Raw genomic sequence first — 144,179 nt, forward strand, 5'->3', positions numbered from 1 at the left:
TAAGGGGGACCTTGTCCCCCTTGGCAGCGCTGATGAGGGGTAAAAATATCCCTCTGTGCAGCCACCGGTGGTCTTCTTGTGCAGCCATCAGCATCCCCTGTATGGCCGTTTTTGAGGGGGCGTGGCCATACCCTGCATGCTCAATAGCGGCCACTGTTTTCTGTTTTGTACCACTGTTTTTGGCATAGCATTACCTTATCTATACAGATTGAATCACTGGCGTAACTACCGTAGGTGCGGCTGCTATGGGGCCCGGGCCTCCTACGAAGTTCGTCCCTCCCCCTGCACCTACGCTGCCAGGCAAGCCATGGTCGCATCCTCCTTCAGCAGTGTGCTGCGCAGGGCAGGCACATCTGCCCTCACGGTTGGCTCCGTCTCTCCTCTCTGACTGATACTGGGAGGATTCATGACCGTAATCCTGGAATGTCCCAGGAGGCTCAGCACGGCCACTCCTCCTCCCAGCACCAGTCAGTGAGGAGAGACAGAGCCAAACACTAGTGGAGATGTGCCTGCCCTGCGCAACACACGCTGAAGGATGACAACCACGGAGTAGCGGTAAGTCGCGGAGGGGGGTGGCGAGGGACTTAGGGGGACCCGTGAAAATTACCTCAAAGGCAATGCTATTAAAAAATTGCTGTTATCATTGCAACTGAGCTGGCCCATCCACTACACAGTCTAGACTTCCGCATAGGGTCCAGTGGGGCATTTAGGGTGGATTACTTTAACCGATTGTTATGTTTTCCTTAATATGGCTCTTATATATTGGGTGCAAAGTTTGCCTGCTAGTGGGAGATTCCGTTCCAAACGATGTGCGCGTAGTGCTGCCAGAATTTTTGTGCTCAGAACATCACTGAAGCTCTGTTACTGTAATAGATAAGTTATATACACAACTGAACACTGCAGTGATGTTCGGCAGCACATTGCCACAAATTGAATCAGTCACTAAGATTGTCATCCTGAGAAAGAGTGATAGCAGCAACACTATCTCTCCTCTATTTTGATCAAAATAATAAACTAGATAAACTAATCTTAATAGTACTTAATACTAATAAACATGTATGTAAAAGGTACCAGGACATGACAAAACTTCCTATATTTAACAAAGATTTACATTGTGATTATCTACCATTGACCTGTGGTGTGATAACCTGTGCTGTATTCTGTGTACAGTTAGAACAGGCTTAAAAATAGTGATGAATAGAGAAGACCTGCCCCTTTCACTAGATCATGTCCCCAAACTTTATATTCTGAGAGGATGTCACATATAAATAACAGGAAGGATTTTGAGGCAAATTAAAGGAAATTAAGGAAATAAAAAAGAAATAAAAAATTCCTAGACACACTAATTTACGTAAGGTAAATTATTGCTACAGTACTTGGACAATACTACTACATTATTCTGTTAATATTTACATTAGACAAATACACACTGAAAATATAATTAATAAGGTTAGTATGTATTCTTCATGGTGCCTCCCAAAATAGTGCCATAGCAGTGGCGCACCTGGAGGGATTCCTGGAATCCAGAAACATCTCTCAGCTCCTTTTGTTTCGTGTTGCAATTTGCATTGAATTGTTGCTTTTTATAACAGGGAGTGGTGCCATGATGATCCGATCTCAGCATCATGCAGCAACTCCCAACAGGTTGGGGTATTACAGAAGGGTATGGTTCAATGGGTCTACAATTTCTAGATAGACAGTGATTAGGTAGACAAGGGAGGGAAGATAGACAGGCAATAGATAGACAGGGACTGAAGGTCGACAGGGTCTGAAGGTCGACACACTAAAGGTCGACTCGTAACAAGGCCGACAGGGACAGAAGGTCGACAGGCAAGGTCGACAGGTACAGAAGGTTGATAAGCAATAGGTCGACAGGTACTAAAGGTCGACAGGCAATATGTCGACAGGGTCAGAATGTTGACACACTAAAGGTCGACTGTAACAAGGTCAACATGTATGAAGGTCGACAGACAGAAGGTCGACACACTAAATGTCGACTGGCAACAATGTCGACTGGTATGAAGATCGACAGGCAGTAGATCGACACTCATATAGTCAAATGGTCGACATTTTTTTTTTTAGGGTTAGTGTCAGGGTTAGACACTTACTCCGACAGGTCGACTAGTAACAAGGTCGACAGGTATGAAGGTCGACAGGCAGTAGGTCGACACTTATATAGTCAAATGGTCAACACTTTTTTTTTTTTTAAGATCAGGGTTAGGCACTTATCCCGACGGTTAGGGTTAGGCACTTACCCCGAAGGTTAGGGTTAGGCACTTACCTCGACGGTTAGGGTTAGGCACTTTGGGTTAGGCACCAAGAGGAGGGTTAGGAATAAAGATTAGGGCAAAAAAACAAACAAAAACATGTCGACCATTTTTATGTCGACTATATGAATGTCGACATGTGTCGGACATTTGCACGTCGACTATATGAGCGTCGGCCTGTGTCGGACATTTGCATGTCAACTAAATGAGTGTTGGCAGGTGTCGACCATTCGCACGTCGACTATATGGATGTCGTCATTTGTATGTCGACTATGTGTTGACATGTGTTAACCATTCGCATGGCGACTATATAAGTGTCGACCATTTACATGTCAACTATGTGTGTCAACCTAATGACCATGTTGACCTCGTTACCAGTTGGCCTTTAGTGTGTCGACCTTCTGACCCTGTCGACCCATTGCATCTCGACCTATTGTCTGTCGACCTTCAGTCCCTGTCGACCTATTGCCTGTCGACCTTCTGTACCTGTCGACCTTCAGTCCATGTCGACCTATTGCCTGTTGACCTTCAGTCCCTGTTACCAGTCGACCTTTAGTGTGTCGACCTTCAGTCCCTGTCCACCTATTGCCTGTCTATCTTCCATTGTCTATCTAAACACTGTCTATCTAGACACTGTAGACCTAAAGACCGGATACCATTATGGAATGTCAGGAAGTATTATTCTGTTCTTATGATAAATTCTGCAACAGAAAGTACTAATACCTCAGAACCCTAAGCATTGACTTTACGGGCAGGTTGTATTCACCTAGTGATAATGGAGCCATATAATTAGCAGTCGTTGCTTGTTTTGAAACTAAGGGGCTGATTCAGGTTGGATCGGAATTGCAGGTTGCGTTGCTGAATCAGCCCCAAGTATTTAAGAAAAGCTACATGTAATGCTATCTCCTTTAGTTGCTCAATGTTGCCATTTAAACTTCATTAATCTCAACCACAGAGACTGATGGTAAAGGAAATGAACTGTTGATCACAAAATATTGTCAACAATTCTTTGGGCATTTCATTTGATGTGCTTAATCATCTAAAATCACATCTAGTAGTCACACTGTATATGCATTCCATTTGATTTAGAATGGCACATGTAGCCCTAGCTATAGGGTATATCTGTCTGTTAAAAACAATTGGATATACTATAGCTGCCCTCCCTTTTTGGTTTGGAAAGTGGAATTATGCACACAGATATACTGCGCATAAGGGTACTGTCATCTTTTGACCATAGAAAGAGTAAAACCAGAGACATTTTGTGTGACTCATATTCCATAAGAATGAGAGTCAGTTACAGTATATTGTAAAAGTCTATATATTGAAAAGTCTATGGCCCTCATTCAGAGCCGTACGCTCTGAGCAGAGCGCACGCTCTGCATGAGGGCCGGGCTCCTTTTTCATGGAGCGTCCTCCTGGACGCTCGTATAGCTGTGGGTCACCACCCACAGGCTATACGAGCGTGCATTTTGATGGCCGCGATGGTCGTGACCATCGCGACCATCGAAATTGCGAGCCGGAGCCTGCGGTTGAGGTTTTCAACCGCAAGCTCCGGAGTGATTTTGGCTCTATCAGAGCCAAAATCACTCCCACTGACATCACTAGTGATGTCAGTGGGCCGGCTTCTGACGGGAGGCGTTCCCGTGGGAACGCCCCCGTCAGGGAGGCACGCCCCCGGCACGCCCACCAAAGGGGGCGTGCTGTCAATCAACATTGACAGCACGCCCCCTTTGATCGGACACAACGAGCGAAGGAAAGTCCTTCGCTCGGCGTGTCTGGCGCATGCGCACGACGGAGCTCCCTCCGTCGTGCGCATGCTCAGTGCAGACCATCGACCCACTTGCGAGCGTACAGCCGCTCGCGAGTGGGTCTGAATCAGGCCCTATATCTTTACAACTGCCTTGCAGTTCTCGGATGGGTAATGTTACACAATATTCCTTTCTTTTTATAATAAATCTACTTGTCTTTAAATATATGCAAAAATATATAGAAATGCATTGTGTCAATTTTGTGGTGGCAACTCAGTCACCTGTGTACACAGGTCTTAATGAATGGTTACAACTTGTTTGCTTGGCTATTTCACTTCAGTAATTCAGAAGGTCATTTGGAAAGTTTGGTTATCACTCTAATCAAAGCTCCATTTTCATCCTTCAGACGCTGGTTGTCAGACTTCAAGTCCGAGAGGACCTAAAAGAGAAGTGTAAGAATCAATTAGGCATGCCTTTGTAATAGATAATGATGTAGCAAAGATGTAGATAATGAAGCCTTTATATTTTGTTGTATTTTCTATGTAAATGCTAAGTAACCTAGGGGGCCACATTTATCAACGAGTTTTATCACTTACAACTAGAGATGTGCGCCGACCCTCGTGTTTTGGTTTTGGATCTGGATCTCCCCTGGTTTTGGATCTGAATCTGGTTTTAGATTTTTTTTCCTTGGTGTTTTGTTTATCGGTTTTGGTTTTGGATCTGGATTTTTTTCTTAAAATATCATAAAAACAGCTAAACTCACATCAAATGGGCCTGTTTTTGTTCCTACAGTATTTATTAACCTCAATAACATTTATTTCCAGTAATTTCCAATCAATTTTGACCACCTCACAATATAATTTTTTTCATCTAGTTAAGGCCAAAAAGGTTGCATCCAGCTAGCTGGCTGACTAAGCTAAGTGACACAGTGGGCGGCACTAACATGTGGAAGTTCAGCTTCCACTTTCCAACACGGATACAGTGTGTTATACAGTGTGGGTTGGATACACCAATAGTGCACTTACTGTGACAGCAGTGTCGGCAGTGCGGGGTGCTGGCGGTGTCCTCAATGCGGAAGTGCCGTCAGTGTTGGCAGTGTCGTGGTCTTGGCAGAATGGGGGTCCTGGCAGTGTCCCGAGTGTATAGTGCCAGCATTGTTGGCAGAGCGGGGGTTCCAGGGGTGTCCTCAGTGCAGGAGTGCTGACAGTGTCGGCTGTGCAGGGATGCCCTCGGTGTGGGAGTAGCGGCAGTGCAGGGTCACTGGTGGAGTCCTCAAAACATGGGGCAGTAGTGTGGGGGTACTGGCAGTGTCCTTAGTGCAGGGTGCCGGTGGTGCAGCAAAGCAGGGGTACCAGCGATGTCCTCAGTGCTTGTGTGCTGACAGTGTCAGTAGTGCAGGGGTGCCGGTGGTGTCCTCAGTGTGGGAGTGCCGGCAGTGTCAGCCCTGCGGGGGTTGCTGACGATGCCCTTAGTACATGGGATGGCAGTGCTGCGGTGCTGGCAGTGTCCTTAGTAAAGGGTACCGGCGATGTCGGCAGTGCGGGGGTGCCAGCGGTGTCTTTAGTGCAAGTTTGCTGGCTGTGTCAGCAGTGCAGGGGTTGCTGATGGTGTCCTCAGTACGTGGAATGGCAGTGCTGCGGTGCTGACAGTGTCCTCAGTGAATGGTTCTGGTGATGTCGGCAGTGCGGGGGTGCCAGCGGTGTCCTCAGTGCAGGTTTGCGGACTGTGTCGGCAGTGCACGGGTGTTCTCAATGCAAGGTGCCGGTGATGTTGGCAGAGCAGGGGTGCCAGCGGTGTCCTCAGTGCAGATTTGCTGACTGTGTCGGCAGGGGTGTTCTCAATGCAGGGTGTCGGCAGAGTGGGGGTGCCAGTGGTGTCCTCAGTGCATGTGTGCTGACAGTGTCAGCAGTGCAGGGGTGCCAGTGGTGTCCTCGTGTGGGAGTGCCGGCAGTGTCAGAGGTGCGGGGGTTGCTGACTGTGTCCGTAGTACATGGGATGGCAGTGCTGCGGTGCTGGCAGTGTCCTCAGTAAAGGGTACCGGCAATATCAGCAGTGTGGGGGTGCCAGTGGTGTCTTTAGTGCAGGTTTGCTGGCTGTGTCGGCAGTGCATGGGTTGCTGATGGTGTCCTCAGTACGTGGAATGGCAGTGCTGCGGTGCTGGCAGTGTCCTCAGTGAAGGGTAGTGGCGATGTCGGCAGTGCGGCGGTGCAAGCGGTGTCCTCAGTGCAGGTTTGCTGACTGTGTCAGCAGTGGAAGGGTGTTCTCAATGCAGGGTGCCGGCAATGTCGGCAGAGCGGGGATGCCAGCGCTGTCAGATTTGCAGACTGTGTTGGCAGGGGTGTTCTCAATGCGGGGTGACGGCAAAGCAGGGGTGCCAGCAGTGTCCTCAGTGCATGTGTTCTGACAGTGTCGGCTGTGCAGGGGTGCTGGTGGTGTCCTCAGTGTGGGAGTGCCGGCAGTGTGGGGGTCGCTGACGGTGTCCTCAGTACATGAGGCAGCAGTGCAGGGGTGCCGGCAGTGTCGGCAATGGTGGTGTCGGCAGAGGGGGATGCTGCCAGTGGGGGTGCCGGCGGTGTAGGCAGCAGGGTGTGCCGGCGGTGTCAGGCAGTGGAGGATGGTGGGTGCCATCTTCTTTTGCTTCCTGTGTGCATATTAAATGGGCTTAATGCTGATTGGCTGAGAGCCGCTCAATACAAAACCTCGCGACCCGACAGCGGGATCGCAAGGTTTTGCCTAGGGTGAGCGATCTGGGGAAGGCAGGGAGATCCGAGCTTGGCTCAAATTGCCCCGGATCCCTGAAATTCGGGAGGGGTCGGTTTTCTGAGAACCAAACCCGCTCATCCCTACTCACATCATTCATTTATCAACGAGATTTATCACTCACAATGGGTGATAAAACTTGTTACGTATAATAATGGTGCCACAGCCAATCAGCTCCCAGCTGTCAACTGTTTGAAAAATAACAGTTGGGAGCTGATTGGCTGGAGCACCATTTATCATACGCAGCAAGTTTTATCACCCATTGTGAGTGATAAATGTCGTTGATAAATGAGGCCCCTAGGGACTTGCATATCTCAGATGGGAAGTAGTTATGCTGGGTACACACTGGCAGATATATTGGCTGATCAATTGATCGGCCAATATATCGTGTGCTTGCTGGCCAAACAAACTAGAAAGCTTGGGATTGGATTCTATGAATGTTGAATGGATAAGATCAAGGTTGCAGGATATGTAGTAACAGAGAGTTGTAGTAAATGGAGTGTATTTACAGGAGGGAAAGGTTACCAGTGGAGTACCCCAGGAATCTGTACTTGGGTCTGTGCTTTTTAATATCTATGTTGGTGATATTGCAAATGGTATTGAAGGGAAGGTATGCCTTTTTGCAGATGACACAAAAGTATGCAACAGGGTAGACACACCAGGAGGGGTAAAACAAATGACTAAGGATCTGGGTAGACTAGAGTAATGGGCAAGAACATGGCAACTACAGTTTAATAGTTTAATGTAAAAAAAAATGCAAAATCATGGACACTATAATGGAAAATATAGAGGAGGAAAGAGATTTAGGAGTCACAGTTCAGATGACTTGAAGGCAGGCAAGCAATGCACCAAAGCAATGAGGAAGGCAAGTCAGATGCTTGGTTGCATAGGGAGAGGAATCAGTAGCAGGCAAAAATAAGTGATAATGCCACTGTATAGGTCCTTGGTACGGCCTCATCTAGAATACTGTGTTCAGTTCTGGAGGTCATATCTCCAGAAGGATATAGACACATTAGAGACGGTACAAAGAAGGGCAACTAAAATGGTGCATGACCTACAGCACAGAACTAACCTAGAAAGACTAAAAGATCATAATATGTATAGTTTGGAACAGAGAAGGGAAAAGGGGGACATGATAGAAACTTTCAAATACATGAAGAGTTTTAACAAGGTACAGGAGGGAAGCATTCTTCAAAGGAAGAGATGTACAAGAACATGAGGACATGCACCGAAACTGGATGGAGGTAGGCTCAGAGGAAATTTGAGGAAAAAAGATAAGTAGAATAGCCTCCCATCAGATGTGGTTGAAGCTAAGACGGTGGAACAATTTAAACAAGCTTGGGATAGGCATAATAATATCCTTAAGAGACACGTAAGGTGCAAATAGGGTTAAAGTTGCCAAAAGGATAGATGAAAAGGGGCAGACCAGATGGGGTGAGTGGTTCTTATCCGCCACCAAATTCTATGTTTCTATGTTTCTATATATAAATTGAAGCAAATTATTTTCAGTAGGCCAGCCTAAATTCCAATGCTGAAATACACCAGCATTACACTGCAAACAATAGGGCTCATGCAAGTTGGACGTATGATGGAGAAAAAGTGGCAAAATGCATCTTTTCACACTGCACATTTGTACCAAATCATAGGCATTCTGATTGAGTGGTATTTAGCGTATACAAATCATTGCCTGAATGGGGCAGAAATTCTTGATATGTTTGTACAATTTTGTGGTATACACAGTTAGTAAACAGTAGATGACAGCGGAAAGCATTGTTGTAGACACACCAGCCAGATAGACTTAACCAGGAAAATGGGTTTATTGCAGTGAAACAGTTTTGTACAGCCGTAATGACAGTTACATACACAATCAGCAAACAGCAGACTGTCCAGTCATGTAGGTATTGCGAGATATAGCAGGTCCCCCTCGGAGCCAAGGACTACACATCTGTGTAGTGCTTTGGTGCTCAAACACAGTGACCCAAGATGGAGTCGCACATGCGCAGACTATCTTTTGGCATCCTCTTGGTAAAGGATAAATGTTTCAGATACAGAGCATCATTGAGGAATCACAGTAGCACACTCCAAATACAAACACCCCACCACCGTGCAAGCTCTCTGTTACATAAACATATATATGGCTTCCTTTGCAGCAATCTAAAATGTAAACATGTAATACCATACCAACATGTTCAAGTATATTCTAGTCTACATTTCTGTAGAAAGAAGACTAACAACTTTGATGTAATCCCTTTAGTGAGCATATCAGCAGGAGTCTTGTCACTTGCTATATGGACCACAGCAAAAGATCCATTCTCCACAAGCTCATTGGCTTACTATACTATACTTTGCAGTTATATTTTCAATGTAGGTTTCCTGATCTATATATGATTCCTTTCTCTAAATCTCTGTAATTCTCAGGCCTAGCAAGTGGTCTGCAGTACCTAAATACTTCATGTTGAACTTTTCTCCTAACAGCTGCTTAACATTTGTGATGTGCCGTTCTTGGCCTGCTAGTCACAAATCATAAGAATACACAACAATAACAAAGAGTTTCTATGTATTTGTGGTAGAGACAATAATCAGTATTTGGACACACAAAGTCCATTATTTGCAGTACAGCATCTAGCTTGAGGTACCAACAATGACCACTCTGTTGTAGACCATACAAAGCTTTCTTTAAGAGACAGACTTTCCCTCTTGATGTACATCACTTCTGTTACGCTGAGTCAAAGTCTAATTGGTGTTACAGCATATTGAACAAGGTAGATATAGTAATGGCAAACGTAGTATACTGTACCTTGCTACAGGAGAGTAAGTTTCACTGTAGTCAACTCCAGATATCTGCATATAACCCTTTGTGACAAAGCAAGCTTTGTAATCGGCAATACTGTAGTTCCATCTGCTTTCATCTTTTTGCAGAAAATCCACTTGATCTTTACTGTTTTGCGGTGGCCTCTCAACTACAGTTCATGTGATATTGTCATTGGGTGATGTCATCTCCTTATTTATTGCTGATTTCCACTCATACCAGATGTTACTTGACTTTGCCTCTTGGATATATTGAAGTGAACAGAATGCGATATTTGCAAACTCATCATAATATCTTTTAGGTGGTTTTCCACTATTTGGCCTTGCAGAAGTTCTTTTCTGCGGTTGGGTGTCCATGCTGCTTTGTTTTAAGTGGTGCCTTTTCTTGGAATATAATATCTCTTGGTTTTATAAGATTTCTCTTTTTAGGATTCATTTACTCTCTTGACAATATCCAAGCATGATACACTTCACAGATTTGGGATCAAGCTTATGTAATTTCTTCTTGGGATTTGTCAATAAGCAATGCACCAAAATACTCTGATTGATACTTGGCTTTCCTCCAAGTGTCTTCTATAACAACTGTGGGAGAACAGTTCTTTTTTTAGATACACTGCTGTAGATACTGTTTCTTCCCAAAAATTCTTGTTCAGGCCAGCATCCTTTAGTATAGATCAAGCAACATAGCATTTGATGGCAGATAAGAACTAATCTGCACTTTAGGGTTAGGGTATTAGGGTTAGTTTAGGGGTTTGGTTTAGGAGTTTGGGTACTACGGATAAGGGATAAGGTATTAGGGTTGGTTTAGTGGTTTGGGTTAGGGTATTAGGGTTAGTTTAGGGGTTAGGGTATAGGGGATAGGGTATTAGTGTTGGTTATGTGGTTTGTGTTAGGGGTTAGTTTAGGGGATTGGGTAAGGGGATTAGGGATATGGTTCTAGGGTTGATATAGTAGTAGGGGTAAGAGTATTAGGGTTAGTTTTGGAGTTTGGGTAAGGGTATTAGGGTTGGTTTAGTGGTTTGGGTTAGGGTTCTCCATTCTAGTGCCGTTTGCACACTCAATTACAACATTCTGCTCTGGCGTATATGCAATGGACAGTTTATGATCAATACCATGCTTCTTTAGAAAGGTTTTAACATCTATGTTTAAATATTCTCCATTGTAAGACCTCAAGACTTTCAATTTGTAACCAGTTTGAGTTTCTACTGATTTCTTGTAGTCAGCAATTTTGTTCATCACTTCATTATTTTCTTTGATGAAATAAATGTGTATCATTCTAGTGAAGTCATCGATGAATGTTATGAAGTGTCTGTAACAACTTATATAATTTTCACCTCCATTGGACCACACACATCTGTATGCACCAATTCCAAGGGTGCCTCAGCTATGCTTGCTGATTTTGGGAAGGGTCAATGGCTTTGCTTGCCTATTATACAGCATTCACACACTTGCCTTCCAGGTTTGCTCACCTTTATCACTGCAACCATCCCGTCAAGAAGTTTAGGGATGCTGTCATATCCAAGGTAACATAACCTACTGTACCAGAGTTCCATAGACTATGAGTCAAAAGTCATCATTGCATAGCACTCATCTACGGTATGTCAAGGACATATAGTTTTCGGCTCCGGGTACCTGTTGCTATTGCGGTCCCCCTTTTGTTTCGCACAACACACTTTCCTTATGCAAACTAGACTATTATATCCTTTCTGGTTTAGGACACTTATGGCTATGAGGTTTATTCCCATATCTGGTACATATAACATATCTTAAATTTCTGTGATTCTGCACAGGTGGGTTGTAACTGTCCCAACTTTTGTAGCTGTAAGTACTTTATCTCCTATTCCTCTGACTTTTATAGGACCACACGTGCTGGCACGGTATTTTGTAGATCCGGCTCGGGACCCTTAGATCTGACTGATATGCATAGGAAATGAAGTGGCTTGATGATACTTTGGCTCATGGGTATGAACAGGTACTTAGGTACACTAGTGACAGTGTAGGAACCAGAGACTTGTGATATGCAAGGATACTGGACTGGAACCGGAGTGAACAGACCAGATCCACTGGGCAACCCCTCATCTAGTCGTGAAGGCCAGCAAGACCAGGGATATACTCCAGCAACAAGCGTGAAATCCAGGACTCAGAACAGTATAATACTGATAGATAGGAACTCAGAACTCAAGCCAGGAATCAGAGTATTATGTAGTCAGAGTACAACTTGCGGAATCTGTAACTCTTGTACAGCTCTGAAGCAAGACCTGGAACTGGAACCGATGAGCAACTCAAAAACTGAGAGTCAGGATAGGTAATACAGCTTACTGGAAACCTTAGTGTACAGACCGTATTCTGCACATGGAACTCTAGCCCTGGAACTAGCAACTTTTTCTCAAGACAATAGCACACTGTGCAGGGAATCCAATGCAAGCTCAGCACAATAGTATAACCTGATAACCTGGACAACCACTGAGGATAGAGTACAACAGCATAAGTAACTTGCATGCACTGTCCCAGCGGTATGATGGAATGAAGACCGTGGCTGAACTCGCCGGCTCTGCACTGAGGAATAACAAGTCGGTATGCAGTGTGGAAGCTGTCATGCTGATAGGTGATGGTACACAGCGGCAGATAGAAAAGTGGTATACTTGCTAGCAGAGACGAAGTGGTTGGAGAAGGTCTGTATGCAGCATGGAAGCTGTGGTGCTGACAGGTAAAGGAACACAACGGCAGATGGAAAGCAGTATACTTGCTGGTTGAAACTAAGTGGTTGGAGCAGATCTGGAGCACAGTGGCAGATAGAAGACAGGTCTGTATGCAGCGTGGAAACTGCAGCGCTGACAGGTGACACTACACAGCAGCAGGTGGAAGGCTGGTAATAGTAAACTCACTGGCTGACCGGAGTGGAAGAAGCAGGTCTGTATACAGTATAGAGGCTGCGGTGCCGGCAGGGGAAGATGGTAAATAGTGAGAATCCACAAAGTAGCAGATAGTCACAGAGGACACGATCACAGGATACAGGAGTAAGCCTGTAGCCTAGATCTATCCTGGGTAGGAACATGTTCAGGCAATGTGTTGCTCACAGGAAGTGGTTTAAATAGGAGGTGGTCAATAGCCATTGGTCTAAATGATCAGGTGAGCACACAGGTGCATTAGTTAATCCCAGGGAAGCATCCCTGGGATGTTTTGGAAACTAAAATAAACAAATGTCTGAGTCTATAAGGAATGCTAAGACATGCTAAATGTAGTGAACTACTCTTGCAACTGGCCCAATATGATTACACTTATCACTCCAGCAAGTCCCTGCACACACCTGCACCGCATTACCTTTCAAACACACCATTGGCCTAATCTGATCACACTTATCACTCCAGCTAGTTCCTGCACACACCTGCACCGCATCATCATTCAGCAAGTCCCTGCACACACCTGCACCGCATTACCTATCAAACACACCATTGGCCTAATATGATTACACTTCTCACTCCAGCTAGTCCCTGCACCGCATCACCAATCAGCAAGTCCCTGCACACACCTGCAATGGATTACCTTTCAAACACACCATTGGCCTAATATGATTACACTTACCACTCCAGCTAGTCCTTGCACACACCTGCACCGCATCACCAATCAGCAAGTCCCTGCACACACCTGCACCATATTACCTTTCAAACACACCATTGGCCCCATGAGTCACCTGACCACACCCCCACCCCGGAAGTGCTCTACATAAGAACCTCAGAAGCATTGATCCTCTCACACCTCCTTGAAGAAGGCATCTGTGCCGAAACACACGCTGCAACCCAGCCTCCCAGCGGCTCACCCATCCACACCTATGGCTCCGCACCACCAGCAGCATGACCAAGAGCCAACCTCAGCTGCACACTCCGGTCGCTGACCTCCGCAGACCAATCAGAACAGCCGTGCACCTGCAGCACACCAGCAACACGCTGATCCAGCTCACCAACAAACCTGCAGCTTCCAACCTATCTGCAACGGCCGCAACGTCGACCTACATCACCATAACAAAAAACCTAACGGTAGGTAAGTACTGCCAAGTCGCACACCAACATGCGGGACACCGCACAGGTGTTCCAACCCACTTTGCAAATACCCCCACCCCCCGAGACTTCCTAGACTGTCAACCATAGGTCCAGCAGGGGTGACGTGCAAGGTCACTGAACCGCACAGGAAGGAGCCCCCTTAAAGGGTCCACCTACCTCCCCAGTCTCATCACCACTCATCACTGAACCCCACCCACCTGCCCGGGATCTCAACAGAGCAGCATTGTGACTACTCAATAAAAGATTTTGCCCCAAATTACTGTGTCTCGCTGGCCTCATTTTGATCCTATTTTATTCCCCTTTTCACATTACTCCATACCCAATCACACCCTCCTTCTCACTCCCAAAACACCACCACCACCAGAAGAAACATTCCAATTAACACCACTCACAAACACACACAAGTCATCACCATCACCACTACTAGCAGAGCGCACCTTACCCCCCCTACCCCCATACGTATTCAGTGCGGGAAAGGTACTCCCACACAAAGGTGCAGCACCCTGAAACCACAACACCCCACCCCTTGGTCAATGAGAGTGCAGTTCTACCGCCCATCTTCATACTCTTGCAACTAAACTGTCTTGTGGCACCTGTGTCAATATACCAACAATCTCTTTTTACTAATTTTTACTCATTTTTGCTATTACACTTCTTTTTCTATGTAGCATTTACATTTTCAGTCTGCTGTTAGATGCTTTGTGTCCTGTCTTATGACATACATAGCACTTGTACTTGAATTTTCTGGGCTTTCCATCTTTAGTGTGTACTGCAGTATTCTCAATATTTAATTCAACTGGTACACATTCTTGGAACTGCAGAAGTTTTGTCCTAACGATCTCTGTTCATAGCTTGGGTTTATTCGCTTCTAGAGATACCACTAAGAAATCAAATCCATATGTTATGTTCTATAGCATCGAAAGCGATCCCCTTGTCATCAGCTTGGACTCCTATAGACATTAATTGCTGAGATATGGACATCATCTTATCAATTTATCACTGAATTTAGTATTATACAGTATGCACCTCAGATTAATTCTTCACATGATACCCTTATTCTCATATGTGGCCTGCTGGGCTTTCCACATGTCATGTGCTGACACTTTTCCATGTATGATAGAATAAACATGTTGTTCAACACTTAAGCCTATGGTTTTCATGGCTTTATCTATATCATATGGGTTTGGATTGTCACCTGGGTTAATATTCCATAGCTTCTCACGCTTAAGTTGCATTTCCATTGTGAACTTCCATGTGGCATAGTTCTCTGAGCATCTAAGCCTTATGAAACTCATCATGGAAGCAGCTACTGTATGCGTGTTATGCACTGAGATATTATGCAGCTTCACTGTTTAACTTTTCTGACCTGCAGTGTTCTGTGACATCTGGGGTGCCTGGGACCATAACCTGTTGATATGTGTGTATATACAGTTAGTAAATAGTAGACATCAGAGGAAAGTATTGTTTTAGTCCCACTATCCAGATAGACTGTACCACGGTCTTGAGATTATTGCAGTAAGAAGTTTTGTGTGACCGTACTTACAGTTATATACACAAGCAGCGGAGATGGAGCAGAGCATACAGCAGACTCTCCGGTCATGTATGTAGGCGGTATTGCGGGATATAGCAGGCCCCCCCCTGAGCTAAGTACAGGGGATTGGCGTCGGATCTGCTGTGGAATAAGGGGTTGACATCCGACAGGTATCAACGGTGGATGAAAAATGACAGTCAAAACCAATGCATAGAAAATACTTTTTTTTTAGATTGCGAACTGCCATTGATGCCTGACGGTTTCAATTCGACAGCAAATCTGACCCTTAGTAAATGTATTTGAGTCCCTGCCAGTGGTGCATTTAAATAGTCTTTATATGTGCAGGATGTTACCTTGAGGTCATCCTCCATTTCAGACATTCTGCGCTCCAAAACTCTTTTCTCCTGCAATAGGATATGGGGATGGGATAGATGTATAAATGGTTTGTTTTCAACCCACTACTAATATACTGCAACAAAACAATTGATACTTACTCTCTTTTCAGCCTCCAGCAGCCCAGCCTGACTTGATGACTGGTCCTGTTTCTGAAAAAGTAAAATAGTTTACACAATAAATCCCAACCATGTCTGTGTTTGAAAAATGACAGTTAGGAGCTGATTGGTTAGGACTTTATCTCCATTCACTTTAAGATGTAGTAAATACACCCTAAAGTTAATATGGCAGCTCACATTGCATTATGACATTTTTTCAACATGCCAGATGATAAATCTGAGCAATTCAGTCAGAATATGACCACTAACCGGCCACATAACCTTCTGCACTAACAGGCCCTAGTGAAGCAATTGTAGATCCAACCAATTTGCCTGTAAATTAAGTATATGTAATTCAGTATGACTACCCAAAACTTCAGCATATGTTTATTATTGGTACATACAGCATATAAAATTATTATATATGTTAATACTTTTTTTAAAACAATAGCAGGCTCATAAACTTCAAGGACGCAATCTTAGAAAAAAGATACTAAATGTAATTAAAACTTAATTTTCCTCAACAAGTCTGAAAAATACCATTTAGTTTATGAATGCTGAACAGAAAAAATGTAGTAAAATAATAATAAATGAGTAAAATAGCTAATCAGAATGCAAGGGATTCAAAACTTAGATCAGATTTCATTAACTCTTATTCCCCGTAGACACCATTTTCTGTATATTATATAGACAGGAATACACTATGCTGTCTTTGCTCTAAAAAGTTAATACAACAAAAATTTGACCCACAGGCATTTTACCATGGGTGCAGAATGTACAGTCCACATGGGACCATGAGTGGCATCTACTTGACATGAAGGTGCTCTATGAAACCTCCTGCAAAGATAATGAAACAACCATGCAGGCTGGCATAATATATACTTCCAACCATTCCAATTTAAATGGAACAGTGCCTATTTGAGGGTTCTGTCCCGATGTCACTATCGAAATTGCATTGAGTTGGGAGGAATAACTTATTCACACTGCTTTGCATAGTAGAGTAGTGATGAATGGGTACCGGCCGCACATATCACTGGTGCATGCGGCATAAAAGAGGTGATAGAGAGGGTAGCGGCAGTCCAGCGCTAGGCTAGTAATTTACGCGGCCATGCCCTCTGTCCTGATCTGCACACGTCCAATGCTGGAAAGTATGCTTTAGCTGCCTCTGCACACATCTGTTCAACTTGGCCCTTGCCCCCAAAAATACCCTTGACTTGACCATATAAAATTTAGAATAATAAAATAGGGGTATGTAAGTTCTGTCTTTATTTTGATGTGTTGCTGACGATGAACATTCTTAAATTGCTGTACACAAAAGATCCTTATGCTTTCTATTGTAGAACAAAATGTATGGGTGTGGTATGACATGTCGACATTCATAATATCAACATTCCTTATGTTGGCACCATAATGTCAACATCTGACATGTTAAATAAATAAATAAATAAATAAATGTTGCCTACTACAATTGTTTTTCAGGTCAGTGTGATTTAGTTGTCCCCAGTTTTAGATTACAAATTCTCAGATCCATGAATTCTTCACACTGTGAAAAGGATCCCATTCCAGGAGTGCTGCTGAACACTACCTCCCAACTATGAAACCAGGACCATGAGTATGAGCAGCCACCAAGCAGTGGCTCCAGCATTGGAAGTGGATGTACAGTAGTTGCAGTACATGGGCCGCGGTTACGTCATGTTGCGGTTATAATACTAAAGGAGCTGGTGACCGATACACTTGATAACTCTCCTTACGGTTACTTGCGGTAAATTCTTCCTTCATAGAAGTACTCCTTGAAATAATTTTTGTATTTTTAGTTTATGCTAAATGGAATAAATTATGATTTGATCATCTAAATTGTGTTTTCTTTACCTTCACAACTCTTTCCAGCTTGGATTTAATATTAGCAAGCTCCAATTGGGCCTCCCGAAGGTTGCTTTTGAGCTTCTCATTTTCATTAAAAGCACTCTCATACAGCTGATAAGGAAGCAGAATAAACAAATGAAGCACATAGTGAAAAAAGTTGTACATTAAGTAACAAATTAACATTAAGCAACACAACTAAATTTCCAAGCTCATAAACAGCATTTTTTCCTATGTAATGTTTTGCTAACTATTATTTTATACACGATAAATACATAGATAGATAGATAGATAGATAGATAGATAGATAGATAGATCGATATAGATTTATTAATATTTATATATACAGGTTGAGTCTCCCATATCCAAATATTCCGAAATACGGAATATTCCGAAATACGGAATAATTTTGGCATGACTGAGATAATAAAGCCTTTGATTTTTGATGGTTCAATGTACACAAACTTTGTCTAAGGCACAAATTATTACAAAATATGGTATAAAAATACCTTCAGGCTGTGTGTATAGGGTGTAAATGAAACATAAATTATTTAAGTTTGTACACAAACTTTGCTTGAGCCACAAAAGTATTGAAAATATTGTATAAAATGAGCTGCAGGCTGTGTGTATAAGCTGTATATAACACATAAATGTATTCTGTGTGTATATTGGGGTCCCATTCCCAAGATATTTCATTATGATATGCAATTATTCCAAAATACGGAATATTCCGGTATCCAAAATACCTCTGGTCCCAAGCATTTTGGATATGGGAGACTCAACCTGTGTATATATATATATATATATATATATATATATATATATATATATATAAACAGTGATAGCAGTGGTGCTTAAAAGAAAGTCCAGATAACCTTACATGGACGAAACGGGTTGAGACATCTCTCCTGATTTTCCATCTAATTTGGCTGTTTCCTGCAACTGTTGTTAGTTGGTGTAATAAATATGTTTTAAACGTATTACGTCACTTTTTCTTTATATATGGATTGGAGCTCCTAAGAAGGTTCTGGAGCCGGGATTCTTCATAGATGTTATATATCTCAAGTGAAAATTACCCAAATGAGGGCAAGATGTACTAAAGGGATAAATGTGGTGAAACCCCTGAAAATTAAGTTTTTTGGGGTTTTACCACATACCCCATATGTACTTCGTCATGGTGGGTAACGCCACCTTCAGAGATTAACTTCAAAGTGGACACTAATACCCCTATCACACTGCCAGCAATAACTCAGGTTATTTTGCGTGAACGCTCAGTAACCTGGGTTATTGTGCAGTGTGAAAGGGCCAGGTTAAAATAACCCGGGTCGAGCAACCCGGGATCTCAACCCAGGTAACAAGCAGGGTTGAACTCGGGTTCAACCCGGTTCTCGGTGCAGTGTGAATGAGTAACCCGGGTTGATGCAACCCAGGTCCCGTTCACAGCCTAGGAGGAGCCAACGCTTGAGATGATCTCATCTCCAAACACCGGCTCGTCACGTAATGGCGGTGATGTAATTGACATGGCAATAAGCCAGGTCGGGCCGCCAGTCTGAAAGGGTTCGCACCCAGGATGGAACCGTGTAAAAAGTCCCGGGCTAGCGGTGTGAAAGTAACTTAACAGTATAACAGAAACCAGCTAGCGCCAGCTGCGTCCAGTTCCCAGTGTACAGTGCCCAGTGGCCATGCACATTAACTGTGGCCATGCCCATTGTATATTTTTTTTTACCCTGAAATGTTGGATGGTATGTGACATTTTTACTCGCCCTCTAAGCTGGTGAGCAGAAATCGCAGAAAAATTACCAGTTTCATCACTCAAATGGGACATTTTGCGAATGGGACAATGTTCCGTAATTTTTATGGGCTGCTTAGTATTATGTATATACAGTATGAGCAGGGGCGTTTTAAGACGTTTGGGCCCCCTCCTCTCCATCAGTGGCTCGGTGCGGAACTGAGCGCTGTAGATTCTGGCTTCATGCCAGAATCTACAGCACATGCGTGAGTCTCCGGGAAAATGGCGCCCACGCCTACTTTCCCGGGGACATCTTTTCTGCGCATGGGCAGAACACTGGGAAAATTGCCGCAGCCATTTTCCCAGTGTGTGTTTGCTGCTCTGCGCTGCGGAGCAACACTTCGGGAATCGGTGGAGGGGTAAGTATGATTACCTATGGGTGCAGGGTGTGCGGTGTGGGCCCTCCTGGAGCCAGGGGCCCGTGTGCACCGCACACCTTGCACCCATTATAAAGACGCCTATGAGTATGAGAGTATTACCCAGCAGCAGTGAGCAGGGTGACTGTAACAGGTGGGTCCATGATACAATGTATCATCTTTGCTGTACGTGTACAGTGTATCTATGTATGTATATGTCTGTGATACGTCCTCACCCGCACTGCACATTGGGCCATGGTGTATGATATTATATTCTATTGCATTGTATTATGTTATGTGGCCTCTCTGTGTATCGGGCAGAGACCAATAGTGTGTGTAAGGCTTTATATAGAGATATATGTTTATATGTATATCTATGTATGTAAAAGACTAACGCTGCTCCTCACCTCTATGGGGGGGAATTCAAGTATTTTGTGCCCCGGCGACCACTAGATGGCGCTCAATGGAGGAATTCAATTGTTGCTCCATTAGCGTGCGCAGAACAGCCTCCACTGACATTTCTGATGGCATCCCCCTGAGCTGCCGAGCAGAAATGACCGAAAAGGGACCTGTTTAAGCGCTCAACTTGACTTTCGCAAGTGTGACAATTTTGACAGGTTACTAACTAGTTAATATATAATAGGCTTGGATATAAGTAATATCAATAATCTATGTTCTTGCATATTAAAACAGTCTATCATGTTAGAGGCAGTGTAAAAGAGATGCTTTTGTTTTAGAAGACCGCAGATAATCGAGTTTTGCGTGCAAAGAAAATATGCGTACAATTGCCAGCAACCAGTATATACTTGATGAAAATAGGAGTATTTATGCATCTGGACAACACTGCATAACCCGCAATTCCGTGGACACGCCCTCTCAGAAGTTTGCTTGCATGAGAACGCCCAGTTGCAGGCCAGTTCCGCCCTTTCAGTTGAGATACAACTGAATGCATACAACTCAGCATTGTCCATATTTGCGTAGATCAGTTCCAGAGCTTGTACAATGTGAAGACATGCAAGATATGTTTTTCAAATGGGCACACTTTCAACTATGTATTGGCCCCTTTTCCTCTAGCAGGGAAGCATCTGTGTGGGAAGACCAATCTTAGGGGTTACTCTGTCTTTGGGCTCAGGAAGTGATCAAGCATGGATAACCAATCACTTTCTTGTCTCACTAATCTCCTACTTTTAGTCAGATATGTACATTGTATACCTGTGATGTCGTTTAAGATGAAGACCACGTACAGACTACTATGGTACCACTTTGATGGATAGAACAGTTTACTCATGTATCCTGATCTTTCCAGCATGGTCATGGTTTACTCCAATTGCTTTATTCAAGAATCCAGGCTCCTGTGCTGTGATCCACTTTAGAAGTTGTTGTTGAGCAATCCCAGTGCTTTACACCAATTAAGAGGTAGAAGGGAATCCAGTTGCCCCTTCAAGCAAAGTGGTAGAGAGAAGGTTTCTTATGGGCAGGTGTACAGAGAATGACAAAAAATATTGTGTACACTCTACCTATATGATAAAACGTTCTTAGTTCTGAACGTATGAAACTCACCAATATACAGTATATGAGAAGGTTGAATTTTTTTGTTGTTGGTAATATTGCTTCCTCACATGCATAACACTTTCTGTTTCTTTGTCAGGAGCTTTTCAGCATCAGAGAATTTGAACAACTGGTTCTTTCTTTCTTATTACAACTTTGATAAAGCTGGCAGAACGCCTATGAATCATGTGTCAAGCCATGTCCAAACCAGAAAGATTTGCTAATTATTTAGTATCTGTGCGGATTCTCTTCATATTGGACATTAAGGACCTGATTCAGAAGTGCACATAATGCTGATGTTTGCGCAGCTGAGCGATTATTTGCTACTGCGCATGCACGATATGTTCTGAAAACCCATACAGCAGATGCGTTCCCCTAAGTGTACGCATAGTCTACTGTTGCATACAGAGGCACTGACATTAGTACCAGTGAGGCAAACACGTGGGTGTTTCTGGGAGGTGGCTAAAGTGTGCGCAAATAAAGGCTATCACATGGGCATATTATGGGAGTGTCATGGGCGTTATCAGACACAGAGTCGCAGCCACAGAGGCCTTGTGCAAGTGCCGATGGTAAACGCAATGGTGCACCGATGGTTCAGTGTTTGGATTTGCACTGTTCACGGGCATTTAAAGTGGACGACTTACTGCTTGAACTTCTAGCACACACTAGTACACAAGTGGAAGGCTGAAACTAGCATTTGCATATTACCACCGCTGCAACTCCGCAAAGATTCGCAACCACGCATGCATTAGCGTGCACCTCTGAATTAGATCCTGAGTGAACTAGTGCTTTATAACTATTATTGCCAAACTGTTGATTGATATTTACAGGAAGAGGTATTAGCAATAAAACAAATGATACCTTCTTACCTACAGTATGTGAATTTTATACATTCAGAACTAAGAGCAGTTTATTATAATCAGAGTACACTATTTTTTTTTATCATTCTCAGTACACCTGCACCAAAAAGCCGTTGGGCCAAATAGTAGTAGTTATGGAAGCAGAAACTGTATGCAACTTGAATGTCCCAATAGGTTTATGTTTCAAAAGGATGAGAGCCCTATTTTAAAGGTTCTCTAAAGGGATTATCCACCTTTGGGCTCCTCTCCTGACACTTTGGGACCAATTCAGAATTGCACGCAAGACTACCTAATTGTACTCACACTTAGCGCACCAAACTAAAAGTGGATAATCCAGTTTATGGAGAATTGCATGCATCCATGCGGCTGCACCGCGAACACAGAAAACAAATATTTTTTTTCAGTCTTATTTTATTTTAGATGGCTATTAAACAATAAGTCAAGACAATGGTTTAACATATGTGTAATTTTTTTCTTCTTTCAAGGGGAGGATTAATTTCAACGTGATGTTCAGATGCGTGTATTACGGCTTAATATAGTCAAACATCGCTAATCTTCCCATGCACCTTTATGGGGAAAATTAGAGATGGTACTGGTCACAATACATTACAAATGTAGATGTAAAGTGAACATACTTTACAAGTAGCAAGCAATCTCATAATCAAAAATATATAAATTGTACAAATTTTATGGAGATAAAAATATAATCACATCATAAATTATAATTCTAGTGTTTAATTGATAAAAACACGTGAAATTTAATTGAGGTTCTGTATTATTCTTGTTCGATATTTTAATGCACTTTTCATTATATATATATATATATATATATAGTGTGTGTATATATATATATATATATATATATATATATATTACAGTCGATGTGCATTATTTATAAGTCATGTAAATTCACTCTATTGCTCACTAGGATGCTCAATGTTTTATATGACAGTCACTGGGATTCTCAATGAACTGTATGGCTGTCAATGGGATGGTCACTGTACTGTATGGCAGTCATTGGGATGTTCTCTGTAGTGTATGGTGGTTACAGTGATGTTCTCTGTATTGTATATTCTTAACGCATATTCCTTTTGTATTATATTGTGGCTGGGGCTAGCAGTTTGCTGACCCCACATAAGAATTTTTTTCATCGGTCACTTTAAGTTTACAATCCACCCCTGAATGTGTTTATTCATGTTGAGATTATGCTCATGAAAATATATGTCTATGTATTGTAAAGCATTGTATTATTGTTAAATGTTACAATGTTGGGTTGCTCACAATGCTTTTGCAATCTTCCTTTGCTCTGTAGGAGATGCATCCATCATCCTACTGGTTTGCATCTTATTTGAACAGACATGCTGGAGCCAAGTTGCATCTATTGACCACAATCAGGAAACGTTTGGGGAAAGTCCCAAGGACAGGTATGTCGAGGCAAGTCATCTTAAGACCAAGAGGGTTTCAAAAGTCACAGTTATTGTTGCTGGTTGTAACCTAATTATTGCCGGTGCATTCTAATTAGAGATGAGCGGGTCTGGTTCTCCAAGAACCGGACCCACCCGAACATAGGGGATCCGAGTAGGATCCGAGTACGGCTCAGGTTTCCCCGCCTAAGGCCCGTATTCAATTTGAGGTGAAAAGCCTGAATCCGCGGAAAAGTTTCGCCGATGACGTCATTTCGCCAGGCGGAAAAGTATCGCCGTATTCAATTTGAAAGACTTTCCACCTAGGCGGAAAGTAAATGCAATGTAATAGAATTAAAAGTTTCGCCTATGAATAGCAGGCGGAAAAAAGTGCAGAATTGGGGTTTTGGGGTGCAAAGTTGCGGGAACCCCCGAGCAGCCTTCAGACAGTCCCCCAAAGGTAAACTGCATCAAAAAATAAAAAAAAACACTTAAGAACACCCCAAAAAAATCAATGTTGGGGGACAGTTAAAAACTATCGAACTACACTCTGGGGGGTCCCCAAGTATGCCCTATGTGTTTTTTACATTGCAGGGGCTTGCGGTAAGTGGATTTGATCACGATTTTTTAAACTTAAGTTTAGCAACTTTAAAATATGCTGGCCCCCATTTTCAAGTACCCCAAATTTGCTGGGATAAGTTATTTTCTGCAAATAAAACTCCTGAATACTATTCTGCACCACTTATACAAAAATGCTATTTAGCAGCTATTGAGCCCGTTTAAAAACACCAAATACCTTCAGCAAGCCAAATCGAGGGTAATCATAGCTAACCCCCATGTCAGAGCATCTTTTGGGGGGTGTCAGGCTGATTTCCCCAAATCTGACAGTACTTTGCGCTTGTTTAAGTTTCTCTGGGTCCCGTTTTCGCGTACTTTCAAATTGAATATGGGGATACGCGGGCACGCGCGTGATACTTTTCCACCTGCAAAACACGCGATGTAGGCAAAATGTCCGGGAGGCGGAAAAGTATCGCGGGTCCGCTCAAATTGAATACGGCTCTAGCTCGGAATACATGACAAGTACAAACGTCATTATCCTGCTGTCGGATTCTCGTGGGTTTTGGGTTCTATAAAGGTCCCGGTGATCGGCGCCATTTTCACTCGGCTGTGGAGAGTGTACAGAACAGATGTGCTCTGTTCTTCTCTGTTGTTCAAGGGTGCAGTGTTGTCAGGCTGGGGCTGCAGTACATAAAGTAGGGGGTGCTGCTGTGTCACTATTGTCCTGTCAATCTAGGGGCTCTATTCTTCTCTGTTGTTCAAAGGTGCAGTGTTGTAGTTGTTCAAGGATGCAGTGTTGTCGGGCTGGGGCTGCAATACATAAAGTGGGGGGTGCTGCTGTGTCACTGTGGTCCTGTCAATCAAAGGGCTATGGCTGCAGTTCATAAAGGGGTGCTGTGTCATCCTGGGGTGCTTTGTCAATCTAGGGGTGCTCTTCCCCAGTGTAAAAAAATAAAAGTTAAAATTAATAATTATCATTCCACAAAAAAAAAAAGATCTTTTTTTTGTGTGCTAGCTACGCTACTATTGTTTGGTGACACTTTCGGTAAGACCGCAGTTTATCATCCATGTATTTGTGACTCTGCAGGTGGTCTGTCCGCACTCCGCAGGGGTGATTTGTTGTTGATAAAGGGGTGCTGTGTTGTTCATCAAGGGGCTGCTGCCTCATCCAGGGTTGTCTTCCAGCGTGTAAAAAAAAAATATTGTTCGTTGACACTGCCAGCCAGACCGCAGTTTATCATCCACCTATTGTGACACTATAAGTCGTAGTGCAGTGTGTTATTCTTACTCATAAAAATATTGTGACACTGTAAATGGTAGCGCAGTGTTTTACTCATAAAAAATCTTGTGACACTGTAAGTGGTAGCGCAGTGTTTTATTCTTTTCTTATTCATAAAAAGTCTTGTGACACTGTAAGTGGTAGCACAATGTGTTATTCTTTTCTTACCCATAAAAATTTTGTGACACTAATGGTGCATACACACTGGGCGATATTACTGAGCAATTGCACGATTACGACATCGTAATCATGCAATCGCTCAGTAATCATGCACAATTCGTGCACTATAATGACGGAAACGACCAGCGATGCGCACTCCCACTGGTCGTTTCCGACATTGTTCATCGTCTGAACATGCAGCACAATCTGTCGATAACGATAGATTGTGCATGTTCAGCGATGAGGGAGGGACCCTACACTGAACGACTGATCATTTGGAAGTTGGCACTTCAGGGGACCAGGAACGATGGTACGCTTACGATGTCATAATTGTACTGTCTTTCCTAATCGCTCCCAGTGTGTACGCACCTTAAGTGGTAGCGCAGTGTTTTACTCATAAAAAAATCTTGTGACACTGCAAGTGGTAGCGCAGTGTGTTATTCTTTTTTTATTCATAAAAAATATTGAGGCACTAAGTGGTAGCGCAGTGTTTTACTCAAAAAATCTTGTGACACTGTAAGTGGTAGCGCAGTGTGTTATTCTTTTTGAATTCAATAGTTTTTATTTATTTTCAAGAAAAATAAAAGAACATAGAACAGAAAACAAAATAAGTACAATAATAAAGTACATCACATTAAACAGTCTCTGTGTGTATATCCAATAGCATAATATAAAACATACAGGGCATATTACACCTCGGATTCACAATTATGGCATACATCTCGTCTACAATCGTCTACTTCTACAATCTCCTCATGCGGGCATGTAACACACTACACATATACATCCCTACGGCTGCATTACAATTATTACAAAGAAACTAAGTACTATGCACATCTCTATCCCCATTGGTTATCCTCGCCTGATCAAATCTATTCTCTTCCTGTCTCTTCCCATATGGCGAATCCAGCCATCTACCCCAAACAAGATAAAATTTCTTCTCAGCCTTCCTGGTTAAATACACAAATTTCTCGTGTGCCAAGGTCTCATTTACCAGTGCTACCCACTGTCCTATCGTTGGACTCTCAGGGGCCAACCATGTTCTAGCTATGCAAACCTTTGCGAGCAAACATAAATTAACAACATATTGTACAAAATGTTTATCTAATGTATCCTCGTCAATAACAGCTAGTGTACATACCATAGGTGTTAGCATATCCCTAGGCACACCAGTGGATGTCAATATACCATTAACCTCTTCCCAAAAAGAGCTTATACTAGAGCATGACCATAGTAGGTGCCAAAAATTACCATTAGGCGAGTTACATTTTGGGCATTTTGAATCAGATCTACCACTGAATTTAAATAAGCGATCTGGCGTTAGATATATTCTATGTAGCAGGAACAGTTGAATTTGCTGAAACCGAACTGTTGTAGTAGCTACTCTTGGACTACCCAGGGCTGATTTCCACACATCGTCTGGCAATAGTCCAAGGTCAGCCTCCCATTTTTGCCTAATGGATGGTAGATCCATATCGTGATGTTTTCGCATTAAAGCTGCATACATAACAGACACTAAGGGCTTTATTCAGAGGCGGCCGTACGGTCTACGACCGCACGGCCGCCTCGATGTTTGACCAGTGCGCATGCGCACGAGGGAGCCGGCTCCTTCGTGCGCATGCGCGAGACCCACTACGACCGGCAGCGCCGGTCGTAGCGGGTCTCTTTCCAAAGGGGGCGAGCTGTCGATGTTGATTGACAGCTTGTCCCGTTTGGAAGGCGGGCCAGGGGGGTGGCAGCCCAAACGGAGGCGTTCCCATGGGAACGCCTGCCGTTTGGGGGAGGCCCCACTGACATCACTAGTGATGTCAGTGGAGAGCTTCCAGCTCTGACAGAGCCAGAAGCTCTCCGGGGCTTACGACAAGTGAGACCCTACCCTAGGGTCTCGTCATAAGCCCTGATGGTCACGATGGTCTTTGACCATCGCGACCATCACCCTAGCGGTCTTTAGAGCTGTGGGTGTAAACCCACAGCCTAACGACCGAAACAGAGGCGGGCGGTCAGGATGCAAGCGGCCGCCCGGTTTCTGAGCGACCGCTTGCATCCTCCAACCGCCTCTGAATGAGGGCCTAAGGGACTGATTCAGAGCTGCTCGTAAGCGGCCGCTCGTTCGTTCTGACCGATGTTCGCACAACTGCGCATGCGTACGGATTTTAATACGCATGCGCGAACCAGTCAGTGCGGCCGAAAAATAGCTAAATAGCCAATGCCTGCTAATTTGAGTGACAGAATGAGGCGTTTGTGAGTGGTAACAGGGGAAGGTGCTTGAAAACGGGGAGTGGAGATCCGAACGCAGGCGTGCCAAACGGTCAAAACGGGCGTTTAATGGGAGTGCATAATTAACAGCGTCATCGACCACATCACTTGGTTGTTTTATAGTTAGAACTCATCGCATGATTGTGGTAGGAAAAACCAACCACAAGAATAGCGAGCAGTTCATACGCCATCTGATGTACTCGATTAATCTAATAAATAGCGGACATGACGTATGATGCGAGCGGCCAGGGGGCGCTTTTTTCAAAATTACGTTCTCATATTTTGTTCGTTCGCTCGTTCAGACATAGAGGCGTGAACAGACCGCAAAGAGCGAACGGTTAATTTAAATAGCCAGCCCCTTTTTCTGGACAAGCAAGCGCAAATAGCATCCGGCTCTGAATCAGGCCCTAAGTGCCTTGGTCCAGCACCCAGTAGTAAAATTTTTACAGGGGAATCCCGGATCATTGGGGGAACATCCACAAATTGTGCATCTATAGCATGACGAAGCTGGAGATATCTGTAAAAATATTGTTTTGGAACATTAAACTCACATTGCAGCTGTTCAAACATCTTAAACACCCCAGACACATATAGTTGTCCAAGTGTGTTCACCCGCCATTTCCCCCATACCCTGTCTACCTACAGCGAGGCACGCTCCTCAAGCCCCTTAGTATTGAGTAAGGGAGTATCAGGATCCCATCCCTGGCCCTGGAAAATCTGTGTGACCTGCCTCCAAATCAAGATCGCCTGCCTAACTAATGGAGCTCTAACACCCCTTAGGTTGCCACTAAGTAGTATTTGGAGTGGAGTAAGTCCCCGGGATTCCTGTCCCACCAGAAGAGTCGTTAATCCATCTGCCTCCAGACCCTGTACCCATATCCACAATTGCGCCAATTGCGTCGCATAATAATAAAACTTAAAATGGGGTAACGCCAGACCCCCAGCATCCCGTGACCTAGTAAGTGTATTCAATTGAATACGGGCTCTACGATTAACCCAAATCAAAGAGGATAACAATCCATCTATTTGTCTGAACACACTCTGAGGGAGGTATATTTGGGAGTGTTGCAACGCATAAAGGAGTTTTGGTTGTAAAGCCATTTTTACAAGGTTTACTCTGCCAGTGAGTGTTAATGGCAGTTTTCCCCATGTAGCCACCCGGGATCTTAAATATTCTATTTGCGGCTTAATATTTAATGGCATATAACTATGCGGGTCTTTTGTTATCCATATACCTAGATATTTGAACGAGTCTACCCATCTTAATGGGAGGGTTATAAGCGGAACACCAGGACACACTCCTCTAATGGGAAGTATACATGACTTGTCCCAATTTATCGACAGACCCGAATACTTTCCAAAGGAGTTAATAATTGCAAGGGCATTAGGCATGGAAGTGTCATATTCTGAGATAAAAAGCAGGATATCGTCAGCATATAATGCTATTTTATCTGATCTGTTACCCATGGAAAATCCCTGAACAGCAGGACTAGCCTTAATCAAACAGGCCAAAGGCTCAATGGCCATGGCAAATAGAATGGGTGACAAGTGGCAGCCCTGCCTTGTACCCCTCGAAAGAGGGAAAGAGGATGAGACAAAACCATTGACCGATACCCTAGCCACAGGCGCCGAGTATAGCAATTTAACCCATTTAATGAAGCCAGAGCCTATCCCAAACCCCCTCATTGTCTCCCATAAGAAAGGCCACTCCACAGAGTCAAACGCCTAAGCGGCATCTAATGACACAATTATTTTAGAAGAGGGATCCTCGTGTGAGATCTGCAGTTGGGTAAAAAGGCGTCAAAGATTAAGCGAAGTTTATTTTTCTGGCATAAATCCAGTCTGATCTGGATGTATCAACTGGGCAATCACTTGATTTAACCTAATGGCCAGGACGTTGGCAAGGATTTTAATGTCTGTAGGGAGGAGAGAAATAGGCCGGTATGATTCCGTCTGTTTAGGGTCTTTTCCCGGCTTTGGTAACACTATTATAAGGGCTTCTGACATGGATTGAGGGAGAGAATTACATTCATACAATTGATTAAATAGCTCGAGTAGGCGAGGCACATAAAACTGGCTATGTTTTTTATATAATTCCAAAGGAATCCCGTCTAACCCCGGGGCCTTGCCGTTTGGGAAGGATCTTATAGCTATGCCAATTTCCTCTGCAGTCAAAGGGGAATCCAGGAAAACTTTTGCCTCAGGGGACAGTTGAGGTAAAACTATATCTGTAAAATAATGTTGCATTTCCTCATTACTATATGACATGCCCGAACTGTATAGCCGCTGATAGTACCTAACAAACTGCTGTGTAATATCTGGTGTTTGATCATAAGGTATGCCCCCTGGACCCACAATCTCTACTACAGTTATAGAAGGACATTCTAATCTTGCTAAATTGGCCAAATAACTACCAGGTCTATCACCTGTTGCATATCTAGAATGTGAGTTGAATAAAAATTTATATCGAGCCTTATCTGTCAAACAATCGTTCCATGCCCTCTGTGCAGACAGCCATGCATCCTTGGATGATTCTAATCCATCAGCTAGGTAAGTGAGCTCCAATGATTGGCAGGAAGCCTCCAACTCCAATTCCTTTTTTTTGTAAAAAGACCTTAAATCAGCAACACGTTTAATCAAAGTCCCCCTAAGGAAAGACTTAAAAGTGTCCCATACAACCTGAACTGTTGTAGCTACAACCTGAACTGTACCACAATTAATTTCAAAATATTCCTTCCACATTTCTTCCAAATCAGAGCCCGCCCCCATACGGGTCAACCAAAATGAATTAAGTTTCCAAAATGATTGGCCCCTTTGACATCCCAGATCCAGGCTAAGTGTCAATGGAGAATGGTTCGAGATTCCCCTGGTCTCATAGCGCACAGATTTAATTCTAGGCAGCATATCTCGCGTGAGGAGCGCCAGGTCAATCCGGGAGAACATGAGATGAGAGTGCGAAAACAGGAAAACTGTTTTACAGTAGGGTATTTCGTCCTCCACGCATCGACCAAGCCCAGCCCAGCCACATATGATGAAAATCTGTTGCCTTGTGGTGAAGGACTTTTCTGAGTCATACCCCTTCTATCCAAAGCCTGGTCCAAAACATTATTGAAGTCCCCAACACATATTGTAGATGTTCCCGGGGACAAGGCCATAAACTCAGCTACTTTTTTTAAAACTGCCGAAGAGTAAGGAGGCGGTATGTATAATGCCAACAATAAAAGTAATAGATTATTTATCCTACATTTCAAAAAAATATAACGACCCCCTGGGTCAATCTGCACCATCTCTAATACAAAAGGGACCGATTTGGTGGCAGAAGTGTGTGATGTGTGATAAGCCCAACCCACCCATGGTTTTTTAAGGGACAACAATTTCCCGCCTACCAGATGTGTCTCCATAAGACAGACTATGTCTGCTCCATATTGTTTAAGCTGTCGTAACACTAGGGAACATTTTATTTTATCATTAAGACCCCGTACGTTCCAAGTGAGAACATTAATATTAGCTTGCGTCATAGCGTTCCAGCCAAGATATCATCTCCTCCCAAAATATACATCCAAAGGGCAGCACTGTATAAACCTACAATATGAGCACACCCTGCGCTATCTAGACATTGGAATCTAAACATATAATATTGCAATAGATAATAATTTGAGACCACACAAAGTTTAAAAAAGGTAATAAAATAATAAAACTACAACCCTTACCCCTTCCGTCCCCCCTCCCTGTATACCCAACCCCAACTGCGGCATACCTATTCCCATACCCTTCCCTCACAGATAACCAACAGAAAAATAAGCTCACCAGGTGAACATATAACAATTTATCCCGTGCAAAGGGTGAGGCAAAGTATATAATGACCTCTAAACACAGGAAACCCACCAGTGTTGCACACCCCGGGAATAGAGAAATAAGAACAGAATACTGTCCTGACCCAAAAATAGAATACTAATAGGTTAGGAAGCATAAAAAACTGAACAAATATTTTGAGAAAAAATAGTTGTGATGCCAATCCGCACCATCCCGCAGCCACCAAGCTGACCATATACTTAATCACAGAAATAAAATATGGCAATATATTGACAAAATGTACAGAACATCTGAAATAACATTTCTAGATCAAGATTCGTAAGACCTAAAAAAAAGAAAGGAGAACATTTGACCATGTTGACAGTCGCATATTTAGCATAGTTACGTGTTACGCAAATCAGGATCACCAAACTTGATCAGTCATTAACTAGCGGCCTCCTGGCCGGGGCACGACGATCCAGCCACACAGCAGCCTCCCTCGGGGTGAAAAAGAATTTTGTTTCACCATCCGCTACCACACGTAATTTAGCTGGGAAAAGCATGGCGTATGGGAGGTTGAGATCCCGCAGGCGACGCTTGACTGGGAGAAACTGTGCCCTCTCCTTTTGAACTTCAACAGAAAAATCAGGGAACACCGAAATCCGGGAGCCATTACGTTCCATTGGACCTTTAGTGTGAGCCAGCCTTATCACAGCATCACGATCCTGATAGTGAAGGAATCTGGCAATAAAAGTGCGCGGAGGGGCTCCAGGAGGCAACGTTCTGGTCGGTACACGGTGAGCCCGTTCTACTGCAAAGTGTGAAGTAAAGGCCTCCTGGCCATATGTTTCCAGCAGCCATTTTTCCAGAAATTCCTCCAGATTCGAGCCCTCCTCTTTTTCCGGTAGCCCCACAAATCTGACGTTGTTACGCCGAAGGTGCCCCTCCATATCCGACAGCTTCTTATGCACCGTAGCCATCTGAGAATCCAAAGCAGCCACTTTCTCTTTTAACAGAGATACTGTATCCTCAAGTGTAGAAGTACGTGTTTCCACCTCTCCCACTCTCTCCCGGAATCGTTGCAGATCATGATGGATTATAGATAGGTCAGACTGCAATTTGCCAATCTTGTCAGCGAGCCTTTTCTCACTGGCCGTGACTGCATCTAGCACACTCTGCAAGGTAGCTACAGAGGATTCCTCCGGTACAGTATCGGCAAAAGGAGACGCAGGAGGAGAACAGACATCCCGTTCATCTCGGGGCGGGGGCTGCGGCGTTGATGAGCGAGAATAACGCTCCAGCTTCGCTGCTGCAGCAGCATGATGAGTTTTCCCCATAGTAAATAGGTGAGGCAGTATAGTAGTGTAAAATAGATAAATATCAATATCAGCAGCACCAAGCACTATATATCTGTATTATGACTCATGCACAGCCCAGCAAACAAAATGGCGACCAGCAGCACTTCCAGCCCTCAGGAGAGAAAGGCACCCATGCAGGAGATCAAGACAGCAGGCAGGGGCACCCAGTAGCAGGTAAGGCAGGGTGTCAAAGCCAGGCAGTAGGGAGAGTCCAGCGAGGGTGTATGTGGCAGCGTGTATAGCAGCACTGCATGGAGACACGGAGCCCGCCGGCGTCCCACGTGACCCGCCGTGGCTATTAGACCCGCCGGGAAGTCTGCCTCTAAGTAGGCTCAGGAGGCTGCGGATTGCTCCCAAACCCAGCGCAGCAGGTGCTCCAAGACCTCCGACGACTGCCCAGTGCACTCTATCCCCGGGGCGCTGGAAACAGGAGGTGGTGCAGGATAGTTTCACTGGAGAGCTCACACCTGCGTGTGCTACTCCATAGATGCCGTGGCCACACCCCTCTGCAAGTGTGTTATTCTTGTCTTATTCATAAAATATATTGTGACACTGTAAGTGGTAGCACAGTGTTTTACTCATAAAAAATATTGTGACACTGTAGGTGATACCGCAGTGTAATATTTAAAATTGGTACAAAGTGACGTGTGTGCTGCACCCCACTTCATTTGTGTTTGTTAATATGGAGAATGATCAGTTGAGAGGAGAGCAGGATCCACATACTAGTGCTGGAGCTGCTACCAGTGCCACTAGTCATGATGGTACTAGTCCGTTTATATCATCTACTAAAGCCGATGCCCAAGGGCATATAGGGCTTAAATCAGGGCATCTAAAATCACAGAACCAATCTTTTACAGTGGTAAAGAAAAAACCATCAAAGGGAAAGTTAGCTGCAGAAAGACATAAAATTGGCAATATGCCTTTCACCACACAAGTGGCAAGAAAAGGCTAAGGCCATGGCCTTTATTTATGACTTGTGGTTCTGGCTCTTATGATGATTTAAGCAAAAGTGATCATGCTGACATAGAAATTGAGGATGCTTCTGTGGAATGCACCAGGGTGAGGAAGATATTTGTGTAGCTGATGCTAATAAGGATGTTGATGATTATGTTGTTGATGAGGATGTTGTTTGTGTAAATCAGGCACCAGTGGAATAAACAGTTGTTTATGTGTTTATGATAAGGAAAAGCCCATTGTCATGTCTGGGCATAAGACAAAATAATCCACTTCTTCTTATGTGTGGAATTATTTCTACCCAAATCCGGACAATGATTATCAAACCATCTGTACCCTTTGTAAAGCCAGAATAAGTAGAGGTAGGAACCTTAACCATCTAGAAACCTCCTCCCTGTGACGTCATCTGCAGCACATCCATCAAAAAAGTTTTTTCAAAATTAAGATAATTTGACTAAAATTTTACCAACAATCAGTCCAGCATCAGCTAGCTCCCTTCTCTCTGCTAGCTCCAATCACCTGCCATCATCACCACCAACACCTTCATCAACAATATCCTCAATCATGAAGCGATTGATTTGTTTGGGCCCCCAGAAGACAAGCTACCAATGAGCACTGACATTGCTAGCAATGATCTCTACTTGCAACAAACTGGCTTTACAAGGGCAAGATATTATCATCATCTGATTCCTCACCCTCATCAGTTTCCACATCATCTTTCTTCAGTCAATATTAATTTGTCCCCATTGGAATCCACCATTACAGATGCCTCTGTAATTTTTGGACGTAATTGGCGGTAGAGGTCTTCCTCATGGAATTTGTACTTTATTTTGATGAATATCATCTTTTTACACATTTTGAGGAAGTAGCCTTCTAAGCCGATCGCTGACAAGGTTCCCGGCTGTGCTGAGTGAAAACTCTTTCGGAGAACACACTGGAGGGTGGGCAGTGCTAGTAAAGCAAAGCCAGTTTGTGCAAGGGCCTCCAAATTGCCTTTTTTTTCCTGCTAGTAGTCAAATGGACTGTCTGACATGCCTATTTGGACACTATCATTAAAAATAGTCCTCAAGCATTCTTTGAATGGTGACCATATCAGATGGAGTCACGGTAGAGGTCTCATTAATTTAATTGTAGGCAAATATTTTAGAAACGACCACATGTCAAAACTTGGTTGTGTTGACTCACCTGCATCACCAGTGGGTCTTTTGGGAAAGTTTAGTTTTTACTTGGCAGCCGCACTTGCTGGAGAAACTAAAGGAGAAGCCATTGCTGCAACACGTGCCACTTGAGCTGACAATTTGCATACCAACAGGTCTTTGTATCTCTTCAGATCTGTGTCCATTGGGAAGAAAGACACGACATATGACTTAAACCTAGGATTGAACATGGTAGCCAAAGTGTATTGATCCGATTGGAAGGTCCTGAGAACCCTTGGTTCCTGGTGAAGCAAATAAATAACTTGATCTACAAGTCCAACCTACTTTGCAGAATCACTTCGTTTCAGCTCCTCCTTCAGTTTCTCAAGTTGCTTTTCCAACAGTCTAATTAGGGGAATTACCTGACTCAAGCTGGCGGTATCTGAACTCACTTCACAGGTGACTACTTAGAAGGGTTTCAGCACTTTGCACAACATGGAAAGTATTTTCCACTGAGCTGGAGTAAGGTGCATTCCCCCTCCTCTTCCTATGTCACAGTTCGCTGTGTGGCTTTGGATAGCTTTTTGTTGTTTCTCCATCTGCTGAAGCATATAAAGGGAGGAGTTCCACCTTGTAACTACCTCTTGCTTCAGCTGATGGCAGGGCAAATTCAACATTTCTTGCAGGTGCTGCAATCTTCTACATGCGCCTGCTAAATGGCAAAAATGTCTACACATTTTTCGGGCCAGAGAGAGCATCTCCTCCACGGCCCTGTAATTTAAAAAAAAATTGCACCTTCAAGTTGATTGCGTGAGAAAAACATAGGACATGTTGGAATTCACCCAGCTGTAATGCTCTCACAATATTGGTGGCGTTGTGAGAAATTACAAATCCTGAGGAGAGCCCAAGCGGGGTTAGCCAGTTTGCAATGACTTCCCTGAGTTTTTCTAAAAGGTTGTCAGCGGTATGCCTCTTAGTGAAACCGGTAATACAGAGAGTAGCCTGCACCTGAATGAGCTGCTGTTTCTTAGATGCTACTGTTTGTGCCGCTGAAGGCAATACACCTACCCAGTGGGCTGATACAGACATGTAATCTTGCGTTTGCTCTGTTCCGCTTCTCCACATATCTGTGGTTAAGTAGACAGTGGGTACAACGGAATTTTGGAGGACACTAATTAATTTTTTTTTACCTCCCTGTATAGGCTGGGAATTCATTTTCTAGTGAAGTGGAATCTAGATGGGATTTGGTAGCAAGGACACAGGACCTCAGTTAACTGTCTAAAACTAAAACCCTCTGCATTATTGGTGGATATTGGACGCATATCTAATACCAGCATAGATGTTATGGCGTCAGTGATCCGCTGTGCAACTGGGTGACTGCTGTCATATTTACTCCCCCTTGCAAAGAATTGTTTAACGGTCAATTGTTTTTTTAAACTAATACTGGGATGAAGAACCACTCCCAGGTGCAGCAGCAGAAGGCGTAGCGCTCAAGGATTCTTCTGGGGCAAGGACTGATGTGAATGATTTAATATTTATTGTAAATGTCTCCTCCCCTCCCCTCATTCCTCATAAATTTGCTTCAGAATCAAAAAATTAAAATACATTTACTACTAATCAACCCTTCCTTTTCCTGCCTTCAACTACATACCTACTCCAACTCCCTCAGGCCTCTTGAATAATAAAAACATTTGATTCCTGATGTGCCATGTTGGAAGTTGAACTGCCACAGCCACTGAAATCTTGCGGTTGCTGAATGCCAAACATGTCCAGAAATTACATACAGTGCGTAAAGCAGGCTGAGGTAAACTGAGGCACACCACCTGTTGTTGACAAATAACTTCCAGTAGGCCCTGCAAACATCACAGATTCTGGGAGTTCTACTTCAGCTGGTGTAACTGATATAAACAGCAAGTCTTGGTCCCCTTATCCCTAACAACCTCCCTGAGCACAAAGTAAATGTCTGTGTACTAACAGCACCTCCACAAGTAAGGCCACCGCATTTCTATTGTATAAAAAACCTCCTCCAGATCAAAGATGTCTTTCATGAATTGAAGAACTTGTTCCTACATTGATCTTCCCTCATAAAAATTTTTAAGAATCAAAACATTCAAATAAATTAAAAACGAATCAATCCTTCCGTCCTTTCCCTGACTTTAGTCCTTAAACATATTCCAACTCCCTCAGGCCCCTGACCTAGTTCTTGATTAATGAAAACATTCTTTGGTTTTAAACTTCCTATGGGGTCGTATAGTTTATTAAAATGCCATCCTGTCTACCACTGCAGTTCCACTCTGTGCCATGTTGGAAACTGAACTGCCACATGTTAGTGCCGCCCACTGCTGTCGCTTAGCTTAGTCAGTCAGCTAGTTGGCTGCAACCTTTTGGCCTAAACGGAATGAAATCAATATTGTGAGCTGTGAGGTGGTCAAAATTTACTGGAAACAAGTGGAAATTAATGTTATTGAGGTTAACAATACTGTAAGAACAACCCCAAATTATGTGATCTTAGCTGTTTTTATGATTTTTAGAAAAAATACAGATCCAAAACCAAAACACGCAAGGGCAGTTTTGCCAAAACCAAATACAGATCCAAAACACAAAGGAGATACAGATCCAAAACCAAAACCCGGGGTCAGTGCACATCCCTAATTATAATGGATCTGAGTCGGACACTAACTGCACTCAGTGCATATATGCACGCAGCTGGCTGATGAATTAAGTTCTGTGCATGCATCCAAGTAGCACTATGCACACGTCCCTAAGGTTACCACATGGAAATGCAGAACAAATTTGGGTGCAGGTAGCGTGGATTTCAGTCAGCTTCCAGGGAAATAATAGGGAGGTACAGTAGCTAGGCAGACAGTGGTGTGTCACTAAAAGCAGCTGCATCTAAAGACACACAGCCACTCACACAGTACGCCATAGTCAGATTCAGGAACTGCATCTGACATAGGGCTGGTGCAAATTTCGATGGTGTGCCTGATGGCGCACAGAGACAGATTTGCACCGCTGCATGAAGTTGTAAGTGGATGTCTCAGTTTTGTAAAGATTAGCATAAAGATGCAGACATGCCGCAGTCACGGCCGCATCTGTGTGTGACTCAGTATCAGGCCCACAGAGTGGCCACAAGTGGATTCAGAAGCCTACACAGACTTTGCTCTTCTGTGCACCAGCCAAAAGAGCTAAGTGACTGAGCCCAATCCCATCATGTGGGCAGAGGAAAGCATGTCTCATATATTGTGCATTGAAGTGACTGAGAGAGTATAGGATCGTCTAATTTGCAGTGTGGTGAACCCCTTAGTAATAGTATTGTAACATTTTGGATATTATTTTGTGTTATATTTATTTATATATAAAAGAAGGATCTGTCTTTTATCCACTACGTTCCTATCCTAAATTGTTTAATTAACCTACTTAAACATACTGTACCAGAAAGGCAAGTGGCAATGCGTAAGGCTGATCTAGAGGTAGATCAGTCAGTTGGCAGGGCAAAAACATTACCTTGGCATCCTCAGATGGACAGTCACCAAAATAAAGAACAGAAAGTAAAGGTCCCACATATATCACGTCTGTTAAAAATTACTGCACTAGCTTGTTACTACCTATATATAAGTACACCAATTTAATTTGTTAATAGAAGTCCAGACTACAGTTATATCTGACCTTTTTGAAATCTTTTGAATTTTCTTCCTCAGTCTTACTCCCAAGTGATGCCAAGCGATTCTCCCGTCGAGTATAGGCACTCACTCGTGCAGCACGGTCACTGTTACTGTCTGTTGAAGCAAGACTAGAACTTCCAGAGTCCAACCTGGAATAAAATAATGCAATGTCTAAAACAATAATGATAAAAATGCAATAATATTATACATTCATTTGTAACATTTCCAGTTGTCATATTAAAAGAGAAGTATAAACTAACACATAGGTAAACTACATTATCATATACTTGGTTATCAAAAGTGGATGGCTTAGAATGGTATGCGGTCAGGAAGCCGGCTGTCGAAATGTCGACCGCCGGCTTCTCAACAGCGTAATCCCGGCAAGGGATTTAACATAGGCGTCTGCATAAGTTTAATGGGGAAAAAAGCCTTGGAACTCACTGATTTATAGGGAATCTAATTATATATATAGTTAGCTTTATTTTTTCTTTTGGATTTACATTCTTTGTACTCCATAGTCTATAATGTTATATTGTCACTTTTCCCTCTTCTTATGTTATGAGTAAAAAGGTCATGGTTTTATTAACTACTAAAATATTTAATTTCTGAACAAAACACAAATGTATTTATTTTTATGTATTTTTTATGACTCAAAATACAAAAATAATTGTGACTCTATTAGGACAATTAGGACATATTCCATCAATGGTGGGAGTCGCAGTGTAACTAAAGTTTATCTTGCGGTTCCCACCATTGAGTTCAATGGAGGGAGCTGTTCATTGGCTGAGAGGTGGGGCCTGACCTCTCTCAGCCAATGAACGCTCAGACCTGGAGCTTCAAAGGAGGAAGCCGCGTCTGTGCGCTTCATTCGGGAAGGAATATTTAACCTGGTTAGGATGAATATTGCTAAGTACGATGGTCGCGTTTATCATTTTGTTATTTTAAGAAGACCCATGGATGCCTACTGGACAAGGGGACCACTCAAGTTAATATAGGTGAGTATGTGTGAGTGTGTATGTATGTATTAAACTTATACTGTGTAAGGTGTGTGTGTGTGTGTTTCTTACAACATTTCTTTACAAGTGAACTACAGGTCCCAGTGGGCCCTTAATGCCCCGCATGCTGGTACTTGTGGTTCTCCAAGGGCCAGCATGCGGGGGAGGCTTGCTGGGACCTGCAGTTCTACTGTAAAGACAATGTTTATATTCTTCTATTTTTACACTACACTATCACAATCAACCCACCACCCACCACCCAGGGAAGACGGGGATAGCCCCGGCTATCAGCCTAGGCTAGGGGTGCCCTGGAGAGGGAAAGACCCCTTTATTGAAGGGGTCTCCAAATCCCCTGGGATCCCTGGCCTGGGCTGACTAGCAGTCAGGGCTGATACTGTGGTGATACGGCTCCCCTGGCTGTGGCATCAGTCCCCCTTTAGAAGGGTCCAGGGCTGGTTCTGTGAATTACAGGGAGACCCTACGCAAATTTTTCCCTGTAATTCCAGAACCAGCCCTGCTTCCCATAGCCCAGTGCTGGTTGTACTGAGTACAGGGAGACCCTATGTAATTTTTTCCCTGTACTAAGTCAACCAGACCTGGGTTTGAACAGTCCGGGGCTGTTTTTTTTTTTTTGGGGGGGGGGGGACCTCACATCATTTATTTTTTTACTTTTAACTGTTTAATTACATTTTACAGTCAGATACATGCAGGCATCTCACTGATGTCTGCATGTATCTGTGTCAATCCGACCTGCTCATGCTCAAATCGAAAGCATGAAGCAGGTCTATTCATTTGGTGATTTGAAGTTCGATTTGAAGTCCGATTTTGAGGTCGATTTCAATTCGAATGATAGTAAATAAGGGTTTTGTAAAAGTACCAATGTTTTTCCGATGGTCAATTTGAGGCCGATTTGACAAAATATTCGATTTGAAATTCGATATTACATTCGATTTGGCCTTTAGAAAATACCCAAAAGCAAAATTGAATACAAATCGAATGAAAATAGCACCTCAAATCACTGAAAATGCCAAATCGACCTTTGATAAATTTACTCCTTGGACTCTCCTCGGGGATTTGTGATTTTTCAGAGCACACAGTTGGTTCCGATGTCTAATGCTGCCCATCCACTACTAGATGCGGCGTCCCCCCCGATTACGACATAGTAATTGTGCCGTCCCCCCCCCTAGGGGTGAAGTGCATACACTGAACGTTCAGACGTTCAGTGTATGCAGATCAATCATCCCCGAACATGGCAACCTGACGGCGGTCATCAGTTTGACCGTCATGTTCGGGAGATGATAGATGTTAAAAACGACAAGCGGGCGCGCGCATCGCTGGTAGTTTTTTAACATTTTACTGCCCGATTTGCGGCAGATTACCAAGCGATTGAGCGATAACAACGGTCGTTATCACTCAATCGCTAGGTTTAATCGCCTAGTGGATGGGTACCTTTACTCGTCTTAACAATTTTTATTTTTTTTGTACCTCTCCTACAAGCAGAGGGGCTTAAATTATCATTAGAACTATCAGTCATCATAAATACAGACCAATGCCTTATCCTTTCATTGCCACTTCGTGTAGTGAATGGCATATAGCAAATTTTTTGTTTCTCTAAAGCTGACTTAGCTAAAATTATTTTTTGCTTTAACAGGGTAAAAGTTGATTTTTTAGCCTCAATTTTTGGCCTGACTTCATAGATGACGTTGACGGCCTTGCATCATCATCATGACTGCTGCCGGCAACTACAAGACTGGTATGTGGATCCTGCTCTCCGGTCATGTGACTATCCTCCATACTCACTACGCACACAATCACACACAAAAAAATTGTTTAACACTGGGGTGAGCCCCTGAAAGAGGCAGCAGCCCCTTGACAGATAGCAGCACAGCACCCCTGCACACCTACGCCGATGACAGGTGTGGCTAACACGCACACAAAAATTTTTTTTTATTGTTTTATTTGAACACTGGGGTGAACCCCTGAAAGAGGCAGCAACGCCTTGACAGACAGCAGCACAGCACCCCTGCGCACCTACACTGGCTAACACACACACACAATGGGGGTGGGTGAAGAGCACCTCTGAAGGACAAAGCACCCCCTGGACAACACAGCACTACAGCCAGCCAGTCCCTATGGACAGAACAACAGCCAGCCAGCCCCTCTATAGACAACAGCCAGCCAGCCCTTATGGACAGGACAACAGCCAGCCCCTCTGTAGACAACAGCCAGCTGTTATGGACAGGACAACAGCCAGAATCCGACAGCGGGATGATGACATTTTGCAGATCCGAGTCAGGCGGGAAAACCCGAGCTGGCTCGGATCTGACACGTATCCCGGTAGTTCGGGCGGGTTCGGATCTCAGAGATCTGAACCCGCGCTCATCCCTTTTAGGAAGCACTGGCACCTAATGAAGAAAAATCCCATAATAAGGAATGAGATACCATCTAACCCTCTATGTATATTTAAGAAAGCACTGAACCTAAAATCTAAGCTGGTTAGAAGATTTTGCCCACCAGCCCTGAAAGCTACTATGATTGTTTCGGAAGGTTTTTTTAAATGCGGTTCGTGTATGGGTTGTAAAATTTTCCAATAGTTTTGGTAATAAAGTGACTTCTGTGACTATTTATAAATTGGAACACAAGATTAAGGACTTTTTTACGTGCCATTCACAAAATGTAATATATGGAATAGAATGTTCATGTAGAAAGTTCTACATAGGGAGGGCAAGTAGACCTTTGAAAGTGTGCCTGAGTGAGCACCACCGTAATATCAAAAAGGCTTGGAGACACACGCATTATCAGTGCATTTTAAAGCGCATCAGTGCAATAGTACACATATTATTAATTTTTATGATCTTAAAAAAGTTACTTCTGGAGCCAGGGTAACTGATGTGACACAAAAAGTAGCCCAGCAAGAAATTAGTTTTATTTATAATTTTAAAACTCTCATCCCATCCGGTCTTAACAAAGATCTTGAAGTTAAATGGTTTTTATGAAGGTGATTTTATTATTTTATTAGTCTGTCTTTTGTCTTTCATTCTTTTATTGATATACTTCTAATATGTGATTCTGTATATTCAAATAGGCACACTGTCACTTTATTGTATCCAGCTATACACGATCCACAACAAAATGGCCACCGAAGATCAGCCCTAGCGTTTGTTATCTATGAGCTTTGAAACTCAGCAAAAATGAGGACCTGTAATCTATTAATATATCCAGGTATACATGAACCACAACACAATGGCTGCCGCTGACCAGCCTTAACCTCAGTTACTGATGGACTATGAGACTTTGCAAAAATGGAGACTATAACTCTGCTGGTCCAAGTAACAGAAAGGACCTTCTGACGCACTTCCGGTGACACAGGAAGCTGGTCACCGGCGGCGACTGAGGGATTAGCACAAACTGATGATGCACACCAATGGCATGAGATGGATCGGAGTGTGACTGTGATCAAAGGGAACATTAGCAGTTAGATGATCTATGTCTGGAATTAGGAATATCTTTTTAATGTGTAGGGTGGGTATAAATACCTACTCTGGGAGGTTCTTCCTTTATGCCTTGATAAATAAACACACAAAAAAGTATCAAAACGCGTTGGCTGACCTTGTGAAACTATGTTTGGGAATCTGTGGGACCTCACCTGTGGCTGGAAGAGTATACCTGGGATGCCTGGAACACTTTTCCCTTTTCTGCCTTATTTGTCTACTACTTCATCGGGTAGACCATTATATTTGGTGAGGAGCCATCTTTTCCTATTTTGTGACGAGTTTTTTTTTATGTTCTATGGAATGTGATCTGTTTTAATAACAGTATTACGCTCTGATTTTGTCTTTGCATAAACCACTCATTGGAGGAGTGAACGGAGGACTAAAGGGAAAAATATAGATGGAAAGTGAATATATCCGCTCCCACATGTGCCTTAGTGTCTACAAATTTATGTAGAACACTTTATCTGGAAGGCAAAACGTTTTTGAGATTTTGAACTAGTTATTAAACATTGTTAACAGGATTATACTATGAACCCTCTTTTTTTATATGCTTGAGTCCTTATCCAGATCACTGAGTCTACTGGCTGCTTGTCTAGAGCGCACTTGTCAGATTCACAATTCTTTTCTGGTAATATTACCACCAGCTGTCATCTGTGTTGCTACTACCCACTTGCCAGGGCTGGACTGGTCATCGGGCACTTCTGGAAAATGTCAGAAGAGACAATGACCTGATGGTCCCGCCAGAAACCCTGGCTCAGAAGCTTCACTACCCTGCGTTCTGTTTGGCAGGCATACTATACTGTAGCAGTATTTAATTTAGAACCGCATCGGCTCAGTGCAACAATAGGAAAAGATTTATAAACTTCTGTAAACCCTCCCTAGTAACCCCCATAGTGTAGACGGAGGAAAACTACAGAAGTGCGCATGCGTGAGAATTGGCGATGATACACAATGGTAGGTGATGATGTCCGGTGCTTCTCCTTTTAAGCCCAGGTTCAGTAGGAACAAGCGCTGCAAACACCAGTGGATTTGATTCACTGCAGCAGCAGGCAGTGCGGCTAGTCATTGGGATTCTCAGAAAGGAAGGAACTGCACAGTTTTAATATATTCTGCTGTTGTTACTGCGGTCAAGTAAGTTAATTTGCAGTTACTGTGGCCGAGTAAATTAATTGATTATCTAAATGATAATCCCACAACACACGGAAAATAATGATATATAATACTAGGACCATGTATTGGCACACTGTATACCTACCGGGGAATGATGGTATGTGTGTGTGAGGGGAAGGGGGTTTGAGGAATGGGAGGGGAAAAGACATCAGTGTACCGGGACCTGAGATTTCTGTTGCTGGCTGTGCCCATGACACATCGCTTGAGGCTTTGCCACTTCCCCGTGAGATATGGCCATGCCTCTTTCACTTGCGTGTCTACAGTGCGCATTAGGATGATGGGGCTATTCTAAAGCACCAGTCCATCCTAGCCCCTAGCTGTCATTTGTGTCTTTGCTACTACTACTACTACCCATAGCTGTAATCGGTGTCCCTGCATGTGTTATGAATAGAGACTGCTAAAATGAAATGGTAACTAAACTCTTACAATTCCAGGACAGTATCGACGGGGCAGCGAAGTATTGGCTGCCTTAGTAGTATTTTCTTAATAAATTGTGGTGGAAAGAGATTTTTTTAATAACCACAATAAGTGGCAATAACAAAATTGTCCTTATCGCTGGAGAACGCCCATGTGCTCTAGACATTAAACCACTTTTGAAGGATGGATCGCTACACGAGAGTTAATGCTGTGTTCATGCCCTCTGGGCTACAATTTGCCAGCCAGTCCCTGCCTGGTTGTGATTTAAAGCAGTTTCTGAAAATCAGTTGTCTAATTACATTTATTACATTTTGTGAGGCATTATTACTAGAATATGCATGCAAACAGACTGCTTTGCATTGCACTTAGCTAACTCATTTTCACCACCCATTATATATATTTTTTTTCTCTTTATTCTAAATAAGTTGGAGGAGGGTATATTAGCAACACAATTCTTTGGTTTAATAGCACTAATTCTTTTCTTGTACAATTGACTTTGCAATGTGCGTTTGTCTGAACACATTATCCCAGCCAGATTTAGGTTTATTGCTTTATTTCAATCTCAGTTTGACCACCTTTGAGCATGTGTTAATCTTTATTATCCCCCTGAGGATAACTATCACGTTACAGCACCATAGTCTCAGCATCCTCAAACTGCTGTGAATAGTAAATGGGAAATCAATTCAAATCATTTCATATGTATTTCATTTTCACCACTGCTAGGACCTGTCTTTTTGTCCACAAAAACCAAAAAAGTATAATGAAATACAGGAAACTCTGGGGTTTATCAAGCAGTGAAAGAAGCATGTATAAGTCATACTTGCCTACTCTCCCGGGACTAGTGGGAGGCTCATGATTTTTCGGGTAACCCCCCGCAGTGTAGGCAGATCTCCCGCGGAGATTTCCAAGAAATTTGCAGGTCCGTAGGGAGGGGACAGGGCTAAATTACACAAATCGCATCATTTAGCCCCGCCCCCTCCTCATTGACACCCAGATCGTGGTGTTAAAGGGGCGAGGCCTAATGACGGCTATAGCCTGGTCTCACCCCCTGAAGCTGAAAGCAGCAGGTCCTCTCCGGCTGCTCCCGGAAAAGACTACTGAAAAGTCGGTAAGTATGTAATAAGTGGACCAGTGGAGAATTGCACAGAGCAACCAATCAGCTCCTACCTATTATTTTATAACCTGTACTTGATAAATGCTACTTCAAAGCTTATTGGTTGCTATGGGCAACTTCTCCACTGGTCCAGTTCTCCATGATACATAAACCCCTCTGTGTCAAACTTTTTCGCATGGCATCTACTCACTCGATGCTCACCACAACTCCCCCCCCCCCCACACTGTGGAACACTGCGGCCCGTGGGTAGGATGGCTGGACAGTTCCAAAGCGACACAGTTGGGAGGTATGCAAACACGCTGTTTTGGCTTAAAGGAATTTTTACTTTTTTTTTTTAGATTAACTTTATTTCTCTTCACACAAATTGTCATTCTCTACAAAATGATAGTCATTCCATCTAATATTGACTTTTATTAGAGGAATGGATACACAGACTATGCTGTTTTTAACTTTGTAGCTTTCCTTTGTCTACTGTTTTTCATATTTATGTTTCATGAAATGCAATAACCTGGATTGCTTTTAAGCATACTTGCTGACTTCTAAGTTTTTCTCCCCAGGAGAAGCTCGGGGAGGAGAAGCAGGTTGGCGGTACTGGGGGCGGGGCCGGACGGCTTGCGTCATTAATCCCCGTCCTCTTGCGGTAATTTGCAACGAACACAGCATATTTAAATAGGAGGAGAAGCCAAATGATGCGATTCTCATAGAATCACGTCATTAGGGCTCGTCCCCTATTCATGGACTCTCCAATTCCGGGTTGTTATCCCCATTCTGCCCACTTCACTAGGAAGTGGGCGGAATGCGGGAGAAGTACCTACTCTCCCGAGGGAGCGGGTTGTTATCCAAAAAATCGGGGGCCTCCCGAAGTATGCTTTTAAGTTATAGGAACAAAATCTGGCAATGCAACAATGTGTTTTCTGGGGGTAAACTGGGGAGGGGAGTGTTAGAGGCAGTGGCATATCTTTAATGGCTACAGGGTATGCAGTGTACATGGGCCAATGGGTCTAGTGTGGGCCCTTCACCAAATACCCTGCACCCATGAGATATCCGCCAGTGTGTCCGACCAGCAGACCCCACTATAAGTGCTCCGGTGGCACCATCTTTCTATGATGTATTTTACTAACTAACTTGCTGCTTGGATCAGGGCCGGATTAAGGCTATAGGGGGCCCGGGGCACATCAAACAGAGGGCCCTATTACAGAGGTAGGCAGATTAATTATCTCTCTCTCACTCTCTCCCTAATATGTATTTTGTTACCATATAATGTGTGTGTGTGGGTGTATGTTCTGCCGTATATGCTCCCAAATGGTATTACTATACCCCTCACCCCACATAGTGAGCCTGATTCCGAGGTGGGTGCAGCTATGGTTACCAACGGGGGACGCATATTGGAATTGCACGGAGATCTATGCAATTTCAATAGGTGTTCCTGGGCGGGGACGTAAATGGCGATGGGCGTGTTGGTGTCGGGTGCAGTTTCACTGGCACCGCTGCAGACATTCTGAGCAACCATAAGGTGCAGTTGATGTTCAATTGATGGTGCGTCTTCATGTGGGCATTGGCGGATTTGTTTTGCGGCCGGTGGGTGTCTCAATAAGGTGCCTACCGACCGCGGCATTAGCATCAAGCTGCTACTGCAAATCCATCCACCTCTGAATCAGGCCCAGTATTACTACACCCCCACCTCATCACCCAGATGGCAATAATATACCACCCATAATATTACTGCACCCCACCACCCAGAAGGCAGTAATATCCCCCCATAATATTACTGCACCACCACCCAGATGCCAGTAATGTACCCCCCATAATATATCTGCACTCCCACCCCACCACCCAGATGGTAGTAATATACTCCCCATAATATTAATACACCCCCCATCCCATTAACAGTACCCCCACAGATAACATTAATGCACCCCACCCCCAGACTGTATTAATATACACCATACACCTTCTCATACACTGTACTTACCTCAGCAGGAAGATCATGGTGTCCTGGTCTCAGCAGACTGTCACTGCAGAGCTCGGAGGAGGAGAGAGACAGGCTGCCCTACACAGACAGGGGACACGAGGGAGAGAAGAGGACTGGGTGGTGGGTGGAGACTAGGGGAGGAGAAGGCTAAACACAGGGTAGAGTGGGGGAAAGGGACGGGGCTTAACGGAGGCAAAGGGGCGGAGTCTCAGCCGGGAGGCCTCAGGGAAGAAAGAGGCTTCCTTACTGCAGCGCACTCACAGCCCTGCATAGTTTACTGCATACAGGGCCAGGACTGGCAATACAAATCCCGGTACACTGATATCTCTGGGGGACCCTCCCTCCCAATCATCTCTTACCTCCTCTCCCCCCTCAACCCGACCCCTGTGGATGGCTTAAAAAAAAAAAAAAGATATAGATTTTATATATATATATATATATATATATATATATATACACACACACACAGGAATATCGTGGGCGGCACTCAAAGGACTTCAATATTTGAATAGTAAAACAGGAGACACTACTCCAAGCGTAGCTTAACGTTTCAGTTGCTTTATCAACTTTCATCTGACGAAAGTTGATAAAGCAACTGAAACGTTAAGCTACGCTTGGAGTAGTGTCTCCTGTTTCACTATTCAAATATTGAAGTCCTTTGAGTGCCGCCCACGATATTCCTATATACACCTGAGTTGTGTACTTGCGTCACTGCCCGGGAGGGATGGCACCAGGGCCAGCTGTCTTTGAACGGAATTGAGTGCCGGTATTGTGGAACTGTATATATATATGTGTGTATGTGTATATATATGTGTGTGTGCATATATGTATGTGTGTGTGTATAGATAGATATATATATATATGAGTATATGTGTGTGCATATATATATATATATATATACACACATATACACACACACACATTATATATATATATACACATACATAGATATATATACACACACACACATAGATATATATATATATAAACACACATACATATACACACACACATAGATATATATATATAAACACATACATATACACACTCATATATATATATATATATATATACATACAGACACACACATACATTATATATATACATGCATGCATACATACACACACACTCATATATATACATACACACTATATATATATATATATATATATATATATATATATATACACACACACATATACATACACACATATATATGTACACACACATATACATACATACATACATACATACACACACACACACACACAACATCCACTCTGCTTATACTCATTTTTATATAGTATATAATTGGAAGTAGCAGCAAAAGGAAAAATAAGCTGACTTACTTACCAAACTGTCTGTTGGTTGCTGCGTTGCCAGTGGAACTGCAAGGGAGGGTGTTTGTAGTGGGAGAGGTGGTGGTGCTGCAGGCCTGCAGTTGCTGTGCTGTAACTGACAGTACACGCGGGAGCCAGTTACTTTGTGCTCCCTGCCCTGGCTGGGGAGTCGGACTGCAGTCCCAGTGTTGCTCTTCTCAGGCCGCGACAGCAGGGAAGAGCCGGTGCCTGGAGGGAGCAGCGTGATGACGTCGCGCGTCACACGCCAGTCATAAGCCCAGGCCAGTACAAGACTGCCGGACCAGACCAAGTGACAGCGGTAAGGGGGGTGTTGGGCGGCTTAATATTTTTTTTATTTCTGCCTATTTGGATGGGCAGATGGACCATTCAGTGTCTAAATAACTATTATGTTGGAGCCGACCACAAAGTTTTCTACAGGTCCAGGGGGGCCCCTTGTGAGAGGGGGGCCCGGGGTTACTTGCCCCCTTTGCCCCCCCCTTAATCCGGCTCTGGCTTGGATATGACATATTATTATTAGTGCCTTTGAGGTGAATGCTACCAACTAACCTGATCTGATCCTGGATTGATGTTTTATATTTTTTATATATTTCAATTGTTTACAGTCTTGTGCATTTCATTTTATCATGTATCATTTATTGATATTATTTCATTTTTAGTGACAAATAAAATTTATACCATTGTCCAACGCTCTCCTTATATATTTTTTGGTTCTGGAAACATATCACCAGCACAGCAGACAGCAAAGACTCTGGCACTATCACTAGTGTGCATGCACCATCTTTCTAAATATTGACAGAAAGATGGCAGTGCCGACCGGGAGCACTTAAAGGGGGGACTGCTGTACAGATACCAGGCGCTGGCACAGGTTTGGGTGGGCACTACATAATGGAGGGGCCCTGCACACGGGCCCCCTCACTTGTTAAAACGCCCCTGGTTAGAGGGTTGGCAATCTGGCATCAGTTAACAAAACATTATCTTGTCACACAATTAAAAGCCAGGTATTATTGATAAATACTGATACATGTTACAATGGAAATATATTCACCACACCTGATGGGAGATGTATGAAGGGGTGATAGGTTTAATTTCGGTAACTGCACACTTTATGTGTTACCGCTTCCCTGTATTTAATAATGCACGGAAGTGAATAGAATTATTAGCACCAATATACCTAGCTAGGATGCTGAAGTGGTGTGGCAATGTAAGTGCCACTGACCGTTCTGACAACTGCAGCTATTGATTTGCCGCACCACAGCACTGTCTGTAGCTATCGGAATATGCAGCCAGTGGCGTTATTAAGAAAAAAAATAACGTTATTGTTTTTTGTAATTATAGTCAGTGCATACAAAAAAACAATAACGTAATTCTTTTTCTTAATAACGCCACGGATGCCGCTGGGAACTTGTGACCGGTGCATATGCAAAATCAGTGCAAGCGCCGGGAGAGCGCAATTTGCCAGGCAGGTGAATTTAACACTCTTCCTCTTCAGCAAATCAACTTATAATAATACATCTGGATAGTTTCTGGACTTCCTTCACCACAATAGTAGGAGAAGCAGGTCCAGACATTTAACGTTCTTTAACAGGATTTTAATAAATCTGCCCCCTGGTGCCAAACATAATGCATGAAAATAATTAACACACGCTATTAAAGCTGTACTATACGTATATATGTTTTTAGGCTTACTTGGCTTCAAATCATATAACAAAAATAGAAAAAAACAAAACCGAAAATATGTGGCTTTGACAGTAGTTAAATACCCCCAACTGAAAAAAAACACAACAGATACAGAATTGGAAGTTACTTAAAAAAAATGTTCTTGTACAAAAGTGTATTTCCACAGATAAGATAAATCTGAGATGCGTCAGCCTTTACCTAGTCAGTATATGCAGCAAGTTTCTGACAAGTCATTATCAACACGTGCATTTGTGCACTCACTGAGCTTTACCTACACAAGACCACCTCTTCCTACTCCAGTTCTGCCTTTTCAGTTGTAAGGATTGATGTGTCCAAGTTGCGTATAACTTTGCATTTCTGCGTTGGCATGCGCCCATTTTTTCAGCATGTGAGAACAAATTCTTGCAAGATACTCTAGGCAAATTGGGAGTATGCACAACTCTTCTTATGCATCATCCCTGCGTTTGCCATATACATACACAATAATAGCATGACATGGTCCATATGACACAGTGCCAGCCCATTGCTGCATAGGAACAATCCAAATAAAATCTTACCTTGCTAATCTTTCATGCTGTGAAAGAAAGATAAAACAGATTAGTTAGATTGAAATACATCCTATTAATAAAAAAAACACAGACATTTTCCAATTTATAAACCACAATAACTTTTCCCACTGACAGGTGAAGTAAATTACATTGATTATCTGTCATTATTAAAATGACACCTGCCAAGGGATGGGATATATTAGTCAACAAGTGAACAGTCAGTTCTTGAAGTTGATGTGTTAGAAGCAGCAAATATGGGCAAGCGTAAGGATCTGAGCAACATTGCCAAGGGCCAAATTGTGATGGCTAGATGACAGGGTCAGAGCATCTCCAAACAGCAAGTCTTGTGGGTGTTCCCAGTATGCAGTGGTTAGTACCTAAAAAAAGTGGTCAAATGATGGAAACTGGAGAACCAGCTATAAGGTCATGGTCGTCCAAAGCTCGTTGATGCGTGTGGGGAACAAAGGCTAGCCTGTCTGGTCTGATCCCACAGAAGAGCTACTGTAGTACAAATTGCTGAAAAAGTTAATGCTGGTTATGATAGAAATGTGTCAGAACACACAGTGCATTGCAGCTTGTTATGTAATGGGCTGCATAGCCACAGACCAGTCAGACTGCCTATGCTGACCCCTGTTCTCTACCAAATGCATCTACAATAAGCACGTGTGTGTCAGAACCGCAAAGGAGAAAGGTGGCCTGGTCTGATGAATCTTGTTTTCATTTATATCATTTGGATGACCGGATACGTGTGCCTCGTTTACTTAGGGAAGAGATGCACTATGAGAAGAAGCCAAGCTGGCAAAGACAGTGTGATGCTCTTGGCAATGTTCTGCTGGGAAACCTTTGGTGCTGGCATTCACATGGATGTTGCTTTGACCCATACCACCTACCTTAACATTGTTTCAAACCAAGTACACCCCTTCATGGCAATGGTATTCCAATCACGTCATTTTGGCTCTGCCCACTATTCATATATGCACAATTTGTGGCATTTTCCCATGGGACAGGGCCTAGTGATGTGAATAGTCCAGTCCTGCCCCATCACCGGCCATCTATACTGTATATACATTTTTAAAGTAGGCAAGTATGACATGCTTACATACGCAGATATGTGACAACACTTCCAATTTTACTGGTGTGTTTTTTACTCTGCTGTTTGATTATGTATTCGTCATGTGATGTCATTGTTTACTCCACTGCCTTGACTACTTGATGAAGCGCCCGTCATGTGTGAGCTCCAGCCTGACTATGTTGCTAGGTGACGTGTTGTCACTTCCAAGCCAACTGGGTAACTTGGAGATAGAAGATGGCGCTGCACTCTGAAGGTGGTATCTAGCACTAACAGACATTGGCAGCAGGTCCTTTAAGTCCTGTAAATTGTGTGGTGGGGCCTCCATGTCTCTGAATTATTTTTCCAGAACATCCCACATATGCGCAATCGGATTGAGATCTGGGGAATTTGGAAGACAAGTCAACAACTTGAACTCTGTCATGTTCCTCAAGACATTCCTGAACAATTTTTGCAGTGCAGCAGGGTGCATTATCTTGCTGAAAAAGGCCACTGCCATCAGGGAATACTGTTGCAATAAGAGGTGTAGGTGGTGTGCTACAATGTTTCGGTAGGTGGTACTTGTCAATGTAACATCCACATGAATGTTCTGAAGCTCACATGCCCATTGTAGGTGCTTTCGTCAGTGCACAGGGCTCAGCATGGGCGCTCTGACAGGTCTGCGGTTACATAGCTCCATAGACAGCAAGCTGCAATGCACTGTTTGTTCTGACACCTTTCTATATAATACAGCATTAACTATTTCAGGAATGTGTGCTACACTTGCTCTTCTGTGAAATCGGACCAGACAGGCTAGGTGATCACCAGACAATAGCTACTAGAATGCCACATAAATTGACAGAATGGACTCCCCTCTTTCATATATGTGCGCCCACAGAGTTGCCGGTGACATTATGAGAGTGAGTGATGTTATGGATGCCATGTTGGGGGGAGATCTTTTCGCATCCCTGCAGGGCTGCCATCCGGGAGGGATGGGGCAGAGGTGGGACATCAATTTGTCCGCCAAAAAAAAAATCTGGAACTACAGAAAATACATCGAAAATGCGGGACCCGCATAGAATACATTGAATACATTGAAAAAGTCACACCTACATAAAATACATTGAAATAGCCGGATACACATAAAATACATTGAAGAAGCCAGACCCAGAGGAGTAGCATGGAAACATGGTGCCTGGCGAAAGTGCAGGTCATAGCCAGTGACAGCTGACATGGTGCCTGGCGAAAGTGCAGGTCATAGCCAGTGACAGCTGTTTGGGGCCGTAACTGCAGTAATAAGCTGTGCACCCTGTGGAATTTCACTGTAGCACGTGTTCTGTCAATTTAAGTAAAATGTTCAGAATATATAATACAATCTCTTCTATTGACTAATAACAATGATTCAAAGGAGCAAAAATCAGATCCTAGGTGCTATACATATATAAAGCAGTGCCAAAGCAGCTACCCCTTAGTCAGATAAAAGTCAGATCCTAGGTTATCTACATAAAGCAGTGCCAAAGAAGCTACCCCTTAATGTCAGATGGTGCATCACTGAAGCATTCTATTCCCCCAATGGGACCTCAACGCCCAGCGCACTACTGCCACTATTTGCTGTTTTTCTCTTCACTTTAGTATTCCCCCACTGGCTGGCCATACCCAACTGGCACAGTTCAGTACAGGGGGGCAGGGTAGGCTGGCTGGACTGGTGGGCCGGACAGGGAACAGGGCTGAAGCTAGGGTAGTGCGGACAGTGCCATCGCACAGGGCACCACAGGTCAGGGGGTGCTGTTTTTGCCTGTCAAATTTCTGTTTATTATGATTCTCACTTGTAGCTTCCTCTTATTTCATCCCTAGCATCAACTGGCCTCCCCTATCTCTTTCCTGGCCCTTCCCCATGAGGCCATTCCCCTTTTTTAGGTGTATTATGTCCATTTGAAAAATGAGGGGGGCACCAATGCTCTTTCTGGCACAGGGCACCAAAAACTCTAGTTACGGCTCTGACAGGGAAGACTGGCTGGGGGAGGCACAGGGCAGAGAAGGCTGGCTGGACTGGGGGGGGGGCAGGGCAGGGAAGGCTGGCTGGATTAGGAGGGGGACAGGGAAGGCTGGCTGGTCTAGGCAGAGGTACAGGGCAGAGAAGGCTGCCTGGATTGGGGGTCAGGCAGGGAAGGCTGGCTGGACTGGGGGTGCAGGACAGGGAAGGTTGGCTGGACTAAGGGGGAGACAGGTAAGGTGGGCTGGACTAGGGGGGAGGCACAGGGCAGGGAAAGCTAGCTGGAACAGGGGGGGCAGGGAAGGCTGGTTGAGCTGGAGATGGAGCACCAACAGCATTTCAAATATGGAGAGAGTGGAAAGAGAGGGGGGTCCGGGTGGCACTGGCCGCGAGCCAATCACAGCTCATGGACCGGCAGCCAATCAGGAGCGGCCGTTGCGGCCGCTCCTGATGGTCTGCCATTTCGCAAGCTCTGGCTGACTCAAGGCCGGCACCATATTTGAAATGCTGGCGGCGTTGTATCAATTCTCCCTGGCTGCCGGCGCAGCACCGCTGACACCCGGTCCGCCCTCTCCCTCTGTTCTCTCTGGGTCCGAGACTCGAGGTCCGGCGGTCCCCCCCGATGGCGCCCTGCATCCCTGGACTCCAACACATTTCTGTATAGTAAGGATTATACCTGGTAATCACAGTGATCTCCCGGCACACATTTCTATGGGGCACATATTTTAAAAGAGGGTACACTTCTCTTTCAAACAAGGGTGTCAGTATATTTCTGGTGTGTGAGATAGACAGACTTAAAGTCCTACCTCCCACCTTTTACATTAATTTTATTTTTTTACAGATCACAACGGCACTTCCTGGAACATCCGGCAGCTGCCGGAGTGTCCACATCAGTCATCCAGTTAGTTATGTTTATTATTTTTGGCCCTCGAAAAGTGGGTGTGGAGTGCCACTCATCTTCCGCAGTTTTAGTATACAGGAGGATGAAGAGTTGGACTCGTCACCTGTAGCGAATTGTTAAATATGCCTATATAAACTTGAAGTTCCAATATACACACAAACACAACCACAGATTTGCACAGGTTGGGTACGCTATCCCGGCGCTGATATTACCGGCGGTCAAAACCCTGGCAGCGAAATACCGATTTAGGAAATCCTGATGCATGCAGATAAGTATTCTAACCCTTCTCCTAACCTTAACACATCTTTCCCACAGCAAAACTGTTACCCTCCTCTCCCGCAGCCTAACCCTATCCACCCCCCCACAACCTGACCCTAACCCTCCCCCCCGGCACCTAACCTTAACCCCTAACCCTGATACTCATTATCAGGATCACAGCCCCCGGAATTCTGGAGTCGGGATTCTGTCTGCTGTGTCCATTGTGTGCACCGGGATGCCGACTATATCCAATTTATACTATATTCTATTTCAGTATGTCTTAATTCAATGCAGTAAAAAGTTCTAATCATTTTTACCATCAGCGGCTCCTACCCTCTTGCATGATTCCTGGCGCACTGGATAACACTGGCTTCTATGGACTACATCGAGCAGCCACGTAGGATTGCCCCGTTGGAAGCCGCTTTCTGATAATCGCAGCCTAGACTGTCAGTTCCAGGGGGAGAAAACACCTCTCTCTGGAGCTGCCTATCCTGTGTGTGATTGGCAAATAGCGCTTCCGATGGGAAGCCACTGCCAGTCATAGTGTAGCCAGTTCAGTCACGGACTGCAACTGGCTAACTGAAATGGCAGAGTTTACTAGGGATGCTGCAGTGGGAAAGGAATTACATAGATTACACTAAAACAACTTAGTTTCTGAAAATAAAAAATATATAACTATATATATAAGTAACTAGCTAGCTATCAGAAAAAAGCTACTTTTGTAGGCTATAACTATTATTATTATTATCCTTTATTTATATAGCGCCTCAAGGGTTTCTGCAGCGCCTCACAAAGTACATAAACAAATGAGCAAACACAAAAAAAGCGACTTACAGGGCAAAACAATGCAGGACAAGTATATAGTTTATATACATTGCTGCAATAGCAGTCATAACACACAAAAATAAGCAGCACAGTGTTAGCTACCAAGTGTTAGGTGCCCTTGTGGGGAGTTTGGAGTAGATGATCGTATCAGTGAAGGAAGCAGAAGCACATGAGGGAAGAGGGCCCTGCTCGTTAGAGCTTACATTCTAAAGGGGAAGGGAATACAGACAGGGGTGACAGATGGGGTAGACAGGAAAAAGCATGGAATAAGGAAAAGGAAGGGGAATATCAGTTCGGCACTATCAACAAGCAGCTAGTTCAGATGGAGGTGTCAACTCCTAACCATACATAAGAAAAAATATAAATATGAACAGCGCTAAAAAACTTAATGGTGTAACATTTATACGCAAACGCAAAAATAAGATACAGAAGATCTATGGTATCAAAGCAGAGAGATAATACATTAAAATCTATAGAACATTAATATATTATAATTAATCATTAGTATCTATACGGCTTGATTGAAAATATCAATTTATTATAATATAAATCCGTTAAAAAATGTACAATTCATAAATATTAAATTTCACAATATGGGCAACAAAAGTAAGAAACAATTGAACATTGCATAATAATAAAGCATAAAAATAAATACTAAATAATAAATAAAAAATTAAATAATAATAATGACTGAAATCAGAAAATATACTAAAAAGATAATCCAGGAAAAGTCTAAAAGAAAATGTCCATATAGATTGATGGATGGAAATTGTGTTGATAAAAAGTTAATATGAGAAATAAATCTCAAAAAGCAGTCTCGCTTGAGGTGATATTAAGTATGCAATATAGCAACAATATAGCAACAGTCACTGGCCTACACGTGTGGATCCGGAGTATTATCCAGCTCTTATAGTTACCAGACTTCGTTAGATGTCCACAGCCTGAGAGTAATGCAGATATTCCTGCACTGGCATGTTGACGTTGGAAGAAGAAAAACTGGAGAGTAGTAAATGGTGCTGATCCGGAAGCAGGTCCACATAGAAATCCAAGTGCTGTATGTGAAGTAGGGAATTCCAAACGCGTTTCGCTGTGGTAGGTCCCACAGCTTCCTCAGTAGCTTTAACAGATTTATATTATAATAAATTGATATTTTCAATCAAGCCGTATAGATACTAATGATTAATTATAATATATTGATGTTCTATAGATTTTAATTTATTATCTCTCTGCTTTGAATCCATAGATCTTCTGTATCTTATTTTTGCATTTGCATATAAATGTTACACCATTAAGTTTTTTAGCGCTGTTCATATTTATCTTTTTTTCTTATGTAGGAAAAAGCATGGAGCAGCAGGTTAGGATAAGAGCTGGAAGGCTTTGATGAAGTAGTGAGTTTTGAGATCCCATTTGAAGATTTGTAGAGAGGTGGAGAGTCTGGTAAGGAGAGGGAGATAGTTCCAGAGGTGAGGAGAAGCATGGGCAAAATCTTGAAGACGGGAGTATGAGGAAGTAATCAGTTGGCAAGAGAGGCGGCATGCATTTGTTTAGCGAAGTGGGCGGGCAGGAGTGTGAAGTGAGATGAGATCAGAGATATAAATGGGAGAGGATTGGGTGAGGGCTTTGTAAGTGTAAGAACCTTGAATTCAGTTCTGAAGGGGAAGGGGAGCCAGTGTAGGGCTTGTAGGAGAGGGGAGGCAGATGTAGAAAGTTTGGAGAGGAAGATGAGTCAAGCAGCAGCATTGAGGACAGATTGGAGTGGAGAAAGGTGGGAGTCAGGGAGGCCAGATAAGAGGAGGTTACAATAGTCCAATCTGAAGATGACCAGTGAGTGTATGAGGATCTTAGTTGCCTCCAGGGTGAGAAACGGTCTAATACTGGAACTATTTTTGAGATGGAAGCAGCAGGACTGTGAGAGGTACTGAATGTGTGGTTTGAAGGTGAGAGAGGAGTCAAGGATAACCCCAAGACAGCGCAGTTGGGTGCTAGAGGAGATAGTTGTACCGGTAATAAATAATGAAATTGTGGAAGGTGAGGTTATGCGGGAGGGTGAAAAGATGATCAGCTCAGTCTTAGAAATGTTAAGTTCAAGAAAGCGCTGGGAGATCCAGGAAGAGATAGCAAAGAGGCAGTTGGATATACGGGTGAGGAGAGAGGGGGAGTGGTCAGGGGAGGAAAGGTAGATCTGAGTATCATCAGCATAGAGATGATATTGGAGGCCAAAAGAGCTCATGAGTTCACCTAAAGAAGATGTATAGATGGAAAATAGGAGAGGTCCAAGAACAGAACCTTGGGGAACACCTACAGTTAGAGGAAATGGGTGGAAAGAGGAGACAGAGAAGGAGTGGTCAGAGAGGTAGGAGGATAGCCAGGAGAGGGCAGTATAATGTAGACCAAGTGAGTGAAGGATCTGCATGAGGAAACAGTGGTCCACAGTGTCAAAAGAGAGGTCAAGGAGAATGAGCAGAGAGTAGTGGCCCTTGGATTTGGCAGTAAGGAGGTCATTGATGACTTTTGTAAGTGCAGTTTCAGTGTAGTGGAGAGTAGCCAGACTGATGTAGGTCAAGCAGGGAGAGGGAGAAAAGAAAGGTAGTAAGGTGGTTGTAGACAATACGCTTAAGGAACTTGGAGCTAAAAGGGAGGAGAGAGAGGGGTCGGTAGTTAGAGAGAGTGTTAGAATCAAGGGTAGATTTTCTAAGAATGGGGGAGACATGGGCATGCTTGAATGCAGAAGGGACAGTGTCTGATTAAAGGGAGAGATTATCGAGGTGGGCAAGATAGGAGCAGGTAGAAGGAGAGAGGTAGCAGAGGAGGCGGGGATAGGGTCAATGGGGAGGTGGAAAGGGGGGAGGACCATATGAGAGCCATGACTTCCTCTCCTGAAGCAGGGGAGAAAGATGTAAGCATAGGTGAGATGGAAGGGGAGAAATTATCAGAGAAGGGAGGGGATGGAGTGCTTGGGGTTTGGTGGGACATGATGTCCTGACGTATGGATTACATTTTAGATGTAATGTAGGTGGCAAGGTCAAGGGCAGAGAGTGTGGATGGGGGGTGAGGAGGGGGTGGACAGAGTAGGGAGTTAAAAGTGGCGAAGAGATGCCAGAGGTGTGTGGACCCCCATATTTTGGTTTTGGCAAAAAAAACCTCAAATGTTATGGTTTTGGTTTAAGCAATACCAATCTCAAGTGTTTTGGTTTGGATTCGGGTCTGGTTTTGGATTTCTTTAAAATTGATAAAAACAGCTAAAATTATGTAATTTAGACCTGTTTACAGGCAATCCAAAACCCTAGATTTGTTTTATAATTCTGAGTTCCGTACTTACAGCAGGCCTGAGGCGGGACTCGGTTCTAGTAGGAATCCCAAAAGTGATCTGAGCCAGGACTTGGTTCGACGCAACCCCAAAGTTTGGGTGTGTTCGTTTTTAAAGGAAAAGTGAGGCGCACATCACTAGTTATAACTGTGCTGCTTTTGTTTTGTATGGGGTACTCAGCAGTTCGCAGTACCAGCATCTTTTTACTTTCTATGACTAGAAAGTTAGAAAAAGGAAGAAAATCAGTGAAATAATTGTAGAAAAGAATAAAATAAATTTCTGCATACTTATACATAGGGCAAAATTTACTAAGCGGCGTGTTCTAAACCCCGGTGGTTTGGTAGAGGTTTGACCGTGGGTTCTATTCTGTTCTAAACCCCGGGGGATTGGTGGCGGTTTTGCAGCGGTTTCTAAATGACAGCCCTGTTCTATCCTATTCTAAAATGTGTTTTGACGGCAGTTTTGCAGTGGTTTTGCAGCGGTTTTGGTCTTAGTAAATCTGTAGATAGCAAAACTGCCGCCAAAACCGCAGTCAAAACACATTTTGGAATAGAATAGAACAGGGCTGTCATTTAGAGACTGCAGCAAAACTGCCGCCAAACCCCCAAGGTTTAGAACAGAATAGAACCCGCCGTCAAACCGGCACCAAACCGCCAGGGTTTAAAACCTGCCGCTTAGTCAATTTTGCTCATAGTGTGTAAACTACTATAAATCTTGTATTAACTTTAGATGAGTAACAATAGCTTTTTATAGAAAAAAAGCACTGGTTTAAAAGCTTTATTCATGGATTGTGACAACACAGAATTTGAGCTTTTCAGATGTGAAGGGGCCATTGCATCTAAATGGTTTGCAGTAATTTCTAAAGGTGCGTATACACATAACGATTTTTTGAATGATTTAACTACAATGACGTCGTTATCGTTAAATTGTTTATCTTTTTAAGGTGAATGATGAATGATAATCGTTCATGCGCGTTCACGTTTGTAGTTCATTGTCCATTCTGACTGTCCAACAAACGATTTTCGTTCAGAAAATCGTTCATGTTGTACAGGATGAACAATGTGCAATCACTGTATGCATGATTAAAAAATCATTCATCGTTCATGAAAATCATTCATTAATTTAGTAGCCAATGATTTTTATAAACGATTTTCGTTCACTTTTTCAAGGGAAAATCTGAACGAAAATCGTTCACTAAAATCGTTGGTTACTAACATCGTTATGTGTGTATGCACCTTGTTTGTCTTGTCTGCTAATTTTTCTATGTCACATGCTATTAGTCTCTGCGCCTTAGGAATATTCCCTTGGTTTGCAAAAACTTGTCACAGTTTGTGTAATTAAAAAAGTAAGCATTTTACTGGCCTGGACTGGCCTTAAAATTAAATATGTTAAATATTTTAACAGTGAATGCCAAAGGACTTAAATCTGCGTTTAAAAGCTAAAAAAAATTTTTCTTGCACTCAAGAAATATCAACTAGATATTCAGAGCCGTAGAAAATATATTCAACTAGTCCCTGTCTTTCTCTGTAGTGCGTGGCTTAAGGTAATGTAGCAATACTGATCCACAAACATCTCCATTGTATAGTTGTAAAACAGTGTAAATAATTTGGAAAGTATATTTTATTAGGGGTGTGCACCGGCCACTTTTCGTGTTTTGGTTTTGGATCTGGATCTTTCTTCGTGTTTTGGATCTGGAATGGTTTTGCCAAAACCACCCTTCCGTGTTTTGGGTTCTGGGTTTTGTGTTTTGGATCTGTATTTTTTTTTTTAAAAAGCATAAAAACAGCTAAAATCACATAATTTGTGTGTTTTCTGCTCCTATGCTATTATTAACCTCAATAACCTTAATTTCCACTCATTTCCAGTCTATTCTGAACACCTCACACCTCATAATAGTGTTTTTATGTCCAAAAGGTTGCACCGAGGTAGCTGGATGACTATGCTAAGAGATACGAGTGGGCGGCACAAACACGTGGTCCATCTAGGAGTGACACTGCAGTGGCAGACAGGATGGCAGTTTGAAAAACTAGGCCCCAAACAGTACATAATTCAAAGAAAAAAAAGAGGTTCGAGATGGAATTGTCCTTGGGCTCTCCCACCCACGCTTATGTTGTATAAACAGGACATGCACACTTTAACAAACCAAACATTTCAGCGCCAGGGTCTGCCACACGACTGTGGCTGAAATGATTGGTTCGTTTGGGCCCCCACAAAACAAGCTGGCAATTAATCTGTCCCTGCACAAACTGGCTCTACGGAGGCAAGATTTCATCCTCATCCTCCTCATCCACCGATTCCTCACCCTCTTCAGTGTTGTGTACATCCTCATCCTCACAGAGTATTAATTCTTCCCCGCTGGAATCCACAACCACAGGTCCCTCTGTACGTTCTGGAGGCTGGTCTCCCTGGAAGAGTTGATAATTCATTTTATGAACATCATCTTCTCCACATTTTCTGGAAGCAACCTCCTACGCCTTTCGCTGTCAAGGTTCCCAGCTGCACTAAATACTCTTTCGGAGTACACACTGGAGGGGGGGCAACTCAGGTAAAATAGAGCCAGTTTGTACAGGGACCTCCAAATTGCCTCTTTTTCCTGCCAGTACAGGTACGGACTGTCTGACATGCCTACTTGGATGCTGTCACCGATGTATTCCTTTAACAGACAGACGCACGCTTGTCGCTGCTGCTTTAAGGATGCAGGTGCGGCTACAGCCCACACATTTCACAAAGACAGAAAAAAAAAGAAGAATTTTTTTATTGTTTGTGGAGCGCACTTTGTGGGTTACACCACCCTTTAACAGACAGACGCACGCTTGTCGCTGCTGCTTTGAGGATGCAGGTGCGGCTACAGCCCACACAATTCACAAAGACAGAAAAAAAAAGAAGAATTTTTTTATTGTTTGTGGAGCGCACTTTGAGGGTTACACCACCCTTTAACAGACAGACGCACGCTTGTCGCTGCTGCTTTGAGGATGCAGGTGCGGCTACAGCCCACACAATTCACAAAGACAGAAAAAAAAAGAATTTTTTTATTGTTTGTGGAGCGCACTTTGAGGGTTACATCACCCTTTAACAGACAGACGCACGCTTGTCGCTGCTGCTTTAAGGATGCAGGTGCGGCTACAGCCCACACATTTCACAAAGACAGAAAAAAAAGAAGAATTTTTTTATTGTTTGTGGAGCACACTTTGAGGGTTACACCACCCTTTAACAGACAGACGCATGCTTGTCGCTGCTGCTTTGAGGATGCAGGTGGAATCTAGACGGGATTTGGAACCGGGGACACACTACCTCCATCAATTGTCTAAATCCCACTGCACTAATGGTGGATACCGGACGCACGTCTACCACCAACATAGCAGTCAAGGCCTCAGTTATACGTTTTGCTTCAGGATGACTGCTGTCGTACTTCATCCTCCTCGCTAGGGACTGTTGGAGGGTCAATTGTTTAGTAAAAGTAGTGGATTTCCTACTTCCTCTCTGGGATGATGAACAACTCCCAGCAGCAGCAACAGCACTAGGAGGAAGTGGTTCTTGATCTTTACCTATTTTATTTTTATCGGATAAAGTTTGGTCCTCCATTTAAGTTATATTGATATATACGTGCGGCTAAGGCGCACACAAACGCAGAAAATATTTTTTTATTTTTGCTGGAGAGTAGTGCACTTTGTGGGTTACACCACCCTTTAAGAAATGAGCCAGCCGGCCCTTTACTTATGGGACACAGGCACACGCTTGGCGCTGCTCCTTTGTTGATGCACGTGCAGCCACAGTGCACACAATTCACAAACACAGAAAATTTTTTTTTTTTTGATGGAGTGCCCTTTGGAGGTTACCGCACCCTTTAGCAGTCAATCCAGCCGGCCCTTTATTTATGAGACACAGGCACACGCTTGGCACTACTTTGTTGATGCACGTGCGGCTACTGCGCACACAATTCACAAACACAAAAAAATATATTTTTTTACTTTGTTTGGAGTGCCCTTTGGGGGTTACAGCACCCTTTAGTGGTCAATCCAGCCGGCCCTTTATTTATGGGACACAGGCGCACGCTTGGCACTACTTTGTTGATGCACGTGCGGCTACTGCGCACACAATTCACAAACACAGAAAATATTTTTTATTTGGTTTGGAGTGTACTTTGGGGGTTACAGCACCCTTTAACGGTCAAGCCAGCCGGCCCTTTAATTATGACACAGGCGCACGCTTGGCACTACTTTGTTGATGCACGTGCGGCTACTGCGCACACAATTCACAAACACAGAAAATATATATTTTTTTTGTTTGGAGTGCACTTTGGGGGTTACAGCACCCTTTAACGGACAAGCCAGCCGTCCCTTTACTAATGGGACACAGGCGCACGCTTGGCGTTGCTCCTTTGTTGATGCACGTGCAGCCACAGTGCACACAATTCATAAACACAGAAAAAATATTTATTTTTTTTGAGCACCCCTGACGGATAGAGCACCCCCTGGACAACACTACAGCACCCCTTTAGGACTGGGACACTGCACAGGACTTTGGAGTGGACACAGCCCATATGGACAACTGACTGCACAACACAGTCCAGCCAGCCCCTATGGACTTTGAAGTAGTGGACACAGCCCCTATGGACAACAGCAGCACAGCACAACACAGCCAGCCCCTATGGACTTTGAAGTAGTGTACACAGCCCCTATGGACAAAAGCAGCACAGCGCAGCACAGTACAGTACAGCACAACACTACTCTGCACTACACTACACAGCCCAGCCAGCTCTAACTCCCACCCTCCATCTTCACTGTCCACAGCCGAGTGAGAAAATGGCGCCAACGCGGGTACCTTATATAGGATCCAAAACCCGTGGGACCCGGAAGGCGGGATGATGACGTTTTGCCTCGATTTCAGATTCGAGTCAGGCGGGAAAAGTCGAGCCTGACTCGGATCAGCCTCGGATCGGGGGGGTTCGGATTTCAGAAATCCGAACCCGCTCACCCCTATATTTTATACATAATATATTATTGGGGTATATATATATATATATATATATATATATACACGTATACAGGGCCCCAAGTCAGCATGGATCACAATTGCAACCGTGTATGCAGATCGGCCGGTGGTGCGTACTGTGCAAGCGTATGCACCGCAGTGCGCAGGATAGCAGTGTGATCACACTGCGATCATGCACGCAGGGTTATCTTAACAGCAGTGTGGGCCCTGGACAAAGCAATGCACTGGGGCCCCTACCCATCCATTTATGGGAAAAAATTGTAAATGGTCAATAAAATTAAACCCTCCTGCATGCCCATCAGACCTCCCACACATGCAGAGAGACTCTGGTCCTCATTCAGAGGCGCTTGCAAGAAGCGAGCGCTCGTTCTGAATGAGGACGGCTGCTTCTATTTTTAAGTGCGGCCTCCTGGTCGCTAGCTAAGCTGTGGGTTACCACCCACAGTTTTAGCGACCGACCAGGTTGATGGTCGTGACGGTCAAGACCATCGCGACCACCGGGTCTTGCGAAGAGACCCTAAGGTTGGGTCTCGGCAGCCGCAAACCCCAGGGACCTTCCTGCTCTGATCGAGCTGGAAGCTCCCCACTTACATCACTGCTGATGTCAGTGCGACTGCCCACAAAACGGCAGGCGTTCCATCAGGAACGCCTCCGTTTGTGTAGCCATCCCGCCTACAAAACGCCCTGCCTATAAAAGTGTTGTAGTGAGCTCCGGAGTGCACAGGGCCTTAACATCGACCCAGTGGCGAGCGCTCAGGGCTTGCGACCGGGTCTGAATGAGATCCTCTGTCTGGAGCCGGCGGATGAAGTGAAATTGGGACTGAGGTGAGTACTCCTCACCTTCGGGGGGAGGTTAGAACATAATACAGTGCAACGGCGGCTGGCTTAAAAAAATATCACAAATTTACAAGCTTCAGGCCCTTAGGCAACTGCCCAACAAGCCCAATGGAAGAGATGGCCCTGTATGCATGCACACAGAAAGCCATCGCAGACCAAGTGACGGGATGTCAGTGTTTGGGGGTGGTGACGGGGGAGTAGCCGGAGAAACGCATGCGTGCCTGTCCGTTTGAACGCCGTTGCAAAGGCATGCATTAGTTAGCCATCTCGACGGCATACTGTACGCAGCTTGAGTACTTACTGCGTGCAATTTTTGAGGCAGGCCAGAGCTGCTGTAATTGTGCATGAGGGTCTGATGTTACTCGATGTTACCGATGTGTAGGCGGGGCTGCAAGGTATTATGGATGTGAGAAAGCGGTAGTGGGCATCTCTATGCTGGCTGAATGGTTGCAAACATTAGCATATTTTCACGGGAGAACTGCGTGCGATTACGTAGCCATGATCACAATAGCGATCCCTGCTGAATCAGGTCCACAGTTTGAAATAAATCACTTTTTGTAGAAGATAGGGATTGATCTAGATGTTGGCAGATACTAAAGTTCTAGATATACTCATAAGCATAATTTCATAATGCAGCACTTACTGGTGTACCAATGCCAATCTTCTCTGAAAGAAGACACACTTTACATAACCCTGAACTTTTAAGGCATCAATGACTAAATTTAATAAGCATTGGTTTCACAAAACTGCTTGGTTTTGGTTGTTTTCCCAGTGGTTTTGAAACCCCCAGATTTACTAAGGCATAACCATGATAAAAAATAGCATAAAAACACCAGTTCAGAAGACGCTACTAAAACATCACTGTCCCAATTTTTTTTTACATATATATATCTATACTAATATCAAAGGTTGGGCCAAATGTAACAGAATGAGAGTTTAGATAATGTGAGGGTTTAGCAGTAATCTCTCACATTGGTGGAGTTTTATCTTCAAAATGGGAAAATATCTGGATGAGATTTTAAATCGTGAGAGTTTTTAAAGTCTGAAAAACATGTGAGTTTGCCTGTTGCTTTGTTCTCAGACTCTATTACATTGGCCGAGTTTAACAAGTGTTAGAAAACTCTCACATTTTCTAAACTCTCACCCTATTACATTTGGCCCACTGTGTATGTCTTCTTTTTGTTCCAAGTTGGCGCAAAAAATACTGAACTGATTTTTATGAAAACTGCATCATTTTGTAGTGGAAACTCCTAGAAATAACCTGCACTTAACAGAAACATAATTTGTTACAGCATGAATGCAAGAGATATGTGTGGCACCTTGCGCACAGCCGGTAAGGGCGGTGCTTTGGGACTGAAAACTGCCGTAAAATATGAGCTGGCTGTGACAGGCGAGATAGCTCAAAAAGCATGCTGTTTGAGCAATCTGGTCAGTCAGAAGGAAAGGAATCACAGTGCACTTATATTGAGGGCAATAATTATGTATTGAATAAGAAGGCAGATAATATTAATTATTTTAAGGGGGCAATATTATTTAACATACTAAGGGCAAGATTAATGTTTAATTTATTGGACGCAATATTATTAACGTTATCTGCCTCCTTCATTATAAGTACCACTACATCTATCTGGTCAATCAAGTGAGGAATCACAATACGTGATTCCTCACCTGATTGACCAACTGTTATGAATTCCGATGCCTACCCCATGTGACACCACAAGAACCCAGCTAGCGAGATCTTCTGCCAATAACAACCGTTCTTTGTTCCCTTAGAACTAGTATACGTTCACCGGTACTTAGGCGGCCGCCTGGACTTATGCTCGAGGTAGTAGCGGCTCACATGGAGATACAGGGGAATTCAATAGGTAAAGAATGTACAGTTAGGACTGACACAGTTGATGATTATAAGGATATCGATGGTACGGATGTTGTGAGAGTACAGTTTGGTCTTTTGGGCAATAGCTTGGGAGCCGATGGTGTGGCAGCTGTGCTGATGGTGCAGCAATGGTGCTGATGGTGCGGCAATGATGCTGATGGTGCGGCAATGGTGCCAATGGTGTGGCAATAGCCGTAGATAAACAGTCTAGGGTTAGCAAATAGCTCTGAGAGCCGATGATGCGGCAACTGTGCTGATGTTGCAGCGATGGTGCCGATGTTGGGGCAATTGCTGTAGATAAGCAGTCTATGGTTTAATAATGGCTTTGAGAGCCGATGGTGTGACAAGTGTGCCGATGTTGCAGCGATGGTGCCGATGTTGGGGCAATTCCTGTAGATAAACAGTCTATGGTTTGATAATGGCTTTGAGAGCCGATGGTGTGGCAAGTGCAGCGATGTTGCAGTGATGGTGCCGATGTTGGTGTAATTGCTGTAGGTTGAACTTTGGCAGCACGGGAGCTGCTGGATATGGCTAGGAAGCCATTTGGAGATTGGTGGTAGCACGGAAGCTACTTGGAGCGGCTAGGAAGCCGTATGGTGAACGTTGGCAGCATGGGAGCTGCTGGATGCGGCCAGGAAGCCGTTTGGAGATAGGTGGTAGCACGGAAGTTACTTGGAGCGGTCAGGAAGCTGTATGGTGAACGTTGGCAGCACGGGAGCTACTGGATGCGGCCAGGAAGCCGTTTGGAGATAGGTGGTAGCACGGAAGCTACTTGGAGTGGCTAGGGAGCCGTATGATGAACGTTGGCAGCACGGGAGCTGCTGGATGCGGCCAGGAAGCCGTTTGGAGATAGGTGGTAGCACGGAAGCTACTTGGGGTGGCTAGGAAGCCGTGTGGAAGTTCAGTGAAGAGGTGAACAGGAACAACCTGACTCTGCAGCCAGGCTGAGGGAACTCACAGACACTCTATAGTCTGCACAGGTGCAATAGATCAGTGAGTATAAATAGGCTGGAGTCCCAATCAGGTTTGCACTTGTGGAAAACACATCACTTCCTGAGGCGTGCCGATCTCCTAGCAACAGGAAGAACTGGGTAACCCCGTCCTGTCTGGGCATACTGTCAGAAAGTGTCAAGTCGTGACCACGACTTGTAACAGTACCCCCCTTGACATGTGGTTGAAGAACCCCCAGAACCTGGTTTGTCTGGAAACTCCTGAAAGAAGCATCTTCTCAACCTGGGATCATGTAGTGCAATATCAGGAACCAAGGAATGTTCCTCCGGACCATAGCCCTTATAGTGGACTAAAAATTGTAGACGACCCCTGGAAATTCTAGAGTCCAAGATCTTCTCCACTATAAACTCTTGTTGACCATGGACCATCACCGAAGCAGACCTGAGTTTGAATTTGGCTGAAGAGAAGACCGGCTTGAGCAAGGAAAAATGGAAAGTGTTATTAATACGGAGAGAGTTGGGCAGTTGAAGTTTGAAGGCTACTGGGTTCACCTGTGAAATAATTTGGAATGGAAAAAATAAATCTGGGACCCAACTTCTATGTAGGCTGACGGAGCTTGATGTTTTTGTTGGAGAGCCAAACCAAATAACCTTTCTTAAAACAACACGACCTCCGATGCTTGTCAACAGATTCTTTGGAGTGGAGAGATACCTTCCGAAGGCTTTGATGAACCTTGCCAGGGTCGGTGCTACCATTAGGCATCCTTAGGCAGCCGCCTAAGGGTGCCAGTCACTGGAGGGTGCCGCTGAGTCCACAAAAAAATCTGAATGGCATAATTCATGTATGACTGGCATATAATGAATTTGTGACAAAGCTGTGTGACATATTAACAATTTACGGCAGTGTTATGAGGTATATTATGATTTTGGCATTCTGCTTTGTGTAATATTCTATATAGTATATTATGAATATACCAGATAGATGTAGTGGTATTACTATGCAGGGCCGGGTCCAGAATAAGCAGCGCCCTATTTCTGTATGGGTTGGTGCCTCCATCACCTGTGCATGGCCAAAAAGGGGTTGTGGCCTGATTTCCATAGACCACGCCTCTTATATGACATTGTTTGGGCGCGTCCGAACGGCAGGCCTCTCGTTTTATGTCATGCTGGGGGCTAGCCCAGCACTCCGTCAGTAGCTGAGCTGCCCCCAGCCCTCTCCCTGCACTGAATGGACATCGCACGCGCACTGCTTAGCAAAGCAGAGCTGCGGCAGTGCGTGTCACTAACTTCCCGACCACCCACATTACACTTCAGCCCAGGGACTGTCCCGCTGAAATCAGGATGATTGGGAGGATTGCTCCGTCCATAGGGTGGCACCCCTGTTGGACCGAACTGGTCGAAAGCCCGAAGAGCCAGCCCTGTTACAATGGTTTTGTGCATTCAACAAGTTTTATCACTCACAACGAGTGATAAATCTCATAGCGTATGATAAATGGTGCTCTAGCCAATCAGTTCCCAACTGTCATTTTTCAAACAGATGACAGTTGGAAGCTCATTGGCTGGAGCACCATTATCATACTCAATGAGGTTTATCACTCATTGAGTATGATAAAGTAATAAAACTTGTTGATAAATGAGGTCCATTATGTTTCCAGTGTTTTTGACAATACCATTGGGGGTTGAAAACTGCTGGACAAACGCTGGTGGTTTTAGAATGACTGTCCAAACTGATGAATGGGGAATCCAGTTGTTTGTAGGTCAAAACTGCCAAGTGTTTCAAACCCCCAGCAAAACTGCTGTTTAGTAAATTTAGCCATAAACTTCAATCCAAGATCTACACCTACAAGTATAAACTGAAGAAACCTAGACTGTTTAACCACTTGCCTGGCATGGTCACATATTTCCGACCACACCAGGCAGTGCGTTATCTGATCTGGTCGCAATAATTTGACCAGTCAGATACACAGTCTGGGCGGCTGCAGAAAGAGAATCTTCCCGCAGCTGCTGCTCTCTTCCCCTAGTGTCTGCCGTGCTGCCGATCACTGCTGATTGGTCAGCACAGCAGGACACCCCACCCAGCAGCTGCAGAGATAAGCAGCCGCTGGGAAAAAGTGATTTAACTCCCCCTCATCACTTAAAGTGTACCTGGTGCTGGAAGCCGCTGTAAAAATGAAAGTCGCAATGTTCCCAATGGTGATGATGCGATGTTTGAAAAAGAGGTTTTTTTACAAATATTAAAAAAATAACTTTTTTTTTTTTAAATGAAATCATTTTAGATAAGTTGAAATACATGTTCTTCAGTGGTTAAAGAAAGAAGTGCTCATCTTCCACACTGGTTTTCTAGCATGGTCTGTAGTTAGCAATCAGCAAAATCTTTGGATTTTAAAAACATTGCTTCAACGGCCATTAGATTAAAGGAAATTGCTGTAAGGGGACGCCATCTTGGAAGACACATTGAAGGGCACTTTGTCTTCTTTAGAATTTCATTGTGTAACACAATCTTCTTGGCCAATCTGGAACTATAAGAAACTTCTGAACACTCTTCCCTTTTCATGTTATTTAAAGCCATTGGCTGGATAGATACTGGAGGGAAAGATAAAGTATCTGAAAGGAACCAAAATGGGGTCTATTAGAGATGTTTTGCATCTCGTGTCCTTGAACTTTGGCAGTCTAATTTGTGATTCAACCAAGATGTTTTCATGTCAATTACTGATTGACCTGCCTTTTTAAATATATGTTAAAAAATGTCTGGTGAAGGGACCATTATCCGAGATATAGGGTATTCCTGCCGAGACAGTCTGCTTCTCAGTTTTCTATCCCCCAGAATAAATACAGCTAAAATTGTTGGAATATTTACTTCGGCTGAGCGCATACTTTGTTTTTTTTCTTCCATCACCACAGAACTCCCTGGTGACTGACGTATGCTACTGCTGTGTTGAATTAGTTCCAGAACCTGACTGATAACTTTGACTCTTGTCATGGAAACAGTTCCTGTAGATATCACTGAAGGATAACTGCCTTCCTAAACCTGCAGACTGGCATCCGTTGTTATGATTGTCCAGTCCCAAATTGTGAATAAATTATCTATGTTGAGTTTGAGCCACCAAAGGAGAGATTATTGCATCCTTGGAGACAACCTAAAGAATAATGAATAATTTTTTTTTCTGTTTCGATGGCTATTCTATTTGGAACTCCCTCAAGTGGAATTGAGCAAACTAAACTGCCCCAAAGGTTGTCACTATGTTTCCCAGGATTTTCATGGCTAGACTGACAGAAATTAATTTGAGAGATAGTAGAGAACTGTTTTCCAAAGTTGTATGGTGTCAAAAAGAAGTTGAGCGAAAAACATATGCTAAGATAGTGTTTTGGTAATTGAAAACCCTCCAGTGAGACTCTAAACTCTGGGCCATCAGCTGGGCTTGGACCCAGATAAAAAAGCGATCCTACTTTGATTAGGTCATTGCCACCATGGAGGGGCATAAATAGAGGTATGGTGGCCCCATAGCAAAATTTCCTTGGGACCCCATAGGTCTACCTATACAGTGCCCCTGTAGATGTGCTCATTATGCAATACCCCCTGTAGTTGTTCCCCTTATGCAGTGCCCATAATACAATGCCCCTGTAGTTGTGCCCATTATGCAATGTCCCCTGTAGCTGTGCCCATTATGCAATGGCCCTTGTATTAGAGGCCCTTATGCAATGCCCCCTGTATTAGAGCCCCTTATGCAATGCCCCCTGTATTAAAGCCCCTTATGCAGTGCCCCCAGTAATGCCCCTAGTAGTGCCCCTTATGATGTGCCCTCAGTAATGCCCCTAGTAGTGCCCCCCCTCCCCTGTGCAGTGCTTACCTCTCACGCTGGCCGCTGGGCAACGCTCCAGTCCACGCCATTAGCTCTCCTCCGAAGTAGACACTGCCACTGACTGGATCTAACTAGATCCAGCAACAGGCGCAGGCTCCTCTCATCGCGAGTTCGTGGGTGTCGTCATGACAGAAGAGTGCAAATCTGGGAAGTACTAGTAACCCTTTCAGATTGGAACATGTAAATATTAGTCCTTGATGTTTATAGACAACAGGAACTGTTTTTTTCCACGCTATTTGTTACCAGTCTTACAGATTCTGGGGCCTATTCATCATAACTAAAAAATCAATAGAGGTAATTAGGTTTAGAACATGTAGTTCTACCTAATTACTGGAGGAATTCATCATTCCTCCTCTCCATAAGTATCTATTCCAAAAAGCTGTCATTTGATGACCGCTTTTCAGAAAATAGATACTTTTCCCTGCCTGCTCTGACTTACCGCAGCTGTAATCAGTGCTGCGCATGCATCATTACGTTCACAAAAGCGGCGCATGCGCAGCACTGATTACAGCTGCCTTAATTGTGTCCCCTGCAGGGAGAACACACAGCAGCAGCCGGAGCCGGAGGAGGGACCAGGAGGCGACGGAGAGAGCCGAGTGATATCTCCTGTATTAAGTGCATTAATGAATACTAAAAGAACGGTAATTAATGAAAATGTCCTTAAAACCATTATTTTAATGTTGATGAATAGGCCCCTCTATTTTGAATCTAACAAACTCAAAAATGGATGTTCAGGAGTTTAAGGTTAAAAAATTGACTAAAAATAAATTAAATAATTTATTTAATACAGTACTTGCCATGTGTGCGCTATCCAGGATTGGATTTATTTCATCGCAGTGTGGCTTGTTTGTTTCCAATGCATTTCAGCTGCAGTGTAGCCCTCTTCAGGGAAAGCTATTGATGTTTTAAATCCTGAGAGTTGTCTCTCAATAATTCTGAGCACACATTATAGTTCCTTTATATAATTACTTTGTAAGGTCAGAATTTGTTTAATAATCTGCAAAGAGTATCGGTCTGCTAGATCCAAAATAAATGTTGAAGGCAATATTAACATTAGCTGTTATGTTGGTGATACAGTATCAGAAATGTCTGGTGGTATTTGGTATATTATTGGATGTGTATATTGAATAGACTGCGCTCCAATCTGAATGTGGTGAAATCTGGACAGATGCTTCTCACATTTTGTACTGGTAGTGAAATCAGTTTAATTATAAACTGACGGGCGATAGATGCACTCCGATGTGTGTTTACCATTGCCTCAGTAGACATAAAATTGATTTATAAATATGATATAAAGTATTTTTTTAATATATGCATCTAAATGTATATACTAAGGCAATGATACATACATTAAGGGGTAAATTTACTAAGCTTCGTGTTTGGTCGAGATTGCATTCTGGGGCGTGTTTAACCTATTTTTCTGACTCACTTATTTACTAAAGGCAAATGTGTGTAAAATCATTTACAAAAAATATAAAATCCAAACCGCCTGTGCCCTGTAACTGCAGCCCAGTACAAGCTTTAGGAGCACCACTCCTCCAAGTACACATGTGTAAAATCATGATTCTCTCTGCAAAACACAGGTAAAAACACAAATACAAATAAATACATCATTGGTCAAACTCGCAAGTACTTTCCGTAGACAGGAATATAACACGCACATTTACCAAGAATCGTGATTGCAATCACGGGTGTAAATTAAGCAATCTTGGTCCAAAATAGACGTTTAAAATAGACCCACTCCTAAGCAGTGTGTTTAGCAGAAAAAACACACATATCAGTGTGATCCATGTATGTTTCTCACTGTTAGCAAGCATATAAAAAAATTGTGTGGGATCTCCCTCCCAAAAGCATAACCAGCCCCGGCTCTTTGAGCCGATCCTAGTTAAAGAAAATACAGGGAACAAAATGTGTAGGGGTCCCCTGTATTTAATAAACCAGCATCACGCTTTGTGAGCCAGTCTGGTTCCAAAAATACAGGGAAAAATTGGCATAGGGGTCCCCTGTATTTTTAGAACCAGCACCAGGCTCCACTAGCAGGGGTGTAATGCCGCAGCCGGCCAAAGCATTCAAAGCCACAACTAGTCAGCCCAGGGGAGGTTGAACCCCCACCAATAGGGGACCTCCTCTCCAGGGTACCTCTCCTGCCCAGGGCTATCCCTCGCACCCCTGGGCAGTGGGTGTGGGTTTGATAAGTGTAAAAAATAGAATCAAACTAATATTGTCTTTTACATGGGGAATATAGGTCCGAGCAAGCCTTCCCCACATGCCGGTACTTGTATATTTTGTTCCCTGTATGTTTTAAACCAGGACCGGATCAAAAAGCCCAGGGCTGATAATACTTTTGGGGGGGTCCCCACGGCATTCTTTCTATTTTTAACATATCTTTTTATACACAATACACACATGCAGTCTGCACGTATCTGATTTCCTGCACTTGTAGGGCCGCCATTCAATCAGCGGCCGCTACTATAGTAACTGGAAGATACCGTGCATCTGCTGCTAATCTGTCTCCTGTTCCCAGCACTCTGAATTTCATGCTATTATTCATTGCATATGGCATATTTGTTGAGATTCACCACTGTCAGATGGGATTGCTGCTACTTATAGAATTTGACATAAAATTACAGTACAGTGGTGGAGACAGTCATTTCTTATTGTTAGTGATTGTCCAAATGATCTTTATTCTTCATAGATTTAAACTTTTTGGAATTACAAGGACATGGGGTTCTATTTATTTTAAAAGGATAATGAGCCAAATCTCTGCTGAAAACATTGGAGAAAGACTGTGGACCTCATTCAGAGTCGTTCGTTGCGGCCGCACGGTCGTAGGGGAAAGGGGCCGGATATGCAAATTAAGCGATCACAAGTTGCGGTCCTAAGATGAGATCATTAGCTGAACGACCGAGGGTAAGAAGTGGGCGTAAGACTAAATAACGCCCCCTTCTCGATCACAACACATGACATCTCCTGGGATATAAGGATTAATCGCGAGCATCGGGAACCATCGGAGCTGGTCGTAGAGCTTAAGGTTGACCATACTCTCTCTTAAGCACTATGATCAAGTCAGTGTAAAAACCTCCCATGTCACGTGCCATGACGCTACTTTGTTAATTATGCACTCCCATTAAACGCCGTTCGCATAATTAGGCACGCCTGTGTTCGGATCTCCACTCCCCCGTTTTCAAGCACCTTCCCCTGTTACCACCCACAAACGGTTCAATCTGTCACTCAAACTAACGACCTGGCTGTGTTCAAGGAGAGAGAAATTTCTGATCGTAAGAGCTAGTTTGCGCACGCGCATTGCGAACTTTATGCGTGCGTAGTTTAGCGAACATCGGTGGCGTACGACCGTGCGGCCGCAACGACCGACTCTGAATGAGGTCCGCAGTCACTGCTTTACACAATTTACCAAGAAAGTATCATAGAATTCTTTGGTGACAGTCTATTTTGTTCACCTTACTGCTGCCGTTACAAATCTCTATGTGAAAGGTGGCCTGAGTCAGTTTAACAAGTGAAGAAAATCTTCGCTTCCTATCACTAGGTAATGTCATATTCGGATGGTGCTAGCTAAGCCCAGCAATGGGGACCAACACAGCTGGAGAGACTTTGCTGGATCCTTACCGTGTCAAATGGCTATTGCCTTGGGTGGAAATTACATTTTTCTTTTTTTATTTCTGGCATGATGATCTATAGTCCAACAAAAGGGTCATAAGGGTTATAAGGTGTCCAGACAGTGGAAAAGTGGCATGCACCGTGACCTATGGGCATGCCACTGAAATCAAATAAACAAATGTTAAATAGGTGCATTAACACAAAAATTATTTTAATTAGCTTTTTTCCTAAATGACTATTGATGTGTAAATATTCTTTACTACCATCACATAAAAAGTGGAATGTCAAAAGGCATTATGTGTTTGGGGTTGGCTATGAAGCAATTGTAAAGAGGGGTTTTAAGTGCTCATAAAGAAAATGGATCTCAGACTGCACACTCTGGACATATATATATATATAATTGGAGGTGCTACCTATGGAGACCATTGATATATATACACAAAGAAGAAATACAGGTGCACAACTCCAAATGAACTGATTATATATAAATAAATACATTTTACAGTAAATAGAGTAGAGGTTTTTGGCATAATCTTGGCCAAGGTTATGGGCCTGCCCACCAGATCCGGGTAACCTCTTGTCGGGCAGGTCCCTAACATACTAGGGCTCAAATCCAGAGCGCAGGACACCCCCAAACCAGCCCAGCTAAACCACCCCAAGGCACCGCTCTAATAAGAAAAGTGAAGTGTTAAGAGCAGCCGTTGGCCGCTTATAAAGAATAAAAATAAAAAAGTGAAATACATATATATAAAAGAAACAGACAGTGAGGTATTAAAATGTGTTAAAGGAAAATGTGTTATACTGCGGTGCCCTGAAGCAGACCAGCAAAGCAATCTAGGGGGACCCACACCCCAAATATGAACCAAAGCTGCACTACACAGTCTAAATATTAGCAGGACTTACCTATATTGTGCCTTGACTGGTGTGCATATTACATTGCCAGACTCCATGCTCTAACCAATGTAGTAGACGTCATGACGTCTCTCCCATAGTGCCCGAGGGGAGAGCTGGAAGCTAGAGTTCAGGAGAGAACTCCAGCCTCCGGCTACCACGATGCTGCAGGGAAGGAGCCGGGCGCCCACTGTTAATAACATCTCAGCAGGCATCCGGCTGGGAGCCCCCCTGTGGTACCGGGCTGGAGGACACTGGCGTCAGGTGAAGCGGTGTGCCCGGTGCACATGCTCCTTCAGCCCCCCTCCTAGTTGCTGCCCTGCCAGAATGATCTTCAGTACAGAAGCTCATTCTGACCTGGCCAAACGCTGAGCTGCCGATCGAAGCTGAGCTCTGATCATGGCAGGTGGGGGGAGGGCAGCAGTAGAGCCATCGGATGCCCCTGGGCATTCCAGTTGCCCCTAGGCATTTGCTTATAATGCCTATGCCTAGGGCCTGCTCTGACAGGCACCCAGTGTCAGAACCCGTATGTGAGAGCCAGGCCCGATGACAGGGGGGTACTAGGGGACTATTGAACCAGGCCCCGAGCCTCCAAGCATAATCCCCCAAGACTCTCAGTAAATAAAAAAAATTGCCAGCCGAACTGTAATCACAGTGATCAACAGTGCTGCGGTGATCCGAAGGGCTGAAACAGCTCCTCCCATAGAGCGCTGGATGGCACAAGGGGATGCTGATGTAGTGTTATTTTTACTGTATAGTATCCAGGCAGGGATAATGGCCTCAGGGCCAGCTTCGTTGTAACAATGGCTAGGCAAGACATAAATATACAGTATTGCTTGCTATACTTCATGGTGGTTGGCCCCACCCCAGGGCCAACCACCTTATAGCATGTACAGCTCTACCATTACACAGGATTAGTCAATGACTGATCCATCCCTCTTCCTCCTCCTGCCCAAATATATGATGCAGCCTGGCTCCTCGGACTCCTCCTCCACAAGCACTACCACTGGTAAAGATGGGGGAAAATAATATCATCATGCTGCTTATAATGGCACTAACCCCGGCTGACGATGTGACCACCTTTGCAGTTCTCCACACATTTGCCAAACACAGGCCACTTCCAGAGCATTATTGAGACAGTGAAACTGAGGTGAGCAAGCTAGAGATCAGATCTTCTCATAGATAAAACACACACTTAACATCTAAATATCTGGAGTTTGGAGGTCCATCAACTATAAAATGTATATGTAAATACTAATGGGCTTTTTATAATTGTTTAATATGTGTTTGTCATAAATTTTAATATTTTATTTTAATAACAGCTATCTGGATCACATGCAGTTTTTGGGGGTTTTACAGCATTTCTCATATGTACTAAGTCCCGGTGGGTGACGTCATCTTTAGATGGCATTACCCAATAGAAGCCTATGGACTTCTTTTTGGGAAACCTCTTTAGAGGGATTCAATCGGATCCCTCCCTGCCTCCCCCAGCTGCATGTGCAGAAGGACACCAGAGGGACTTTTGGGTCATAAACCCGAAAGTCCTTCTATAGCAAAGGACAGCTCTTACCGGGATTGGTGATATTATTGCCGGTATGTACCCGATAATGGGCGTTATGTACAGCATCACGGATCCAATGCTTAGTACATCTCACCCATAATGTTAATTAGTGGCACAGTGTGGAATATAATGTGAATTAGTGACACAGTACGGCATTTAATGTGAATTAGTGGTGCCGTGTGACATATGTGAATTGGGTAAACAGTGTGACATATAATGTGAATTGGTGGCACTCTGTGGCATACTGTATAATGTGATTTGGAGGCATAATGTAAATTATTTTAAGGGGCCTAACATTTGAGTCCACTGCTCACAGGATTGTTAAATAAAAGCATCTAACATTTATTTTACAATAAAAAAGTCCCTAAAAATTCTGGGGACTCGCCCATTTATTTAAAATTTCCATTTCACAACAGTGTGTGTGTGTGTGTGCACATGTACTTAATCGCTGTTATGCTTCCCTCATTTGTGTTTCCAGTTTATTTCTAATTTCCACCACCTCTCTAGGACTCATTTAAGCCATGCTTATTTCAACTCTTTACCTCCTGGGAAGGAATGGGGGTCCCCAAAAATTAAACCATGCCCCAAGATTTATGTTGCCGGCCATAGTGAGAGCTGTATAATTGAAAAGCAAAGTTGTCCACCATTTTGCATGTCAGCAAGCAGAGCGTGTGTGTTGCGTGGCCCAATGGACGTTGAGTCAATATGTGAATACAGATACTTTGTGACATTCATAGATGACTTCACAAGTATGACACACATATACTTTATCAGTGAAGTCTGAAGTAGTAAAGAAGATTGCAGACTGCAAGAAGCTTGTAGCGAATCAGACCGGTCACAGACTCAAGGTCCTGAGATTTGATACTGGTAGAGAATATCTAAACATAGGAGTATAGTCAATTGATGCTCTATTCCATGTTTTTTTTAGGAAGAATTCTACCTCTAAGCAAAATGGCGTAAGTGAATGAGCAATCCATATACTAGTGGATAAAGCAAGATGTATGCTGAAGGATGAGGGACTAGACAAGCAGTTTTGGGCAGAAGCTGTGTACAGCAATTTATCCCCAAAAAATTTTCTCCCACAGTTGCCCTAAATGACAAAACACTTATTTAGGCATTGTCTAGAGACAAGAGAAAAATAAGGGCCTAATTCAGCAGTGCACGCCAGTGCACTGCTGAACACAGATTCCCAATGTTTGGGAATCTGCAAAGGCGCCAGGCCCGTTCTGCGCATGTGCAGAATGGGTATGCAAGGCCGCGCCTAAACTGGCAGCAGACTGTCAGTGATTGACAGTCTGCTGCCATTTGGGGGCGGGAGGGGGCGGCGATGCCCACCGTTTCCTGAAATGGAGACGTGTCACTATCATTGCGGGGAAGGGAAGAAGCCTGGATCTCGTTGGCTAATGGAGATTTCCTGGCCTCTTCCTCTAAACTGTGGGAGCCAACTGTGGGACCCCATGGTTCACCACAGCTGGCCGATGATATGCAGATTATCTGATGCTGCATTGGACAACACAGCTCGGATAAGTAATGCACAGGAGGCATGATGCCTCCTGCTGCATTACCACATCTGCAAAGATCACAATTGCAAAGCTGTCTGTGTGCAGCTTTGCAATTACGATCCTTGCAGAATCAGGCCCTAAGTGTACAGCATTTCAAACTACATACACATACCAAAAGAAAGAAGATGTAAGTTGGATTAAAAATCATTAAAGTGCACCATGCTTGGATAGTATCATGAAAATAAATGTTACAGATTGTGGAACACAAATGCCAAAAAACGTATCAAGTCACGAGATGTCAAAGTCAAAGAAACAGCGCAAGTTACAGAAGAGCTAGTGGTTGAAATGCAAAACAAGTATGCATCACTGGATATGCCAGCAGCAGGAGATGTATCTGAACCACAGGCTACCAGTGTGGACATTCAGCCACAGAAAAGGTATTCTGCAAGATAAAATATTAGCAAGACACCTAAGAGATATATTTATATGTGAGAAACTTAAAAGCCCTGTTTGAAATTCAGGTCGGGAGAGCAGCCCGTGGTTAATAAAGTGTACCCACACCTCTGTATAAACAATTTTGAAAGAAAATTTTAACCTTAGCCACTAAGTTCTGTTCATTCATTTAGTATTGAAAGGGTAGTGCCTAAGGTTAAAATTTTCTTTCAAAAAACCTAAGATATATTGAAAAATTCACAAATATTGCATTCAGTGGACCTCAAGATATTCAGAAGCCAGTCAATATCTGATTGGTTTGAATGGAAGTGGCAAGGAGACTTTGAAAGTTTCAAAAGTCACAAGTGTGAAAGACATCAAGAATCGTGAGAGTGACAGCAGTTCTGAGTTTGTGAGTCAAGAGACTGTTGTTGTAATCCATGCTGTCAGTGAGGTGACCCTTGTTGATGTGTTTACAAAGAAGAGTGGGTCAAAGTCACGTTATAAGTTGCTATATCCTTCTTTGTTATATAGACTAATTATTATAGCGCCGACAGATATTGGTTACCCATTTGTGTGTTTAGAGGGTATAGATGCTCTTAATGTGTGTTTGTGTAACGTGGAGAAGCTTGTATCGAGGTGGGGTATTGAAGATGGAGAGCACTACTGTGCAGACTCCATATTGTTCCTACAGGGAGGCTTCATTCCCTTTACCAAGATAGCTGCCGAGGTTAGTTCTGCGCCTGCACGGCACCACCTTGCTCACTGTGTTAAAGTGCCTGAGTGGGAGAAACAAATCTTCCACATAGCTCCAGAGAGACCTGCGATCTACAACCCTTTCTAGGTTACTGCATGAGGAAGCAGTCGGCATACCTAGAACCATGTTGCAAAACATCTCCACAAAATGAGAAATTATTGTATATTTTATTATTTATTTTTATTGTGTATGCTGTTTTAATTTGTTTATCAAATGTTAGACTTCGCTTCCGGTCAGAGGAGACGTTTCGCCCATCCAATCACATCGTGCTTCGTCACGGCCCTGACTAAGCCCAATATGATTGGACAGGCTAAACGCGTTGGTCACACCCCCTCTGTCCGGAAAATCATTGGGAAGTTACCGGCAATGAAGAAGAACATGCACGTTCTCCTTCGGATTACCGCTACCCGCTTATGCTGACTTTACCTGACCCTCCCGGTGCAGAGTATACGACAGAAGAGTAAGGTAAGCTGACTATACTGAACGGGTTCCCGATGACCCCAGACTGGGGAACACAGTTACCAGCTATTACATTAACAGTCCTGGAGACCAGAATGTCAGGATAACTAACTCACTGCAGTGACTTTACAAATACCAGGGATGCTATTTCCACACTTGAAGGGCTCCACACTATATATAAGCCCTCACAGTGATAGATGTCTACACCAGGGACAATTTTAAATTGCTGCTTATCCAACTGACTGCTGAATGTAACGTGTTATAGCAACAGCTATTAGCTGTAATATTAAGATACATTTTTTATTAGGTACTTTCTTTGTTATGTGTTGTCAAAGTCAAATAATTGGATATGATCGCTTGCAATTATTATCTGACGATCTAATCGTCTATGGTCTGACGATGTGTTACCACGACGCTACTTTGCATCGGCGCAATCTGATGCGCACAAATGCGGTTCCACAACACACATATACTGATGCACATAACGCACACACATAAACTCATATGCATACACATAGGCGCTCGTATGTGTATCCACATGCGTACACATAGACGCTCATATGTGTATTCACATACATACATACGAACACTTCCTATTTCAATATACAGACACACATATGTGAACGCATACATAGAAAATGGTTCCCACACATTATAAGTTAATAACCAGAGTTATTAAAGGTTTTGTTTGTTAATAATTATGATGTAATATGTACTTAAGTGAGACCTAAGGTTTAGAATATAGTGGACATGTCATGTTTGGTATCATACTAAATCCCTGTTTATTTGCAGACATCCATTTCTATCGGCAAGGAAATCGCATCATGCGTCCGCTAGTTATGGATGATAGGGAGTTATTGCTTAGAATGTTATTATATGTATACAGTGTTGTAGCCAGTTTTAACCAGTTGTTCGGTGGGAAGCTACACAAAGAGACTGTTGGAGAACTGAGCCATGCCCCTGATGACACCGTATGAACTGACCAATGACCAGATTATCCAGGAGCAAGAACCAATGGAAACTTGTCAACTAGGTATATGAGTGTTCAGACATCCTCTTTGATGATCACAGGCTTCTGGATTGATGATTGTATGCTGGGACCAGTGCGCATGTGTATGTATCGGCTTGTACTATTTTATTGCTTTTTACTCTAATTGTTAAATCTTTCATCATGTTACTTTTTCTTTACACAAATAACTTTTTGTGCTTTGGAACCACATGATTGGACTGGCAAGCAATTATTTCTTAAGCGACTTGCAACGCTAAATAGCGACTAGCGACTATTAGGAATCAACAGATGGGGGCTTGGCCTTTAGATAATGCTACCGGAAATTACTCAAAGTGACGACCTGATTTCGATAGCTTAACAAAGGGTGGACGCGTCACATATGGGTAAGAACACAATGTGTTTTAAACCTGTTTTGAACTCAGTGTTGTGAAATTGAATATCCGTTCTTTGGGTGATCTAAGGAGCGCTGATTAGAATCCAGGGACAAGAAAGAAAAGTCAGTTTCTTTTATTGTCACTTTTGCGTGGCAATAGGCGATTCGCAAATAGCGTATGTGTCTTCCCTGTATTACTGCCGTATGTTTAAACAATCGTTGTAATAGATAGTCTTGTATCACTTGCTAAAATTCTCTGAATAAGTATTGCCAAAGGGAAAGCATTTTTCTGGCCAGAAAACAAAGGTATATGAATGTGAATGCATGCTTGTGATAGGATAAAGGAAAAACGGAAAAGGTTTTTGATTGTTGAACTGTTGGTAATAGACAGGGCCAGCTAAGGTGTCCAAGAGGCGGGTAGGGCAAGCTGGAGCAGTTATACACAGCAGGTATAATTGGGCGAGAAACCGGAGCGTGTTTCTCGGTCAACTTCCAATTGTAATCGCAAAGTCCATTGATAGGTTAGCGTCTCTCGGCAATGCGATCGTACCACATGGTTGTGTGAAAACCATGATTGTGAAATTGGTTGTGGTGGAGGAAATCACTGGCAAGGGTAAGGAATACTTAACTCAAAGTAGGAAGCGGCAGACGAAGCTTGGTATAATTCGTCTGGAAAGCAGGAGTATAGTATAGGCTAGATTCTGTTTCCTCAATGTGCAAAACTGACAAAACACGCTTAGTGGTTGTTTGTGCACAGTGGGTGGAAGTGAGTGGACGCAGCTTGTCTAATTCGTCCACCAGTCGAAATATCTAGCGAAAGTAGCAAAGCATTGTCCCAGATGAGTGCTAAGCAGTCGCTAGGGATGGTCGATGAGATGCTGCTTATGAATGGCCGACCAGGTCAGCAAGGTATATAATGAATGTGAAGTATGGCGAGTACGCTACTGCATACTGCGACATATGGGTCAATATGACCAAGAGATGTATGAAACTCTTCCCAAAGTTGGCAGTTTTGATTCGGAGGTACTGAATACAGTTAGAGATAACATATGTTTAGTCAAATCTTTGAAGAAAAGAGTAAAGATAATGATTGTTTAAAGTTATGACAGCAGGAGGGGAACACGTGGCACGGTGGTGTATGTGAGTCGCAACACAGCGTACTCATGCCGCAAAGCAAAGACGCCGCCCAGTAGCGTACCCACGCTGCAAGGTAGCGTCACTGTGCATAAAGAAGATAGCGCATTTCGCACTTCCGCCGCCTTATCCGGCGACAGGTGGAAGTACAGCAGATAAGAAAAAAAATAAATAAATAAATTTAACAAGTAACTTATATCCTGTTTTAAGGCATTTTTTTTAAGGTAATGTTCCTGAAAAAGATAATGAACCCACTGTAAATTCAGCCATTGCCTGTGCTATTAACAAGAAGTACCACGCAGGTAAGGAAGGGGACGTCCCACCAGCAGGGGCAGCAGCTGAAATTGGTGAGATGAGTATAAAAGGTTATGTTATGTTATGTTAGTTCAAATGTGTTGTTGATCAAAATAATTTTAACATTTTATATATTTAAGTAATTTTAAGTGTGTGCAAGCCTAATGCTGTCAGACCGACAGACATTTTATCTGGCCGGCTGCCAGCCGCAGATGTCTGCAACATACACTGTGAGAGAAATCTCACAGTGTATAGCCCGACATCTGCGCTCCGCCCCCGGGGAGGAGACATTTCCCTGTTCCTTCCGTAGGAAGGAACACAGGAAATGTCTATCTGTCGGCTGCGCTGGGCATACACTGCCCGATGCGGCCGACAGTTTACCGGGTAATATCGCATCGGACGGACATGCTGGACAATTCAGCATGCCCGACCGAGCAATATTTAACCCTCGGTCGCCCCCCCCCACGCTACAATTATCGCGGCGATCCGCTGATATCGGGCGGATCGTCCCGATAATTTTAGCGTGTATGGCCAGCATTAGTCATTGTACATTGTGGAAAGATCAGGTGTCCTTGTTTACAGTATATATTGAGATTGGGATATGTCAATAAGAACAGGCTTTTCTTTGGTATACCTGGAGGGTTAGACAATAGATTCATTTGTTGTTGCAAGAGGTTCACTTTGAACAAGTCACACTTGGTAAAATAGATCTCTTTATAATGTCTTGGCTGCATTGCCATGAGGCCCCACCATCCCATTCAAAACAATACAAATCACCCAACACACACAATCACATATATTCACATATATTTACAAATAATTATTTTCTCTGATAGATTGCTCTCCACAATCTATCTCTAGACCAGTAGTCGGGCCGGAAGTGCAGTTGAATAATTAATATTCCCTTAATATATACATACAGTATATCATATATCCCCCATACACATACGCATGTACACTTAACACACAACCATGGTATGTCATTCCATTTCACCCTGCAGCATATCTGCAGTGAAACGTGTGCATTAAGGTCACATAATACCCATTGGCACATGAGAGAATTCATAATTAATCGCAACAAACCCAAAAATGAATAATAAATTTTTTTCTTATAAATATTAATTCTGTATATATATTTGAAGCAAATGAATGTAAAATTAGAAATTCATTTAGTGATGGTAAAAGTATTTTTCCTATTGCAGGTGTTTTCCAATGTGTTGTGTTCTGAGAATGTCACAAACATTACAGTTGGCAAATTTTATGATGTTTGTTATGAATAATCATGATTTATACAGGAGCTACAATTCAGCACAAATATGAATTATGATTTGCATTTATTACTCTCCGTTGTTCTCAAATGTCTGGTTGTGCACAAAGGGTGGGGTTTACACAAAATCTCAGAAAACAGGGATCTGTGTACTGAACCCACACATGGCTGCAATATATAATTTTTTAGGTATTTGTGCTGTAACATGATCTTGGTTTTCTGTGTGGAGTTTGTATGTACATCTGAAAAATCCTTGCAATACAGCAGTTTATAGATTTACTTTGGGTTAAGAAATTCAATTCTTGTGACGGATATATATGTAATACCGGTGTGAAGCTTAGAATTAGGTGATGTATTGCTAAGCAGGGTGTGATTAAATTGGATCATATAGCAGGTTTGCAATGAGTCCTGTAATAATCATTATATATATATTAGTAAGCAGAATGGTTGGAAAAGACTGAATCTTAAGTCGACAAATTCTGTAATAAAGGTAAACCGCTCATGTGGTAAGTATATATGACTACAGGAAATATAATTTTCTTAGACAACGATATACGTTACATTATAGATATTAAGAACAATGCGATATGTGTAACACTCAGAATGTTGGGACATCGGATATTCCTTAGAAGTAGGGATATCATATGAAAAGCAGAAATAAGGAAATCTAGATTTGCCATCACTCTAGTAAATAAAGAGACGTCCGTATGGTATTGTGTACAGGTAAACTATAATTATTAAATATGTGTCCCGAAGTAAAGGATTCAAAATCCCCCTAGTGGTAGAAAGTAATTATCGCAACCCCTGACCAAGTGTTCATAAGAAATCGTTTTTAGAGATCACAAGTGATTGTTAGTAACAGGCACAAACGTGATATTTTTTTGTGTTTATAAATTCCTGTAAAATCTAGTTAAATTGTGATGTAGGTATTATGGATAACCCAATGGTGGAGGTTTCATTCACTAGAACAGGGGGATTGATATAGATCATAAAAATATACATGATTATACTGTTTGAAATTGTTGCAGTGACAATAACTCAGCAGAATGTACGTTTTTCTCAAAAACACCTGTTGTAATTTTGCTGTTTTACCTCTTGTGGACACTCACAGGTCCTAGGAGGAGTAGTAGGTAAGGGAAATACACATCCATTTCCCAGCAGAGGTGGTAATGCCTGGAATTACTAAGGGTTTTCAATGAAAAATTACATTTAAGGTTGTTTTAAAATGGTCTCTTATTTAAACAGGTTCCATAGGATGATTTTCTGTTATTACTAATTGATTTGGGTATATCTATTAACAGTTTTGTATGTTTAGAATAGATAAGAATTAGTTACATATTGACATGTCTGTATTATGTATATTATTATGCTGTCGATAGAGTGGAGTTGGAGGAGAGAGCGATAAAACAATCAGGGCGGTATACGGTCAAACTCAGTACAGGAATTGTTGAGAGATCTGTTAGCCATGGAACTCGGAGACAGTGTGAAGGGTTATTGTCTGAGGAATATTGTATTTGTGAGTACTGCAGATCCTTAGTTGATGAGAAGTGCATCCAAAGATACCAGTCCAAGAGTAATCTGTATATGGGTGGGCATCCTTTAGAGGATTACTATTCCTTAGTGGGTAAGGTCTTAAACCAGACCGAATGTTGGGTGTGTTCACAAGTACCTCAAGGACATAGTAACTCGGGATTAGTGCCATACCCATTAAAGTTAGCAGAGGTACTTGAATTACATGGGGGAAGACCGGTGGACAAGAAATTTAATATATCTAGAACCCCTAGTCTTAAACTCCACCAGTACCATGTAGATAGATCCCTAGTCTGCTTGAATCTCACATATATCAGAAAACCAGGAAATTGGGAGGTAATCTGGAACAATCAGACAATGACCTTTTCACTCAGAGCTGATAACACTGCACAACAATGAAAATGTTTCCGATGTGAAAATAGTTACTTCTAATTGATTTCAGCATGCAAAGAATGAATATGTCACTTAAAACTCTCAGTTAGCTCTTAGTTCCGAGATATAGCCCATTTATGACGATGTAGGGGTATTCCTAGTGAAGTGGGCAGAATGGAGAGAATCTTACCAGCAATCTGCATTCCACGCAGAAGGGGCGGGTCCTAATGACCCAATTAAATGAATCAGTTATTTGTCCCCTCCCCTATTCAAATATATGCGATTCACGGGATTACCCACACAAGATAACTGTGGTGCACTGAGTGACAAGCATAGTGAGCAATTCCACGAAGACATTTCAGCAATGGAACAAAGATATCAAGGTAGGTGAATCACTACTGTTGGACAGTGACAAGAGATGCCCCAGAAGAGGAGTACAAGCGACAAGCAAAGAGAATGCACCCCCATGAATAGGCCACTATATTAGATAGTAATTTAGTATGCTGTATGTTTGTTTCATATGCTGTATGTTTGTTTTGTGTTCTTATTTGTGATTGATTGAATTAAAACAACTGTTATTTATTTTCGATCAAGAAAATATCAGATTATTTTAAAATAGCTTTTCACTATGACTATATTACTAATGTACATACAGTATAGTGCAGGTAGTGTAGCTCAAAAAAATAGAGCTAGTAAAAACATTCTGAAATCATTTTAGTTTTTCTTGTCCTCAAATTAGTAATGTATGACTATTTTTAGAAAGGAAACAAATTCAAAGTATTCATTTGTTGTACAGTGTAATGAGCCTTTCGATTCTGAACTTTTACGCAGTATTATTGCAAATGGGAGACACTTCCGCTATAGGTACACGCGTAGTTATGACAAAGTAATGGTTGGCAGTGTATCATTAGGATACTGTGCAAATATTATAAAAACAGAAACGTGTACCAGTCATGAGAGAAAGAGGGGCAGGATTCTTTGTTAGAATAATGTGTTCAATGATAATGATGCATTCTGATGGCTCTCTCCGAACTCTGAAGGTTTATGTTATCTTGGAAGGGTTATGAGGTTATGACTCTTACAAATGATGAAATGATTGGTATCCATAAAACCGCACCACCTCCATACATACACACACAGAATGAACATCGTGACAAAAGAAATATGATCCCTGGTGAAGAACATACAGCCACACAGTTGATTAGTGAAACAACTGCTTCCAAATTTTGGTAGCATTAGATCTGTCAGGACTCAGCCAGGGATCGGCTCTCACCTTCCGGCCCGCCGGCTTCCCCTGACATCCTGGTCGGTCGGGCAGCTGGCGCGGTAGCGGGGGAGAAGCTGAGCATTCTCCCCGCATGCAGTGGCTTCCGGGTGGGCTGGTGTCTGGCATCGCAACTCCGGACATGGGCGCCGCCATGACAGTCGGCCCATGTGACAGTATCTTCATCCCAGGATAGGTGAGTGATCAGCTGACGCTGTGCATCTATCAAAGGGTTCCTCTGGGTATATAACTGTTCCACTGGCTACAGGAAGTTGCCTGAACAATGGTTGTCTCATAGTGTGCTATTGTTGAGTTCCCGGTCCAGGTTCCTATCCATCGTTACAGCAGCAGTGTATACCATCCTTACCGGTGTGCCTCCCATCTCTGGTGAATATCCGTGCAGCAGTGTATTCCATCTCTACCTGTGTGCCTCCCGTTTCTGGTGAATATCCGTGCAGCAGTGTATTCCATCTCTACCTGTGAGCCTCCCGTCTCTGGTGAATATCCGTGCAGCAGTGTATTTCATGTCTACCTGTGTGCCTTTCGTCTCTGGTGATTCCTCGTGTAACCGTGAGTCCATCTCTACTTGAATATCTTCCTTGCTAGTGATCTACGTGTTAAGGGGTTAATACACCGCACTGTAGGCCAGCATTAGTGCCTACCCAGGCATATCCCCTCGGGCTACGGGTGTGGTGTCTCTATTCCCACGGGGCTTGGGTACCTGGCCAAAGGACCGCAACCTGCTCTCGGGGTGCAGCGAAGCCCAAATCCCGCTTGGAGGGGTAACTGGCGAACACCATCTCATGGGATACATTCCGCACCTTTGACCAGGTCTCGCCAACACTCAAGACCTGTGGATGAGGAGAACATATATCCAGGCCCCTCGTCTCCGCTTCCTCCCGCAACTTAGGCCCACCACGTCCCACATTCCAGTCTCAGACGTGACAGTTTGTTCAGGCCCAATGGAGGCTGCAGGGTCCCAAGGTACTGGGGGTCTCATTCAGACCCGCTCGCGAGCCTTGAGCGCTCGCAAGCGGGTCAATGTTTCCCAAAAGCGCATGCGCACGAAGGAGGCGCCTCCATCATGCGCATGCGCGAGATCCGAATAACGACGGGGTAGCCGTCGTTATGGGTCTCGCACCAAAGGGGGCGTGCTGTCGATGGTGATTGACAGCATGCCCCCTTTGGTGGGTGTGCCAGGAGCATGGCTGCCAAGACAGAGGCATTCCCATGGGAATGCCTATCGCCTGGGGCCGGCCCCAGTGACATCACTAGTGATGTCAGTGGGAGTGATTTTGGCTCTGATAGAGCCAAAATCACTCCAGGGCTTGCGGCAGACGAGACCCTACCGCAAGGGTCTCGTCGCAAGTCTGATGGTCGAGATGGTCTTGACCATCGCGACCATCATCATGGTTGCTCGCATAAGCTGTGGGTGGTAACCCACAGCTATGCGAGCATCCACGAGGCCGCCTCGCAAAAAAAAAACATGCCCTGATTCAGAGTGGGCGCTCATTCAGAGCGTCCGCCTCTGAATCAGGCCCTGGGTCCCTACAAGAGTTGACCTCTCAGATGGACAACCAAGAGTCGGCCCAACAACAAGTGGCTCACTACTTACAGGAGCTCTCGAGGCAACTGGTTTCTATTCAAACCATGTTGGCTTCTATTCTTCCGGCTCCCCCAGCTGCAGCCCCTGCACCCTCTCCTCCGGTTCCTCCTCCGGTGGCTCCAACTCTCAAACTCCGACTCCAGTGGGCAACCCCGGAGAGGTTTGATGGCGATCCTAGGTGGTGCCGAGGATTCATTAATCAATGCGAGATCCAATTTGAATGTCTTCCCCAGAATTTTCCATCTCGGGCAAAAGTGGCATATGTGATCTCATTGTTAACAGGAGCAGCATTAGATTGGGTCTCCCCTTTATGGGAACGGGCCGACCCCATCGTATCTTCCTATGAAGAATTTGTCTTGGCATTTAAGAGAATTTTTGATGAGCCCGGTCGCTCTGCATCAGCATCTTCTGATCTACTTCGTGTGTGTCAGGGTACTCGATCCATAGGACAGTATGTTGTTCAGTTTCAGACCCTGGCATCCGAATTAAAATGGAATGAGGAGGCCCTCAAGGCATCCTTCCTTCATGGACTTTCTGAGAGGATGAAGGATGAACTTGCCTCTAGGAATTTGCCAGAATCCTTCGCTGACGTTATTTCTCTCTGCATCAAAATTGACCTTCGTCACCGGGAGCGGTGGGCTAGTAGGGGAAGAGATGAACGGTTACCAGCTAATTCTTCATCTATGCCCACTTCAGCTAGTGAGGAGGAACCGATGCAAGTCAATAGGTCTAAGCTCACCCCGGCAGAACGTAATAGACATTTCCAGAATAAATTGTGTATTTACTGCGCTGCACCTAACCACATTTTAAAAAATTGTCCTCTGCTTGCGGGAAATGCGAGACCCTGACTGAAGTAGGAAGCATTCAGTTAGGGGTCATTCTCAAGCCATCCCAAATATCAGATAGTCTTCTACTAGTGTTGCTTTCCCATAAGTCCAAGACAAGAAGGATCCAAGAATTAATTGATTCTGGAGCCGCTGGTAAGTTTATTTCAGAAAAATTGGTTCACAATTTAGGTATCCCAGTTGTTCCCCTACCTAATAAGTTGCTACTCTCCAGTTTAGAATGTAAAACTCTGGTGGGGCCCCCCATTTCTTTTCTCTCCCAGCCTGTAGCTGTCCGAATTGGTTGTTTGCACCAGGAAATGCTGGAATTTTTTGTACTGCCTGAATCCTCCTACGAGCTAGTATTAGGATTGCCCTGGTTGAAAAGACACAATCCTGTCTTCGACTGGGATAGGATGCAAATCCTGTCCTGGGGTTCACATTGTTTCCAAAATTGCTTGACCAAGGTCATTCCTGTATGTAACCAAGCAACAGTTACTAACGCAGCAGAGAAGTCCCTCTGTCCTGAGTCTTCAAGACACCCCTCTCAACCTTGTTTGCCTAAAGTCTATCAAGATTTTGCTGACGTATTCTGTGAACAAGCAGTGGATAAACTTCCTCCGCATCGACCTTGGGATTGTGCAATCGATTTATTTCCTGGGAAAAGTTCTCCACATGGTCGTGTTTACCCCTTGTCTGTTCCAGAGACCACTGCCATGGAAGAATACATTAAGGAAAACCTTGCCAAAGGGTTTATCTGGCCATCTTCTTCTCCTGCAGGTGCAGGTTTCTTTTTTGTAGGGAAAAAAGATGGAGGGCTCCGTCCTTGCATACCGTAGATTATCGAGGCTTAAACCAAATCACCATAAAAAAATGGTACCCCTTACCTTTGATCTTCGACCTTTTGACAAAGTCCGAGGGACTCGGGTCTTCACCAAGCTAGATTTACATGGTGCCTATAACTTGATTCGAATTAAAGCTGGAGACGAGTGGAAGACCGCATTTAATACCAGAGACGGGCACTTCGAGTACCTTGTAATGCCCTTTGGTCTTTGCAATGCCCCAGCTATATTTCAAGGTTATGTCAATGAGATCTTCCGGGATATTCTTCATAAATTTGTTGTGATTTATCTCGATGATATTTTAATTTTTTCCAGAGATTTACAGAGCCATTGTCATCATGTACGAGAGGTATTGTCCCGCCTTCATGATCATCACCTTTTTGGAAAGCTTTCCAAATGTATTTTTGAGCAGACTTCGGTACCTTTCTTGGGACATATATTTTCCGGAAAAAATCTGCAGATGGACCCTGACAAATTAAAAGCAATTTCTGACTGGACTCTGCCTACTTCATTAAAGGCCACCCAGCGGTTTTTAGGATTTGCAAACTATTATAGGAGGTTTATCCCACACTTTTCTACACTGGTGGCACCCATTACCTCCCTCACGAGAAAAGGAGCCAACCCATCTAACTGGTCTGTTTCAGCAGTACAAGCCTTTCAAAAATTAAAAAACACTTTCTCCAGAGCCCCAGTCCTATGCCAGCCTCAAATAGACAAACCATTCACTGTAGAGGTGGACACATCCTCTGTTGGAGTAGGGGGCGGTATTATCTCACAATTGCCGAAGATGGGAAAACCCATCCCTGTGGATTCTTCTCCCATAAATTTTCTCCTGCAGAGAGGAATAATATAATAGGCGACCAAGAACTTTTTGCAATGCGTTTAGCCTTGGAGGAATGGCGGTATCTTCTTGAAGGGGCTAAATTTCCAGTCACGATTATTACAGACCATAAGAATCTGATCTATCTTCAAACCGCACATCGGTTAAACGCCAGACAGGCTCGATGGTCACTTTTTTTTTCTAGGTTTAATTTAAAACTTCAGTTTCATCCAGGTGTGTTGAACAAAAAAGCTGATGTGTTATTACGCTCTTTTATGACCAAGTTGGAGGAGGAGGAGTACTCTCAAGTTTGCCCCGTTCTCGACCCAATTGTTTTTGCTCCACTCAAGTAGTGTCTCTACCACCTGGGAAAATTTTTGTGCCCTCTAATTTACATAAAAAATGATGGGGTTGGGCTCATGCAACTTGTTTGCTGGTCACACCGGAATCACCAAGACCTATCAATTTCTACTTCGATCCTACTGGTGGCCTACCATGAAGAAGGATGTCACAGAATTTGTCCTATCTTGTGTTAAATGCGCTCAACATAAGACACCTCGTAGGAAGATGATTGGTCCTCTACGCCCCTTACCAATTCCAACTGCTCCATGGACCCACATCTCAATGGATTTATTTTCTGAACTACCTCGGTGCAAGGGGCATAACACGGTATGGGTAGTCGCTTTTCTAAGATGGCACACTTTATTCCACTGGTTGGTCTTCTTTCAGCTCAATTGGCAAAAATCTTTATTCGAGATATTTTCAGATTGCACAGTCTTCCAAAGGAAATAATTTCTGTCCGAGGTGTTCAATTTATAGCCAAATTCTGGAGAGCCCTGTGCAATACATGTGGAATTAAACTGAAGTTTTCCTCGGCCTACCACCCACAGACGAATGGTCAAACTGAAAGGGTTAATCAAGAGCTGGAGACCTTCATTAGGCTCTTTGTGTCATCCTCCCAGGATGATTGGGTGGACCTCCTAGCATGGGCAGAGTTTTCTCACAATTATAAGTACCATTCTTCCTATAAATCCACTCCTTTTTTTACGGTGTTTGGAAGACACCCTCGAGTTCCAGATTTCCAAAAACTCCCATCCATGGATGTTCCAGCAGTAAACAAAGATATCCAATCTTTTTCAGTTTTGTGGAGTAAAATTCATAAATCATTAAAACAATCCTCTAAAAATTACAAGAAATTTGCGGACAGGAGACGATTGGCGGTTCCACTGCTGAGAGTTGGGGACAGGGTTTGGTTATCTTCCAAGAATATTCGCTTAAGAGTACCGTCTATGAAACTTGCCCTACGCTTTATTGGGCCACATCGTGTCCTCAAGGTGATCAGTCCAGTAACTTATCAATTGGAACTTCCTCCTCAAATGAAGATTTCAAATACTTTTCACGTTTCCCTCTTACGACCTCTGGTGCTTAACCGTTTTCAGAGTTGTTCTCCCATGTTATCTCAAGTAAAAATGTTACAAGGCACCGAATTTGAGGTGGAAAGGATTCTAGATTCCTGGCACAGATTCAACACCCTTCAATATCTCATTGATTGGAAGGGCTACGGCCCTGAGGAAAGGGCCTGGATCAGAGCCTCTGATGTAAACGCTCCGCGATTAATTCATAATTTTCACAGATTTCCAGATAAGCCTGATGGGTGTTCGGTGCCCACCCTGAAAGGGGGGGTACTGTCAGGGCTCAGCCAGGGATCGGCTCTCATCTTCCGTCCCGCCGGCTTCCCCTGACATCCTGGTCGGTCAGGCAGCTGGCATGGCGGCGGGGGAGAAGCTGAGCATTCTCCCCGCATGCAGTGGCTTCCGGGTGGGCTGGTGTCTGGCATCGCAACTCTGGACATGGGCGCCGCCATGACAGTCGGCCCATGTGACAGTATCTCCATCCCAGGATAGGTGAGTGATCAGCTGATGCTGTGCATCTATCAAAGGGTTCCCCTGGGTATATAACTGTTCCACTGGCTACAGGAAGTTGCCTGTACAATGTTTGTCTCCTAGTGTGCTATTGTTGAGTTCCCGGTCCAGGTTCCTATCCATCGTTACAGCAGCAGTGTATACCATCCTTACCTGTGTGCCTCCCGTCTCTTGTGAATATCCGTGCAGCAGTGTATACCATCTCTGCCTGTGTGCCTCCCGTCTCTGGTGAATATCTGTGCAGCAGTGTATTCCATCTCTACCTGTGTGCCTCCCATCTCTGGTGAATATCCGTGCAGCAGTGTATACCATCTCTACCTGTGTGCCTCCCGTTTCTGGTGAATATCCGTGCAGCAGTGTATACCATCTCTACCTGTGTGCCTCCCGTTTCTGGTGAATATCCGTGCACCAGTGTATTTCATCTCTACATGTGAGCCTCCAGTCTCTGGTGAATTTCCGTGCAGCAGCGTATATCATCTCTACCTGTGTGCCTTTCATCTCTGGTGATTCCTCGTGTAATCTTGAGTCCATCTCTACTTGAATATCTTCCTTGCTAGTGATCTACGTGTCAAGGGGTTAATACACCGCACTGTAGGTCAGCATTAGTGCCTACCCAGGCATAACCCCTCGGGTCATGGGTGTGGTGTCTCTATTCCCACGGGGCTTGGGTACCTGGCCAAAGGACCGCAACCTGCTCTTGGGGTGCAGCGAAGCCCAAATCCCGCTTGGAGGGGTCACTGGCGAACACCATCCCGTGGGTTAGATTCCGCACCTTTGCCCAGGTCTCGCCAACACTCAAGACCTGTGGATGAGGAGAACATATATCCAGGCCCCTCATCTCCGCTTCCTCCCACAACTTAGGCCCACCACATCCCACATTCCAGTCTCAGACGTGACAAGATCCCACCAGGATCACTCGGGGAACTTTAAATTTTAGATACATCCAAGACCTGGCTAAATTAATAGACATCACCAAGATGTATGATGACACTTCTAGGTATACTGGTAAGGAACTACAGGCTTCTAAAAAGGAATTGGTACAACATAGGCTAGTGTTAAACTACCTCACAGCTGTTACTGGTGGATATTGTGTGACTTTGGCCACCCAATTTCGTGTCAAGTGTTGCACGTACATCACCAATAATACTAATGACCCCAAAGAGGTGATAGCCCGGAAAATGGATGAAATCCTTCAACTGAAGTTTCGGAAGGACCATAATAGTTCCCTGAGGTAAAGGTAGAGAAATGGTTCTCATGGTTAAACCCTGTCAAATGGTTTGTCGGTCTGGGAGAGTGGGTACAGGAGATGGTTGCTAGTATAGGTAAGCTCCTTATTCTTATAATTGTTGTCATTTTAGTAATTGGTTTATGTGTCAGATGTGTTCTTACTGTGGCAAGGGGTGGAAAATGTCCCACCAAGTTAAACCGTGAAAATGAAATCATGATGGTGGTGAATGGTAGTGGTATAGGTACTAAGATTGATAAAGAATTGTATTACAATCCTGAAATTGAATGTGCCATCAGATAATAACATGTGAATAGGCTTGGTCATGTATAATAAAATGTATTGTAAATGTTCTGTTAAAACATCATAGATAATGTAGTCTCAATTCCCCCCCAAACTTCCTTTATAGGGTTGTTTTACCCTTTTCCTGAAATGCATTATTAACGGCTCAATGACCGTGTTGTGTCATACCATTTAGAACATTGAATACTTATTTATTATGCATGACTAAAAAGGTTGAATAGAATGTGATAGTTTTATGTTTGCTATCAATGGGTGGACTGTCAAAGTCAAATAATTGGATATGACCGCTTGCAATTATTATCTGACGATCTAATCATCTATGGTTTGATGATGGGTTACCAGGACACTACTTTGCGCTGGCACAATCTGATGCACACAAATGCGATTCCACAATGCACACACATAAATTTATATGCATACACATAGACGCTCATATGTGTATCCACATGCGTACACATAGACGCTCACATGCGTATTCACATACATACATATGAACACTTCCTATGGAATCGGTATGAAGTTCGATTCCTGGCAGTGGCAGCCCGACAGATGGACAGATCCCGGCAGCCTGACAGCGCTGGAAATCCTGATCGTCCTCAGATAAGTATATACTAACCTAACCCCCCTATCCCTCCTTAGGGGTGCCTAATCCTAACCTCCCCCCCAAGTGCCTGACCCTAATCCCCCCTGTAAGTGCCTAACCCTAACCCCCGCTGCCTAAACCTAAGTCCCCCGGGGGGTGCCTAGCCCTAAATCCCCCCCGGGGGTGCCTAATCCTAACCCTCCCTCCCCCTAGCCTAACCCTCCTGGGGGGGTGCCTAACCCTAAGTCCCCCCCGGGTGCGCTAAACCTAACCCTCCCCCCACAGCTGTCTGCTCGTGGCGCCCGGCATCCCTTCAATCAGGATGCCGGGCACCTGTCTCCCGGCATCGGGAAAATGACAGGCGTCTAGATATAGATGCCTGTCATTTAACCCACGCCGGGATAAAGCAGTCGGGAAGCCGGCTGTCGGGATCATGTCAGCCGGTTTCCCGTTTGCATCCCCTCTCTATTTCAATATATAGATGCACATATGCGAACGCATACATATAAAATGGTTCCCACACATTATATGTTAATAACCAGAGTTATTAAAGGTTTTGTTTGTTAATAATTATGATGTAATATGTACTTAAGAGAGATCTAAGGTTTAGAATATAGTGGACATGTCATGTTTCGTATCATACTAAATCCCTGTTTATTTGCAGACATCCGTTTCTATCAGCAAGGAAATCGCATCATGCGTCCGCTAGTTATGGATGATAGGGAGTTATTGCTTAGAATGTTATTACTTATGTGCAGTGTTGTAGCCAGTTTTAACCAGTTGTTCGGCGGGAAGCTACACAAAGAGACTGTTGCAGAACTGAGCCATGCCCCCTGATGACACCGTATGAACGGACCAATGATCAGATTATCCAGAAGCAAGAACCAATGGAAACTTGTCAACTAGTCCCTTTGTTAACTCTGAACTCTGTAAGGTATATGAGCTGTGTCCCGATCTCAGTGTTCAGACATCCTCTTTGATGATCACAGACTTCTGGATTGATGACTGTATGCTGGGACCAGTGCACATGCGTATGTATCGGCTGGTACTATTTTATTGCTTTTTACTCTAAATGTTAAATCTTTCATCGTGTTACTTTTTCTTTACATAAATAACATTTGTGCTTTGGAACCACACGATTGGATTGGAAAGCAATTCTTTCTTAAGTGACGTGCAACGCTAAATAGCGACTAGCAACTATTACGAATCAATAGTGTCAAAACCAATTCATATTTGCATGGTAGAATGTTACCTGTGATTTTTTACCATTTTATATTGGTTTTTTTATCTGTGCTTACTACAATTTTATATAATTTTTTTTTAAATGTCATGTAAATAAAATGTGTACATGTTTACCTCTCTACCATATAGACTATTACATGTTATAACTCTAGTTTGCACCAAAAAGGTACAAAACCCTCACCCTCTATCTTACTTCCAATTTGGTGGCACAGGAAAGACCACCAGTACCCTAGGTTGCATCAGAGTGCTATGTCATAAGAGACTTTGCTACAGTACTTTGCGAATGTACTTCATTTACATAGGTGCAACTAAGGGGTGCACGGACCACCCATTAGCCTTGTTCACCGTGTTGCTGCCAATCCGCCATATTTATTAATGTAATTAATGGCCGTCCGGTCAGGAACGCGTTAACTGGACTGCATTGCCCGCACCTGACCTGGAGGACCTTCTGCTCCCCAGCTCCGCCTCCACTGCGTTACAATAATGGGATCCAGCAGATGTAGGAGCATGCGTCGTGACGTCATGACGCCAGGCCATGTGCTCACTTACTTGCTCTCATGCATTGCTGTGAAGAGGAGCGGAGGAGCTATGCAGCAACGCCTGGAGGAGGACGCCTCACCCAGCGACCACGCCAGAGTCAGACTGTGTGTCAGTGACAGACTGACAGCTGTCTGTAGAATAGAATAGAAGAGGGGATCAGATGACAGAGAGCTTGATTAAAGCAATTTAAATTGCCTTGATTTCCCCAGGTAAGGCATTTTTTTTCTGGCTGCATCTTGCAGGGGAGGGGGTGATTTGTATGTAGTCTGTAATGGCAGAAACCCCTATTTTTAATATTTTTTTTTATTACAAATTTTTCTCACTATAATAAAAGGGTCAACCTGTTTATTTTTATTTTTTTTATATTTTTAAAGGCTGCATCTTCTATCACCAATCCATATTATTATTTTCTTGTCTACTCCTTAGAGGCTGCTAAAGGGACAGGGGGGAGGGGAGCATAATGTGTAAGGGGCATTACTGTGTGTGGCATATTGTGTAAAAGGCATTACTGTGTGTGGCATAATGTGTAAGGGGCTTATTGTGTAGCATAAAGATATAGGGGCATTACTATGTGGCATAATGTTATGAGGAGCATTACTGCATGGCATAATGTTATGAGGGGCATTATTGCATGGCATGTGTAAAGGGCATTGCTGTGTGGCATAATGTGTAAAGGGCATGACTTCATGGCATAATGTGTAAAGGGCATTACTGCGTGGCATAATGTTTAAAGGGCATTACTAGGCATTAGTGTTTGGCATATTGTGTTATAAAGGACATTCCTGTGTGGAATATTGTATAAGAGATACTATGATGTGTGGCATAATGTTTGTAATGACTACGAATGTGTGATGTAACGTGAATAAGGGACATTACTGATGCGTAATTTGAATTGGGGGTACTATTGTGTGGTCATGCCCCTTCCCAGTGAGACCACACCTGTTTTTATCAGCGTGCACACTCTCCCTGCTTCAGTTGTGAATGGGCACCAATTCTCTTTATGTACTCATATCACATGTAGGATTCCCCTCAGTGTCCCTGCCCTCACCCACCCTGTAACTCCCCCTCAGTGTCTTTGCCCTCACCCTCCCTGTAACTTCACCTCAGTGTCTCTGCCTTCACTCTCCTTGTAACTCTGCCTCAGTTTCTTGCCCTCAAAAGGGACTAATTAGTCGTGTCACGAGGACACGCCCCTTTTCAGAAGCTCGCTGCAGGCACTCTCTGTCCGCATTTAGTGACCTGCCCTTTCCTGTTGTGGCATGAACACTAAAAGGGATAACGTTAAAAATCTTTGCTGCCTAAATAATGATCACAATACAGTGCCAAACTTCCAAGGAGACATAAGTTCTGGCAATTGGTTGGAACTGGGACCACCCATTACCAAATGTCTAGTTTCACCTATGTTCATTTGATAGTCTGCTTAATACTCACATGGCGGCCAAATAGATGGAAAATCTAAAAACATAGTAAATGTACAGTACAGAAATACAAAATGTAAACACTGCTATAAATGCATGCCTGCTTTAAAGTTTATTTTTTGACATGTACAATTGTATAGTGTTCCCTCTAGCTCCAGCAGCAGGCAGGGTGCCGGAGCTAGAGAGGGAACTTCTGCGTGCGGGGGCGCCCAGCGTCTATTCACTGGCGTTGACCGGGTCACCACACATTTCCCCACCCGCGGGACACTGCGACCTACGGGTGAAGACGGCAAACGCAGGCTGTCTTAGCGGGGCGCTGCGCGGTGAGGGCAGGGTGCAGCGCCCCGCTAAAACAGCCTAGTGGGAACGCTAAATGTATGTACTTGCAGGATTGCTTTTACATAATCTATACTTTTGGAAGGGCTGCATAACATCACTTGCGGCTCACAGGTGGAGACATTGCATTGAATCATAATTACATCTAATTGCATCCACTATTTTGTACTGACACCAGTGGCCACATTCAGACAAAGATTCTGTGCTTCCATAGGGATTGTACACACTCTGATGATGCAACCGATGGTGCATCTTGATACGCACAGCGGCGGATTAGCTCAGCAGCCGATAGGCGTCTCCAAATCCCATTGGCTGTGGCATTAGCATAAAAACGCAGTTGGGGCTACAATAGCGTGAACTTCTAAATCAGGCCCAATATGGCTTCAAGAGGTTCCCAAACTGGGTGCCGCAGGGCACTTTCAGGAATGCCACAGGTTGGTGGTCTAGGACCAAATACAAAAGATGATGGGTAAACACAATTTACTTAATTTAATATTTTTATCTGACTTTCTCAATAAGAAACTTCTGGCCTAGGGGTGCCGTGAAAAAAATGCTGATACTCTAGGGTGCTGTGATTCAAGAAATTTGGGAAATACTGGTTTATACCAACATTTTATATGCAGGCTTCACTGAATGTGTCTATGCAATTGGAGTTACAGAAAGTGTAAGTGGGTCTCAAGGTGAGAAACTGAATATTGTTTTGCATGCATTGTAATAATTCTTGTTATTACAGGTTGAGTCTCCCATATCCAGATATTCCGAAATACGGAATATTCCGAAATACGGAATTATTTTGGCATGACTGAGATAATGAAACCTTTGATTTTTGATGGTTCAATGTACACAAACTTTGTCTAAGGCACACATTATTAAAAATATTATATAAAATTACCTTCAGGCTGTGTGTATAAGGTGTATATGAAACATAAATGAATTTCATTTCTGTACTTAAACTTTGCTTGAGCCACAAAATTATTGAAAATATTGTATAAAATATCAGTCTGCCGTGCACCGCTTTGCATTATGGGAGTGACGTCATGACGTCACTCCCATTACCCACTGCGGGAGCCGGAAGATGTCCGGCTCTGGTAGTGGGAGCAGCAGCCGATGAGAGTCTGTCTGACTCTCATCAGCTGCTAAAGCAAACACACAGCTGCCGGCTCCGGCGGCTGTGTGTTTGTCACTGTGTAGTGCTGAACGAACTCAGTCCGGTCAGCGCTACACACGCGGTGCAGCTGTGTCACAGAGACACAGTCTGCCCGAGGCCCGCATGGTACGCAGCTGAGACGCCCTTCACTATGTGGCGCCTTACGCAGCTGCGTACCATGCGTAACGGGAGAACTGGCCTGGGGGAGGGTTAGGTTCAGGGCTCCCGGGTGGGACTTAGGCACCCCCCCCGGGGGTGGGGGGGGGGTTAGGGTGTGGCATGCGGCCATTCATACTGATTCCATTTTCAATTAATGTGCCAATTTGCTTGTCCCATTTACATGCACTAGTCCTGTATGTGTATGCTCATACAAGTTATTTTGGAGAGTCAGGTAGTACTCAAACTTTCCCCAAGGAAACCCCCAATGGTCCCCGCAAGGACTTACCTTCAACTGGAGACTGACTCAAGTTGAGGCACTGTGCTGAGAAGAAAGACAGAAAAGGTGAGGTTGTCTAACAGTGAGTTTTTCTGCCCCTCTCACCATTAGGTGCATTGAGGGACAGGGGCTATACGGAGATCATTAGATAATTACCTTATTTGATTTAAATATACAATAAAGTGGTATGACTGTACATACAATAAAATAGAAAAAAAACAACATTTCAGTAAATATTACAGACGAGTGAAACGTCTATATTTCTACTAAAGGCAAATTTGCAAATAAGCAAACAAAAAAAATATAGCCTGAGCTTAAATCCAAGCACATCAGCCAAGTTTATCCCATGGCCTGTCACTCCAGAATCTGCAGGCCACTGTGTGGACACTTGCAGCATCACCTACAGCATCGTTGGCATAAGAATGTGTTAACAGCTATGGTATCAAAGAGGCAGTTCTCCCCAACCAACAGTTGCATACTGCCATGTGCTGCCCTTAGTATATTATTATTATTAGCAGTTTATTATATAGCGCAGCATATTCTGTTGCACTTTACAAATGGAAATAACATTAATGGAACCAAACTGGGTAGTAACAGACAGACATAAAGGTAAGAGGGCCCTGCTCGCAAGCTTACGATCTATAGGGAAATAGGCGGTAATACACAAGGATAGGTGCTACATATTGCAAATTGGTCCAGTCAGATTGCAGAGGTTATTGGTGGGCTATATAATCAAGTCACACAGGAAAGTTGACCTAGGGTCAGGGGAATGTGAAATTGAAGAAAGAGAAAATATGTGAGGGTATGTGTAGCTTGTAAGAAGGGATGTCATTAGAAAGCTTCCCTATGAAGGTTTTGTAGGCGGTTTTCCGGAATCTGATAAGCTTGTCTGAAGAAGTGAGTTTTCAGGGAACGCTAGACAGTGAATAGACACTCCACAAGTCTATCTCAGCCCACTACTTCCTAGCTAAGGCCCTGCAGGCTAACATACCCTCCCGGGACCCAACCAATCTACTTCTGGACCCTGACCCTACACGGCAGCCCTATGAATGTTTGGCCCAATTTCTCTATACAGTGGATCCATCTATTCCTGTTTCAAGCTTGTGGCTCCATGTGTCTATAGTTGATTGTAGGGTTGAAAATCTTGGTGCTTACTGAGCTTCATCTTAAAAGAACAGATTCTCTTCCAGTCAGTTTCAGCTTTTTCCCGCCACATAGGTAATATTTCCATCTTGGGTCCTTGGACATCAGATGGGGCCTGCACTTCTCCATTTATTAAGCAAGTACCATTTCAGAATTCTACTGCTCTATTCTGGGGCTTGCTCTCCTACATATAATTAATATTTGTGGACATTGATTAAGCTTGCAACTAATATCTCCTGTATTCTAGTTGTGTGTTTAAGAATTTCTATCATTTTAAGAAAAAAGACCTGTTAACTTTACTACAGTACATATCGACTTTGCTTATAGGCTGTCTATAGCAAACCTCTGACTTAAATCTCCATCACTTGAACTTGGGGGGGAGGGCACTAAACACCATCAATCCTGTGACACTGACCTTTCTTATATCACGAAACAGAAGGTAGAGATATTTCTTTGTAGAGAACAAAGAAATATATCAAAAAAGGACAAATGAGCCTTGGGCGGGGCACCCTTTAAAAGATAATGTAAATAATTTGTGAGTGATATGGTGACAATTTAGCTAAAACTTAACATTTATTGTTACCTAAAATAAGGCTCTCTCATGAGAGTAATTCCAATAAGGAACAAATAACATAGGACACAATAGACACTCACAGAGAGTGTATGAGAGCATTGAAAAAATAGCAAATAAAATAAACAATATAAATCAGTGCGGTGAATCAGCCTTGTATGTGAAGTAGACAAAAGGTTGCAAATTAAGGTTCAATCATCCTATCATAGGATTAGTATGTAATGCGACCATTCATATATAATGTAAGCAATCAGAAAAGTATTGTCTAAAAAGACAGCAGTATTGTCTAACAAAACAGAAGGCGAAAATATACAACAGACCTCAAATCCCCAGTCCTCAAATGAAAAATTCATAGAGAAACTGAGAGGATACACTTCAAAAAAAGTTTAAGTACAATTGAAATGATTCTAAGCATCTTGATAGGGGAACCTAAATAAGTGTGAGTATCATCAATTGTATGCAGTCTGATTAGTTACATCTGGCAGAATAAGAACATAAATTAAATCATTAATTTGTAGTAATTCATTAGAAAAATACATGGATCTTAAGATGTAAGAACAGGATACACAAATCAAACTTTCCAAGACCGGTCTTGGATCAGCATCTCAGTTCTACCTGCGACATAAATCACTTATAATAATGTTCACTGCATATACTAAAAGTACTAGTTGACACACAAGTTAAATGCACAATAGAGATTAGAATTATATAGTGTTATTGCACCGATCAAATCAACACACCAGTGAAGAATCTCTGTCACCTAAAAAGAAAATAAAGTTTGTGAGAATATATAACGTCCCAATAGTGAGATCGCTGATTTAGGTATGTATTATCATAATTTCACATTTATTCATGTGTGATATTTTAAGCATTACCAAGTAATTTCAATTAGTAAGGGTGTCATATACTTGAACAAGATGTTTTACCAAAGTGGTAATGAAAAAAGTAAGGTCTGGAATAAATGGACGTGCAGTAACTTCTACTTTCCCCCATCTAAATCAAAAGGGGGATGAGAGAGTGACTACAGCGTATATGCCAGATGAAACAATAGACAGCGCTTCTGTTGTCTGAGATAGTAGCTGTGTCTCTCCCCTGATACTAAAAGGCATTGCAGGGGGAGTCAAGCGCTAGAAACTCAGATGAGAGAGCGCTAGTAGAATGACAGGAAAGTACCTGTAGGAAGAGCCTGTTCAATAAGACTGCAATGAGGTGCGTGCAGATGTGCAGAAGCCTGGAGCCAGTGTTGTGCCAGATTGAGGGCAAGCTGGCCATGGAGGTGATAGGGGTGGCCAGAAGATTCCGGGGATAAAAGAAAAGGAAGCTACAAGTGAGAATGATTATAAACAGAAAATTTTAAATTGACAGGCCCGAGCAGCGCCCCCTGCCGTGCGGAGACACATGTCGCAACTCCCTAGTTACGGCCCTGTGTGGGAGTAGCATGCTTCTGGACAAGCACTTAATCTTGGTTCTGATAGGCAAAAAAGATTATAATTGTCCATGACTGATGATCTCGAGGATTCTGAATTATGAGGCTAAAATAAGGGTCCTTGACGACTACAGAAGATTTGCTGATTTGCATTACAAAAGGGAAAACCTCTGCTCATTAAAGATTTCACCTCTGAGATTTCTCCATTGAGATTGTCAATAAACACAAAATAATTAAATCCAATCTGCAAATACATATTTGAAAACAAAACACAATTCTCTCTATTCGGCAAGACCACATACGATAGTAGATAGTAAAGATTTTCTCTATGAAACTTTGAATGATGCTGACAGATACTTTAACAGGTCAAAAATCTGAACTTTAGCTGAATTGCTTTAAGTTTCTTCAATCAGCAAATGCTAAGAGAAATGCTACTATTGGAATCCCACATCCTGCCATATTTGACATCAATTGAAATGTTCTTGTTAACTTTATTATGATTTACTTTCTTGTTTGTCTATTGCTACTGATCAAATTGGCAGTTGACTCACTTTGCTCCACTGGCTGGGACTACTATGGTTAAGTCCCTACTATTATCACTTTTTCTGCGGTTGATTTACAGTAGATCAAAACAGTGATTCACTACCAATCTATTGATCACTATCTTGCTCAATTTTGGGCCTACCAAAGCAGCATTAGGGATTTAAGGCACACATGAAAGAAACTGGACTGCTGAGGATAGTATTGCCCTATGTGACACGTGGATCGCAGTTCATGTCTCCACTCCCTGGGTGGAATGGATGACACATCGCATTTATAATGCGATGCATTCACCCACTTATCGCAAGCATACCAGCATTTGATAACGCTGTATGCTTGAAAAAAAATCACAAAGGACAGTTCTCCTGGTGTCCTTTGCGATGAAGACCTTTCAGGTTTATGACCCAGAAGTCCTTCTGCACATACGTTGAGTGAGGCACGCGCTGCGGGAGGTGCTGGGAGGGATCCATCTCAGGGGGAGTTGCAAATATAAGCCCATAGACTTCTATCGGGCAATGCCATCTAAAGATGGCAATGTAAGTGCAACGGAATATGCTACGCTATATAAGAAACTGTTAATAAATAAATGTCCACCACATCCAAGCCCCAGAATGTATCGCATTCCAGAGCTTGGTGCTTATACGGTAAGTAGCCAAACCACTGAAAGCGTAATTATGGATGTTTCACTGCAAAATCTGTAACAATGCATTACGCCCCACATGTAAACTGCTATTTTGCTCATGACTCCTTGATACATCATTTTAATAACAAATTGATAGATCACAATGACAGATATGTCATCTATTATATGACTATAGACAATATATACTATAATAAACTTGCATGCACCTAAACACCTGATCACACTAAAAAAAAAAACATAACATTTTCTTGCAAAGTGTCCGCACTCAGTATTGCTCGCACCAAAGTGTACTCACAACATAAATTACAAAACAATGCCATTAATAAGGCCAGTTATAAGCCAGGCTAAGCAACTCTATGACACTCCCCCATTTGAACAAGCCTAGTGTCAATATGATTAATAGAAAAGTAAATTTCACAAGTGAGGTAATAAGCCAGGGAACTTGCCGTAATTTGGTGGAACCAAGATGACATATTTAATCATCAAGTCCCTGGAAGGGTGGCTTGCTCTTCCAAGAGTCTGGGAGACTCCCCGAATTTCAGGATGTACATTCATTTATACATCATAAAAATACTGTGAACACAAACTTATAGCAAGAAAGTACTCTTATGTAAACTTATTTTATGCATGATGAAGAGTTTATCTCATTTTGAGATCCATTTATCATGTTAATTATCGGGGGTTGGGTGGTCCCCAATAATTACATACCCTACTCGCTGCCAGTAGCAGCAGTGGATACAAAATACTGAAGCAATTCAACATTGCTTTAGTGCAGAGACAGCTAATCCTAAAATCAGCTGTCCCCACGATTCCTACACTTAGAACTGTGGAGTCTGACTCTGCAGTGCTAGTGCGCAAGCTTGAACTGGGGTTCACACATGCATACAATATGACCCTGCGTCCGCGGAAGGAGATGGACAGGGGAGGAGGGAACTGATTGGATCTCTCTTTGCAACACTGGACCTCCTTTCCATAGGAAGATGATGAAGGTTCCCGCTGTCAAGCTCCAAAAGTATAGTATTTTCAGAGCTTGATAAATGTAATACTATTGTATGGTGACAGTGGGACAATTCGGGACTGAAAGTTAAGCAGGAGATATCCATGATAGTTCCTTCGTTACGGTGATATCTCCTTCATTAACTTTATAATGTATGACACCGATACTTAATTTCTACAATAGAAGGTGAAAATGAACAGTTTCACCTACTTTTGTAGAAATTAAGGGATGATGAATAAATCCCCTTTGTGTGGCTGTGGATGAGTCAAAAAATAAATAAGATCTGTGTACTTCACTAGTAAAAATAATTGCTGAAATTGTCACCATTTCAGCTCAACGAGCATGTACTGACAATGGCACCCACATGGAGCCACATTAACACAAGCAGGTGAGACTTTCTGTGCACTCATTGGGGCTGATGCTGAGTTAAATGAATGCCTGTTTGCAGAGTGTATCTTCGTGTTTTTGCTCTGTGCATGCTCTGGACCTGAGTGTACACAAGTATGAGCAAATGCAAAAGTAGTATTTAATTTGCAACGCCACTTGCGACTGCGCAAGCATAACTGCGCAGTAACATGGCTCTTGTGAATGCAAAGTTCAGTGAGAGTGCGCCGATGGAGCTGCGGTGTTTGCAGAGTTGGACAAAAGCGTAAAATGCCTGTTACCATGTGAATCATTTCCATAATATACTATAGCCTGGTGCAAGTGCACAGTGATAATGATGGCTAGTAGCAAACCAAGAATATGTATAGTGGGCCTGATTTACTAGAGATCGCTATTGCGTTCGCAGCTGTGATTATGCACGCAGGTCTGCTGCGAAAATATGCTAATGTCTGCAATGCAAAGTCAGCATAGACCCCCCACTACCGCTTTCGTACGGGTGTAGTAGGTATTACCGCCGGACGCATGGCCGGCGGTTCAAATTCCGACAGCGGCAGCCCGGCAAGGGTGAAAATCCTGATTGTCCCTAAGGTAAGTATCACTAACCTAATTCCCCCCCCTAACCCTCCCTTAGGGGTGCCTAACCCTAACCTCCCCCCAAAGTGCCTAACCCTAATCCTCCCTCTAAGTGCCTAAACCTAACCCCCCTTCCCCGCTGCCTAAACCTAAGTCTCCCAGGGGGGTGCCTAATCCCCCCTGGGGTGCCTAACCCTAACCCCCCCTTCCCCTAGCCTAAACCTAACCCTCCTGGGAGGGTGCCTAACCCTAAGTCCCCCCGGGAGCCCTAAACCTCCCCGGAGCTGCCCGCATTCGGCGCCCGGCTTACCTTTGTTTGGTATTCCGGGCGTCGGTCTTCCGGCGTCTGGTTAATGACAGGCGTTGAGTTTTCGACACCTGTCATTAGTACCACGCCGGGATTAGAAAGTCTGGAAGCTGGCGGTCTGCATTTAGACCATCGGCTTCCAAACTACATCCCCTTTCGTACATCCGTAAAACCGTACAATTCCGGGAGAGTCAGCAACTATGGTGCATGCCCAATTCGTCGTTTACAGATGTCGCTGATTGGATCCCTCTCACAGCAATCCCCGAATAGAAGCCATAGCGTAACCCACCGCATCCAAGCTCCGGAGTGCATTGTATTCCGGGGTTTGATGCATATGAGAAATGTGGTCAAACCCGCATTTTGGGGGTTTGACCGCATTTCTCCCCTTGCTGCATCCCGCTCAATAAGAGGCATATTTATCACTTATTGGGTTTTAGACCCAATAATTGTAATTTCTTATCGCCACTATTTGTGGCAGTAAGAAATCATGTACCGCCCAAATGTATCAAAACTCACATCCAGGGACGGGCTCCAAAAGAAGCCTGTGCCTGCAGTGTGTACAAAGTGAAGTGATCGCATTAGCGGTCAATTAATTTCTATATCAGGTCTTCACAACGCTACTGTGCATGTGCAAGCCGCTGACCATCCCTGTTACTTTTGCAAATTGTAGCCCGTAGGCTACAGCCTCAGAAGCCATTTTCCAGATGGGGTTAGCTGCCTGGGCCAAACTCCATAGAAGCTTTCCGGAGTTTGGTAAATCTGACAGCTTTGCAGCTTTTCCCCCACAGAAACCTATGGCCCATAGGCTATAGGGGCTGCTTCTGCTGTTGGAATTGGAGGGACCACAGGAGATATCAGAGCTATTTGCTGCGGTACCTCCTTGTTTCATTGGGGTGATACTTAATATTTGCGGGTATCCCCCTGAAAAAAAATTGGTGTTTTCAGCAGTTATGAATGATAATAAACAGGCCACAAAAAACTGTGGGAGACACAAACGTTTGGCAACAGTTCACTTTTAAATTAAAGTACATTTCACATGCAAATGTACTATGTAGTTAAAACATGAACTTCCTACACTATACATAAACAGATCAAATAAAACCCACACTCAGCTTACATGGATGGTGTGTGCTTACTAAAGGGATTATACATATCTGAGCTTTAGCAAAACATATTTAGAAAAAAAACAAAACACGTTGTATTTATAAACCATTATTAGCATAACTAGCAAATGGATATAAATAATTCCCCACAGAACTGTAAGAGCAGCAGCGTGATGTAACGGGAAGGATGTGCAGTGAATGAATGAACCACCAGGGCAGCCTCGTAGGACTCTTGCTGGCAATTCCATATTAGGGAAAGAGACAGACATGCTTTGCTTGACAAGAGAAATGGAATAAAAATAGTAAGAAAAAAAAGACACCGTGTAAAAATAAAGCTACTTTAGTAACGTGTGCTACAGTAGTGCAGAGAAGCGTGCTCCGGGCGTCACAACGAGCGTGGAAAGCCGTGACCACAAGCGCTGATGCGGTCCCTCATGTGCTCTATACAAGTGACGCTGTTAGAAACATGGCGCATAGTTGCGGGCATACAAACTTATCAGGGAAGACATGAAAGTTCCGTACACGTAATGTCTTTGCTGTCGGAGAAGGAGAGGAGGGTGGAGAGTCCGACTGGGATATCCGCGATCTGGGGAAATCCTTAGATCGGCTATACAGTGAGGACATCTTGCGCCTATAGAAAGTCCCGAGCAGATTCCAGAGTCGCCTTCCTGGGCACAGCAGATTAAGGTGTGCAGTCACACAGTGTAACAGTATGCTAAGAAATCCAGCTCGTACACAGCAGACGGGCTCAATTAAACCACCACTAAAAACATCCAAAAATAAATGAAATAAGAGGTGAGAGGAGTTACAGGCTGAAGGGAGGGAACGGGAGCTACAGTATGTGTGACAACGTGAAAGGAATAGGACGAGACTGGAAATACCAGGACGCAGCAAGCTTTCCAGCTGCTGAACATTTTTTCCGGGAGGAGAAGCCAGGAGGATACACAAGAGTAATAAACACAGACATATAGGGCAAAGGCACGCCTCTCATGGGTGGGCGCACTGGGAGGTGCCAGGTTATAAACTCGCATTAGTTATCTCCTTAGCTACAGTATTTATTTTACTGGATCGTAAAAGGATTGCTATACTATACAAATGAACCACGTGGAAGAAAGAGATAATTATCCGTTATGGTGTATAAAGAATATATTATTTCCCCCCCCAAAATTACATTAAATAAGATACAAAAGAATTCGTACAGGACTTGGAATAGAGAAGACAACACACATTCACGGACAAGAGTCGGCAGGAAAGAATCAGGCTCTGTCAGTACACGCAATTATTTCTTCCACCCAATAATTATCTGATGAAATATAATATGCAGGTTTACACATGACCTACTGATACTCAGCCTTTAGTTTATACACATAGACTCGGCACCAAACAGTGCATTGCTTGCTTTCAGTAGTTTCTAACAATTCAGCATCATATATAATATAGTGTACGTTGTTATTCCTTGGAGTTTGCACAGATATGCACATTATTGCAGAGATACGCATCAAACGCTTTCAGCTATGCAGAGGCAACATAGGGGGATGATGACTGATAGAGTACAGAAAATACAAAACTATCCATCGAGAATCAATGCAACGCTGAGTGTAGTCTGTACATACCCAGCTGCTCCTCAGACTCTCTGCGCTGCGCAATGCCTTCTCTCCACTATGCAAAGCAAATCCCTCATAAGCCTGTGATCTCCACAGCCAGCGGTTCTCAGCCATATCTCAACTGCTCCACATCTACCCCAGGTGTCCAAGCTGTCAAATTATACTGTAGGTGTATTTACACTAAGCAAGCAGCCCTCTAAATAGTGTTTCCTGTGTCAGGTGTGTCTGTCATTTCATCTCCTCCCCCCATTATACCTGCAGATTAAAGAGTTAGCTAATTACTATGTGTCATTGTATTACATTTACTATCACCATGTAAAAAAAAAAAATAAATAATGATCTTAAGCCTTTTTTTGCCACTGTTCCCTTGCCTGACAAGAAACTAAATAGATAGTAAGGCAGCACAGTGCTTAGCTTTGTTGTCTCACATTGCTGAGGTCATGGGTTCTATTCTTTGCAGTCACTATCTGTATGGAGTTTGTATGTTCTTCTAGTGTACATGTGTATTTTCTCCCACAGTCCAAACACATACTGGTATAGTCAATTGTTTCTGTAAAGAAATCATTTCTTAACCAAACGCATTAGGGTCAAGGGACTATGTATTAATAATTGCGGAATTGCCACGATTATTAGGGTACCTTTTATCGGGTGATATTTTCATATTTAATGGAAATATCCCACTATGTACCAAGGTCAACTCACAGGGACAGCAATTGTGATAACCGCTGTCCCTGCGAGTTACATCCTCGCATATTGTAGACATTTTTCACATGCACATAGGGTCAGGTGCATCCGCCGTCGGCTGCAAGCTTTCCTGCTTGCAAGCCTCCATAGACTTAAAGCAGTTTACACCATCTGAAGATGGTGTAAACTACGTGGAGTTTGGTACATAGGGCTGAGATCGTAGTCCCCTTTGATAATAATGCAGTGCTAAATAGCATTCTGACTGAGATTTCTGTAAAATCTCCCTCACTGTGCAATTGATACATAGGAACAATTCATAAAATTATGCAGACACTGCAGTTTCTACATAATTTAATGAAAAATAAGCTTGATAAATAGGCCCCTTAGACTGTAAGCTCCTCTTAGGCCTGGGATGATGTGCATGATTAAACACTGTCTGCCTAGTACGACATCATATGTTAATGCAATACAAATAAATTATAGTAGTAATAATATTTATAATAAAAATGTATCCTTTCCTTGTATTTGAGTTCTTTTGTGTGATTTACCAAACACCTAGCAGTCAACCTGACCTATTTTTTTGAAAAGATATTTAAAACCGAGGAGCGTATTTATCAGTGTAGTTTTCCTAAAAACATGCGGAAATGAGGCTTTCCATATTTTCACCTCTTATTCGTATCATGCACATCAGAGGGGAAAAGGGGATGTGTAAGAGCAGAAGGAGGTGGAGCAATGTCGTAAGAGTTAAAAATAAAAAAAAAGACAATCACAGAATCTTATCTCAGTGTACTACAGTGTGCTTGAGGGGTAATGAGAACCATCAAGGGAAAAACCAAACCTACCAAATAGGTTGCATACCTTGAGAGGGTTGTATCAGGACATTGTGCATGTGCCAAAGATGCACATATGAAAAGGGGATATGACCAAATGTCATGGGGACGTTGCTGCATATCATGCCCCAATAACGTGCATTGTGTTATGAGTGTGGCTATGCATTGTGCCCTTTTTCTCGTCACTGGCGTGCCAACACCTTTCTCTTCTGTCTAGATGTTGCACTCGTACACTTGGTATCCATTCACACTATGCAGAGCAGTGATGAGAGAGTGCCCTCCCAACCTTTCCCTCCTACTGGACACTACGGCCCACAGGTGGATGAGCGGGGCAGTGTCTGAAAAGCAGGACTGTGCTGCCAAAAGCAAGTAGGGTTGGGACGACTGAGGTTGTGTAGGGAGGTCAGGTAGAATGGAATTCGGTATATGATTAGTAGACATTATCATTCATATCCATTACAGAATTCTGTATATCTATCAAACATTATCTTCCTCATCCATATAGATTTTTGCAAATCAATATTTCTTAGTGGGAGGGGAGGTAGACTTCCAGTCAGGGGCTGGCTGGCAACTTTTAGCCTGGGGGCAAATGCATGCAGGCGGCCCTGGCAGAGGAGTAGCATGTAGCCAGGGTGCCTGAAAGAACGTGCGTGCTACGGCGCCCCCCCCCAAGTGTTCTAGGGAGGAGGCGGGTCCATATGGGATTAATGTAAGGTAAAAATAAAGATTAGGGGCCGCCTCCTGTTATAGTGCCCATATGCAGTGCCACCCTGTGCCACAGGAGAGGACACCCTTATGCAGACCTCGAGTAGTGCCCCCAGTAGTGATCCCCCCTATGCAGTGCCCCTTGTGCCCCCAGTAGTAAGTCCCTTATATAGTGCCCCCAGTAGTGGTAACCCTTATGCAGTGCCCCTTAAATAGTGGCCCCAGTTGTAGTCTTCCCCCTATGCAGTACCCCCACTATTGCCCTTTATATAGAGCCCCCAGCAGTGGTCCCTCGATGCAGTGCCCCCAGTGGTAGTCCCCTCCCCCCTATGTAGTGCCCCTAGTAGTAGTCCCCTCCCCCCTATGCAATGCCCCTAGTAGTAGTCCCCTCCCCTTGTAGTGCCCCTAGTAGTAGTCCCCCCAGTAGTAGTCCCCCCTTGTAGTGCTCCCAGTAGTAGTCCCCCCCTTGTAGTGCCCCCAGTAGAAGTAGTCCCGCCCTTGTAGTGCCCCCAGTAGTAGTAGTCCCCCCTTGTAGTGCCCCCAGTAGTAGTAGTCCCCCCCTTGTAGTGCCCCCAGTAGTAGTAGTCCCCCCCTTGTAGTGTCCCCAGTAGTAGTAGTCCCCCCTTGTAGTGCCCCCAGTAGTAGTAGTCCCCCCCTTTGTAGTGCCCCCAGTAGTAGTAGTCCCCCCCTTTGTAGTGCCCCCAGTAGTAGTAGTCCCCCCCTTTGTAGTGCCCCCAGTAGTGGTCTCCTCCTTATAGTGCCAGACCCCCTGCAGTAGACACACATAATATAAAAAAAAAAACACTTACCTGACTCCTGCTCCTGGTCCCGCCGCTGAGATCAGCTCCTCCGCCGCTTTGCATTATGGGAGTGACGCGTCACTCCCATTACCCACTGCGGGAGCCGGAAGATGTCTGGCTCTGGCAGTGGGAGCAGCAGCCGATGAGAGTCTGTCTGACTCTCATCAGCTGCTAAAGCAAACACACAGCGTCCGGTCAGCGCTACACACACGGTGCAGTCTGTGTCACAGTGACACAGACTGCCCGCAGCCCGCATGACGCTGCGGCCCGGGGGGGCACATGGCACCCTGCCCCCCGGCCCAGCCCGCCACTGCTTCCAGTGGACTGGGATTACTGCTTTAGGACTTCTTATAACAGGTAGTAGGATTAGTAAGGTTAAGAAGCCAGAGCCTGGACCCTCTGGAACATTTCTTCCTAGTATTAACCCTGAACACTTAAGCTGCATACACACACAACGATTTTGTTACCAATGATTTTATGAACGATTTTGTGAACGATTTTCTGTCAGATTATCAGAATTTTTAAAGTGTAATGAATGCTTTTTTGAACTACAAACGATTTTTACATATTCCCTTACTGAAAATCGTTGAGTTGGTCAGTCTGACTGAACTACAAAAGTGAACGCACATGAACGATGATCGTTCATCCTTTTAACTCAGAAAGTGAACAATTTTTTCAACGATTGAACGATAAACGATATCGTTATCGATAATCGTTCAAAAAATCGTTGTGTGTGTATGCACCTTTAGTAATTAACTTCCAAAAGAGGAATTTATATGTTTTTCTGTTATAGTGTTTATATTTAATATTATGATACGATAATCTTGTTTGATTTCTTTTGGATTCCCATATGTACCCATCCCCCCCTTTTTCTTTTTACCTTCCCTCCCTTTTTCTTTTCTGTATCCTATATTTGTTTGAAAACTCAATAAAATTATTATGGTAAAAAAAAGGAACTCTTGCAAGATATATAATCAGACGTTATTATATATCACTTGTTGATAACTCTGGGCGTAAATAGCTTGCAACAGTTCCTTAATGCACCAACAGTATATTATATCTAATGTTTTTGCTCCATTATGTGCTACCTCTACATAAGTACATATTTTTACCCACTCCATTTTTCTGTCTGTATATTTGTGTGAAGTATTTGTATTTCAAATATCCTTTATTCATACCTATATTGTTGCTCTATTGTTATATCTAGTCGTTATTTAAGAAAAGTAAAGATGATTATTTGTATTATGTAATAGATTCAGCAATGAAATATACATGAATACATTAATAACTTTAGTTCTTATATTAGTTTAATAATTGTGAAAACCCATGCTTTTACATGTTATACATTAAAAACATGATCCAGTGTTGTTTAGTATTTATTAATCTGCACAACAGAATAACAGAAAAAAAATAATAGTAATCACACTAATATCAATAAAAACCACTTAAATAATAAAAATAAAACAATCTTCATTCACTACAGAAGGTAATGGAGACAGCAGGCTGTCTTTATCCAACGTTTCAATTCCATTATTTGCCAGATTGTTTTATGAAGTGGACATAGATGGATAGAGTAATATAAATAAACGAAAAAAATATATAAAATAAACAGTATAGTGAAACAAGGAATAAAAGGTAATATATAATACTCCTGTTTCATTAAAAGACAACTTAGCATCAATTGGCATTATCAGTTATAAATGTAATGTGCTTCACTATAAAATATATTTTTGCATATTCCTTGAGTGCAAAATGGTAAACATATGAAATAAAGATTATTCAACTTTATTATGGACAATTTAAATTAGTTTGTGTTACTTATAGTACAGCATGAATAAACAATTAATTTTCACACTTGTGTAATTGTGTTATTCTACTGATGTTTATTAGAAATCTTTATTAAAACAAAAAATATTCCCCCAAAAAAGAGGAATGAGTCTGATGCATTTCCACCACATATGCAATAAGCACCTGTGACCATCGGGTTACAGCAATTCACCAAAGCCACGTGTCATGACTGTATGTATTTTGTGTGCCCCAGGTAAAGTGTGCTCATGGTCTATGAGCCACAACCTGACCATGAGAGTGGTGTGTATTATTATAATTCCCCTAAAGATTATATTTCAGGAATGTCTGCTCGCTATGAATTGGGACAGTATGTCAAAACTGCATTGCGTCAACAACTGAGAACCAAATGGCCAAGTGCTACCTAGCCTTTGAAGACAAAGGTTCCTGAAAGGAGTGTTTTGCTCTTCACCCAAGGGAGCCCTTGTTCCAGGCCTGGGCACAGACAGTCCGGCTCAGTTTGTAATTTATCAGTTTTCCTGCCATAAAAAGACCTTTCCAAGTCATGGAGATATATGACACTTAAGTCCTGGTTGACATCTACACAGATCTGTGTAGAACAAAGGACAGTGCCTTTTGGCCCAAAAAGGTTGGGGGCTGCTGGGGGGAGAGGCGGTGGAACCATAAGAGCCAGCCACCCCTGTTTCACTGTGTTCACTCTTGAAGGGAGTAGCTGAGAGCTAGGAGTGCTCCCTATCTCAGTCTATGGTGGTCTCCCTCCACACAGATCCCCTAAGATCTCAGCGTAAGATAACTTAGGATTCTGACTATCATTTTATTTTACTTGAAATCATTCTGTGCATTTATATCTGTAAGTCTTGTTTACTCACTGATTTTCCTTGTAATTTAACCCTGGAGATATTTTCTCAATAAATCCTAAAATTTATCAGCGTTATCTCTGTGCTCTAATGAATTCACGTGCCTGGAGAGGCCCATGCTACATTTGTGTAATAATTGTGAATTTAAGTGTGATTTAAATGTCTGGTGAATGCAAGAGCACTATTCTAATACTCTTTGTGGTGGCACTTTTAGTAAAACCTACGTCACAACCACCCATCTGCATCAGGTTGGCGTATCTGAGCGCAGGCTGAGGTGCAGTGTCGTGAGGGCACCCATTAGCATTATTACATCTCCAATATTCCTATATCTTCCTATTTTATTACACCCCCAAATATATATATATATATATATATATATATATATAATCCAATGAAAGAAAGGGCACTCAGAGACAACAAAAGGTACAAAAATCCGTGTATAAACGTTCAAACGTTTTCAGGGACACAGCCCCGTCATCAGGAACATACACATACATCAAATGAAACCCACTTACCATCACCAATATATACCCCACCCGGGTGCCGTCCACAGCGCTTCCCCACAGCTCACGCTGCGTGTAGCCACCTCCCATCGGCCTCAGTCACTGACGCACTTCCGGTTCACGCTCCCAAGGTAGCCATAGGAACCACCTGCGTGCGTTCCATCAGCTAACTGCATGCGTGCCACGCGTGCAACCACAGTGACCTAACATCGCGGGGTCACCACACCACAAGCGGCTGATGGATGCGGCTGTGTCTGGCAATCCCCAAACCTAACCAAAACGTTAAAAATAAAAAAACAATATATATAATATGTAAAAAAGAACAAAAGACACATATAAAACATATAATCAATAACAATGGACAGAACCATACAGATTTGAAAATATCATGTGAAATCAATAATTGTGCATATTTCTACGGCAGTCAAATTCCATAATTATTGCATAGGCTCAAAGAGCCGATGAATGCCCTAAATAACGCAGACTTATAGAAATAACCAAACGACCCCTGTTTACATCAAACAATTCCAATTGATTTTATCGTTCAACCCACCCGGTTTGGTGGTACCCAAACGCATGATCCACCTGGATTCTTTAAACAATAATGACCTAGCTCGGTCGCCACCTCGCAGCGAAACAGGTACATGGTCAATCATATAATACCTAAGTGAATCCAGTGCATGTCCAGCTTCGGCAAAATGCCGAGCTACCGGCTGATCAATATCCTTGCCATTCAACCGCATGCGAATGGCAGAGCGGTGTGCTGCCATCCGCTCCCTGAATTTTCTTGTAGTCTGTCCTACATAATGCAGCCCACATGGGCATACAATTACATATACAACATAAGTAGTAATGCAGGTCAGAACAAATCTGATGTCATACATGACATCTTTGTGCGGATGTTTGAATGTTTTACAGCTCAACATCATTAATCCCGTGGACCAGTGAATTTACGACTGCTAGCCCCATTATTAGGAGAGCCACTAGGGCCCTTTGTTTAACAAAAAGAGACCTTTGGCTGCCTTTCAGAGGGGACGCAGTCTGAGAGATAGACTGGTTCATTCTGATATCTCTGATTTTTCTAAAGTTAGTCCTCCTAATGTGTATTTTAAGAGCCCTGGGTGCTATAAATGTAGTGGGTGTACCACCTGCATAATGATGTTGAGCTGTAAAACATTCAAACATCCGCACAAAGATGTCATGTATGATGCATTTTGCCGAAGCTGGACATGCACTGGATTCACTTAGGTATTATATGATTGACCATGTACCTGTTTCGCTGCGAGGTGGCGACCGAGCTAGGTCATTATTGTTTAAAGAATCCAGGTGGATCATGCCTTTGGGTACCACCAAACCGGGTGGGTTGAACGATAAAATCAATTGGAATTGTTTGATGTAAACAGGGGTCGTTTGGTTATTTCTATAAGTCTGCATTATTTAGGGCATTCATCGGCTGTTTGAGCCTATGCAATAATTATGGAATTTGACTGCCGTAGAAATATGCACAATTATTGATTTCACATGATAATATTTTCAAAACTGTATGGTTCTGTCCATTGTTATTGATTATATGTGTCTTTTGTTCTTTTTTACATATTATATATATTGTTTTTTTATTTTTAACGTTTTGGTTAGGTTTGGAGATTGCCAGACACAGCCGCATCCATCAGCCGCTTGTGGTGTGGTGACCCCGCGACGTTAGGTCACTGTGGTTGCACGCGTGGCACGCATGCAGTTAGCTGATGGAACGCACGCAGGTGGTTCCTATGGCTACCTTGGGAGCGTGACCCGGAAGTGCGTCAGTGACTGAGGCCGGTGGGAGGTGGCTACACGCAGCGTGAGCTGTGGGGAAGCGCTGTGGACGGCACCCGGGTGGGGTATATATTGGTGATGGTAAGTGGGTTTCATTTGTTGTATGTGTATGTTCCTGATGACGGGGCTGTGTCCCTGAAAACGTTTATACACGGATTTTTGTACCTTTTGTCGTCTCTGAGTGCCCTTTCTTTCATTGGATTGCATTTTCTCTATTAGGAGCACCGGAGCAAGTTGTTTACATTGAGTGCCGGCAGACTGTGTTACATGTATATGTATATGTATATATATATATATATATATATATATATATATATATAAAGACACTTGGAGGATGCAAGAAATTCACATAAAGTCTTCAAGTGAGTTCCAGTGTTTTCAGTTCAATACTGGAACTACTTTAGGAAAGTCCAAAACATGACAATGCTGGATATTAATATATCTGTTCTTTTATTTGAACAATCTTCTACAGTTTATCCTGATAGTTCTAAAAAAAGACCCTCTCACCAAAAACACCCAGAGACATGGCCAATAAGGCCTCACATTAGATTCAAAAGGATATTTTATTACAAAATGTCATTTATCATTTGACACAATTTATAAAATTTTTAAGTAAAACTTCAATTGCTTACATCATCAATAATCTGTTTGCCATAATATGGCGGATGGGTTTATTATACAAATCTAGCTGTTACCCACATCAGGCAAGATCTTTTTACAGCTGATTTCTCCCTTCTCCCTTGAGGCAACTGGATTCCAAAGATAAAACAATATGCATTTCGTCCATTAGGACTTCATCAGGGGTAAGCAAATCTTAAAATAGAACACATAAAATGTGTCAAAATCAGGGTGTATACAATATAGAGGGGTCTAGTATACTAATATGTATATTAATATATATATATATATATATATGAGTATGTACAAAACAGTGAAACATGATTAATGAATATTAGTGGGCGGCATATAGTGACTATTGAGACAGCACTGCTGATCCAAATAAATTAATCAAATTCACAATCTGACCCTGTTCTAGACAAAACATACAATACCAAAAATTATATTATTAAATTAATTTGACAAAATTATAAATATGTATTAAATAGGCGGCTCAATATACAGGAATAAATCTAGTTTTGTGGCAACATTGAAGAGTCTGTCATGGCAATTGGTTTATTAATTTTTCTGGGTTGGGTACGGGCATAGGATTTCAGCGGTTGGGATGCCGGCAGTCATAATACCGACAGTGGCATTCCGACAGTCAGAATCCCTACACCCAGAAGTAAGTAGCCTAACCCTAATCCCTAACCCTCCCCCCAACCCACCTTTCCGGCAGCATAACCCTCCTCCCAGCAGCCTAACCCTAACCTTCCTCCCCTGCAGCCTAACCAAAAACCTACTCCCCGCAGCCTAACCCTAACCCTCCCCCTAATGCCTAACACTAAACCTAACCCAGCGGTTGGGTTTCTGGCACAGGGATTCCGACTGATGTTGGGATTACGGCGCCGGCATCCTGACAACTGGGATGTCAACTACGTCCCATTTTTCTAAATGGAAATTGCCACTTTGATTTTTCTCTGTACCCATTATGTGATATAAACCAAATTTATTACAAAGAAATCCTGAGATGGGACGTATGACAATGTGAACTATTTATTGAAATTATGGAAGTGTAACCAGAGAGGCACAATAACCAAATACTGGAATTAGTTGCCAGCTGATTAATATTTCAAAGTCTTCCATTTTGTAATGTAATGGTAACTTATGCACAACACATAAGCTGTTACATGTACAGTACCTAAAACTCACACTGTATGCAATAATGTTTGCTAAGAGAAAAAGTAATCCATAAAAAGTGTTAAGAAATTAATATTTATAATTGAGAAATATATCTGTCTATTCTATTATGTATGACAATTAGCGATCCAAGGCACCCGTAGGTTCCAGAATAATTGAGAAATTAATTTGTCTGTTTTATTATGAATGTTAATAATCATCCAAGATACATAGCAATAATAATAATAATAATTATGTTATAGATATATACTGTATATAGCACTTTTCTCCTTATATGACTCCAACAGCTCAATCCAATTAGCAGCGATGATCTCACCGGTGCGAGTCATCGCGGCAATGGCCGCACTTTACGGCAGCCCGATTCACTGCAAATTGCTCGCGGCCCCATGGGGAGCAGGCCGCGAAGAGTGTGAGGTGCCGGTCCATTTCCAGCATTTTTACGCCGTTGCAATGGCAACTCGCACCCTTCGTATGGAATAGGATTGACTTAAGTGCTTTACATTTGCATTTAAAATATAACATAAGTTTAACAGTGTGACAATCGCCATGGGTTACGGCGATTCATCAAGGCCCCATTTCATGACTTTACGTAGTTTGTGTGCTCTGGATAAAGTGCTTGTGTTATTATAATTCTATATTTCAGGAATGGCTGTTTGCTAGGAGTGGTTACAGTGTGTCAAAACTGAATTGCATAAACTAATCAGAACAAATGGTTAAGTGACACCTAGCCTGTGAAGACAAAGCTTCCTGGATGTAATGTTTGCTCCCACCCTAGGTGACCATGGTTGAAGAACAGTGCACAGCCACACTGGCTGCTAGAAGGGTCATTTGTAACACCTTATGATATCAGTCTTCCTATCATAAAATACCTTCAAGGTCCAGGGAGTTATATGAGTGTCAGGTCTTGTAGTTGTGCTAATTTGCATCTACACAGACCCTGGGAGAACAAAGGACAGTATTTTTGAGCCTGGAAGGTGGGGGCTGCTGGGGGAGAGGATGTCATGGGACCATAAGGCCCAGCAACCCACACTGCTAGTTGTTCACTCTCAGGGAATAGCTGGAAGCTAAGGGTGCTACCCATCGTGATGCCTGGTGGTCCCAGCCAGATTCTCTAAGAACTCAGCATAAGACACCATAGGATTCTGATTCTTTATACCTTTCTTTTTACTTTAAATCATTCTGTGTAATCATATGTATTTCTTGTTTATGTACCTATTTTTCTTGTAATTTAACCCTGGAAATATTTCTCAATAAATCCTAAAACTTTATAAGCATTATCTCTGTGCTCTAATGAATTCATGTGCCTGGAGAGGCCCATTCTATATTTGTGTATAACTGTGAGTTTAAGTGAGATTTAAGTGTCTGGCAAATGTAAGAGCGCTATTTTAATAAGTCACCCATAGTTTTATTATTTTCACCATACTTAACTTAAACTTAAACTTAACATCTAAAATAACGACACTGACAACTGAGTAGATTTGCAATAAAGAGGTCGCAGCCAAATTTATTTAATTGGATTGTAATTGATCTGTAATAGCATCGAGCATGGTGGCGAAACAGCAGTGCTAACTCGGCTACAGCCCATAAGCGGAATGTATTACTAAGATAGGGGGTGGAGATTCCACCCCCAAGTGCGAGCTATCTCAAGTAGTACCATCTCCCCTTAATCTAGCAAAGTGCTGATCCCTCCATAAGATGGAGACCTGGTCCTCCCCTAAGGCAGCGACCGACTCGCCTCCTCAAAGGGGGGATGCTAGCCAAGTTCAGCTGCACTAAATTGAGCCGCCGAGGAGCACTGATTTCCGCCAAATACGGGGTCCACTGACGACGTACCGCCACCAGCTAACTAGGACCGCTAACTGCTTCCAATACCAGACAAAAGAGCTGATACAAACCAGATCAAACCTTCCCCATCCAAATGCACTCCATTTGATCTAAAGAAGTCAGCCTCTTCATAGCGGAGACGGGGGTGTCTGATAACACGCCCCGAGACTCTCCACGGAACAAGACACCGCAGCATTCAGTTTTCTCCTCACTCTAAAGCTGCTTGTTCTCCTCCCCAAAATCTACGGGGAATGACTTCAGACCAAACCAAATGAACCTGTGACCAATGCTGAGCAATTATTTGCAAGTCTCTCTTTATAGCAATGATGAACTCTACACCTTTACACGTACCCAAATCATTGCCTCCCAGATGGATGACCAAGCAGTCTGGGGCACCGCATTCTTTCTCTGAATCCCACAGAAGAGTCAAAAGGCCATTCCATCTGACACCCCGTACCCCAATCCAGCGGACATTACAGGGGGTCTCTCGAGCAAGGGGGTGCCTGCCAGCCCAATACACATATGAATGACCCACAATCCACACCCAATCAAGTACCCTACCACGACTTGTAAGGAAAAAGTTTTTAAAGGAACATTATTCCTCATATACCATAGCATTTTAACCACCAACCAGGGAGGGAAAATTGAGTTGTTTGAGTGACCCAGATGGAGGTGAACAACACCAAAACCTCATAGAGGGCAAATGGTGAAAAGAGCTCCAATCCCCCCTAGTGGCGGGTAGCTTAAGGCACTGGGTTTCCCAAAAAACAAACTCGCATGAAGCGCTATCTAATTAGGCAGCTTGTCACCTCTAGCATAACCTTTATAAGCGGAAGACTTCCACCGACTCAATCGTTTGATTGCCTCACTGGAAGAACCTGCTGCTGCTGCCCAAGTGGCCGAACCAATTCTGAATGAATGTGTGCCATAATGCCCACCGGCAAATCAAGGGCTATCAAACAATGCTTAAAAATCGCTGTGAACTGAAAACGCGAGAGCGGTGAAAGGTCCTCATGCAGTAGCCAATGCAACCCCCTTCGTGGACGCCGCTGGTTGTAAAGCTTAGCTATGGCCCCGGGGCATATGCTCGGGTCTGGATGCTCAGTAATTGACAACCCATGCCCCCTACCTAATTGGTCGTTCTTTGATCTCTGAATTTTCAGCAAAATCGAGTCCAACTTCATAACCACATTCTCCAACAAAGTTCCTGTGCGCACTGACTTCTTATTAGCAGTTGCGAGTTCTCCTACACGTAGCGCCCCGAAAAATGCCAAAACAAACGCCAAACTGACATTGCCTCATAATCTCCTAGGGCCACACCTGCCGCTGGCAGGACGATATTCCTTAACAAACTGGTACCTACTGGCCTACGAGAATCGTCTGAATGCGCCTGCTCTTACGCCCAACCCTTCAGAGCTTTGGAAAGAATAAACGATTTAGCTGGGTCTACCAAGACACGCAATCGAGAAAAATATGAAGTGCCTGCCAAAGCACCGGACATTGCTGCCTTTGACCGTCCTTGTTCATGCCAAAACCAAACGAACGGCAACATGTTACCTTCAACACTCTTACCCTGATCTTTTTTGTTAATGAAAGCCAGCAAAGAGTTCCACGCCTCCGTATAGGACCTTAGGGTACCCGGCGCCAACGCTATCAGAGCGAGTCTGCCGATGCCGACCTGATGCTCTGCCAGACATGAGCATGGCAAGGTAAACCATGATCGCTAGATGTGGGCGCCAATGTTCTAAACCTTGACCATTGGAAACGAGATAAAGCATCCGCTAACTCGTTTTCAACATCCGGAACGTGTTAATGGCCTGAACTACCCCCAGGTTGTCGCACCAGAAAATTATGCTACGATTGCTAAGCTGCGCCATCTAGATCTCTATGGCAACTACAATTGGGAACAATTCGAGGAGGAGCATATTGCTTGTACAACCGGCAGCTCGCCAATCCTGTGGCCAAGCTTCCGCGCACCACTGACCCTCAAAAAAGGCCCCAAAATCCAAAGCCCACTGGCTTGGGCAACCAAAAACCGAACCCCATTAAACTCCTGTAAAAAAGTGCACAATAAGCGCATGTCGTCCTTGAGTTCACTATTCAAACGAATCAAATGGGGCGCCTTTTTTACGCCTGCTGTGGCCCTCTCTAACCTATGACAGAAAAAACCTTGCCCATAGGAATAACTTGGCAAGAGAAATTAAGAAGGCCGAGTAACGATTGCAACTGCTTTATGAAATCTTTTTAGTGGAAAGGAAAAGCCCTGGATACTCACGTATCTTAGTAACTTTATCGCTAGGCAACCGACATAAACCCATCCCGGTATCAATTCCGATACCTAAATAGGACAAAAGTGTGGTTGGCCCTTCCGTCTTTACCGCAGCAATGGGCACACCTGTAACGCGAAAAAGAGCCTGTACCGAAAAAGTAGCTAGCTACAAATGGCACTATCAGCTGGCCCAACCAATAAGAAATCATCTAAATAATGGGCTATACTTGACTGCCCTGAACCTGGCTGAATGCACCACTGTAGGAAAGAGCTGAAACACTTGAAAAAGGAGCAGGAAATGGAGAATACCATTGGCAAACACTTATCCACAAAATATGACGCATCAATTTTGAAACCCATGTATCTGAAAGAATCAGTCTGAAAAGCAGACTCTATGTCACTCTTTGCCAATAGGACTCCCTCACCGAATTCATGCACCAACCGAAGAGGCATCCTCAAAAGATTGATAAATGCCGAAAACAAAAAATTGGACGAACAACGGGCAAATGAAAACCCTCAATAAAACCTCTTAACAAACCTCTTAACAAACAGGATGCTTCCTCTTTAAAAGGATAGCGACCCAGCCAAGACTAGAACTTCTATTGAAATTGGGGAAAAGGCTCTACTTAGAGCTACGCTGCTCCCCTGCCCAGCCACCTGCCCACTTGTACGCTTACGAACTTTGGTTGCATGAGCATCCCCGCACGACAGGCAGACATGTTTAAAACGGCAGCTTGTGCCTCTGCCCGTTATTAAAGCAAAGCATTTACCTTTTCCTGCTGTGTTAAATCCTGGGCGGGCAACAAAGGGCTGTTTATGCCCCACGGAAGTAACGGTTGGGGGGGCATATTCTGATGGGGGACCTCTACCCAAAACTCCACATCCATTGAACCCGAAACTGAAGAAAAACCTCGTCGTACTGACGCCGCACATTATGCCCAGTAGGCAGTTGCATGCTATGCACAAGATGCAACTACTTAAGAATATTAAAAAATTCGGCAGGCCTAGTTTCTGTATAACAAGCCGCAAATATGTACATACCCGAAAGCCAATTAACGTAGTTGCGCCGAACTTCTTCGGCAACCGCTCCACCTGCTTTAGCCAGGTCTAAGGTTTTTTATCATCATGCATAATAGCAAACATATCCACTTGCTTGCCTTTCCTAATACGCTCTATAATTTTAGATCTAACCCCCGCAAAAACGCAGTATTAGAGCAATGAACTGCATCGCCTGATGCATCCGGAACCGAGCTGCCTGCATAACTACGGAATCTATTTGTGCTCTTACGCTTCCCTTTTTCCTTCTGAACAAAATAACGCATAAGCCTGTGCGGTGTTTCGCTTGAGCCAGATGAATCGTATGAGACTTCAGAGTGTGATGACGTGGCAGTGTTATGTGGCGAAGTGATCTCACCTGCTCCAGATGTCGATGGGGTAGCGGTCCCGACCGTGGAAACCAATTCCTGTCTCGCGCTGTGAGATGTGCCCACCACGACTTGAATCGATAAAGCCGGAACGTCCTCCGTGACAGCGGCAGCAGGAGCCAAAGACGCTGGTGACACGATGCTCTGCGAACTGGGGACATCAACATTAGTAATGGACAAAGTTGAAGCTGAAAAAGCAACAGGGGTGGGAGTTCCGGCTCGGGCAGACAGAGGGGGATGTGGATGAATTTGGGTGGGGTGCGGAGGGGTGGGAGGCCTGACAGGTGGCAAGACCAGAGGCAAGGTGGGTTGTAGGGTGGGATTCAGCTGTAAAATGTCCCTGGGCACCTGCTGGATAAATTGCGGGAAAGGGTTATATACGGGCGAAGTAGAAAGAAACTGCTGACCACACGAAGTGTGTAACACCTGTGGGACATAATGGCCCAGAGCATGGGGCAATTGAGGGTTAATAAATTGCTGGGAAAAGACAGGAAGGGCAGGCGGAAATGTCCGCTGGCTAAAACCCTGACCAAAATATGGGGAACAATGTGCAGTGGACGGCGCAATACCTATTGAAAATTTATAGTGGGCCAAACCGCTGATTGGACGCTGGTGACAGGTGGTAAAGGGGCTAAACCTGGGTATGAGAACTGCTGAATTAACGGGGTATTGCAGTTTGAATCACTATGATGGCTGTCCACGGCAATGTGGCTCATTGGAGAATAGCTCAACCCAGCTGTGCTGGCAAGTAGCTGACCCCTGGAAAGGGGGTGCCCATTGGCGGGGGTCAGCAGCAAGAAACCCTCCCTGCTCCTGGAGCAGTGGAGGGTGGCATTGTGTGCTATGGGGGCTCAGGCCACCTAAAATGGCACCTGCTACTTGTGGGGGCGGGGCTTAGTGCAGTGTCTGAGGACACCGCGCTGCCCGGCCTCATGGAAGCGGCTGGTGTGCGGGGGGAGAGGGGGGGGGCGATGCAGCACCCGCTCGCACCAGCCATGCCTGCAGGCTGGATGGGGAGGGAGCGGGTGCACTAACCAATGCTCTGGGCACGGTGGGTGTCGCCGGCCTGGAGGACACACGCGCGGGTGCAGTGCACGCACCCCACTGTGGCTTTGGGGGCTGAGACACCTAAAATGGCGCCTGCTACTTGTGGGGGCGGAGCTTAGCGTAGTGTCTAAGGACAACGCGCTGCCCGGCCTCATTGAAGCGGCTGTTGAGCGGGGGGGGGGGCGGAGAAAGGAAGGGAGGAGGAAAATTAATAAAGATATGAGGATAGGATGAAAAGACAAAGAGTAAAAGGGATATACTGCTGAATAAGCAAGGAAATATGATAGAAAGACAAAATATATGGCTTCAGTGACACTGAGGTACTGATCCAGACGATCACAACTGGAAAAGAGGAAGCTGACTCCTCCCAGTGCACTGATAACTCTAAACAGAGCCCGCCTAAACAGGTCCCTGATAGGCTGTCAAACTCTGATTGACTCAATACAAATACCAATAACATGACTGCGACTAAAAACCCAGTTCTAACCAGTACTGCTACAATAAAAAACAGGGTGCTTATCTCCTCTCATGCTTATGCTAGCATTCACGTGCTTTACTCTTTGTGGTGGCAGCTTAGGTAAAACCCACGTCACAACCACCCAGCTGTGTCAGGTTGGTATATCTGAGCGTAGGCTGGGGCACGGTGTCGTGGAAAACTGGTGGCAAGCAGTGGGATTTGATATTTTTGTTTTTATCATAAGAGCTTAAGTGAATTAGCGGTGTGTAATTCTCAGAAAGATAGCACCCTAATTCGCCAGAGATTACGCTCAGGGTTAAAATTTTAAAAAGACATACTGTGCACAGTTGTTCTCCGTTTCCTTCCCTCTCTCTTGTTTTTTTTTTCTATCTTTTTCTTTGGCAAAAAGTTTGAGGTCCAGAATGACCATAGAGTACATGCAGCTGAGAAGGGACGACCTTGTGGTCATATTGATTCCTAATAGTCGCTAGTCGCTATTTAGTGCTGCAAGTCGCTTAAGAAAGAATTGCTTTCCAGTCCAATCGTGTGGTTCCAAAGCACAAAAAGTTATTTATGTATAATGGGGTAACATGATGTAAGATTTAACAATTAGAGTAAAAAGCAATAATAAAGTACAAGCCGATACATACGCAAGTGCACTGATCCCAGCATACAGTCATCAATCCAGAAGTCTGTGATCATCAAAGAGGATGTCTGAACACTGGGATTGGGACACTGCTTATATACCTTACAGAGTTCTGAGTTAACAAAGGGACTAGTTGACAAGTTTCCATTTGTTCTTGCTTCTGGATTATCTGGTCATTGGTCGGTTCATACGTTGTCATCAGGGGCATGGCTCAGTTCTCCAACGGTCTCTGTGTGTAGCTTCCCGCCGAACAAGTGGTTAAAACTAGCTACAACACTACATGCATGTTATAACATTTCTATCCAATAACTCCCTGTCATCCATAACTAGCAGACGCATGATGCGACTTCTTTGCCGATAGATACGGATGTCTGCAATTAAACAGGGATTTAGTATGATACCAAACATGACATGTCCACTATATTCTAAACCTTAGATCTCGTTTAAGTACATATTACATCATAATTATTAGCTAAAAGTACCTTTAATAACCCTGGTTATTAACTATAATGTGTGGGAACCATCTTGCACATATGCGTCCGCATATGTGCGTCTGTGTGTTGAAATAGCAACTATATACAAATGAGCATCCATGTGTAAGTATGTGCATACGCATAAGAGCGTCCGTGTATATATGTATATATACATTTATAGGTGTGTGCGTTATGTGCATCAGTGTATGTATGTTGTGAATACGCAGTTTAGCAAATTGGATTGTGCGATGCAAAGTAGCATGGAAACACATCGTCAGACCATAGATGATTAGATCGTCAGATAATAACTGCACAATGATCATAACCAATTATTTGACTTTGACAGTCATGTGTATGCAGAGGAACATTGCCTGTACTGGCCAGAACAGAGATCGACTGGCCCAAGCAGTCAATGAGGCTGATCAGAACCTTGCTGCCGAATGTGGCCAGACAATGGACAACCCTGCTGCAGAAGCTCAGTCTGTACTGGACCTTACAATGGATGCCCAGCGGGGATCGGACACCTCTGCTAGGTCAAGTGAGTTTGCACTAAAGAAGTACCTTCAAACTGCTGTCAGGCATATGAAGGACATGGACCCTGCAAGAACTCGGCAGTTGGTGCAGCAGTACCAAGCGATGGCTGACAGGGAAGATGCAGCAGCTGAGAGTAGAGCCAACCAAGAAGCTGAGGCTGCAGAGTGCCAGGCCAAACATGAGTTCCAGCTGGAGCTGGCCAGAATCCAGCTAGAACACCACCTGTGACCCGGGTAGGAAAAAGCCCCGGCACGACCAATTCCCTGTGTTGGAAAAAGACGGCGACCTTGATACATTCCTGAGGGGATTTGAAAGGACTTGCTTACAATTTGTGCTGGAACCCAGTAAATTGGCCAGCTATTTAACACCGGGACTGAGAGGGAAAGCGCTGGAGTGATTTGCTGACCTTCCCCCAGAGCTGGATGGAGAATACCACGCCATTTAGGAGGTGCTGCTAAAGCGATTCAACCTCACCCCAGAAACTTACCGGCAGATATTCAGAGACTCAAAGCGCAGTCCCTCTGATACATATACGGGACTGTTAGCGTACTTGTCAACCACGATGCACCAGTGGATTGATGGATTGAAAGTGACAGACTGATAATCTGAAAGATCTCATCCTGCAGGAGCAGTTCCTCACACTGTGCCCCACGGAGGTGAAAGAAGGGGTTATGGACCGTGACCCTAAGTCATCGCAAGAAGCTGCCAGCCTGGCTGACAAGTATATCGCGACCAGGGCTCTGGCCACAAAGATATCATTTGGGATGTCCGGGCCATCGGCCTGGAAGGAGAGGAGTCCTGGAGTGCTCCCCACATTTGCCCTTTCAACAAAACCAGCTGTGGCTGCACCGTTTGGGGGGGTGGCGGGTAAACCTGTTTTGCGCTATGTACGCAGGTGTTTTAATTACAACTGGGTGGGGCACATCAGTGCCAATTGTCCCTCCAAGAAAAAAATCAACATCCCTTCCTGTGGGAGGCCCAGCAGGGATGTCTGTGCCAACTGTCTTGTATGCTGGGAGACCCCAGGAGTGACCACGGGACAATCTGCAAGTACAAGACTGTGACAAGGTAACCATTGACATGTGTGACTCTGGGGCTGATGTGACTTTGATACACCCCGATTTGGTGCACCTCGAGAGCATTTTACCGGGGAGAACAATGGCTGTGCAGGGGGTGGGTGGTGTACACTCTGCGGTACCCCTAGCCAAGATTTATTTACACTGGGGGGCAGGTCGTGGAATTCATGAAGTTGGGGCACTTGTGGACCTGCCCACCATGGTCTTATTGGGGACAGTTCTGGGGAAGATGTCTGCTACATATGTAACTGACCAAAATGTGGCCCCTGAAGTGAAATTACATGTCAATAATTTTTCTCCACAGTGAACACCAATGCCTAAAGAGTCAATATGTACTGAGAATGATGTTGATACCACAGGTAATAACACTTTTCAGATTCCCAGTACAGAGACTGAAATGTGTAATTATGCATGTTCTAGCATAGAACTGAGTAATGTACAGTTAGCTAATGATTTTACAACTGTTGCCGCAGTGACTACATGCAGTGCTGCACGAAGGGAAGAGTGTGTTTTAACACCTGAAGATGTAGAGGCAACAGCACTGAAGGAGTTTGTATTATTAACCCCTCTCTGGAAGGCAATTATCCTTCCCCCTCACCTTCTCTCCTGTGAGAGCTGAGGAGGAAGGGCGGCCTCCCAGTCTACTGCCCCCTGCTGACCAGAATGTGTTTAAAATATCTCTCTCTCAACACATACCCGACTCTGGAGTCTGTAAGGGCTCAGGCTAATCAGATGTGTACAGAAGGTGACTCAAATAGGATCTTCTGAGAAAATGGGTTTTTGTATAGGGAGCACAATGTCAGCACTGAGCATTCAAATGTAATTAGTGAAAAGCAATTGATTGTGCCACGATCTTACAGGGATGGTTTATTGAAGGTGGCTCACGAGATTTCCCAAACGAATGGACTTGTGGAGAGACTTAATACCACCCTAAAACAGATGTTGCAACCTTTGTGGAGTTCCAGGGAAGAGACTGGGAGAGGTTCCTGATGCACCTCCTCTTTGTATACCATGAGATGCCAAAGGAATCAACTAGATTCACACCCTTCGAACTTCTATATGGGCACCGCATATGTGGCCCTTTAGATTTGATCAGGGAAGAATGGGAGGGTAAGATGGTCACTTCTGAGCAGTCAGTGGTACACTATGTGGTACAGTTCAGGGAGAAGCTGCAATCCATGATGGGGATGGCACAGGATAAGCTGAAAGCTGCTCAGGCAAAACAGAAGAGGTGGTACAATTGCCATGCGAGAGAGCGCATACTTGAGGTAGAGCAGAAGGTTCTGGTCCTAAACCCGCTGCGGCAGAACAAGTTGCAGGCTGCCTGGCAAGGCCCCTACTACATAATACAGCGCATCAATGATGTAGATTATGTAGTAGCACAGGAGGCGGGCCGTAAAAGACAGAAAATCTACCACATCAACATGCTTAAGGCATATCATGACAGGGAAGCGTGTTGCAGTTGTGTGTAGCTTGCCTGAGAATGAGCAGGAACCTGACCCCCTGTTAGACCTGGCAGTTGCTGCCCAGGAAGGAGGGTCTCTGACAGACACTTGCCGAGGTGAGATGCTGTCTGCAGTACAGCTAGGTCAGCTAGCTGACACACTACACCCGTATTAGGCACATTTTACAGGGAAGCCTGGCAAGACACACCTAGTGACGCATCATGTTAACACTGGCACCTAAACCCCATTGCAACAGGCAGTTTACCGCACCTCCCCAGAAGTATTAGTGTCCATAAAAAGGGAAATAAGATGCTGCATCTAGGGGTGATTCAGAGGTCTCATAGTTTGTGGGCGGCCCCTGTAGTACTGGTTCCCAAGAAATGTGGAGGTACCCGATTCTATGTTGATTACATGAGGCCACAGTGTTCGATGCATACCCCATGCCTAGGATAGATGACTTGCTGGATCAGCTGGCCCGGGCACGCTAAATCACTATCATGGATCTCAGCTGAGGGTACTGGCAGATTCCACTGTCTCCTAAAGCCCATGAGAGGTCTGCATTTATCACCCCATTTGGGCTGTTTGAGCTCCTCGTCATGCCCTTTGGGATGAAAAAAGCTCCTGTGTCCTTCCAGCACCTGGTCAATGACCTGGAGGCAGGCCAGGAGGGACATGCAGTGGCATACCTAGATGACATTGCTGTGTTCAGCTAGACATGGGAGGAACACCTGGGACACCTTGATAGTATGTTGCGCAAAATCACTGGTTCAGGTATGACTATCAAGCCAGAGAAATGCCAGCTTGGCATGAGTGAGGTACAGTACCTGCGACAATATGCAGGGGGAGGTACTCTGCCCCCAGAACCGATCAAAGTGGAGGCTATCACATCATGGCCTACCCCTTGGGACAAGAAACAGTTCAGGTCATTCTTGGGGACTGTGGGGTACTACCCTAAATTTGTACACAATTACGGTGCCCTTGCCAAGCCCCTAACCGACCTGACCCAAAAGAAGCATCCAAATCTGATCGCATGGATGGCAGAATGTGAGCAGGCCTTCTGAGCCCTGAAGTCTCCTGTGCTGCAGGCCCCAGATTTTAAAAGCAGGTTTATTGTGCAGACTGTTGCCTCTAACTACGGTCTGGGAGCTGTCCTCAGTCAAGTAAATGGGCAGGGAATTGAGCACCCAGGCCTCTGCCTGAGTAGGAAACTGCTCCCCCATAAGGTATCTTATGCCACTATTTAAGAAAGAATGCTTAGCTATTGTGTGGGCACTGCAAAAGCTGCAGCCGTACCTCTATGGGAGAGACTTCTTGGTAATCACTGACCATAACCCACTCAGCTGGTTGAATAAGGTTTCCGGGAGTAAAGGCAAATTGCTGAGATGGAGCCTCACTTTGCAGCAGTACACATTTACCATCCAACACAAAAAAGAGGCAGAGCACGGGAATGCAGATGGACTCTCCCAGCAAGGCGATGAGGTAGATGCCATGGCACAGGGAGGTAGGTGATGGATGATCGCCATCTCCCTGTGCCATTTTTAGGAGGGAGGTATGACCATTCCCATGGGTTATGGTGATTCATCAAAGCCCCATTTTATGACTTTACGTAGTTTGTCTGCTCTGGATAAAGTGTGTGTGTTATTATAATTCTATATTTCAGGAATGGCTGTTTGCTAGGAGTGGTTACAGTGTGTCAAAACTGGATTGCATAAACAAATCAGAACAAATGGTTAAGTGACACCTAGCCTGTGAAGACAAAGCTTCTTGGATGTAACGTTTGCTCTCACCCTAGGTGACCATGGTTGAAGAGCAGTGCACAGCCACACTGGCTGCTAGAAGGGTCATTTGTAATACCTTATGCTATCAGTCTTCCTATCATAAAATACCTTCAAGATCCAGGGAGTTATATTAGGGTCAGGTCTTGTAGTTGTGCTAATTTGCATCTACACAGACCCTGGGAGAGCAAAGGACAGTATTTTTGAGCCTGGAAGGTGGGGGCTGCTGGGGGAGAGGAGGTCATGGGACCATAAGGCCCAGCAACCCACACTGCTAGTTGTTCACTCTCAGGGAGTAGCTGGAAGCTAAGGGTGCTACCCATCGTGATGCCTGGTGGTCCCAGCCAGATTCTCTAAGAACTCAGCGTAAGACACCTTAGGATTCTGATTCTTTATACCTTTCTTTTTACTTTAAATCATTCTGTGTAATCATATGTATGTCTTGTTTATTTACCTATTTTTCTTGTAATTTAACCCTGGAGATATTTCTCAATAAATCCTAAAACTTTATCAGCGTTACATCTGTGCTCTAATGAATTCACATGCCTGGAGAGGCCCATGCTATATTTGTGTATAACTGAGTTAAAGTGAGATTTAAGTGTCTGGCAAATGTAAGAGCGCTATTTTAATACTCTTCGTGGTGGCAGCTTAGGTAAAACCCACGTCACAACCACCCAGCTGCATCAGGTTGGCGTATCTGAGCGTAGGCTGGGGCACGGTGTCATGACAAACAGAAAGAAGGAACATAAGTTTAACAGAAAGTAGAAACAGGTGAGTCTTGAGTCTGTATTTGAAGGATTCTAGAGTGTAGGCCTCTCGAACAGTGCGGGGAAGAGAGTTTAATATAGTCGGAGACTCAAAGCTAAAAGCTTGACCCCCAGATGTATTTAGGGAGATTCTAGGTACTGCTAATAGTCCTTCATCTACAGATCATAGTAATCGAGTTGGGCAGTTAAGAATCAGAAGCTGCTTCAGGTACCTTGGTCCCTGGTTATGTAGGGCTTTGAAAATCAATAAGCCAATATTGAAATAGATTATCCAACTTACAGTCAGTCACTGAAGAGAGTAGTGAATGGGTGTAATGTGGCTGGAATGGAGATGGTTGGTTAATAGCCTGGCAGCTGCATTTTGTATCAGCTGCAAGCTGTGCTATTCTTTTGCCAAGAATTGCAGTCTTGTAGGCAGGGCCGTTTGTAAGGGCGGGTGAGTCATGCAATCGCACGGGGCACTCCACCTTACTGTCACTGTCTAATATCTCCGGCGGCTGACATTATGCGCTCCGCTTGCCACTTCCCAGGGGTGGATTGGGCCTCTGGGAAGCTTCCCGCTGGGCCGGTCCCTTTGTGGCCACCCTTCACTCACCCCTGCTCCCCTCTGCTGGCCCAGCTTCCATGATCGGGCAGTATTACAGCCACTGAAGTTAAAGAAAGTTGGCTGACTGGGGAAGCTGCTGTGCATATCCAGCCATAAGCCTTTGCAGAGCCATCAGTCACCACTGACGGCTCCACTTCAAGTCCATCCGCACCCCACCGCCAGGTTGAGGAGCAGCTATGTCTGCTCATTGCAGCCCAGTGCACACAGCAGCGAACAGGATCCGGTGCTGGCCTGCCATCTCTGACTGCGTCACACTAGTGTGACAGACAGTAAGTGAACATAGCAAATATATCTGCCTGCCTGTTTAGAACATATATAGTGTATGTATGTATACATATATAAATCTTCCAATATGGTCCACACTCTCGTCAAAGTATAAAATTTGCTAACAACCCATAAGAAGAGTCCTCTTCAATACAAAAAATTTATAAGAGCGCTCACCAGTCTTCATAAAAATAGCTTTTAACTTTAACACATCGTAGCAGCACAGTGAAGTTACAGCATCAGCATCAAAGTTTCGGTCCCACTCATGGACCTTTATCAAGACACATGAACAAGTGATCCTGTCCCAAATATATACCAAGATATGTGCAGAAACATCCCTCCCAATTAAGAAAAAACACCTCCAATCAAACTGAGAACACATGAAGCACACACCCCCATTTGGAGCGCACATATGACCCAAATCGGAACTACTCTATAATCCTACTTCCTCTGCATGGAGCGAACAGGTCCCCACAGCCAATCAGAGGTACCATGCGTTCCATAGAATTTGACGGCAAATAAGAACCATATGGCATATCTAGTCTGCCATTTTTCGGTTAGGGATGGGTTAGGTTGGCGTTGGGGGTAATGGTAGGATGTTAGTGGTTAAGGGTTGTTTGGGTATAATTGGTGCTGGTAAGTTACGGTAACATGCTGTTCTGTTGCACTTGTTGTCATGTAGTCATCTGTAACCACTGTGTTAATATGCAAATAATTTTTTTGGAGGATATGGAAAGTAAGGATGGGCATCCACTATACAATTTTCTGTCAGATATCTGTCCAATCTGGCTGGTTGGAATGAAAACCTGGTAATGTAAGAGAGCAAATGACAGTCGCTCATATGGTTTTAAACACTGAAAAAAGGACAAAAGAAAACAGTTCAAATTGGTTAAATGTGTTTTTAACCAATTTGAACAACCATTTTTTGGCTATTTTCCAGTGTTTATGAGCAAATGGACGATTGTCACTTGCTCCCATACATTACCAGGTATGCATTCCAACCAGCCAGATATCTGACAGAAAATTGTATAGTGGATGCCCAGCTAAAGAGACAGCACATGACTAAAAAAAAAAATGACAAATGGTATTTACTTTTCAACCAAGGAGCTCGTTCCGAGCGCAATTCAAATCGCACTGAATTGAATCACCCCCAAAGTGTCTTCTATCACTCTCCTAAACTGTACAGCACAGCAGAGCAACTCTAAGGGGTAAATTTACTAAAGTGTGAGTTTTTAGAAGTTAGTTTTAGCAACCAATCAGATTTTAGTTATTATCTTATAGAAAGTGCTAGTTAAATGTTAAGTAGAATCTGATTGGTTGCTATGGGCAGGGCCCGGGACTGACAAAATAGGTAGGGCCCCCCTACCCCACCTTCCCCTACCACAACCACCCTTCCACCGCTTCCTTATTTATACACAATAAGAAAAAAGTATCTTGACCAAAAATTATTAAGCTAGACCAGACCAGTGCTCAGACTACCCTCCCTAGCTTTTACCCAATCCCTCCCCCCCGCCCCACCCCCGGTTTATTACATATATGACTGTACCAGACCAGTGCTCAGACTGCCTTCCCCAGCTTTTTCCAAATTCCCCCCCCCCCTTCCCCCGATTAAATATGGACCCAGGGGCAAACGCAGGATTTTCTTTCTAAACGTCGGTGAGACAGAAACGTAGAAACTTAGACCTGTTGGAGTCTTATTTACAAGGTCCCGTGAGTGTCGCAGTTTGTTTTGTTATATAACCATCTAAGTGCAATATATATATATATATATATATATATATATATATATAACAATCGCAAACACTTCCAGTATTTTCAAAGTTAGGGTGCTGGGGCACACTGTAATTCCACCAGAGGCAAATGAAAGAGGGCCAGCGCACCAAAGTAAGCTAAAAAATATCAAGGCATTTATTGAATAATGAACCGAGCCCTTCAGTCTTCAAAAAAATATGTCAAATACACATCAATGCAATGTGCAATGGAAGCAGGAGGGATGGCATAATGTCGAGTTCTGTTATGGTCAAGGTTGTCCCTATAAAAATATATATATTTTGTGATGCACATATAAGATCTCCCCCCCCCCCCCCCCCCGATTGCATCAGCACCGCACAGAGCCCTCTGTCCAATGCTCCGGGGTTTAGGCGAGAGGAGACTTGAGACTAGACCAGGGAACTGCTACTGTTAGGTATGTACATCAGATCCCTTTCGGCCATCTCCTCCAATGTAATGTACAGACTTGAGCCCCGCCGGTCAGAGCTCGCTAAGGAACTACAAGCTGCTGCGAATTTGCGGTAGCTCTGATCACGGCTTCGGCATTCAGTGCAGGGATGGAGACACAGTTGTCTCCATCTCTCTCTCTCTCTCAAAAAAAAAAAAAAAAATCCCTCTTACTGCCCTTACCTTATTTTCTTAACGGCTCCAAGTCCCTTCTTCTCCCCTGGCGGTTCCTCACTCTCACGGCTCATGCGACATCTCCCTTCAGCGGTGCTGCGCAGCGTGACATGATGTCACGTGGGTCCAAAACAAACTTTATTTCACAGCGGGATGTGGCGTGTCCTCAATATCCTGTACAGCTGTAATATGGTGGGAACCGGGTTGGTGGCAATGGGCGGTGGCAGCGGCCGGGCCTCCTGCTTTTGTTAATGGGGTAGTCTGGGGCTGGAGGCTGTGCAGCAGCAGTAGGAGCGGGCAGGCCCCTCCCGTTCTTTCAGGGCCCGGGACTCCAGTCCCGGCAGTCCCCCCCTGATGGCGGCCCTGGCTATGGGCAACATCTCTTCTAAAACACACTTCTAAAAACTCTCACTTTAGTAAATTTACCCCTAAGGGTCTATTTTGTAAAAAAGAGAAGGTGATTTATATTGTCACTGATTTTGGAGATAAAAATTCTATCACAGCAATTTATCAAAGAAGTAACACGAGGCAGCAGAGTAAAACTCTGACCAAAGCAATACATTAATAGTTACTTACCAGTACACAATGCCAGTCTCTACAGATAGGAGTGAGTTGGGCCCTCCATCCAACACATTAAAAATGTAACTATGTCCAATCTCACCGACATTAGGCAAAACACAGTAGCACTCACTCCAAGTATGTAAGTCCCACTTTATATTTAGACACCTTGGGGGTGATTAAATTGTTTAGCGCTCCCATCTAAAGTGACCGAGAGCTATTCAATTGTTTTGAGCGATCAACCCCGAGGCTGCACTTATCGCGGATTTTTGATCGAACCCCACTGAAGTGCGAGCAGAAATCCACGTAAAGTAGGGCTTTAGGGCTGGTCATGAGTGCAGCTTAACTACAGCATGCTCAGCACTTAAGCCGCTTAACATAACTAATTCAGTGCATTAGGATGGCTGTCGCGACCAGCCCCATTGGTAAAAAGCTCCCGTTAGTACAGTATCACCCACTCTACTTTTTGCTCACTGTACAAAATACAGTCCCCCTACTTTACATTTTTTCTCACTATTCAGAGTACAGTCTCTCCCACTCCACTTCTTGCTTACTATACACAGTACAATAAAACCCACTCTACTTCTTGCTTCCTATACACAGTACAATAAAGCCCACTCTACTTCTTGCTCACTTTACAAATCACAGTTCCCCCAACTGTACTTCTTGATCTCATATAGTAAAGTAATTCACGTTATTATTTTTGTTCTCTATTTACATCAACCTCTACATTGTTCTTACAATACAAAGTAAAATCATCCCACTCTACTTCTAGCTCACTATGCATAGTACAGTAACCCATACTCAACTACATGCTCACTGTGCAATGTACAGTAACCACTATACTTTTTGATCACTTTACACATTCTCCCTACTATAATTCCTGCTCACTATGCATAAATAGTATTTATTTCTTTACTTCTTTCTCAGATACATAGTACAGTAAACCCCACTATAATTCTTAGCCAATACGCATAATTACAGTCTCTTCATTTTACTTCATGCTCATTGTACAAAGAACAGTAATCATCTCTCTACTTATTGCTCACTTTACAAAGTACAGATTATATATATATAATATATATATATATATATATATATATAATATACACACACACACACACACACACATGCCCAAGCCCTTCTCAAGGGCAGCACAGGCCAACACCCCTCTCTGCCCCCAGTCAGTGCCTAGCTCCTCCCCCCTCCCAGCTCCTAGACTCAGCAGGGACTCTTCTTTCTTGATACAGCTAAAGCTGCTGCTGAAGTAGATGCCGCCTGGTCCGATGCTGGGCGGCTAATATGGAGGCGGAGCGGAGCCGTGAGTTGTCATTCTCGTCTCTGCTCCGCAAAGGCCCATGGGAGGAGCGGCCGCGGCTGGGCATGCGCAGCATGCCCTCCCGCGGCCATCTTGTCTCCTCCTGTAGTGTATCTATCTCTGCAGAAATATAGATTTTCCCTATAAAACGCAATTCTCAGATGGCATTACATAAGGTAATCCTTTAAGGATTTTTTTAGATGTATAGTAAAAATAATGTACTGCGCCCTGCTACATTGGAAAATGCTACTAGTTGATGCACATTTCTGACGCTAAAGCTGCATACACACACACAACGATTTTGCTACCAACGATTTTATGAACGATTTTCTATCAGATTTGTTAAAGTGTAATGAACGATTTTTTTTGAACTACAAATGATTCCCTTAATGAAAATCGTTCAGTTGGTCAGCCAGAATGAACTACAAACGGGAACACGCATGAACGATAATCGTTCATCGTTATAACTCAGAAACTCAGATAACGACGTCGTTATAGTTAAATCGTTCAATAAATAGTTACGTGTGTACGCACTTATAGAGTGTCCAGGAGTTGTTCAAAGGTAAAATCTAGAAACTGAATCAATCTAACCCAGTTGTATCTTATTTCCAGTACAAAGAATACAATACTACAAACACTGTGGGACAAGGCAGTTCTACATTTCTGTCAGCATTAAGTTGTTAGGTTTTCTGTTTTTATGCATTCCCTTGTACAGACAAGACTGCATGCTCTCTTGGGGGCATTCCTTACCATATTTGGGATCCTGGCAATAACATGGGGAAGATGTATCTTCCCCACCAGACTTTTACCTAAAAGGGGAAAGCTCTGCTACTCAGTGCAAATCCAGGGAAAGTGAATCACATAAGCATTATTCACAAGCAGCGACAAGCAGCAACAACGTCTCTCTGCAAAGAATGAGAATGTTAGCTTTGTTTTTCCAAAATGATTGTGCTCTGCAGTCAAACAGAATATGCATCAGGTTTTTACTCTCCAAATTCCTGTTTCCTACTCATCAGCATGAAAACATAAAGGGAATGTTTATAGTGCTTTTCTTCTGATGGTACACACTATTGGCACTTTCTTTTGTATAATCTTTAATTCTTATAATACTTCCAGAAACAGGAAGATATTGATGAAATAATTTCAGAAATTAATAAATTAAGCATCTACGCACTTATTCAGATTGAAAATCTTATATTAACTTGTAGCTCTGGGTGAGTGCTGGCACCTAACATCAATAATAATAATAATAATAATAATAATAATAATAATAGGAATGTTGACCATGTAAAAGGAAATGAAACCATACTTAAACATAAAATGAAATGGCATTTATCAAGTACTGTAGCAGTTTTTCCTGGTACATTTTTAAAGACCATTGGTTTTGCCATCCAAACAGCTGGATTTATTATCTGTGGGCCTGATTCACTACTGATCGCAACTGCGATTACGCATGCAATTGGCCGATTGTTGCATTCTGCACATGCATCGCAGAGCGCGTGCATGAACCGGCCACTGCGATCGCAGTGACTATGCAGACCCATCGCTGAGTGATTGGTAGGAAGTGCTATTTGGGGGTGGTGACGGGGAGGTGGTCAGAGAAATGCAGGTGTGCCAGTGCGTTTGAGCACCGTTGTATGGACGTGTATACATTATCCACTGCGACGCCATATGCAGCTTGAGGACTCATAGCATGCAATGAAGTTAGCAATCCTGAGTAAGGTCAGAGGTTGTGCAAGAGTGCGTGTGGCTGTGATTGTACTCTATTGTACTGATGGTTTCGCAGTCTTGATAAACATTATGGATGTGTGTAAGGTAAAGTGGGCGTCCTTATGTTATGCTGTGATGGCATTGCGATCGCGTACTATTAGCGGATTAGCGTACTATTGCAGTGGAACTGCGTGCATAATCGCTATTGCATTCGCAGTTGCGAATGGTAGTGAATCAGGCCCAGTGTTGGATCAAGCTAAAAAAAAAATGGAAAATAGTATTAACCATTACCATACAGGAAATATTGGACCAAATATTATTTATTAACATAAAAAAGAGCACAAATATATACATATACAAAAAAGGGTTGCTGATATTCATTATTCCTAAAAAATTGCAACATATATTATTTACAATTTATTAACAGTCACATATTATGTATTATTTGATAGGGCCCACATATATTATTTAGTAATTGAAATGGGGCACATATATGAATGATTATTTGAAAGGTTTCACGGAAGTAAGGGCCTGATTCAGACCCGCTCGCGAGCGTAGGACGCTCGCAAGCGGGTCGATGGTGCCCTAATGTGCATGCGCACGATGGAGGGAGCTCCGTCGCGCGCATGCGCGAGACCCGAATAACGATGGCATAGCAGTCGTTATGGGTCTCGCACCAAAGGGGGCGTGCTGTCGATGGTGACTGACAGCACGCCCCCTTTGGTGGGCATGCCGGGGGTGTGGCTGCCAGACGGAGGCGTTCCCATGGGAACGCCTACCGTCTGAGTCCGGCCCCACTGACATCAGTAATGTCGTCAGTGGTAGTGATTTTGGCTCTGATAGAGCCAAAATCACTCCTGGGCTTGCGGCAGCGAGACCCTACCGCAGGGTCTCGTCGCAAGCCCGATGGTCGCGATGGTCTTGACCATCATCATGGACGCTCGCTATAGCTGTGGGTGGTAACCCACAGCTATGTGAGCGTCCATGAGGCCGCTCCATTTTCAGGTAGGAGGGCCCTGATTCAGAGCGAGCGCTCTGGTCAGAGCGTCCGGCTCTGAATCAGGCCCTAAATTAAATTTCATAGTAGGGGTGAGCGGGTTCGGATTTCTGAAATCCGAACCCCCCCGATCCAAGGCCGATCCAAGTTATGCTCGATTTTTCCCGCCTGACTCGGATCTGAAATCGAGGCAAAACGTCATCATCCCGCCTTCCGGGTCTCGCGGGTTTTGGATCCTATATAAGGTACCCGCGTCTGTGCCATTTTCTCACTCAGCTGTGGACAGTGAAGAGGGAGGGTGGGAGTTAGGGCTGGCTGGGCTGTGTAGTGTAGTGTAGTGCAGTGTAGTGTAGTGTTGTGCTGTGCTGTGCTGCTGTTGTCCATAGGGGCTGTGTTCGCGGGAGGCAATCGGGAAGCCGACTGCCTAAATACCGGCAGCTGGCTTCCCGACTGCCATTTCCCGGCAAGGGTGAAATGCCGGGCGTCTAGATGTAGACGCCCGCATTTGCCCGACGCCGGGAGACCGGCGCCCAGCATCCCGATCGTAGGGATGCCGGGCGCAGCGAGCGGACAGCCGCTGGGGGGGGGGAGGTTAGGTTTAGGGCTCCCGGGGGGACTTAGGGTTAGGCACCCCCCCGGGAGGGTTAGGCTAGGGGGAGTGAGGGTTAGGGTTAGGCACCCCCGGGGGGGACTTAGGTTTAGGCAGTGGGGAAGGGGGTGGTTAGGGTTAGGCACTTAGAGGGGGGATTAGGGTTAGGCACTTGGGGGGGAAGTTAGGGGGGTTAGGTTAGTAAATACCTATCCACGATCGGGATTTCCAGCGCTATCGGGCTTCCGCTGCGTCGCACTCTGCTCCTGTCGGGCTGCTGCTGACGGGAATCGAACCATGCGGCCGGCGGTATTTCATACCAATTTCGTGTCCACTCCTCCAAAGTCCATAGGGGCTGGCTGGACTGTGTTGTGCAGTCAGTTGTCCATAGGGGCTGTGTTCACTCTTAAGTCCTGTGCAGTGTCCCAGTCCTAAAGGGGTGCTGTAGTGTTGTCCAGGGGGTGCTCTGTCCAACAGGGGTGCTCCCCCAAGTGCAAAAAAAATAAATATTTTTTCTGTGTTTGTGAATTGTGTGCACTGTGGCTGCACGTGCATCAACAAAGGAGCAGTACCAAGCGTGCGCCTGTGTCCCATAAGTAAAGGGCCAGCTGGCTTGTCCATTAAAGGGTGCTGTAACCCCCAAAGTACACTCCAAACAAAATAAAAAAATATTTTCTGTGTTTGTGAATTGTGTGCACTGTGGCTGCACGTGCATCAACAAAGGAGCAGCGCCAAGTGTGCGCCTGTGTCCCTTAAGTAAGAGGCCGGCTGGCTTGCCCGTTAAAGGGTTCTGTAACCCCCAAAGTACACTCCAAACAAAATAAAAAAATATTTTCTGTGTTTGTGAATTGTGTGCACTGTGGCTGCACGTGCATCAACAAAGGAGCAGCGCCAAGCGTGCGCCTGTGTCCCATAAGTAAAGGGCCGGCTGGCTTGTCCATTAAAGGGTGCTGTAACCCCCAAAGTACACTGCAATTTCTGATCGTAATAG

At 43.8% G+C, this 144,179-nt stretch overlaps 1 protein-coding gene and 1 long non-coding RNA gene across 7 annotated transcripts; one reads left to right on the forward strand and one right to left on the reverse strand.

The window, feature by feature from the left end:
• Positions 1 to 472: 472 nt before the first annotated feature.
• On the forward strand, positions 473 to 43,198 carry LOC148502815 (uncharacterized). 3 transcript variants are annotated; one of them, XR_015869967.1, is made up of 4 exons: positions 483 to 555; positions 4,422 to 4,467; positions 23,389 to 23,500; positions 42,714 to 43,198. It is a non-coding gene; the product is annotated as an uncharacterized LOC148502815 (long non-coding RNA). The 3 variants fall into 3 exon arrangements; XR_015869968.1 differs by lacking the exon at positions 42,714 to 43,198 and adding an exon at positions 41,280 to 41,360; XR_015869969.1 differs by lacking the exon at positions 4,422 to 4,467 and having other exon boundaries at positions 473 to 555.
• LOC148502816 (protein phosphatase 1 regulatory subunit 12B-like) lies at positions 4,332 to 111,337 on the reverse strand. Of its 4 annotated transcripts, XM_088449332.1 has the most exons (8): positions 110,142 to 110,507; positions 51,391 to 51,407; positions 38,638 to 38,782; positions 17,539 to 17,637; positions 17,398 to 17,406; positions 15,667 to 15,717; positions 15,526 to 15,576; positions 4,332 to 4,454 (listed from the first exon to the last, which is right to left on the reverse strand). In XM_088449332.1, exons 1-8 carry the CDS (start codon positions 110,241 to 110,243, stop codon positions 4,368 to 4,370), a joined length of 561 nt encoding a protein of 186 aa, XP_088305458.1. In that variant the 5' UTR covers positions 110,244 to 110,507; the 3' UTR covers positions 4,332 to 4,367. The 4 variants fall into 4 exon arrangements, with proteins under 4 accessions (XP_088305458.1, XP_088305456.1, XP_088305457.1 ...); XM_088449330.1 differs by lacking the exons at positions 17,398 to 17,406; positions 110,142 to 110,507 and adding an exon at positions 111,233 to 111,337 and having other exon boundaries at positions 17,533 to 17,637; XM_088449331.1 differs by lacking the exon at positions 17,398 to 17,406 and having other exon boundaries at positions 17,533 to 17,637.
• Positions 111,338 to 144,179: the final 32,842 nt, after the last annotated feature.

This window comes from Taudactylus pleione, unplaced genomic scaffold, assembly GCF_031769625.1.
Source record: "Taudactylus pleione unplaced genomic scaffold, aTauple2 ptg000482l, whole genome shotgun sequence".
NCBI classification, from domain to species: domain Eukaryota; kingdom Metazoa; phylum Chordata; class Amphibia; order Anura; family Myobatrachidae; genus Taudactylus; species Taudactylus pleione.

Excerpts from the sequence above, each read along its gene's own strand:
- LOC148502816 (XM_088449329.1), bottom strand. The coding sequence starts at position 110,243 with ATGTCCTCACTGTATAGCCGATCTAAGGATTTCCCCAGATCGCGGATA. Across the intron at positions 15,718-17,532 it reads AGCTGGAAAGAGTTGTGAAG|AAACAGGACCAGTCATCAAG; the intron begins GTAAAGAAAACA and ends TTACTTTTTCAG. Across the intron at positions 15,577-15,666 it reads TGCTGGAGGCTGAAAAGAGA|GAGAAAAGAGTTTTGGAGCG; the intron begins GTAAGTATCAAT and ends ATCCTATTGCAG.